Below are 104,228 nucleotides of genomic sequence, written 5' to 3'. Positions count from 1 at the left end.
TTAATGTTGAGATTAGTGAGTAGATCGCAATGCCGGGCAGAATACCAACTCGATGGTTTTATTCTTGTTCTAACCCGTGCCCAACGATTCTTAGATGACGGTTTATGCTGTTGGTAGCTAGACTTCGCTTCGGGGGTTCTAGCAACTGCGTGACGTCATTTGTCATTGTAACAATATTGAGATTACGGGGTAAAGTGCAATGCCGGGCAGAATATCAACTCTTAGGTGTTATTCTCGTTCTAATGAAGTTGAGGGTTTTCTCTAGTTGCAACCAGAGCACAACGACCCAAACTTTGCTTCCAAGCTGCTAAAAAAGTGTGTGACGTCAATTGGCATTGTAACCTGACAGGAATATTGAGATTAGTGGGCAGAGTGCAAGGCCAGGCAGAATATGAAGTCGATGATTTTATTCTCGTCCTAACCAGTGCCCAACGATTCTTAAATGGCGGTTTATTCTGACGGGAGGCAACTATCCTTCCTAGCGTCTAACGTCATTTTCGATTGTAACATAATGGTAATATTGAACTTAGTGGGTAGAGCGTTATGTCGTGTAGGATATGAAGTCGATGGCTTTACTTTCATTCCAGCCAACGATTCTTATAGCCTATCATTTGTTTATGGTGTGTGTGTGTGGCCACACTTCGCTTCCAAGCATCTAACAAATGTGTGATGTCATTTGTCATTGTAACAATGGTAATATTGATTTAATGCCGTGAAGAATATGAAGTTGATGGTTTTATTCTCGTCCTAACCAGTAACCAGTGCCCAACGATTCTTAGATGGCCGTTTATGCTGTGGTCAGCCAAACTGCTTTTAGGTGTCTAACAATTGCGTGACGTCATTTATTATTGTATCATAATAGTAATATTGATCTTAATCATGGGTAGAGCGCCATGTCGTGTAGGCTATGAAGTAGCCAGAGTACTCTGACTGTAAGAGAGCTAGACGGACATTTGGACATAAATATGCTCTCATTACAGTCGGAGACCAAGCTACGTAATATTTTGGCAATCGCCGACCACCAAAAAATAGTCAAAGAGTTCCGCTCTAATACCACAATAATCCTATGTTTGACGTCAAATACATTTACATCGACCATTTTCGAGTTACTTGATTTTTAAAAAATCAGATATTAATCACTAGTACACACACTACAGAAAGAAACCCGACAGCACCCACATTCAGCTAAGCTTCGGCAAACTCTGGACAGTAGAATTCTAAGTTCGCCAACCTAATTGAGATTAGTGGGTAGATCGCAATGCCGGGCACAATATCAACTCGATGGTTTTATTCTCATTCTAATCAGTGCCCAACGATTCTTAGATGGCAGTTTATGCTGTGGTTAGCTAAACTTTGCTTTCGGGTGTCTAACAATTTCGTGACGTCATTTTTTTTTCATTCAATATTGAGATCAGTGGGTAGACCGCAATGCTGGTCAATGGTTTATACATATGTAGTTTCTGGTGGTGCAAAAACAAAATAGAAAAAGGTCCACTTGGTTCATATTTGAACCTCCCCCCCCCCCCCCCCACCCCCCGGTCTAGATCACGCTTCGCCCCTGTTCTTAGATGGTGGTTTATCTTGTGGGGAGCCAAGCTTTGCTTCCAAGTGTCTTAACAATTGCGTGATGTCATTTGTCAGTTTAAAATAATGGCAATATTGAGCTTAGTGGGTATAGCGCAATGTGGGGCAGAATATCGACTCGATGGTTTTATTCTCGTTCTAACCGGTGCCCAACGATTCTTGGCGGTTTATGCTGAGGAGAGCCAAACTATGCTACCAAATGTCTAACAAATGCGTGACGTCATTTGTCATTGTAACATAATGACCATATTGAGATTAGTGGGTAGAACGCAATGCCAGGCAGATTATTAACTCGATGGTTTTATTTTCGTTCTAACCGGTGCCCAACGATTCTTGGCGGTTTATGCTGTGGTTAGCCAAACTTTCCTTTCAGGTGTCTTAACAATTTCGTGATGGTAATATTGAACTTAGTGGGTTGAGCGCCATGTTGTTTAGCATATAATTTCGATGATTTTATTCTCACTCTAACCAGTGCCCAACAATTCTTAGATGGCAGTTTATGCTGTGAGCAGCCAAACTTCGCTTCCAAGTTTCTAACAATTGCGTGATGTCATTTGTCACTGTAACATACTGGCAATATTGAGATCAGTGGGTAGACCGCAATGCCTACAGAATATGAAGTCGATGGTTTTATTCTCATCCTAACCAGTGTCGAATGATTCTTAGATGGTGGTTTATGTTGTGGGGAGCCAAGCTTTGCTTCCATGTGTCTAACAATTGTGTGTCATCATTTGTCAATGTAAAATAATGGCAATAATGACCTTAATGGGAAGAGTGCCATGTCGTGTAGCATATGATATCAATGGTTTTATTCTAGTCCCAACCAGTACCCAACTATTTTTAGAATGTTGTTTATGCTGTGCTGAGCCATTCTTCGCTTCCAAGCGTGTAATAATTGTGTGCCGTCACTGGAATATTGAGCTCAGTGGGTAGAGGATATGCAATTGTGTGTTTACTCTATTCGCAACCAGTGCCAGGGGCGTAGGCTTGGGGGGGGGGGGGGGGGGGGGGGGTATATTTTCTAGCTGTTTGTTGATTGACTAAATAAACATTAAGTCAAATCGTGGTAAAGAAGATCATGTGTATTGCCATGCTGGTTGGTTAACTACAAAAGTGGGAATCATATAAAACTGAGGATTCAAATAATACGAATGGTGATTATTTTAACATCTCCCTTTCTGGAAGGAATGATCGATTAACACGAACATAATATGAAATATTACTTTTTAGAATGAATGATTGGCTAACCAGAACATAATATGAAATATTTGTTACTCAAGTTATTTTACATGATGATACTTTATAATGGATAGGTGTAACTGGTTACTCTACGATTGTCACTTTGCAATTGTTATTAGTCATTGTATCGAGCCGGTGCTTTGATCGTGCGACCTGATCTGGATCTTTTTAGTTCACTATCACAGAGCATCCACGTTTGAGTTTACATTGTCAGTAGGGGGTTGACTAGTGATTTGTTTGGGTAGTTCATCACGTTGCTTTGGTAGATCAAATGTTACATGTTTCTTGACAGTGATGTTCTCTGCACTTTTCCTTGGATATGACTTAACAACATCGGAGTATTTGAGTAGTGACATCTCTCGGAGCTGAGATCTGTTTCGGCGTAGTGTACTGCCACCGGCAGTAATAACAAGGTATGCTCTGGGCGAGTTGTCGTCTTGCTTGAGGAGTTTGCCTGGAGTCCATGCTTTGGTTGCATGATCCAGAATGCGTACCGGTTGACCTGGATAGAGTTTCGGTAGGTCGATGGGCAATGAATGTTTATCGTGGTAGAATTTCATGGTTTCTTGATCTCGTGATAGAGCGTTTCTCTGCTCTGCAGTGGTGAAGTTTGTTTCTTGTCTAGATGGTAATGTTGTCGATATGGTTCTCCCGAACAGTAGTTCGCCTGGCGACGATGCATTTGATAATGCAGGTGTTGCTCGAAAATGCAGTAGCGCTTTGTCGATATTTTGATTGTTTTTCAAGCATTTGATAATGATGTGTTTTACTGTGCCGACCATTCGCTCAGCAAAACCATTGGACCTGGGATAATGCGGTGATGATGTGTGATTCCCCATTCTTGGGCAAAATCACGGAATGGCTGTCCTGTGAACTGTGGACCATTATCACTTATTATGGAGTCTGGTTTACCGAATATAGCACAGAGATTTCATTTCACGAGCTACCGCACTGCTCGTCACTGGGGTGGTAATCTGCTTTACGAACGGGTACTTCGAGAAGTAGTCTGCAACAACGAGATAGTGCTTGTCTTCTATCTGGAATAAATCTGTTCCTAGCTTCTTCCATGGAGCTGTTGGAATTTCGTGTGGCTGTAATGGTTCTGGAGCATTTTGGGATTGCAATTCCTGGCAAAAGGGACAACTTTTGACAAGTCTGTCAACGTCATTATTGATCAGCGGCCAATATACGGATTCACGAGCGAGTTTCCGTGTCTTCTCGATTCCTTGATGAGAAGCGTGTAATTGATTGAGAATATCTCCTTGTAGAGATTTTGGAATCAGAACTTGTCTCCCTTTGAATATTATTCCATCTTCCACTGCTAGCTCGTCTTTGTATGACCAGTAGGGACGAATGGCTTGAACAAGTAATTTCAGGTTGTCTGGCCATCCTGTGATGATGACTTCTTTCAGAATGTTCAGTTCTGGATCGGCATTGGTTTCTTTCTTCAATTCTTCTTGTTTGAGACTGCCAAAATTGATGAGATCCAATTTGACATCCATGTTGTCTACTCGGACGTCTAACTCAACTTCTTTGTTGTTCGCCGGGTTTGGTAGTCGTGATAGTGTATCAGCTAATGTCATTTCACTGCCTGGTCGGTAAATCAGATCAAAATCATAACCCGTCAGCTTCAGGAACATGCGTTGAAGACGTGGAGGGGCACGATTTAGTGGTTTCTGATGTATCATCACAAGAGGCTTGTGATCAGTGATTACAACGAATCTGCGACCGTAGAAGTATGTGTGAAATCGCTGAATTCCATGCACCAGGGCTAGTGCTTCTCGTTCGATGTTTGAGTAAGACGATTGCGTTGGCGTCAAGGATTTGGAAGCAAATGCTATTGGCCTGTCTTGTAGCAGTGCTGCACCCAGTCCTTTGAGAGATGCATCGACCTCGAGTGTTAGGGGTTGTTCAACGTCGTAATAGGCGAGACATGATTTTTCAGTCACCAGTCTTGAGCTTGTCTAGACATGCTTGGAGTCCCAGAGGAACAATATGTCTTTCTTCAGTAGTTCTCTCAATGGTTTTGATTCTGCGCTGTAATTTGGAATATACGAGCTCAGGTACGTCATGAGACCTCAGAAGCGTTGTAAATCTTCTTTCGTCTCTGGGGTAGGCATCATTTTGATGTCGTTCGACTTTGGCAGGATCAGGGATGATACCATGGTCGGTATACATGTTCCCAAAGAATTCTATTGATGTTTTTTTGATAAAACATTTGTCAGAGTTGAAAACCAGACTTTTTTTTTTTTTCGCTCTTTCCATCAGCATGGTTAGATTGTGGTCGTGTTCTTCTTCTGTTTCTCCGCAAACACACACGTCATCGGTGATACCGACGGTACTTGGCAAACCTTCGAGTATCTCTGTCATGTGCTGCTAAAAGATGTCTTGGCTAACTGATAGCCCAAACGGTAATCTTATCCAGCAGAATCTTCCAAATGGCGTTCTGAAGGTTGTGAGGAGTTGACTGGATTTGTCGAGGTGTACAGACCAATAACCTGCCTTGGCGTCCAGTTTTGAGAAGAATTTTGCCTTTGCAAATGTCGGATTGATTTCTTCCAGTGTTGGTATCTTAGTTGGGCATCGTCTAAGAGCTTGGTTTAGTCGAAAAGGATCGAGGCACACTTGGATGGATCCATCTTTCTTTGTGACGTATGTTATCGACGAACACCAATCTGTATGCTCATTGACTTTTCGTATGACTCCTGATTCTTCTAACTTCCCAAGTTCAGCCTTGATCTTGTCTTTAAGATGTATGCTGCACTTCCTGGAAGGATCACAGTATGGCTCTGCATCTGTTTTTAAGTACAGTTTTGCTGTTCCTTCAAAATTGCCAATGTTGTCAAGCTGCTGTGGGTATATCTTCTTCAGGTCATTCACGGAATTATATGATTTTGACATTTGAAGAGTATCACACTCGCAGTTTATTGTGACTAATTTTAGGATTTCACATGTTGGTAATCCTACGATTGCTGGACCTGGCACATCCACGACATAGAAAAGAGATTCATGGTATTTAGAGTTATTGAACTGGCATTTCAAATTGATAGTTCCTACGCATTTGATTTGTTCGCCGTTTTAAGCTGAAAGTGTTACGTTTTGTAGTGGTTCAAGAATTTCACTGAATGGCTTTTCACCGTACATCTGCCTGAACGTTCGAATAGGTAAGGTATTACCTGAAGCGCCGGTGTCGATTTTTAGTTTCAAGTTATGCGTTCCTGTGATATTTGGTGCTTGAATTTTCAGTGTTGTGAAGGCATTATCACATGACATTTTGTCGACTATATCCATGCACTTGTCTGATACTGTGATTGAGTGGTAGGTCAGAGAGTACTCTTCACTGTCAGACTGTTCTTTGGCTTTAACTTCGTTGAATTCGCGGTGATTATGTGAACGTTGATGAGGCTGAAGACTTTTAGATCGTCCTCGTCGGATGTTCGGCTTTTTGCGTTTTTTAGTTTTGCGACACATTTTTCGACCAATGTCCTTTGGCACCACACGAATTGCATGTGTCGTGATAGGCTGGACATGATTTGAACTTGTGCTTCAAACCACAATCAGAACACATTGTGAGTTTGTGTTTGAATTCGAGTATATTTTCAGATTTTGGTGTGTGCAAACCTTTAACTTGTTGGTGTCCTGCACTGATTGCTTCGTATGGTCTTCCTTCATCTAGTGCGCGTGCAAGATCATAACCTTTAGGTTGGCCTAGTAGGTCATGTTGGAAGGATTCGAATGGTGTACTTGCTATTGTAAGTTCAAGAATTCGTTCTTGCAGTTCCGGATTCGAAAATTCGCATTTTAGGGCTAATGTTTTACAACGAGTAACAAACTCATCTACACTTTCAGTGCTTTTCTGGCGAAACTGCATAAGTTCTAGTCTATATACTCTGAAGTTGACTTGCAGCTTTAACTGCTTCTCAAAATATTCCCATAGGCTGTTTGGGTTATCGAGTTCGTCATTTGATAGACCAGAAGCATTTAATCTACGAAGTCCTTCGTTACCAATTCCCCGTTTTATTTTCAGAGCAATTTTTACTGGTTCGGTAATTTCTTCATCTGCACAGTATAACTGTATCGTTTGTTTGAATAAACTAAATGTTTCCCCAACGTCGGTTGATGACCAATCCATTAATGGAATTCGCGCCATTTTAATGTCGCTTTTGACACTCATGTTTAGTTGACCGATTGGCGATTTAATCGAGCAATAAGAATGTCAGTGGGTTTTTTTTTTACACTTACAACTGTGCGAGAAATGGTTCGTTTCAACAAGCTGCCACCATGTTATATTTTCTAGCTGTTTGTTGATTGACTAAATAAACATTAAGTCAAAGCGTGGTAAAGAAGATCATGTGTATTGCCATGCTGGTTGGTTAACTACAAAAGTGGGAATCATATAAAACTGAGGATTCAAATAATACGAATGGTGATTATCATAACGGGGGGGGGGGGGTCTTCTTCCCCTCTTTCTTAAAGTTGTGGCAATTGTCAGTGCCAGTAACATATCGTCATCCTTTTCTTCGGGCAGAAGGGCTAGAACTTTCCCTCTACTCATATTTCGGTGGCCACTTCCTCAATTTACACGTTGTGACGTCACGCCAAAAAACATACGCATTCTCCTACGCACATATTGAGACAGTCATTACCAGGGCCGTAGCTAGCGGGGGGGAGGGGGGGGCAGAAAAATCCAGAAAGCGTTCTAGAAAGTTGAAGAAAATTATCTTCTTAACTGTTTAAGGAGTTTTAGACTATTAACTACTCAGTTGCCCCCCCCCCCCCAACAAAAAATCCTAGCTACGGCCCTGATTACGCATACGCGTACGCACACGTTCGCGCATACGTGTACGCACACGTTCGCGCATACGTGTACGCGTACGCTCACATGGAGACATAGCTTTACTCTAGTTCCAACCAGTGCACAAAGACTCTTATATTGTCGTTTATGCTGTGAGTAGTTGAACTTCCCTTCCAAGCTTCTAACAATTGCGTGACGTCATTTGTCATTGTTACATAATAATAATATTGAGATTAGTAGGTAGAGGCAATGCCGGGAAGAATATGAAGTCGATGATTTTATTCTCGTCCTAACCAATACCCAACGATTCTTAAATGGCAGTTTATTCTGAGGGGAGCCAAACTATCCTTCCAAGGGGCTAACAGTTGTGTGGCGTCATTTTCCATTGTAACATAATGGTAAGATTGAACTCAGTGGGTAGAGCGCTATGTCGTGTAGGATATGAAGTCGATGGCTTTACTCTCGTTCCAAACAATGCTGGTGTGTGTGTAGCCACACATCGCTTCCAAGCGTCTAACAATTGTGTGATGTCATTTGTTATTGTAACAATGATGATACTGAGTTTATGTCATGGAGAATATGAAATATGAAGTCGATGGTTTTATTTTCGTCCTAACCAGTGCCCAACGATTCTTAGATGGCCGTTTATGCTGTGATCAGCCAAACTGCTTTTAGGTGTCTAACAATTGCGTGACGTCATTTATTATTGTAACATAATGGTAATATTGAGCTTAGTAGGTAGAGCGCCATGTCGTGCAGACTATCACGTTGATGGCTTTATGTTCGTTCCAACTAGTGCCCAATGATTTTATTATTATTATTATTATTAAAAAGAAATTAAAAAATTTGTATGGTGTGGGTATCCAAACATCACTTCCAAGTGTATAGCAATTTCGTTACGTCATTTGTCATTGTAACAAAGATAATAATGAGCTTAGTGGGTAGAGCACAATTCCCTGCAGAATATGAAGTCGATGGTTTTATTCTCGTCCTAACCAGTGTCCAATGATTCTTAGATGGTGGTTTATGTTGTGGAGAGCCAAGCTTCGCTTCCAAGTGTCTAACAATTGCGTGGCATAATTTGTCAATGTAAAATAATGGAAATATTGACCTTAAAGCCGCACACCCTAGTTCCATCCAGCGAAAATAAATTATAATTTGGTTAATCTACAAACCTGTAACACACTTAGATCACGTTTTTATCAAATGGAGTGAAAAAGCAGGTTTTATACCGATAAATACCATGGGAATCCCCATGTCCCAATTGCTTGAAATAATTTTGAAAGTTAGTATTCTGATGTCACCGGTAGAAGCACAACAATGCCTACGTCACGACAAATTTCACAGACTTGGGGTGCGTTCGTTTCACCTCTCCTGGACATGTTCCAACTGTTCTGTCCTGGTTGTATCCCTCTCCAGATATCGTAAGACTTAGCAAAATTATTGGTTTTAAGGGTTTGTAACGTTTTGTATTGAGACACTTACTTGTCTGAACTTTATTGTTACTGAAAATGTTCACGAACTGTGAAGAAAAATCTCACAAATGAACAACAACAAATCGGATGTTGATTGCGCGAACCGTGCACGAGAAAACAAACCGAACCAAAATGATAACTGTCACGTGATATACCAACGTCTGTGACATTAAAAATAGATTGGACCTCGCTTGCTTAACGGTTTTTTCTCGACAACACGTTTTGTGAAAAAATGCAAAAAATGCATTTCGTGGTTTTACAAACATCAGGATTACCAAAAAGCTCTTCAGGTGAATGGAAATGTGTATTCTAAATAATAATGTAAGTAAAGTGCAATTTTATTTGTGAAAAATGGGGTTTAATAGCGAAAAACAACGCCGTAATGATTAACAAATAAACGTAACTAGGGTGTGTCCCTTTAATGTTGTTTATGCTATTTTGAGCCATTCTTCGCTTCCAAGCGTGTAACAGTTGTATGACGACACTGGAATATTGAGCTAAGTGGGTAGAGCGCTATGTCGGGTACAATATGAAGTTCAGTGTTTACTCTATTCCCAACCAGTGCACAACGATTATTATATCGTTTATGCTGTGGTTAGCCATCCTTTGCTTTCAGGTGTCTAAAAATGCATGACGTCATTTCTTATTGTAACATAATGGCAGTATTGAGCTTAGTGGGTAGTGCGCTATGTCGTGTAGGCTGTGATGTCGATGGTTTTATTCTCGTCTCAACCAGTGCCAAACAATTTGTAAAATGTCGTTTATGCTATTTTGAGCCATTCTTCGCTTCCATGCGTCTGACAGTTGTGTGACGTCACTGAAATATTGAGCTCAGTGGGTAGAGCGCTATGTCGTGTAGAATATGAAGTTGACTGTTCACTCTATTCCCAACCAGTGCACAACGATTATTATATCGTTGTTTATGTTGTGGGCAGCCACGCTTTGCTTCCAAGCGTATAACAGTTGCGTTATGCGAATTGTCATTGTAAAATAATGGAAAATTTTGATGGCGATGGTTTTATTCTCTTCCTAACTAGTGCCCAATGATTTTTTTTTTATGTTTTTTTATTTTTTGTTAATGGCGGTGTATGCTGTGGTTAGCCAGACTTTGCTTTCAGGTGTCTAACAGTTGCGTGACATCATATATTATTGTAACATAATGATAATATTGAGCTTAGTGAGTAGAACGCCATGTCGTGTAGGCTATGAAGTTGATGGTTTTACTTTTGTCCCAACTAGTGCCCAACGATTTTTTTTTTATGGTGTGAGTAGCCAAACTTCGCTACCAAGCTTTTAACAATTGCGTGACGTCATTTGTCACTATAAAATAACGGCAATATTGAGCTTAGTTGGTACAGCGCCATATGCTGCAGGCTGTGATGTGGATGGTTTTATTCTTCTCCCAACCAGTACCCCAACTAGTTGTAGAATGTCGTTTATGCTGTTTTGAGCCATTCTTTGCTTCGAAGTCTCTAACAATTGTATGACGTCATTTGTCATTATTACATAATAATAATATTGAGATTAGTGGGTAGAGTGCAAGGCCAGGCAGAATATGAAGTCTATGGTTTTATTAACGTCCTAGCCAGTGCCCAACGATTCTTAAATGGCAGTTTATTCTGAGCAGAACCAAATTATCCTACCAAGAGTCTAACAATTGCGTGAGGTCATTTGTCATTTGTAACATAATGGCAATATTGAGATTAGTGGGTAGAACGCCATGTCGTATAAGATATGAAGCGAAGGGTTTACTCTTGTTCCAACTAGTGCCCAACGATTCTTAGATCGTTGTGTAGGATAGTGAAATATATATGGTGTATTATTTCTTATATCTTGAAGGTCGGGATTTGCCTGCTTCATATGGTGGTGGAAATGCACTATCATTGTTTCATTTACTGCATGCATAGTTCCTCCCTTTCTATAAAAAGAACACAACCAACCACTCTCTAAGGGCTTACATTATTATGTTTGGAAGGCTGGTGCCAGAGGGGACAGCTTTCGTGGTCATGTGACATGACCATATGTGGAAAAGGGCCAAAGTTCCTTGTTCTTGGTGTGGATCTCACACAAGGCATTCCACTCTGGTCACCGAGCAATCAACACCGAGTTACTCGAGCCATCTTAAGGTAAGCATCGTATTACATTTAGTTACAAGGAAGTATATTTGCTATTTAGGAATCAAGCTATTGATAATTTTTATAAGATTGAATGCATAGTTATAGTATTTTATAAAGTTGGTTTCTCTCCCGAAAGTATATTAACGATTAGTAAGTGATCATTTTATTTCCTGTTAGTACGGTTGCCATAATGCTTAAGAAAGAAAGAACAAAGATGTCATAAGGTTCCATATCATGATGTATCATAATTATCGACATTTTCTTGCACTGTATAGTTTGGGAGCTTTTATTTGACATTAAATATGTTGGCGCCGTTTTATTAAATATGTTAGCTCAAAAGAGATAAACCGCTGCTTTAGCAATTTATATTAACTCTTGGTGAGAGGGAATCTTAAAAAGATCCAATTAATGCCTTATTGCTTTCATTTATTTATCTGTAAAACGCGACCTTCAAGATATAAGAAATAATACACCATATATATTTCACTATCCTACAGTTGTTTAAGCTGTGGGTGGCCAAACTTCTCTTCCATGCTTCTAACAATTGCATGACGTCATTTGTCATTGTAACATAATGGCAGTATTGAGATTAGTTGGTAGAGCGCATTGCCGGGCAGAACATCTACTCGATGGTTTTGTTCTCGTTCTCACCAGTGCCCAACGATACTTGGCGGTTTATGCTTTGGTTAGCCAAACTTTGCTTTCGGGTGTCTAACATCTGCGTGACGTCATTTATTATTGTAACATAATTGGTAATATTGAGCTTAGTGGGTAGAGCGCCATGTTGTGTAGGCTATTAAGTTGATGGTTTTATTTCCGTCCCAACTAGTGTACGATTCAGGGTTTTTTGTTGTTGGGTTTTTTTTTTTTTTTTTTTTTTTGGGGGGGGGGGGGGGGGTGTTATGGTGTGTGTATCCAAACTGCGCTTCCAAGCGTCTAACAATTGTGTGACATCATTTGTTATTGTAACTTAATGGCAATATTGAGCTTAGTGGGTAGAACGCCATGTCGTGTAGGCTATGATGTCCATGGTGTTATTCTCGTCTCAGCCAGTACCCAAAAATTTGTAAAATGTCGTTTATGCTATTTTGAGTCATTCTTCCCTTCCAAGCGTGTAACAAGTGTATGACGTCACTGGAATATTGAGCTTAGTGGGTAGAATGCTATGTCGTGTATGGTATTAAGTTGAGGGTTTACTCTTGTTCCAACTTCTTTATCGTTGTTTATGCTATACATCAAATGCCGTGGTATGTGCTATCCTGTCTATGGGATGGTGCACATAAAAGATCCCTCGCTGCTAATCTAAAAAGAGTATCTCATGAAGTGGGTACAGTGGGTTTCTTCTCTCAATATCTGTGTGGTCCTTAACCATATGTTCGACGCAATATAACCGTAAATAAAATGTGTTGAGTGCGTCATTAAATAAAACATTTCCTTCCTTCATTTAGCATTGCAACATAATGGCAATATTGATCTTAGTGGGTAGAGCGCCATGTCGTGTAGGATATGAAGTTGGTGGCTTTACTCTCGCCCCAACCAGTGCTCACCTGTTCTATCAGGTTTTATTTGTTATGGTGTGGATAGCCAAACTTCACTTCCAAGCGTCTAACAATTGCCTGTCGTCATTTGTCGCTGTATCATGGGAATATTGAGCTTAGTGGGTACTGCACAATGCCGTGCAGAATATGAAGTCAATAGCTGTATTCTCGTTCTAACCAGTGCCCAATAATTTGTGGGTGGCGGTTTATGTTGTGAGGAGCCAAACTTTGCTTTCGGGTATCTAACAATTGCGTGGCGTCATTTGTTATTATGATATAATAATGGTAATATTGAGATTAGTGGATAGAGCGCAATGTTGTGTAGGCTATGAAGTCTATTCTTAGATCGTTGTTTATGCTGTGGGTAGCCACAACTTGCTTCCAAGCTTCTAACAATTGCGTGACGTCATTTGTCATTGTAAAATAACAGCAATATTGAGATTAGTGGGTAGAGTGTAATGCCGGGAAGAATATGAAGTCGATGGTTTTATTCTCGTCCTAACCAGTGCCCAGCGATTAATGGCGGTTTATTCTGAGGTAAGCCAACGTTTACTTCCAAGCGTCTAACAATTGTGTGATGTCATATTTCATTATAATATAATAGCAAGATTGAGATTAGTGGGTTGAGCGCCATATCGTGTAGGATATGAATTTGATGGAGTTACTCTCATCCCAACACGTGACCAACGATTCTTATATCGTTGTTTATGCTGTGGGTAGCCAAACTTCATTTCCAAGCTTCAAACAATTGCGTGACGTCATTGTAACATAATGGCAATATTGAGATTAGTGGGTAGAGCCAATGCTGGGCAGAATATGAAGTCGATGGTTTTATTCCAATGCCTTTGATATATCATTTGTGGTGCACTGAATAAAATGAGAAATAGTCCAAGTTTCCCATTGACGGAGATCGATCTCACATCGACGGTGCATTAGACGAACAAACTACAGGATCGTGTTGCTATAATTCAATAATTTTTACAAAATATCCTTAATAAGTAGTATATCGTGTTACGTAGATAGTTGAATAATGCAGTCAGAAAATTCATGCTAGTGATAAATTACTCTCAAACTTCAGGCGAGTGATTTGTACTCCATGGGAAACCTCTTGGGTAAAGCGTGCACATATTAATAACTGACAAAAGTAAATTTTGAATATTTCACATTGAACAATAACTGAATCGGTAGGCCTATAACAAAACATATGGAAACTATATGTGGGACAGACGGATGGACTGACAGACAGACAGAAATAAAACCTATAGTCCCCTCTGGTTGGACCGGTAGGGATTAATAAGTTAATATGCTAACACACACACACCATTTTCACCCAGTAAAAAAGGTGTGAGCAGGCATGTGGGGTTTGGGATTAGTCCTTCTGTAATGTATGTACTATCCTATCTGTGGGATGGTGCATATAAAAGATCCCTTGATACTAATGGAAAAATGTAGCAGGTTTTTGACATCCAATAGCTGATGATTAATATTAATGATTAATAATCAATGTGCTCTAGTGGTGTTGTTAAACAAAACAAACTTTTTTTGTAATGTTTCAAAGCAAATTTTCTTCTTAAAAAAATTCAGGGGAGCATGACATGAATCCCCCTAGAAAGTTTGCTCCTAGTCTAGAGTCCCCCTCCCCAACACACACACACACACAATTTGGAGTACATGTACCTTGGAGACAGAGAGAGAGAGAGAGAGAGAGAGAGAGAGAGAGAGAGAGAGAGAGAGAGAGAGGGGGGTGAGTAATGAATGAGTGAGTTATTAAACACTAAACTAATAAACAAAACAAATCACTGCAGCTTTGCTACTATTAACTCACCGGATCAATCCATTTATACAATTGATACTGTGTATATACCAAATTCTAGTTAAAATATTACTCTTTAAAAGAGCTGTTTAGGTATTATAAAATATATATACACATACATACTGTAACGTGTTTGGGTATTATAAAAAAAAACCTCATTTGTACTGTTACATAATGACCGCCTGTTAATTATGCATGTATTTATAATTAGTCAAACTAAATTATAAAACATAATTCACATCATACTTAACTGGTATAACAAAAACACTGACTACATTAATAATGACTGAACAAAATTATTTCAGTAATAAATGATAAAATGAAAATAATAACCTCAACACTTCCTACAATAATAAACAAATTGTACATTTAAATATCTATCTATATAAGTTGCAAAATATGTTCATACCAAGAACACTTTAATTATAATACCATTCTCTTTAATAGATGTACTTTCAAGGGGTTGTATTTCCTTTAGCAAATGAATCAGTGAATTCAACACTGGCTCACATCCACAGTATCACATTTTATAAGAAAGCATGTTTTCAAAATTTCTGTAAGTTCTAAGTGACACCATAATCAAAACATGATAACCACTTTTACAAACAGGCATTGGGTTGTTCTTAAACACAGTCAGAATGTTTATCCCATTAACATTATAATATGTAAAATGTAAAATATGTGGATCCTTACTGAATTCACAGATTCAGTTTTTGGCATATTAAAGGTCAAGTCCAGCTTATTAAACACTCATGTTCACTAACATGATCCCATCACTGAACTGAATAGCTGCCAGGAACTGTCTTGCAGAAATTTAAGTGTTACATATACTAGGAGTGTAACAATATACTTGAATATTTGGTGCACCGAACAGCAATCTACACAGTAGATGCATTTGTATTCGTCACTAGCTGAACCGAATACACAAACATATATATGTAATGCTAACTGTACAATTTATGTTTCTAATTCACACTAAACAAAACGCAATACCGAATCGATTGTTTTGATAATGTCTGGACCGGTTTTCTAGTTGATCAAGTGCATAGACCAATCCTTTTTTTTATTTAACACATTGGACTGGCACCTTGATTTTGCTTCTGTCAGAAACAAAAAAACATGAATACATATTCGTTACCTCATATTCGTGATATATATCATATTCGCCACCATGTGTATTCGTTACACCCTAACATATATCCCTTACATAATACAATGATTTTCTGTTGGAACCTCCTGTCCATGTTATACGTTTGAGATAAGCATATATAAAATTTACTGAAGTCATCACACCCACAGCAAGCTATCTAGACAACCTGAAAAAACAATCAACAGAACATTATTGGTAATTGCCAGTCTACTGTAGTACAAACGAATGTCAAGTAACACAACAGACCACTTGATTCAAGTGAACACCTATGGCATGATCAGGTGGTCAATGCCATTCCCAAAGCTTTATCTCTTCACAGCTTTAACTTGCAGTGATTAATTAATTAATTAAATGCACTAATTATTTGTAAGTATGCCTTTAATGCAGGGTAATAAACTGCCTTTTAATACATTTTGAAAACCATTATAACGTTTTTACATTAATCAATTATAATAAATGAATATCACCATAAACATTGTAAAATTTATAGTCAAACCTGCTAATCTGGCCATCTCTTCTAAGCACCCACCTGTCTTATGAGATCACCTTACAATTCTTGTGAATTTAATATAATTTGCATACTGATCTGTAACTGTACATAATAAAGCTATAGACAAAGAAATTCGCTCAATATCTTGAGATAGGCCAGAAAACAAATTTTCATATCTCCTAAAATTTAAGGGCCATAACTCTGTTAGAAATGGATAAATGGGCATAAAAGTCAAACTCAGTTTTTAACAGTACATAATCAAGCTATACAAAAAATTTCAGCTCAATATTTCAAGGTGTTGTGAAAAAAAAAAACATCCGGAAAACTATATGTGAGACAGACAGATGGATGGACACACAGACAGAAGGATAACGATGCAACTAATAAAGTACCTGTAAGGCCAAACAAAATAGATTTCTGGTCTCTGGTCAGCGCACGCATTGATTTTGATGCTTGCGCATCAACTTTTTTTTCTTTTTTTTTCCCACGATATGACATTGATTTTTGTAGGAGTAACAGGTGGGTTGTACAGAACTCTCCATGCTACTGTTTAGGAAAATATTTAGGGTACCAAGGCCTAAACCTCAAATTTGCTATTTAAAGTTGGATGACTGACATGTGAACAGACCAACAGTTTATGGTGCCCATGGATTCATATTAAATAGTCACTCAATGCTTATAAATGTCACCGGTTGAAATCTAGGTTGGGATCTAGCTCAGTCAGTGCAGCACTTGGCTAAAACAAAGTGCTCTAGTGAAGTCAAACAAAACAGACTTCAACTTAAATGTCACCTCCTTCAAGTGAAAGTCACTTTTGGCTTTGCAAATTTGAAATTACTGCACAGTTCTTTTAACCAACCCTTGCAATTGCCCACAGCAATCAGCAATACTGTGCAGATTGCTGCTGTGTTTTTAATTCTCTGTGGCACTTTTTTGTTGTGAACTATATTTGATTCCCCCCCCCCCCCCCCCACCCACCCTCCCCCACCTTCAATGGCATGTTTTTTGCCATGGATCTTTACTTAATTGCAGGGGTTGCTTTAAACATATTTGAATCAAATTAAGAGTGTATTCTTACTTAGCAGATGCCCTGGCCAAGCTATGGTATTTTGCAAACATCTGGTATGTCATCCACATTTTCTAAACGTTTAGTTCTAGTTTTGCTGAAAAAATATAATCAAGCAAAATGAAATCAGTAAAATAAAGAAGCAAAATGAAATCGGTGAAACAATTATTATTAATTGTCACAACCTTTAGTGTGCTTGTCTTCTTTAAAAAAAATTACAAAAGAGATGAATGTGATAGATCAAAAAAAGGAAGGAATTATGTTTATTCATGACATTTAATATCACTTAAACACCAACTATATACTGTAGATCCTGAAATTAACGCATCCCTAAATTAATATGAGTGACGGTGGGCAGACTAAAATGTGACATGAAATTAATGTGAGTGGCCTGCCTTTAAAATATTACTTTCCTGGCAACACACGTCTGTGTACTTTTTGGTTAAATCCGAATTATAGGTGTCTTCAATGAGATCAACTCACTACCATGTCTGTGTACACATCTATTAACCTGTTTAGTCCCAAGTGTGTTTGGTGAGATCAACTCAAAGCATATTTTTGCAGCATTCCAGTACCTAGTGTGTACAGTCACATAAATCTGGTTAAACATTAGCATATATGTATCATTACAACTGTATCTTCCTAAGAATGTAGACCTATATCAAAGTCATAACGAAAGAACAATTCACCCAGTGGTATGCCGACTAAGTTGCAGTGAACTTGAGCAGTGAAATCAAAGAAACGGTCGACCTCAGGATTAGCGTGCTAAAACCCATTCACACGCAATGAATCGTGTCCGCTTTTTACAGGATCGCCAAAGACCCTGCAATCGTCACAGGTTTTTGGCATCTTGCTGGACTATTGGACAATTAGTGTATCTCATATACGATGAATTGTGCTCCAGTTGTTTATAAATTTATTAGAATTTTAATTTGTGTTTGTTTTAAAAGAGTGTGACACATAACTTGCTGGACTATTCGACAATTAGTCAGACTCTCCTACAATGAATTGTTTTCAAGTTTTGTTATATATTAGAATTTTAATCTTTGTTTGTTTTGTTTTAATAACGTGGGACACAAAGACAAAACAGAAATAGATGTGTGATATAATTAATGCAAATAACACAAGGTTGCATTTTTTTGCATTAATATTATGATCTCATTAATTTCAAGATCTACAGTATATGCATTATTGTGTGGTCCACAGACAGAATAGTACATACCACACACAGCCCTTGATAATTATGGAGCACTGGATGGAACCAGTCTTCTTTTTCAAATAATAATTTATGGATAATGGAAAACAAATGAGATTGATGGGGGAAAAAAGGAATATTTATTTAATGACACCTCAGCACATTTTAAACTAGGATCCTCTGGAGATGAAGACAGATGGAGAGAGAGAGAGAGAGAGAGAGAGAGAGAGAGAGAGAGAGAGAGAGAGAGAGAGAGAGTGGAGGTGGAGAGAGAGACAGGGGGGTTGACCGAGTTCATTTGCTCTTAAAACTCCAAAATTTGGAATCGACTTATGCATGGTAATGTACACACAATATGTACAGATATGATACCACAGAACAGCTAAATAAAGTTATGAAATTGTTAAAATAATATTACTTACTAAAAAGAGTAGTAGGGCAATACTCCACCAAAAAAGATCAAAGCGAAACATCCGAGAACAATCTTGCCATTGGAAATCCTGTTTGCGCCCCTGAAGCCATGTTTGTCAGCTGCTGCTTGGTTTTTCCAGTGCCACAATGTTTCATCATAGTAGAACTGTCCTTCATCAGATCTAAAATTAAACAATATATTAGGAAAATTAAACATTATATTATAAAAATTACACAAAATGTCAAAAATATTTATCAATAACTAAACAAACATATATTCTATTTAAAACTACACTTAAAAGAATAATAATTTTTGGAATGACATGAGCACAAAACATTTTGTAAAATAAAATGCAGTGTATTATTATTATACAAAAAGTAATGGAGTACATAAACAAGCCTGTCAACTAATGTATACAGGCTCTCAGATTTCATGGTAACGATTGTTTCTAGTAACTTTTCGGTAAAATTATAGAACTGAAATTTTTTTCTCATCATTATTATATGGAGTACGACTATTCAACAAAAATAATATATATATAATTATTTTTTAATGATCACAAGGCACGGAACCGAAAAAGTGTTTCCTATGAAATTTGAAATCCTATGGCCTGGTATAATAATATAAAACAGCCCATATCTACACATGTAGCCACATATAAACAAATTGTAAAATGATTAGCTTTATAAAACTATTGTTAAAGGATCTTTGAAAAATCATTACCAATATGCTTAGTACTGTGATATCTCGAATATGTTTTAAAATTTTTAACACAATTATAAATGATTCATTTTGTTATAGGTTTTCAGAATAATATATGCTTTTTTTGTTTAGTTTTATAAACTAAATGTTGGTTACAGGCACAGATTTAGGCTGTGGCCTAAACACCCAAACCCCTCTTATTTTTAGTCAAGTAATTGATTTTGCCTTTGATAAGGTGAGAAGTCTTGTTGATCAACTTCACCAAACTATATAACATTAAAGTTACAGCACTATCCCAAACCAATTAAAAAATTAGTGTTCAAACTTAAGAACTTGTCCCCTACGGCAATATTTTGAAAACACTGCCATGGGTGAAATGACCCACCAATGGACATTTTGAGCATGGCATTGATTTTTTTAAAGTGACTTTTGCAACAAAGCAACATGACTGAAAGGTTATTTCGCTGCATGTAGAAATATTTAATAAACATAAATGTTAAATACTAGTAAATAATATATATCAGGTATATACAGTTTGCCATTGTTGAGGACAATTATCAACAGCAGTAATTTTTAACTAGTAGCAGAAAAGTACTGTCAGTGACACTCCCGACCTACAGCAATTTATCTCTCAACAAAAGCAATTGCCATCAGTGCTGTCGTTAATTTCAAGCACCAAAAATATTAGATTTGTGACTGGGTTCATTCTCCAAGTCCTGTTTTCTGATACAGATGCCATAAAAATATTTACCCAGCTTCATATTCATATCCTGAACGGCTTGAAGAGCTGGAGGTGTGTGATCCCTCATGCTGTTTAGCCCACACTTCGGATGCAAGAGTTCTGTCGTAATCCATTCTCTCTGATGGCTTTATCAGAGTAGAGTATGCTTCATTTATTTTGATAAATTTGTCATGATTTTTAGGGTCCTTGTTGATATCTGGGTGTAACTGAAATTTTTAAAATTGATTTAAAAATATGATTGTAATTTATACCTTTTCGCATCACAAATTTAGAGTAGTGATTATAAATATAAGTACATGTATTTGTATCAATTTCACAATTGGTGATTTTCAATTATCTCTTTTCGCTATTGTGTTATTTTACATTTTTTTAAACAAGCTTGCACTTATGTTTTAAGTGAAGTTATCACAAAGAAAAATGAGGTAGATATTTAAGTAGCTATCCTTATATTTATATTGTAAAGAAATGATAATTCAGTTCTTCTGTAGTTGCCCTAGTATACAAACAAATTGTGTCACACTAGTAGTGGTCTCAGTGATGTTGTGGTTAGGTCATTGACTTTTGAATTGTTGGGTGAATATGAGGCAAGCGTAAGCAAATGCTTGCTTCTCACAGGGAGGCCTGGGTTCATATCCCAGTACAGGCTCCCAAATGAGTTTTAACACTTCAGTGGGAAGATTCAAAGCCACTGCATCCACTTCTCTCTCACTAATCGTGGAGCGAGATGTAGTCCAGTGATAAAGTGCTTGTCTGATGCACATCTGTCTAGTTTCAATCGCCTTTGTTGGGTCCATTAGGCTATTTCTTGTTCCAACATGGGCAGCATGACGGGTATATCAAAGGTTGTGGTATGTGCTATCTTATCTGTGGAGATGGTGCATAAAAAAGATCATTTTCTACTAATGGAAAATTTTTAATAGTGGGTTTCCTCTCTAAGACTGTATGTCAAAAATCACCAAATGGTTGATATCCAATAGATGATGATTAATAAATCAATGTGTTCTAGTGGTGGTGTTAAAAAAAAAAAATTAATAGCTTTTACTAACCACAAACAACTAAACATTAACTCCTGTCATGGACAGACAGCCTAAAAAGCTGAGGGCATTGTGCTTAAAAACATTAACTGAACATAGCACAAAAATCAAGTTAAAATGAAATGAAAGTACTGGCATATTGTACAGTACCTTCTTTGAAAGCTTAATGAAGGACTGTCTGATTTCTTTTCCTGTAGCACTCTTATCTACACCAAGAACTTCATAATGAGTACGAGAACAACATCTAAAATGTGAAAAATATATAAAAAAGTATATAAATTTACAGAATTTTTTATATATAATGAGGTGACAAAAAAGTCATAAAATGTCATTGGGGATTCAAAATTTATTGTTACTGTTAAGCTTTCATAATCGAATACATTTGTTGTTACATTTTTTAATCCAACTACACTTACACTGATTTGTCCTGTCCAAACTGTTTGACTTACTGTAAGTTGTCATTCATTTTTTTTTTAAACATATTATTATATTTACAAGATTAATCAAATGTGCAACATTAGGAAGAATTTAACTACGTATTAACTATGCATTATGTCTGAATCCAGTTTTAATTTCAAAAAGTTTAAATCAACTTACATATGATATGAAAATACACAACATGATGGAAACAATTTACCTAGTTTGTTGGAAGTACTGATGATGTTTCTCTTGTTCTTGGTCAATATGCTCAGTGAATAGACGAGAAAACGGCATAACTGCTATTAAAATGTACCTAAAATTTTGAAAAATACATACTATGACAGAATCTTCTTTTTTTTATATATAAAACATATTTATAAATTAAATTATTCAATTCATAATTACAAATATCACCAACGTGACCATGATTAATAAAAAATGACCAAATGTTTGACATCCAATAGCTGATGATTAATATATCAATGTGTTCTAGTAGTGTTGTTAAACAAAACAAACATTAACTCAACAGACCAGGTGCAGAGCTCCAATATACTGACATATTTCTCACTAACAAGCGACCTCTATCATGGACAGACAGAGCCTAGACATTTGAGTAAAAAATGAAGAGTACCACTGAAATTGTTGGTGACACCAAGTGATCAATGGGGGTGTGGTGAACTCGTATGGAAAACTTACTCGTATGGACAAAAAACTCGTATGGAAAACAAACTCGTATGTAAGAAATAACGGTGAACTCGTATGGGGATGTATGGATATGTAGATATACTTTGAATATGTGTATTTTTACATGACAATTGTTTTGTATACATGCTTCTTATTTATGTCACCATCATTAGCGTGTCAACCGCAGTTTGTGCGTCAACGGCAGACACCTATTTTCGTGTTACCCGTGGTCACCTATTTTCGTTCCGTGCATAGGCGTGTGGGCACATATTCCCCCGACTGACATGTGACGTCAAGAGTATCCACCCCGTATGGTTTCGTGTATTTTCATGTAATTCCAAATCAATAGAAAACAAGTATGTTCAATCATGTTTAATTTATTCTGTAACAAGCATCCAATGAATAATAAATAATAAGAAGCAATGATAAACACACTACGCATGACAGACATATTTTAGTGATTTCCCTAGAAATTAGGCAAGGCATGGTACACCAAACACTTTTGGGGCACTTGCTCATTAAAAATACACAAAAATTAATTGAAATAAACATTAATGTAATTTATGTGCTTGCTTTAATAAATGAATGGCAAAATATATAAAAGGCATATTTTAGTAATTAATATTGTACTAGACTATTGATGCATGGTGCACATCACTGGCATACGGGTCCGTTCATCTTTGCGACTTCACGCAGAAGCTGGCTTGGGGACAGATCGCCTTCCGTATAATTGTCCCATAGCTCGAAGTACTTCTTCGCTTTCTTCTTCTGTGCTGGCGTTTGCCGCCGATCCAACTGCCCGTCTGTTAGTAGTCTCGACTGCATGGGCAGCAGGTCGGCCTCCGCCTTCAAGAAACGTATTAAGGTGTATAGCGGCTCGAAACCCCTTCCATGTTGCCACCTCAAAGTCGGTCGTCATCCGTTCCAATGAGAGGTCTTCTTCAAGAAGGTTCTGGACAGCCTCGAACACCTGAAGAACAACAGTTAAACATATGTTACAGAAATAAAACTTTAAAAAATAGTACATTTGGTAAGCTGTGGTGGTACATGTGTATTATAATACTGATAATACTGTTTTCGATCATAATCACTTATATATATATATAAAACATTTAGGTGTAAACATGTGTTCTCATATAATACTTCATATTGAAATTTAAAAAAAAAAAAACATTACCGCGATGTAGTCATCTGTCTGACAGCTGGACATCAGCGTGAACAATAGTGGCACCTGCTTCATCTTCCCCCCCCCGACGTCAAGAAGGCGTGAATCGACAGCAGCTGTGTGAACGGCTTCGAGACTACCCGGAACGTAGAGTCCACAAACCAGGTCTTGGCGGTGGTCAGCGTCCTCAGTTGCTCCTGTGTGGCAAACACCAGATGTCGACTGCCACGTCCTGTCTTGATGTCTTCTCGAAAGAAGTCTTCTGGAATGGCTCTAGGCTCTAACTGAAGAATTACGAAAACGCATGTAATATACATAAGATAAAGATAATATATGTAAGATAAGGCGAATCTAGTAACAAAGTGTTGCTATTAGTCAACATTACATTTTACCTCAAACGTAAGGTCCTTTGGCTTCTTGGGACGCAACTTCTGTCGATGGTGATTCACAGTCCGTGCGGCGGTCAGTAGTGGGACAAGGGTTGGGCAGAGTTCGTCGGGCTTGGATTCCTCCATGTAGATTTGCTCCGCCATGGAATGTGACGACCGGTAGAAGTCTCCTTCGCGGGAAACTTCTCTTAACTGAAAATAAAGAGGAATGTGTTAATATTTTAAAGATTTCCTTCACAGCGAGGATATTTAGTAGACAACAAAACAAGCTCAAAATAAAAATGTAAACTAAAATATCTTCATCTTGTGAAACTTTTAGAAAGAAATAATCTGTATACCCTCATTGCGATGTTCTTCTTTGTGAACAGTCCGACGGTCAGCTGGTGGTTGTGCTGGTGTCTTCCAATCTGAAAAGTATCATTCCTCTGGGCTACTGTAGCTCGGCATCTGTTGTTTGATGATCGAACCGAACACCACCAGTAGACCAGAGCGGGAGCCTTCCTGCCATCCTGTGTAAACAAAACAAACATTAATACCCATTGCTAATAATAAAAAAACACCAGTAGTACGCTCAAATGATTTTCATAACAATCGTCTATAACGAGCAAGATGTCGAGTATAATCTAATATAATATTTCTTAAATTTACCTGAATGGTGTATGTATATCCCCGACTGTCCACAAGAAGCGGTTTGCCTCTCTGTGTCCCCTTCTCTATAATCCTGAACGCCATCTCCTGAGGTCCTAGTGGCACCTCCATTGGTGACGGATCCTGGATGGAACTGCAATATATATATATAATAATATAATAATAATAAACATAACAAATAACGTTCATGTCATGAGTGAGAAAACTCAGTCTTTCACTGTTGGTATATCATAAATGTTTTTTAACAATAACAGTACTAACTTCTCGTGGACATCCTCGGGCATCTCAATGCTGCCGGCTGTCAAGTTGAATGATGACTCGTTGCCCGTGGAATCTGCATGTCGGTGGCGAGGCGACATGGGCGATGGTGGTGAGTCTGGGACCACCGGCTCTGGGGAAGCGACTGCACGGCGACGGATCAGACATGGTGACATGGCAGGAACATCCAGGGGCGATGGTGGCGAGTCTGGGACAACCGGCTCTGGGGAAGCGACTGCACGGCGGCAGATCAGACGTGGTGGCGATGGTGGTGACGCTGGCACATCAGTGGGAGACGTCTGTGAATCCACAAACGCACTACAAAAGAACGTGAATTCGATCTCATCTCGCATCAACTTTCTGTAGGTCTTCAAGTCTATTCCTACAAAATAAGTAATACACATAATTAACAAGAAAGGTTGTTGTAAAAATGCCGAATAAACATATGTAGGGAATAAAAATTATAATAATATATAAATAATTATATAGCGTTATATAGCGTTGTTTAATTTTCAAGTTATACAAATAATTATTTAATTTTCAAGTTTTAGGAGTAGGTTTTTTAGCATTCTTCGTGCAATTAAAAAATTATTTATTGAAAAAAAGATAGAATAATTAAAAAATTAATAAAGTATTACCTGTGTCACATGTCCTATGTGTCCATTGTTGGCAAGAGTCGCATTCCACGGCGTGATGTCATCTTGTTACTGGTCGGTGACAAACCACACAAGGTGAGTCTGCCATGGTTCCGAGTGAAGTTAACTGGGTGGATTTTGGAGCGACGTTTTAAGCATTGAATTGTTATGTTAAATTACTCTGATCCGCCGCTGAGGCATAGGTGTCAATTTAACAAGTAAACAGATTAGTTTAGGGAGAAGTGATACAGGGGCATCATCCTGATATCAAAAGAATATAACAGCGATGTGTAATCCATTGTTAATTGATGAACGAAAAAGGTATCGGCAGCTGAAAAGCATTAACCAAACCCCTACACGAAATAGGCCATTCAATTAGAAAACAATAGGTAAATAAAACAGAACAGAAAAGAACCGAACTTTATTACAAGATGGTTTACAGGAGGATAATAATAATATAAATACATTGCTTTAGGTAAATAAAACAGAACAGAAAAGAACCGAACTTTATTACAAGATGGTTTACAGAAGGATAATAATAATATAAATACATTGCTTGGTACATATATGAATATAAATACAAATACAGTACATGATATTATTATTACATTATAAACATATGTGTATATTAACAATATACATACATGATAATACATTATAGATATGAGTATAGAAATATAAATACATTTCGTGATGTAACAGAGTAAGAGACATATTGAAAAATATAATTTAATATATATATAGATATAAATATTTAGTACAAATATAATTAGAGTTTCTTAGCCTAAAACATTGTGCGAGATTAACTACCACGTGACTTACCCAACCAATCAAATCATGCATGTCATTAGACTTATTTCCTGCGACAGAAACCGTAAACAATGCATGCATGCATGTTTTGCGTTTCTCACTAGCCTGAACTTAAAAACCACTAGCCACATACGTCAGGCTAGAGGGTTTGTCGACCTCTGCATAAAAATTACACACAAGTATTGGATATATGCATTTTCCCTATAAGTCTTCCATATGAGTTCACGTGTGGATTTCCATACGAGTTCACTGCATTTCCCCCCATACAAGTAAGTTTTCCATACGAGTTCACTGCAAGCCGATCAACGACACATTGCTTGGTAATAATTTTAACAGATCTGGCAGTTACATTTCACATCTGTTCAAGTTAATTTGTCAACCAGGTACTTGAGATGTATAAATTATACGTATGACAGTCGATCCACTCATTGTAAGTAAACTAAACGTGAAATGTGACCACACAAACTTAACTTTATAACGAGTTATCTGCCCTTGGTTTGTTTTGTTTTACTTTTTATTTTTTTAGTAAACTCATTTGAAGCTGAAATACTGTATGTATTTAAACTTTATGTTACCTTTTATCTGACCATCGAAATTACATTATGTGGCAACTAAATCCACACTGACTAACAATATGACATCAAAAATATAAATATATCGTTGTCACTTGTCCTGTCCTAGCAGTCGACTTTCGTTTTTCAGTGGCTAGAATCCCCTTTTGTTACGCTTTAGACAACTATCTTTTTACAGTAGCCAACAAGTAACAACAATGCACCAGTCGTTTTAAGACTCATTTGTGGCGTTTGTTGTGTTTTTCATCTTCTAAAAGATTTATAAAGTAAGAATGGCTCCATTATTTTCAGATTTTTTTAAAACTTTAATAATATAAAACTTTATTTAATAAATAACCTTAAACTTAGCATACTATATTTTACCAAAACGTAAAATACGTTATATATTAATAGCGCGTTGGGCGCAATTTGAAGGCGAAGTTCAAGTTGTCACAAAACGAGGAAATAATGTAATTTCTCAGTTAACCTGAAGAGAAGAAAGATCCACAATTTGTAATTGTAATCAATGTGAATTTAAGACGCTGCAAGCTCTGTACACAGAAGCTCAAGTAGACCACGGATAGAGATGCCCATTCGTCATTTAAAGTTAAAAGTTTGGTTTGTTTAACGACACCTCTGGAGCACATGATTGATTAATTAATCATCGGCTATTGGATATCAGTTATTTATTCTTCGTTTACAACATATTAAATTCATAATGATTTAATCATAATGAATGATCACTGCCCTCCCCATCCTTAATTCAAAATCATGGTTACATTTAGTTCATCAAGATAAACGTCTCCGGCATGATATTTATTATTGTGATGTTTATTGCTGTGCTGCAGGTCCAATAAATGTCAAAATGTTAAAAAACGGACCGTAGATGTTTACCTTGGTGAACTAGGTTACATTGTATTGCTAAAGTCTGAACCACATTGTTAAAGGAATGCTCATGCAAGGCTTTTGGACTGGTATGCATATTTAATGTTATATAATGCACATTATTGCTTAAAATTAAGAAGTATAACGTTGTTTTAAATTAATAAAATGGTTAAACGTGATGGCTTTTATATATAACTGTACCGTCCCAGTGGCAAGCCGGTGGTTATGTAATACTTAACCTGTCTTGTCAGGAATTAGTCTTAGAACTGAAGTTCTAAACAAACGTACCTGATTTTTGCAGATGCATCGTAATTTTCTGTAATAATATCCATTCCAGTAAGCCAGCAATAAGTATATATTATTTTTCAATACAAAATAAACCACCATTGTCAGTGTCAAAATAACTATTATGTTTTGTCCATATATTATCCCACATACTGAAATGATAATTAATCAGAGTGTTTTCTTAGTTAATTGGTCTTTTTTTTTTTTTTTTTTTTTTTCCGTACCGGCCTCGGTGGCGTCGTGGCAGGCCATCGGTCTACAGGCTGGTAGGTACTGGGTTCGGATCCCAGTCGAGGCATGGGATTTTTAATCGAGATACCGACTCCAAACCCTGAGTGAGTGCTCCGCAAGGCTCAATGGGTAGGTGTAAACCACTTGCACCGACCAGTGATCCATAACTGGTTCAACAAAGGCCATGGTTTGTGCTATCCTGCCTGTGGGAAGCGCAAATAAAAGATCCCTTGCTGCCTGTCGTAAAAAGAGTAGCCTATGTGGCGACAGCGGGTTTCCTCTAAAAACAGTGTCAGAATGACCATATGTTTGACGTCCAATAGCCGATGATAAGATAAAAAATCAATGTGCTCTAGCGGCGTCGTTAAATAAAACAAACTTTACTTTTCTTTCCGTGGTCTGTACCTGTGATTCCTGATTGGCAGGTGTATATTTGGAACATCAGCAGTCACGGTGTATCAGAGCTATCAAGTTGGAACTTTAGCAAGGAGTGAGATATTGTCTGACATTGTGAATCCGAATAAACCGGCGCGGGAAATAAGCGTGCTGACAATTGGTCACGGTTCGAGAATCTGACTAATAAACAACGTGGACGCCTATTATATGATTTTAATGCCTTATGATGCTTAGCCGGACCGGCCGGCAGTCGCAGTCTTGTTTGTCGGTTGTCAAGATCGAATGAACAACAAAAAATATATATGTATACATTTTTTATTATAATGTTTAAAATGCATGAGAAAATCATGTACTGGCATAAGAGCGTGACACGACGTTCATTTGTGTGAGTCTCATGCCGAATGTGTGAGAGTTGATAGCACTGGTGTCTAGACACAAGAAAATATGTGCCTGTTTTAAGATTATAGGGTATTGTGGGATAACCGGCCACCCCTAAAATGGTATGACCGGCCTCGGTGGTGTCGTGGTACCGTAGGCCATCGGTCTAAAGGCTGGTAGGTACTGGGTTCAGATCCCAGTCGAGGCAAGGGATTTTAAATCCAGATACCGACTCCAAACCCTGAGTGAGTGCTCCGCAAGGCTCAATGGGTAGGTGTAAACCACTTGCACTGACCAGTGATCCATAACTGGTTCAACAAAGACCATGGTTTGTGTTATCCTGCCTGTGGGAAGTGCAAATAAAAGATCCCTTGCTGCTAATCGGAAGAGTAGCCCATGTAGTGGCGACAGCGGGTTTCCTCTCAAAATCTGTGTGGTCCTTAACCATATGTCTGACGCCATATAACCGTAAATAAAATGTGTTGAGTGTGTCGTTAAATAAAACATTTCTTTCTTTCTTTCTAAAATGGTAATGGACATTATCAGCCGTCATGCTTTATTACTGTAAATAGTTCTGTATTACCCTTTTTAAGTAGACTTTCCCATCTAAATTCACAAAACTGACCAGTTACGTAGTCAAAAAAAAGGAGAAAATTATCACTTGGGTATGATTGTGAGTGGTCATATATTTGCTCTCCAACGTACCCTACCAATAGGCCTAATAATATGCATTTTTTCTTTGGATTTTTAAAGAGAGAACTATAACCGCATTTAGTTCTATTAATGCAAATTGAAATATATTTAGTTAAATAGTTTATTATATTATCAAGTCATTTATGTTGTTTTACAAGTCAGGTTGATGAAAGTGAAGCGCCTTGTCGTAAATGACTGCGTTTGTTTACACTGTGCATACAGGAATTGGTCGGAGCTGATGTCACTTCGCCCCAAGCTAGAATTCTGGACGCAACAAAAACAAAAGAAAAATCATGTTTTTTCATTAACTCTAAAATTTTGCATTTTTCATTTCATGTGTTAGTGGTCCGGGTATGCATCTTTCCAACACATAAGGCTCGTGTTTGAGTTTATTATCCCTTTAACAACTATAATAGATTATTTGCCTACCTTTAATTGATAGATTTTAGTCACATTCAGACAGAAATTGTGAAAAAAACATACCGACGACACAAATTCCACATAGTAGATGATAAAAATGTCAACAATCTCGACTTTGCTAAGACCTAGGATAAAAAGCATACAGTTGTTAGCTATCTGCCATTTTACTTTTTTTATGGAATACTCTTCAAGAGGGGTCATCTAATATGTGTGGAATCTGTGTCATTATAATGGCGTTTTTTCAAGACTTCTGCTGTCTGTACAAAATGTGGGTAAAATCTAATGGTAATTAAAGGTAGGAGAATAATTTATCGTACATAGTTGTTAACATTGTGGTTCAGTCTTTAGTTCTCAAAACCCCTCCTAATTCAAAAACAGAACTATAGATTTTATTTGGGGCAATTTAAAAAAAACCCTGCATATTTCAACCATTAACCTGACAAGATATTTGTTTATAGAGGACATTTTGAACGCATAGTAAAATATACATTTTAAAAAACGTAACAATTATTTTTGGCACAGTACAATGTATCATTATACTTTTCAAAATCTTGATTAACAATATTGCTAGTCAACTGAAAATTGATTAGCAACTACTGTTTAATGTTTTTAATTATGTAGCAATCTCTGAAACATGCTTAGCGAATTGTGATACAATACTGAACAAAATGTTTCCTTGAAAGTTTACATTGCATTCTAGATACCATCAGGGGTGAGATGTAGCCCAGTGGTAAAGTACTTGCTTGATGCGCAGTCGGTCTGTGATCGATCCCCGTAAGTGAACCTATTGGGCTATTTCTCGTTCCAGTCAGTGCACCACAACTGGTTTATCAAAGGCTGTGGTATGTGCTATCCTGTCTGTGGGATGGTGCATATAAAAGATCCCTTGCTACTAATGGAAAAATGGTAGGTAGTTTCATCTCTAAGACTATATGTCAAAATTACCATATGTTTGACATCCAATAGCCGATGATTAATAATCAATGTGCTCTAGTGGTGTTGTTATACAAAACAAACTAGATACCATCTTGTTAAAACCAGCTCAATGCATACCTAAATATAAGTATTAAATAAGATTTGTGATTGAAAAACAGGACTTCTAAACCAGATTATGTATTTCAGTCAATTCTGTTAAGCACAAGATTGGTCTGATTAATTTTGTTAAAAGTCATATAATGGTAATTGATCAGTTTGGCTCTATTGATGCGATGATTGATTATAGACATCTATAATCAAATGTTAACTGTAATTGTTCCTCCAGTTTAGATGATGGAATTATGTAAAAATGTTGTGGCAGGTGTTTGTTTTAAAAAATAACAAGAACAACTAGTAATTATATAGTGACCGTTTTATACATTTCATTACTAAATTGAACAATGCAAACATTAATATTATTAAATTAATAGCCTGACAACTGACATGCAGCAGCCATTTTCTGTTAGTAGTACAGTTTTCGATTTAATGAGGATAGTTCATAGAAATAAACATTGAGGCCTGTTAATAGTGTTGTTTAATTATTATTGTGATGTCTTCAATTCATGACAATTGTTAGAGGTGCTTTTAAAAGTTTTATTTGTAAGCCCCAGAAATTGGGTGTTTTTACCGCAGTATAAATTTTGAACTTGTAATACATATTCATGATCGTGATTAGTGCACACACATTATATTTTCAAATAAAAACTACCATTTTAGAAAAAGAAACAAGATTCACTTGTTCAGAACGAATCTTGAGACTGATGTATCATTTTGTTGAGTTAGACAAAATGTACATGAAATCATCTAGAGTACTTTATTAATTCTAATACACGTAATTGGTCTTCGCAATCGCCATCAGGCTATTTCTCATTCCAGCCAGTGCACCACGACTGGCATATCAAAGGCTATGGTATGTACTACCCTGTCTGTGGGATGGTGCATATAAAATATCCCTTGCTGCTAATCGAAAAGAGTAGCCCATGAAGTGGCGACAGCAGGTTTCCTCTCAATATCTGTGTGGACCGTACCCATATGTCTGACACCATATAACCGTAAATAAAATGTGTTGAGTGCATCGTTCTTTCTTTTGCAATATATTGTGGTACATGTTTGTATCACAATTCAGGTTCCCATATTGCAGTACCAAAATTTTGGCAATACCCATCACATAATATGGAGCTGCAATACACATGTTATAATGATTGTATTTTAAAAAAAAATGGTGTTATTGTTTAAATGTATATATTTTTAATTTCATTACAGGTTACAACTTACAATACAGAAAAACAATGGATGGTGCTGTTTGAAAATTTGCATTCTTGGCAGGGTGTATATACATTTACATCTGAAAATGTTTGAATAGAATATTATGAATTGACTATCATGGAACTTTATAAAATTATTAAAGGTATTAAATAACAATGCTTAGCAGTAATGAAGAAAGTGTGGCACATGGTAACATATGTGTTGCCAATATTAAAGAAGAGCCAGTTGACAACATTGACTGGATTATTGAAGAAAATATTCATTCTGATGAGGAGGATGACAGTTCTTCCCATGTGAATGACAAACAAGAAATAGTCGTGAAGAAGGAACTGGATGAAACAGTAGTTACCCAGTTACCAGACAGTCCTCCATGTAAATTGAAACGTAAATGTGTATCAAAACAGAATGAAAACCTATCCAAAGTACTTCGTTTTAATTCTCATGTTTCATCTTTTAAAGAGAATGCTCTGTCAAAACAATGCAGTGAAGAAACAGCATCTGACAGAGTTACTCAGAACAGTATTAAAATAGAGCAGAATGTTTCAAAGGATGTTTTGGAAGGTAATAACTGTGGCATAAAAATCAAAGAGGAGCCCAGTGAGGTAAATGACAGCACTTGTCATAATAGTGATGGTTTTCATTTACAGAGTTATCCCGAGCACGATTTATTCAACTTTGTTGGTGGAAATGCATCTTTACGTGTACCCATAAGAACATCAAACAGTAGTGAATTGCTGACAAATGACAGAAAGAATTCAAATTCAACATTAAGGAATATGCTGATGAGTGTTCCAATTGTGGAAATTAATTCTTCTACATCAATAGAATATCAGGCTAATAATTCAAAGCCACAAAGAACGTTTAGCAATAAGGCATGGTTGCCACGGTTAACAGAATTAATCAAGTCTAAACCAAAGATTTCTTATAATAGTGAAGATGTTGAAGGTTGTTCACAAGTATCGAGCAACGTTCCTGTAGGGATGAACACAAAATATGATCAGTTGTTAAACGATCTTGTTTGCAGACCCACCTCCAAGAGGTCGGGAATTGACGACAACCAGGAAACTAATCCAAAATTGCTGACAACACAGACTTTGTCTTCACTGCTGGCCAACAAGACAGATCATTTGAAACCAACTATGAATGAACCTCTTTACGACCAGCATTTTGACTGTGAGGAGTGTGACAAGAGTTTTGGGACATTTCCCTCGCTTGTCGCTCACAAGAAGTATCACAGAATGAGACAGAAGCTAGTTTGTACAACTTGTCAGAAAGAGTTCACTGTTAGGCGTGAGTATGAACGACATCAGAAAAAGCACAGCGAACCTGTGGAACTTGTATGTCCTGTGTGTGATAAGAGTTTTAGTGTTGTCGGAGCACTCAAGAGACATATGTTGATTCATGGACAACAACCAACCAGAGAAGATAAGTTTTATGCAGATGACTTATATGGTGAAGGCCTCGAAAAGTGTATTATTTGTGAAGAGAAATTTTCTAAATATTACATCAAACATCACATGAAAATTCATTCCACTGATCGGCCATACATGTGTAAAAGATGTGGAAAGACATTCGCCCACAAGCAGAGTCTGGTGGCCCATAAGCTTAAACACAAACGGGAAATGATGGTGTGGAATTGCGAGATTTGTGATCGGATATTTGACTATGAGTACCTATTGAAGCGTCACATGAAACTTCACACAAAGTATAAATGTGACAAGTGTGACAAAACACTGAGAAACAGAGCCAGCTATTTATCACACTGGCGCACACATAACAATTCTTCTTATTGTTGTGTTGTCTGTAAACGGACATATTCAAGGTACAGTGCATATTTTAGTCACTACCAAAGTCATAACAATGTAGACCATTTGCCCTTGCCAGAGAATACTGGAAATATAACTAGTGAATCATCTTCTCAAACAGATCCAGGAAATGATGACAATTTGACTGCTGTTGACAAATCTGAGGATGAAATGGTAGACAATCAAGAATTGACTGCTGAGAACAGTGTGGAGAATGATCCTCTGACTGAGGTCACGGATGATAAATCTCATGAATCACTGGGCACAAGTCAGCCTGACGTAGACAGCAGAAGGAATGATTTTATTCCCATTCCCAACTGCAACTCCAAAAAGTATCAGACGCCCCACACATGCCACATCTGTGGGTGGGATGCTACAAGTCCATGTGCTCTGAAACGACACATGCGGGTTCATGAACCAAAAGCTATAAAAGGGGACAACGTTACAGTCGAAATTACAAATATGTATAAAGAAGGTGTCATCCAATGTCCTGTTTGTGACGAGAGATTTTCTAAATATTACATCAAGAATCACATGAAAATTCATTCCAATGATCGACCATATTGTTGTGACATTTGTGACAAATCATTTGTCTACAAATCAAGTCTTGCATCCCATGTTGTAAAGCACCAAACAGAAACTGTTGTATTGTATTGTGAACTATGTGATCGCACTTTTGATCATCAGCACAGTTTAAACCGTCATATGAAAACTCATGATTCACATATCTTTGACAGTATGAAATCAAAGGATTCATTAAGTAGTCGAGGAAATAGTGTCTCATCATCGGGCACCTGTCTTCCACAGCCAACTATTGAGATTGATAACGTAGAGGAGGAAACCACAAGTAAAGATATTTTTAATATTGTGTTTGAAATTTCAAAACGAAAAGATGGTTCCACAGTCATTACTAAATTAAAACATGATGAAGTCCTAGATGGTCGTGATGAAGATAATCAATCTGTTAACAGTGATGATCAAAAGTGTAATTCAGTTGCCAGTACAGAGGTAGATCAAACGTTTAAAGATCATGTACAGTGTGGTGTTGAAAGTAAAGACAACGTTTTCAAAGATCCTGAACCTACTGATGATCATGAGACATCACCCAGTGAGCAGCATTGTTGCGAAGACAGAAATTCTGATAGTGATTTGGATTTGAAAGTGCAGTTTGCTACAGACTAATAACTGGATTTGGTTTTCAGTATAAGCTATAATTAAACTGACAGCACTTTTTATTATTATTATTTTTTTATTTTTTTTTATCCCATCCCCCCCCCCCCCCCCCCCCCCCTTTTTTTTTCTCCTTTGAATTCCATCTAATTTCTTCCCAATCCTAAAGCTCCTTCCAACTTATTTTGCTGTCCCACCTCCGCACTCCAAACCTTGAAGCTGACACCACTTTAGTCTTGTACTGATGTGACATTTCTACTTTTGAAATGTTTTTGTTTTTTTAAACCGGCCTCGGTGGCATCGTGGCAGGCCATCGGTCTACAGGCTGGTAGGTACTGGGTTCGGATCCTAGTCGAGGCATGGGATTTTTAATCCAGATACCGACTCCAAACCCTGAGTGAGTGCTCCGCAAGGCTCAATGGGTAGGTGTAAACCACTTGCACCGACCGACCAGTGATCCATAACTGGTTCAACAAAGGCCATGGTTTGTGCTATCCTGTCTGTGGGAAGCGCAAATAAAAGATCCCTTGCTGCCAATCGGAAGAGTAGCCCATGTAGTGGCGACAGCGGGTTTTCTCTCAAAATCTGTGTGGTCCTTAACCATATGTCTGACGCTATATAACCGTAAATAAAATGTGTTGAGTGCGTCGTTAAATAAAACACTTCTTTCTTTCTTTCTTTCTTTCTTTTTTGTTTTTTTTTAATTGTTTAAATTGTTATTATTATTACTATTATTATTATTTGTTTTAATTAATAAGTTTGTGTTTAGAATCCAGACTGAGTATGGTTTAAAATAGTATCTTTAATTTTACTATTGTTAACAGTAATATTTTCAGTCATGTCACAGAGAAGCATGTAATACAGAGAGGCATGTAACGTAAATTATTATGCACATGGATACTGGACAACAAAAGAAATGTGAATATTTATTTAGTTTTGTATTTAAACTTTTTCAGTTTGGATCCCTTTAGTTTTTGTGTCGATTAAAGTTATTGATGTCTGGTGAGCATTTTAGGCCCATTTTGACAATCTATTTACTAATTAATTTTATCATGAAAATTTTCATTTCTTTTATTAAAAAATATTTGCAATTCTTTTGTTATTCAGTATATGTTTTGCCTTTTCCATACTCTTGATGCTATTTTCAATTATTTGTATAATCAGGTTTTTGCCCACAGTGGCCAGCACTAGTCAAACCCCAAACCCATCTGTCACTTTATAAAAGTTTTAAAAAGCACTGTTGCTGGCAAGTACCACTTACAATTTATAAAAGTTTTAACAAGCACTGTTGCTGGCAAGTACCACTTACAATTTATAAATTATGTGCTGCTTCCTAATAAAGTTATGAATATATACACCTCACCAGCATGTTGTTTTCCACCACTCGGGCAAAATAGATCTTGAACAAATACAGTTTGAGCACAATTTGACTTCACTGATTAAAGGATATACCTGGTATTTGTTAGGAGACTAACTATTTAAAAAGAACTTACTTAGTGAACTTACTTAGTAAACATGTTTATATCTAAGCATTAATGTTTTTATTTATTTAATTATTTATGTAATAGTATGTATGTATAATGTTCACTAATAATCACTATATAATAATTATATACATATATGCACTGAATATGTGTTCATTGTGACTATGTACATGTATGTTAATAATTTATATATTTCTCTGTCAATGTCTGTATGTGTACAAGCTAATTAATGAATACATGAATGTGTATGTGGTGATTTTAATGTCACTAAGCATGTGTTTTTTTCTGAGTGTATTAGTAAGGCAGCATAAACCAATATTATTTATTAAATATAATGTTAAAGGTATTGACCCTAGGTATTAATGTTAGCAGTGTAAACTGGTTTTGGCTATTACATCGCTTTTACCCTTATATTACACAGTATTTTCAGGACGTTACTTAAATCGTAAATTTGGGCTAATCCCATATATTCCTGGTCATCCTGGTGTTTGTAGTACATTGTGCCCATTCGGCTATAATTGCTGCTACTTCTCATTTTAGCCAGTGCATCATGACAGGTCATCTTCACATGTCAAAGTACCATTTCATTTAACTACCGTACTGCTGTACAAAATGCAGTAGTTACATTAAATGGTACCTTGGCTTAATTGCGAAGATGCATGACAGATATATCAAAGGCAATTTGAGCTATTTTGTCTGCGGATGGTACATACGTGTATAAAACAAACCTTACTACTAATGGAAAAATGTGGCAGATTTCATCTCTAAGACTACATGTACATGTCAAAATTACCAGTTGATCTAATGATTAATAAATCAGTATGTTGGAACATTAGGTTTTCAAAATCTTGGTTAGCGATATTTCTAGTCGATTGAAAATTGATTAGTAACTATCGTACTGTTTAATGTTTAACAATTTGTAGCGATCTCTGAGACTTGTGTAGCAAATCGCAATGAGATAGTGAACAAAATATTCCCTTAATATGCACTAGTGGTGTCATTAAAAAAAAAAAAAAAAACCTTTGTTGTACGTTGTACGTAAGTTCGTATCTCAAAATACATAATATGTATACTAAACAAAAAAGGTGTGTAGCTCTGAACTATGAGCAAGGATTTTAAAACCTTTTGTGCAAGCCTGTAAATAATTTTTTGTATTTTTAATATTCAAATAATAGGCAAACCTATTTGCCACATCTACAGCCTTATTACACATGTACCTCAGTTTGTTCATGATCACGAATTAGCATATATATACAATGTATACAATGTCACGTATTTTGTATGTAGATAATTTATTTGACGTGATATAATTGTGTTTTTGTATTAAATTAATAGTTTCATTGATATTATACATGTGCATGTACAGTAGAATGTCTTATCAGTGTATTGTATATTAGGACCTATAATTAGGTTCATAATTAAAAATTAATGTATGTGTATTTATGAAGTAAATACTATAATATAATTATATTTATATTCTACATTTACTTTGAATACATTTTGAGAGTAGCATTAGCAGCTGTTTGGTAGAAAATAAGAAATATTTTCATTGGAGAATTAGTAGCTTAGTAACAATCCCGGTGAAAAAACACTAGTCTCTCCTCCCCCCCCCCCCCCCCCCCCCCCCCCCCCCCCATTATTGGTTGGAAGCAAGTGACTGACAGATAAATATGCAACCTTTGTGGCTGATCGTTGAAGAAGACAAAAACACCTTTAAGCATGACTGCATAATATTTAATAATAACATGGGAATATGTTTTTAAATACTGGACTAGTACATTAAAAATACGGTTTACTAATCCCCAGCCATTTCTACCCATATGGGGCAAGTGTTACTGCTGATTCTACCCGAGTCCCCTGTATGTTAGTAGCCTATATCATTAGACCCCTGCCGGTCCAAGTGTTGCCTTCATCCATCTGTCTCACTACATATATAATTTTTCAGACTTTATTCGTAATGTCTCAACTCAAGCTACAGAGATGAAATTCTGTGTATAGCTTTATTATGTAGTTACAGATCAAATATTACTTTTTTAAGGATTTACCCAATTTTGGCAGAGTTATGGCCCTTGAACAGAGGAGATGTGAAAATGTGTTGGGCCTGGTTAGGGACATGTATAACATTTAGCAGTACTCTGAGAATGTTTATTGGTCTCCTACCACTCCAACCAATGGGAACTCTAGGTTTTGTCTCCATACTTCTGTCTGTCTGTCTGTCCTACATATAGTTTTTCAGACTTTGTTTCCACAATGCTTCAAGATATTGACAGAAAGTTTGGGTATCTTTAACATGTCCAGTTACAATCAAGTTTGACTTCACTGGCTATTTACCCTTTTTGGACAGAGTTATGGCCTAAAACTTGAAAGATAAGAAAATCTGTTGGGCCCAATAGGGGACATGCATGTATTGTTTTAGCAGTTCTTACTCTCAAAATGCTTGTTAGTATTATAAAATTTACTTACCAATTCTGCGAGTAGGTATCACAGGGTGTTAACACAATTGATAGCTTGGGGTGGAGAAGGGAGGGAGACCTACAGGACAGGTATTTTGAAAATGTAAGCATAGATCTTTAAGCTACAGTTGAACAGAAATACCTGTACAAATAGGAAGATTACATGTATATGTTATGGCTGTTGTACATTAAACAAATTGTGGACAGCAGTAAATGATAAGCATTGTCTTTCTTTCAATAAAAGGGTCCAGACATTGTATTTGTAGTTTACTTGTTTTTGTTGACACCAAGTTGTGCTGTTCAAGTACACGTAATCCATGCAATGTTTAGGTTAGGCCCTACTTTCATGCTTTGTTCCACATCCACCAACAACCGGTTTTGTTTAATAATGTAATATTTATGAGACTGGGCTCTGTCTACCACAATGTGTATTCTAACCCAGATCAGACTACCTGTAAGCCATAGATTTTTGTGACATTGATGGAATTTATTGTTTGATGGATAGTGAGAAATTAAATGACACCAAGATAAACACTTTTGTCATTATACAAGTTCACATTGTGCTAAAAATCTGCATTGGACGAGAGCCTGCAATATGTCAAGTTGTCCAAGGATGTAATACAGTTTAATATTGAGACTGTTAACACCAATATCAGAAGTAGATCTGTAGCTAGTATTATAGCAACTACAGTACAAAGAAATAACACAGTTCATGTGCATCAATGGACATTTATTTCAGCAAAATATTACAGAATTAACCAAATGACATTCTGAACAAAATAGTTTTAAATGCATGTTTGGATAGCAAACATAATAAATTATATCACTTTGAATAGTCCTTGGGTACTTGAATTCAAAATATGCATGCTGGCATAGATCGAGATAAAGGCAAATATTACCCTATTATTAATTCTATTCTCACATGCATCATGCTATACAATAATGTACTTTCAGTGTCTTCATATGAATGTGTGAATATAAATGTGAGTGGTGCTAGACATTACTGTGCCGTGTAAAGTATCAGCTGGGGTGAAGGTGTTTTGACTTGTTTACACACCACTGTTACAATATAACTGAGAAATCAATGAGATTCTTCTCCCTATTCCTTGAAAATGTGAAGATCTTACATTAAAAAAAAAAAATTGTTCCAATTGTTTTTAATGAAACGGTCAAGGAAAGTAAATGAATATAAATATTAATTATTTCAAAATAAGTAAACCAGACTAGCAGTAGCATGGTAGACTCATTTTAATACATAGAATATTAAACTCATAGTTTAGTATTCTGTCTTGATCATACTGAAACATTGCTCCTCTAGAGGACGTGTATTTGTTGGTTGGTTATAACAAGTTGTGCCAAAAAACTAAATTCAAAATATATTAATATTTTAATCCAAATAATTAGTCAAAAAACATTTATAATTTGGTTCATTATTCAAATTCATGAACCACCCAATACATGTGACACTAAAATTACAGTTTATTATAATTTAATAAATATAAAACTGCTATTAGTTCACAATATTCACACAAATATTGTTGGGGGAAAAAAGAAGGTTTTGCAACAAAGCTCCCATGAATACATTTCTTCAGATATAATATTCCGCTATATACAGAGTATTAACAATATCACATAACTAATGAAATTGTACCATGTGACATACAAACATATTTATTACACTATGTACAATAATATCGACTTAATAAGTACATGTATGTTTTACACATCACTTTTACAAGGGTCTCCACAAGTACTGTACTGGCCGAGTCTAGCAAGACACTAGTCCGTTCACAGGACCAGTGCAAAGGATGAGCATTCTCATTTAATATATTTTTGCCATATGCTTACCACCGGTTATATTATAGGGCTATGAAAACAAAAGTTGAATATGTGGAATGCAATACAAGGGCATGATTTGACATCCATGCTTGACACTAGAGTCCAACTCGTGGAGGCCCTAGTGTATATATAAACAAAACACTAAACTAGGGACTAAATCATAATTCTAGTTTGTTCACCTGAAACTACCTGAAACCTGGTAGCATTGTCAAAAGATTTTAAAACCAGCTAAAAATATAACAATAAATTGTATGGTTATGTGGAATACACCCTAAATGGTAGAAATTTCATTTTGGAATTAGACTTGTGCTAGTCACATATGATGCATGTGACTGATTATTTATCTTTCATTCTTTAGGCACTATTGATTATTTTTCTCTCATGCCTTAGATAATAACTTAAGACAACAACTCAAGCCAACAGGTAATCTCCCTTATGTAAATAAACATGGTCCTGTGTTGTCAATCATAACATATCACATATTGGTTTTATTATAAGGACTGTTTATCTTATATGTGCGGGTATGAAAGAAACTACAATGTATAATACATCCTAAAATATTAGTTTTACAGCAAGCAATGTGTTTTAATGGGATTGCATAATGCAATTTGCATTGCCATCGACTACTTCATTCTCTAAAATCTACTATTAGTACTATTTATTAGCACTGTAAGCTAAATCTGCATTTAACACATATCACAGCCCCCGGAGGACTGGACATTTTCCTAAACTATTTTATTTTGCATAACAGATTGCATCCATCCATGTATGTATAATAATAATATTATATATGCCCTAAATTTAATATGTGACTAGCAGATGAAACAATGATTTAACTGTCAAAGGTCTGATTATCATACCTACTTTGTTGTTTAAGACACCAATTTAGCAATTTTCTTTTTTAACCCTTTGATAGTTTGATGGTGAACAATCAATTTAATTACATTATGGATATGAAGGTGTGTTGTGTATCGCTATTAGTTTGACATTTCAAAAAGCCTCAGTCACTGACGTCATTCCAGCACGGACACAAAAAGTTTAATATGCTTATATGGTCATATATTACAATAACAGTATTTTAGATGCAGGTAAATGTGTTCCCCATCTAAAACATTGGCAGACTATCTCAATTTGCTTTCAGTTTTCTGACCACTGCTTGGTAAAAAGGTAAACATCAAACCTTGGTAAACCCATACATGTGTCTACAGAATATTATAATACTATGTTTAACTAAATTCTAATAAATATTTTTTAAATATCAGTATTCCAATACTGTCCTAAGAACATTTAAACATCCGAAAACAATTGCTTATAAATGATAATTTGTTTTTTATTATTAAATGTCAAAGGTAACAATAGAAACCAATTACTTTTATGTAGAGATGATTTATTCACCATTCTATTATCTTATTGCCAGATTTATTTTAGAACCAGGATGTTTTGGGTTTTTTTAATATTTCTAGACTTCGTTCTTGGGAATATAGCTTTTAACTGAAGGGAAATTTTGTTTTTATTTTGCCATATTTTGCTAGTAAATACTGTAACTGAACAGTATAATGAAATTAGCATATTCTCAAGACATGTTTATCCCCAACTCAACAACATTCATACAACACAAATTTCTCCCAGAAATGACAAAGAAGTCAATAAACAAAACCTTGAGAATAACATAAAAATATGAGTCAACAAACAGCTGTATTATAATTTATCCAGATGTCCTCGACAACCCAATGACCATTTACTGTCCATGCTATGAGTATTGGTCCAAAAGAATAGTCCGCTGTTAGGTCAACCAGCAGGCTGATTGGCTTCTTGATTTCGGATGTTTGGATTCGCCAATGGGTCCAGGAATGGATCATTTTCTGCAGAATCTCTGCCAAGTTTTGATAATATAACAACAAATGTAATAAAACCAATAATCCCAAGAAGAAGCACCATCAGAAATCTCTTCCTTACAGCATTGGGGTCCTTTTTTCTCTTCTTGTCTATAGACCTACAAGCACAACAAATACAATACAATTAACAAGTGATTACAGGGCAGGATGTAGCTCAGTGGTAGAGTGTTAATTTCAGGTGTCATGGGTTGCAGAATCAATTTCCCTCAGTGGGTTCAGGATGTTGGTTGGTGGGTCTGTCCAACCAGTATAGCACGGCTGGTACATCAAAGGCTGTGGTATGCACTGTGCTTCCTATGGGAAGGACATATAAAAGATCTCTTGTTGCTTTTTCCAGAGGAGTAGCGTATCTGGCAGCAGCAGATCTCCTCTTTTTTTCCTTCTCAAATACCAAATAGCCATACTATAAAATGTGTTGAGGCTCCATTAAACAAACATTAGTTTCTGGTACTATCAGTGTATCACCCTGTGATTAACATGCAGTAAAACATAATTTGTTCTAACTCAGCAATAATAATAATAAAAAAAAGATATTAAAACATGACGATCATATAACAACAGTTACTTGCCATATCAAATATCAAAAATAATCAATACAAGTAACACCTGGTACAGTCACTGAATTACAGCTACCAATGAATATTAAACTAAGCCGCAAAAATAGCTGACTGACTGTGCTATATAACAGAGGTGTGAATATACATACTTGTTGGTTTCTGGCATTGGTTGCATAGTGGTTAAATCAATGGACTGGGCTGATGGGTACTAAGTTTGAATCCTGATACCTGTGAGGGGGATAAACTATTATAAAATCACCTGTTAAGTGGGTAAAACTCAGTCCATGTGGTCTTTATTTCCCATCTGAGCCTAGCGGTATACTTACTCCAGGTTGGGGCTGGAATTGAAATTTTTAAAATCCTCTATTGTCTCAGGTGGAACACGAACCCAGTACTTTACATCCGATGGCTTAACATGAACTTAAAATGAACCTACTTGAACCATTTTGCCAGCCAGTTGAAAGCAGATCTTCTTTTGTATTTGTCCTCGTCGTGGTCATGAGACATGTTGAATATGTCATCACCTTTTGTAGAATCAAACAACTTTCGTGGATCAACTGAAATAAACATAGCATTACATAACATTACATTATTAGCAGCATCAGTTTCTCAAAATAAAACAAAAACAGAGTAACGACTTTGTAGAGTCTTAGACTCAAATCTCTAATGAAAGAAAGAAAGAAATGTTTTATTTAACGATGCACTCAACACCAGACCTGTCAACCCTCCCGGATTCCGCGGGAGTCTCCCGGTATTTGATTAAATCTCCTTTCGCCTGTGCGGGAGACAGTTTCTCTTGTTAAATGACATTTTTGTAAGCATACAAAAAAAATCGATCCTCTTTTGTCAAAATAACATAAGGGAAGTAACTCTACCTTTTTTTTCTCATTCGGAAAATGTCGACTACTTTCGCTTTCTGAGAATGTAACAGGCCGAATTGTCCCGACTGTTTAACCTTTGCCGAAGTGAGAATTGTGGGATAGCCTATTTATATTGTTAAAAAAGCACATGGAGTTTATAAAATGACGTGTTATTATAATGTTTGTTGTCATCATAATGGCTACGAAGCGTGTTGCCGCTAATTCAACAGGCTGTGTATTGACATTCAGTGTTGCATCAAAAAAAAACCCAAAAAACAATCCAATTTAGTTCTAATGACACCTCTGAATTGTAAAATGTCTTCCCACTGGATTACATAATGCAACTATGACGAATCTGAACTGCCAGACTCCCGAGTTGACAGCGATACACACGATGCATGTTAAAATCACATGTCACAGCAAGACAACGAAAAGACCAATTAGCTGTATAAACATACTTGTGTCAGTTAATTTTGTATGTTTGTGCAGTAAAATGTTGGTTATAAGGGTACTCTTCAAGAAATTATTTTTGTACAATTAAAAAATGTTGTGTTTGACATTGACATAAAGTTACTCACGGAAATGGGTATAATTCCGGTATATTTCACACGATGTCCGTAATGAGGTTTTACTTATGATTAATGAAAATACAATATTTATTGCATCATTATAATGATTTTAAATAAGTACCACGCCACCATTCCTCATTATAGTAAAAACTGAATATTAATTTATAAGATTTATATAAATTTGTCTTTGGTACTTACACTAACCACAAATGATAATGTAACGCAACCTGTAAGGCTGTAAGTGTAATACCGTAAATGTACCAATTAAATTTTTTATTTCTTGTACATGTTCTTAACATTTTAGGATAAAAAAAATAAAAAAATTTTAAATATGTATTAAATCATAATAATATTTAAACTTTAAAAAAAAAAAAAAAATTTTTTTTTTTTTTTTAAATTTTTTAATTTTTTTTTTTAATGCCAAGATCTAAGGTTAAGAAGTATATATGACATTATATAGTATTCATATAACTTATTGTAAATAATGTTTTTTTTAAATGTAGCGATTTTGGGTTAAATTGTGTGAATTAAAAAAAATCTCCTGCTTTTTGACAAAATCTCCTGCTTTTTCAACACACACCTCCTGCTTTCTCTTGACTAAAGGTTGACAGGTCTGCTCAACACATTTTATTTACGGTTATATGGCATCAAACATATGGTTAAGGACCACACAGATGAGAGAGGAAACCCGCTGTCACCACTTCACAAGGTACTCTTTTTCGATTAACAGCAAGGGATCTTTTATAGGCACCATCCCAAATCTCTAATGATGTCATATATAAATTGTATGACATTGTCACGGTATTAAAGTCTCAGACTCTATAACGTTTATAAGCAAGGGGCCTGAATATTAATGTTTTACTTCATTATAAAACACTGCTTGTGTAGATATTGATGCTAACCAGAGCCAAATTTGCAAAGCCCGTTATGTCTTGCACATGTTAATATTTGCACACATATAGCCTAATTTATTGATGATTATGGAAGCTAAACATAAAATATTTTTTTTTATAAACACCATATCTTTTAACTTTAACCATATCAACTTCATACAATTTTCCTGACAAGATACAGATTTCTAGTCTACAAGCATAACATACATACTCCTCGCACACTAACAGTTTAATCTAGAACAATTCCCTGAAAAAAAAAACTTTAACTTACCACCATATCCTGTAGTTCTATCCTGCACTCTGGAGGTTGCCCCCGTGTCGACACCAATAACACTGTGAGCTGAGCCATGGTTGCCATGAGCAACTGTTGGAGTGCTTGTATACGGCGGAACCTGAGCACTGGGCCGAGTATAGTTGGGTGGTGAAGCAAGGGGTGCAGGTGGTACGCTCACACTAGGGGGAGCACCGACTGCAGGTGATGCATTAAGAGCCGCTTCTGCTCTTAAAGGCACAACTTTCTCCTGTGGTGTGTCTTTTAATGCTTTCTCAGACGGAACAGGAATGTTAGGTTCTTCAATCTAAAAAATAATAATAATAATAATTCTGTTTATTTATATATCATGACCTAAGAATAATAGGGAACCTTCTGACAATTATGTAAAAATTTATTTATGTATATTATTAGATTTCAATAATCGTAATAAACTAATTCCACTTAATTTCTTTTGAACTTATTATCTCAGACAATTGTCTTCGTAAGTCACATTATACAAATGTCTATTTTATAAATATGATAGCCAAAAGTAACTCAAAATACATTGAATGTATTAAATGGAATGATCTACTAAACTGCACAGAAAGGGTTGTAAATGAAGACCAAAATGTAATACTAATTGACAGGTTATAAATAATGTCTTACTAATGGTAATCCAAGTCCCGCTCGGGCCCAGTTGACCTTTGACAGTAAGTTTCTGAGAACATCTGCTACAGGTGAGATCAAGTTGGGTGGAGGGAAAATCCCCACCTTGCATGTTGGGCATGTGTAACCTGCTGGGGCAGTGTGAGCTGGCATCTGCTGGGCATAGCGATCCAAGCAATTCCAGTGAAACAAATCTGCAAAATAAGACCAATATGTGATGCATAACGACAGTATTTATTGATGAAGACTTAGCAATGGTTTTTTTTTTTTTCTTTCTTTCTTTTTTTTCTTTTTTGGGAGATGTACCTGGATTTGAATGTAACTTTTTTTAATTCTCCACACAAGAAAAGAAGAAAACACTACTTTTAAATCAGTTATAAAAATTGATACAGAGAATGTTAGGTAAAAATAAATCAGTTAAAACTAAAACAAAATCTAAATCTAGTTTACAAAATGTACAGATGCTTTTTAAATCTAGATATTATAAAATATTTAATGCAAGGTTAAGAGGCTAAATATGAATGGATTTGGTCAATCTCTTTTATAATAATAAATCTGCCTAAACTCAAACCCAAGAACCACACATTTCAGAGCTTTCATTTTGTAAACATTTTATTGGCTAAGAAAAACTTTAATTTGGCTAAACATTAAATAAAAATCATGTAGTACAAAAACTGCTAACACTGGTTTTGCATAAAGGCTGTTTCAGAATTGATCAAATGTGGGAAAGTGGGAGGCAATTTGATTATTTTCCATCACCCACAATATATCCATTTAAACTAGGTGAAAAATATGGCATAAAATAGTAATCACTGGTGCATCCACTCCATCCCCAACCATGTCATCAATTCTGAACAGCTTTAATTCAAACTTTGCTAATGGTGTATGTACCTACCATAACATACCAGTCTAACACATGGACCAGCATCTTCATCACTGAGCTGTTGGTTGCAGAGAGTACACAGTGGACTGTAGTCACTGTCCTGAAGCCAGTGTAGATATGACTGGACGATACACTGAACGATAAACACAAAACAATTAAAACTAAGGAATAAATGAATGAATGTTTAACAACACCCCAGCACAAAACAAAAATTCATATAAGCTATAGGGTGTCCTATGAACAGGATTACATTAAATATATAATTATGTAACAAAACAAAGTACATTGTAAGTATTCCCTTTCCTGTCATGGACAGAGGAACCAGCATAAGTTGACACCTGCATCGACTCCATGACAGGCGTGTGCTACAACAGCTTGTTCTGAATGTGCACATTAAAACCTATGACCTGACCTGACATAAGGGTTGCCATGGTCATTTCGTACCATAGTCAGTTCATACCTAATTTGGTCATATCGTACCCTGGTCTTATCGTACCATTGCAAACAGTCATTCCGTACCTTAGTTATTTCATACTTTGGTTATTTTGTACCATGACTGTAAGTCATTTTGTACCATATAAACAATTTGTAATGTCAGATGTGATATTATCACCCTGGTAGTGTCTTTTACAAAATAACATTACATTTCAAACCTCTATAAGATGCAAACATCATCTTCAACTGACTTTTTTTCCTCTTTTTTTTAAGACTTTATAAACTATTTAATTTTGTGAATTAACAAATATGAAATCTGTCTGAAAACACCATACTGTTTTGGTCCATGTTTGGGTTTTTTTTAGTGTATGTGTATATGACCACTTGCGAATTATAACTCTTAACAAAAAAGAAACAAGTCACATTTTTTAAAAGAAGGCTTAATATACTATTATAGTAATAAATAAACTAAATATTTTCTTGGTCCATTAATGGCATTATGTTGGTTCATTGTTTTTGACAGTTATATTAATTACCAGGATGTTGCTACATAATTAACATAGGTGACAACTCGTAGAAGTTGGCAGTTAGTAGTAATTTATACCAAATGAGGGTCTGGTCAACTCAGATAAAATGGAAATACGTGTTCTGAATTTCCAACTGTCAAAATAAAGTTAAAAACACAAAAACAAAAAACATTTGTGGTAAAAATGCAGTAAAATTGCTTTTATGATATGGTTCATTCGCTTGCTATATTATAATATACTGGTATGAAATGACTAGGGTACGAAATAACTTTTTACAACGGTACGAAATTACTAGAGTGCGAAATGACCAGGCAGTATGGTATGAAATGGATGGTATGAAATGACTATGGACATGGTATGAAGTGACTATGTTTCTACATAAGTATCAACAGACTGTAAACTTTGATGTTTTAAAAATTGCCACAAGTCATATACATGTATTAATTAAATTTAGTTTTTTCATCAGTGATTACGTCTATTCATTGGTGTTACATTTATTTTCATGTAACATTTTTTTTTTTTTTTAATGTGTTAACATTGCTACCAAATGTGAACCCATCTTACCTACCAGCCTACCCCATGATGATGATAGCTTAACCAATAGGCCCTAAACCACAAAGGCCGGTTTGTTCTACCATTAAGTCTCTTTAAAAAGTGGACTATTGAATTCGATCTCTGTTTTCTCAGGAAAGGGCTATTCATTAATTAGCTAAATTAGCCGGCTTCAACAGTTCAACTTCAACCTGTCAGTGTCAACGTTTGGTCCCAACTTGGGACCAAACGTTGACACTGACAGGTTGAAGTTGAACTTGGGACCCAAGTTTGTCTTGTAAGGAAACTAACCTGTTGATGATTGGTAACCAGACAGTTTTCACAAACATTTACTCTGTGCTCAAAGCAAAAGAGGTTTGTGACTTTCCTTTTGGGACATTTGCAAAGTCCCATTATGCGTAATTACGACAAAAACGTAGTTATTTTCTTTTAAAGCTAAAACAATTTTAGAAAGACTCCATGACACTTTCCAGCGTGGAATTCTCACGAGACTTCAACAAAAGTTGCTGCGTATGTGTCAATTTGTGGTTTGTTGCCTATACTTTTTCATAATACAGAGCAAAATTAACGTTGCACTTATATATTCTAATATTAATATTAGCAACTATATCTCCGTTTAGATCATAATTGTAGTAATTATATTGTTTAACCCTGTACTAAAAAATATTGTCTGCTACGAGATTATGCGAGATTTACTAACAAAATAGGTTGGTGCTCTAAGTGAAAGAAGGATAAATACGTAAAAACCAGCCAGAATGGAAGCGATCATTGGGAAACGTGTTTTAATTATTTTAAGGTTATTATGGTGAACAGTTACATGTCATTGATATGCTAACAACACGTATTTATCAAATATTTTGTTTTGTTGTCTTGTATGGTGTCGGTTTCGAAACCGATAAGCAAAGGCCTCGCGTGGTGCAGATGAACTATACACCTGCACTGCCGAGGATAGCCCGAGTACTCTGACTGTAAGAGAGCTAGCCCGAGTACTCTGACTGTAAGAGAGCTAGACGGACATTTGGACATAAACACGCTCTCATTACAGTCAGAGACCAACCTATGTCTTTTTTTGGCAATTCCTGACTACCAGACGGTAGGCAACGAGTCCCGCTCTAATACCACAACAATCCTATGTTTGACGTCAAATACCTTTACATCAATCATTTTCGAGTTAAGTGATACAAAAAAATCCACATATTAATCACTAATACACTTACTACAGAAAGAAACCCGACACTCCGTCGCAACAATTGCAAAGCTCGGCGATCTATTTCGAGACGTAGACCACGTGATCGCGCACTGGGCGATTCCGGCTTGTGCAGCAGTTACAGGGGCCGTCTCATATCAAGAGGTTATTATTTTCATAAACAAATCGTCAGTCAAAAAAGAACTTGTAAATCAGCGACAAATATCATTGTCGTACTGTTAACTGCCAATACGTATTGATGGGTAATCTCATTAATTGTGGCTACATTCTACGCTGAAAAAAGTTCTAAACCTTTTTTTAAAACTCCCACACACCCTCTCGTTCTGAGTACAGTTTGTGGCCCTGATCAGAAATCGTGGTAGCGTACTTGAACATCAAACTGATATAAGCAGGTTAATTCCCGACATCGGACCTGGCAGTCATTTGTGGCCATACATGCATACGGCGAAACTCATCGCCATCGGTCCCTAGGCGTCAGCTTGTCTACTATGACGGAACTCCTGTCTACAACTGATCATTGAGTATTGTGTTACAGAATCGGTCTTTGTTCAGTTGTTGAAAACAATTCGGCTGTGTTCTACGTAGGTTAATTCATTGTCAATAATTATTAACTACCATACATATATGTGATTTACATTTGCTTGGATAAAACGATCGTTCATATGAAATTAGTTATTAAGCAAACAGAATACTTACAACCAACCTAAAACAAAATTTGAACTATTTTTATTACTTAATTTACTAGTATCCTACCGCCTTTTTCTTCTTTATTTTTCTTTTTGCTTTTTAATGAGATATTACACCACAGTTTCACATTTGAGTCATTTCCGCATATTTCTTAGGGAGTGGGTTTCAGCTCAGTCGTTTGAGTGTTCGCGTCGCAGGATTGAACAACCTCGATGGATCCATTCAACCAATTGATTTCTTTGTCGTTCCAACTAATGCACCAGAACTGGTCAGTGGCCTGTGGGAAAGTACATATAAAAGATCCATTGCTAATGTAGCGGGTTTCTTCTCCAATACTCATATCAGAGTTACCAAATGTTTGACATCCAATAGCTAGTGATTAATTAATCAATGTGCTCTAGTGGTGTCATTGAACAAAACAAATTTCAATATTTTTTAGTTTGATCTGAATAGCAAAACAACTATAAGATAAGTTTTAAAGATCGAATGAGCTATGCACCGATTCAATTTTGATTTTGCAGTAACAAGCATTGCCATCCTTCCCCTTAACGCCTCGGAATACATCTTATGATACCCCATCCCCTCAAGAGCGTTACGTAATTGTTGAAAGAAAAAAAAACCCACACACACACTCTACTACTGTACTAATGACTAATTCATAAAACATAAAATAATCAAATTAAATTACTACTTACTTTATCTTTCATAAGAGGAGGCAGTACGTAGCACATACTTTTGCCGTATCCTGTCGATAACACCCAAATGTATCCTTCAAATTCAAAATGGAATCAATAATGTGTAATTGTTTTGGTTTAATGACGTAATGAAATCCAAATTCATCCAAAACGGCATTAGCCAACTCTTCCATGTTGTAACTTCGCTTGATATGAGACGGCCCCTGTAACTGCTGCACAAGGCGGAATCGCCCAGTGCGCGATCATGTGGTCTACGTCTCGAAATAGATCGCCGAGCTTTGCAATTGTTGCGACGGAGTGTCACGAAGCGTAGCTGAATGTGGGTGCTGTCGGGTTTCTTTCTGTAGTAAGTGTATTAGTGATTAATATGTGGATTTTTTTGTATCACTTAACTCGAAAATGATTGATGTAAAGGAATTTGACGTCAAACATAGGATTGTTGTGGTATTAGAGCGGGACTCGTTGCCTACCGTCTGGTAGTCAGGAATTGCCAAAAAAAGACATAGGTTGGTCTCTGACTGTAATGAGAGCGTGTTTATGTCCAAATGTCCGTCTAGCTCTCTTACAGTCAGAGTACTCGGGCTATGCCGAGGACAACTCGGCCTAATCTCGATTGAGATTCAAAACTTCTACTGGCGTCGTTTGAATCTCGACGGCGGGTAAATAAATCAGCACTGGAAATTTTACAGGACGGATTCTGACACTAATATCGAACGTTCGTAAAAATCCAAACACCTGTTGTCGGCAAATATATGTTCCTCCAACATGATCGTTTTGACATACCTGACAATGTCAAGATTAGTAAATTTCCAAGCTTTTAATCCTTCTGACGTTCAAAGTGACTCCATTGGGTTTTTTTAATGGCTGAATATCATCCTATAGGTTGGACTATACCAATTCAAATCCCATAGGCGACCATGTTACCGTTTGTGTTTAAAAACATTATATGCAATATATCAACCAAACTATGACCCATAAATATCAGTACTACAATCCCTACCTCAAAGTATTAACTGCAGAAAATGGTACCTTTCATGGCTCATTTTCGGTATAACCAGATGTTTTTACAACACCTCTAGTTTCGCACAAAATTTTAGTACTTTTTTTTTTACATGTACCCCATACATGTTCCAAGCACAAGGCTACTTGACACAGTGGTACTAGATGAATTAAAATTGTATACATTTTTAGCCCAGATGAAACTAATTTTGTTTACAACCAACACACTCACATTTATAACCAATGACAGGACTTGTGGTGTTAACTTCTCTATCTAAAGTTCGGTGCACCTCGAACTAATTAACGAATTAATTGGTATAGTGCTACCTATAGTCTGTTCTAAAGATTGTTATTATTATTGTGTACATTCCACCTTTATTGGCGGTCCATTTTTCCTAGTGAAATTGTATGTTTTGACTTGCATCTTATATGCGTCACTTTGCATTAATTTAATGCTAAACATTAAATCAATTTATATAAATAACTGGAAAAAACTAAAATATATATATATAGTCATTTAGTAGTTGTACTATCACATAGTGAAAATATATAAGGAATGTCTAATTTTTATTACGTTCATCGGGGTATGAAAAAAAAAAATCATCCGCAAACTGTGTGATCGACATCACATCTGCGTACCCCCCACCCCACCCTTACAGAACATTCTGGATCTGCCCCTTGCTGTTGCCACATAGGCTACTCTTGTACAATAGGCAACAAGCAGGGTTCGCACGCATCCTGGAAAACCCTGGAAAGTGCTTAATTTTTTTTTTACCCTGGAAAGTCCTTAAATGTCCTGGAAAAGTCAGTTTACCTCCTGGAAAGTCCTGGAAATTTGAAATTTTGTTTCTAATTTTTTTTTTAGTGATGTTACAAATACATAAATAATCGCGTTTGACTTAGGTACCCCTCCCCCAAAAGAAAGAAAGAAAACCCCCCACAAAAACAATACCTAAACGCATCGATGATTATAATGAGGTCGACTGCCATTGGTCAGTTGTTGAGCAGGAAATACTGTGTTGGTTCTGTAGATAGGCGTAGATAATCTTAATTGAGATGGCGACACAATTCTTCAAGCATGGAATCCGGATAAAAAATATATACCAGTATGACATTAAAAAAAAGAAAAAGAAAAACGGGTAGATGTGTAAATCACTTCTGCGAAAATGCCTAATGGAAAGTATACGTTTAATGACAGGTGGCTAAAAAATGTAATTTTTTAGGAAAACAAGCACGCGTCTGACGTCATATAAATTACATGTAAATAATTTTATGGACCTGTTAAATCCCGACAAATTCGAGTAACTGAATAAATCCATTTAGCATTATGGATCTGTTAAATTCCGACAAATTCGAGTAACTGAATAAATCCATTTAGCTCGTAAACATTAATTAAACAGTGTATAATTAAGTAGGAATTAACACCTCACAAAGTGAGCTATCGCTTTAACAATGGCCCACCGCTTGGGTCTGAATCCTGTGCGGCGAGTCGTGACCATGATTAATCATTTGACCGGAAAGAAGCCCATATCTTTCAATAAACCCCATCGATGTAACCTGAGATTAAGAATGAGTTTAACACCATAGAGATTTGCAAAGGTCTCTTTTCAACAATCGTAACAGTGTATAACATTGTTACACTTGTTTCTTTTGGTGGTGGCGCCTATGTTTATTCGATCTACTTGAGCCAAGCCAAAACAAAGGAGATGTATATTTCAGAAGGCGCACGTGCAACACGCTTTGATTTAGCAGCTGAGCTTTAGCTGCAAGGATTTAATTGACAACTAATTTACACAAGGAGGCGTGGACAAGACTGGTTTAGATCACACCAATAATTATAAACGTTCTAAGCTGTTTCATACTTGTTTGTGTGTGTATATATATATATATGTATTCTATTTGAGTATTAGATACATGTTTATATCACTATTTTGTACAATGTACAACAAATGTAGTTAATAAAATATTTTATTTCAACAGTTTTAGTTTTCAACTTTACCATCCAAAAGTTATATCCAGAGTGGGGTGTGACTACTGTAGACTGTGTGTACGGTAACAAGTATTGTATGTTGGAGACATAGCAGCCACTGACTAAACAATCTGCTAGGGTGTCGTTAAACAAAAACTTCTTTCCAAGTCATATATTCAGACCCCTGGAAAAAGGTAAGCCTGCCTGCGAGTATATTAGTGACTGCCTGTCACCTATATTCGACCGGTCTCGGTGGCGCAGTGGTTAAGCCATCGGTCTCCAGACTGGTAGGTACTGGGTTCGTATCCTAGTCAAGGCATGGTACTTTTAATCCAGATACCGACGCCAAACCCTGAGCGAGTGCTCTGAAAGGCTCAGTGGCTAGGTGTAACCCACTTGCACCGACCAGTGTTCCATAACTGGTTCAACAAAGGCCAGGGTTTGTGCTATCCTGTCTGTGGGAAGCGTATATAAAATATACCTTGCCTATACCTATCGTACAAGAGTAGCCTATGTCGCAACAGCAAGGGGCGGATCCAGAATGTTCTGTAAGGTGGGGGGGGGGGCAGATGTGATGTCGATCACACAGTTTGCGGATGATTTTTTTTGTTCATACTCCGATGAACGTAATAGAAATTACAGACAATCCTTATATATTTTCACTATGTAATAGTCCAACTACTAAATGACTATATATATATATATTTTAGTTTTTTCCAGTTATTTATATAAATTGATTTAATGTTTAGCATTAATGCAAAGTGACCCATATAAGATGCAATTCAAAACATACAATTTCACTAGAAAAAATGGACCGCCAATAAAGGTGGAATGTACACAATAATAATAACAATCTTTAGAACAGACTATAGGATGATATTCAGCCATTTAAAAAAAAAATGGAGTCACTTAGAACGTCAGAAGGATTAAAAGCTTGGAAATTTACTAATCTTGACATTGTCAGGTATGTCAAAAACGATCATGTTGGAGGAACATATATTTGCCGACAACAGGTGTTTGGATTTTTATGAACGTTCAATATTAGTGTCAGAATCCGTCCTGTAAAATTTCCAGTGCTGATTTATTTACTCGCCATCAAGATTCAAACGATGCCAGTAGAAGTTTTGAATCTCAATCGAGATTAAACTCGGCCTAGCCCGAGTACTCTGACTATAAGAGAGCTAGACGGACATTTGGACAGTTATACGCTCTCATTACAGTCTCTCAAATAGATCGCTGAGCTTTGTAATTATGGCGACGGAGTGTCACGAAGCGTAGCTGAATGTGGGTGCTGTCGGATTTCTTTCTGTAGTATGTGTATTAGTGATTAATATGTGGATTTTTTTTTTTATCAGTTAACTCGAAACTGATCGATGTAAAGGTATTTGACGTCAAACATAGGATTGGTGTGGTATTAGAGCGGGAATCTTTGCTAACTTTTTGGTTGTCAGGAATTGCCAAAAAAATACATAGGTTGGTCTCTGACTGTAATGAGAGCGTATAACTGTCCAAATGTCCGTCTAGCTCTCTTACAGTCAGAGTACTCGGGCTAAACTCGGCCCACGTTGAGACGACTCGGCCCATAGTTCTGAGACAACTCGGCCCGGAGTCCAGAGATAACTCGGTACAGGGACAATCTTGTCTATTGTTGGACAAGTGTTGTTTTTTAAATTAAAGTATTCTCACTGAAATAAAAGAGTATGTTTTTGTTAGTATTGAATTAGTCCCACCTTAACCTAAACGTCCCGAAACGAAGTGTCATGTCGGATTGATAAATTGCTGATCCATTTATCTTTGAAGATAGTTTCCGCTGTTCGAATAATTTGTTTTTGTTCTACAGTCGGTGACCTAAACATTGGAGTTGATTCCAGAAAAAACATGCAAAAGTTCTTTATCATACTTTATCATAGTAACAACACTCGCAGATATAGCCTCCTGACTTGTTGTTGTAGTATGAAGTATTTTCCTCCTTCCTAGTTGTGACTCAGATTCCACTTCGGCACAAAGAGCAAGTAAATGATATCACCCTGCAGACGTTGTGTTGTTATTTTACCTGCTATTAAGAAGTAATTCCAATTGGCGAGCATGATGACATTTTCAACAACTAATGTATATAACCGTCCGAATTATCTGATAACTTATCACTTTCGGACAAAATGCCGACTTATCTGTGTGCGTTTTGTTCTAATGATGTCCGACCCAGACAACACGCAATACGCTGCGACATTTGTTCGCGATGGCAACACCGCACCTGTAATACTGGTGAGTATATATTATTGATATTAATATTATTATAATATATATATATATATATATATATATATATATATATATATATATATATATATATATATATATATACTGATGGTAACATTTGAAGCAACACCTGTATGTAATTTCTGTGATTCCACTTTGCTTTTCATGAATTTTATTTGTTTTATATTGTAATTATTATCTTTAAATGTATTTTGTCTATGTATATTAGCTAGCCAACTCATCTTGTATATATGTTATATTGCTTGCTATAAGTGATATTTGTAGTACTTTATGCCAATAAACTACTACAACACCTTCATCTCCCAATAAAATTTTAACCCACTATTATAATCCCATTAACGTGTTTATACAATTAATTGGATCTAATTAAAGTAGGCCTAAAGTGACTCCCTCACGCCTGATTGTACACGCGTTCCACTCAGAGAAGTAATTCATTTGTTGACTTTCACACTACATATAAAAAAAAAATCCACACAATATTTGAGTATTTGTGTAGCGTTTTACCTTAAAATTGAAAAATTAATGTTATTTTATGTTTAAGACAAATAAAAATGGTAACATATTTGTGCAACTGGCATTAAGAAAATCTTTATTCCTAATAACTTTAATATTAATAATGCAGGAATCACTCAAGAGGATTACTGACGGATGGTAAGAGAGAACGATGACGACGGCTCCTGCAAGTTCATCAAGAAGGTCTTCGTCCTCCCGTTCGTTCCTTCAGAGCACGTGGAAGCAGCCTTCAACGGTCTCAGAAGAGGAACACAAGTTCAAGGACTGGTGACCCTCATGGACTATGTGGACCCCTCATGGATGAGGAGCAGCGTGTGGTCGGTGAGTCTTCAACCAGAGTGTGAGGACCAACAACGATGTGGAGGGCTGGCATCACCGACTGAACCACCGTGCCCTTGGAACAGCCCCTCCCTTCTACAAGTTGGTTCCCATGCTCCACACCAAAGCCAGGCTGGTTCCTCTGACATGCCTGTTTGTCTGTGAGAGGAAGATGCGACGGCGACAGAGGAAGGCCTTCATGAATCTACAGGGGAAAATTTTCGAACTGTGGGGACACTACACAGATGGTGACGTGTCCACTTCTAGATTCCTGTCGGCCTGTGGAAAGCTCTACGCCCCTCTTGCGCACTGACTTTTTTCTTTTGCTGGACGTTTTATTTCTATGTTCTTTTGGTGACTGGTGTTTTATTTCATTATTATAACTATTTATGTATATGTGTTCTGTTGGTTTTTTGCGTACATATGTGTGTTTAATGTAATAAATGTGAGAATTTGGCAAATGATGTCTTTTGCGTTATTTCTATAGTACAATACTTCTAGAAACCCATCCGACACTACGATATGCGCGTACGACATGCACAATTGACATTCTTAATGGTGACCATATAGTTAGCGGTATCTATCAGTATAATGCATTATTATTGCTATAGTACAATACTACGACATGGCCAACTATCATACTCAACACACATATAATGTGTCACAGCATGCCCCATCTATCAGTTTAATAACTCGGCCCAGAGTTGTCCCCCACTGCCACTGGCCCAGTCAGTGTAGCCTAGGCTAACAAGTTAGCCCGAGTACTCTGACTGTAAGAGAGCTAGACGGACATTTGGACATAAATACGCTCTCATTACAGTCAGAGACCAAGCTATGTATTTTTTTGGCAATTCCCGACAACCAAAAAGTTGGCAAAGATTTCCGCTCTAATATCACAACAATCCTATGTTTGACGTTAAATACTTTTACATCGATCATTTTCAAGTTAATTTATTTTTAAAAATTCACATATTAATTACTGATACATATAGTACAGAAAGAAATCCGACAGCACCCACATTCAGCTACGCTTCGTGATACTCCGTCGCAAGAATTACAAAGCTCGGTGACCTATTTCGTGACATAGATCACGTGATTCCGCCTAGTAGACGGAGTGGGCGATCATGTGAAGCAACGTCACGATATAGGTCAGCGAACTTACAATTCTGCTGTCCGGAGTTTGCCAAAGCTTAGCTGAATGTGGGTGCTGTCGGGTTTCTTTCTGTAGTGTGTGTATTAGTGATTAATATGTGAATTTTTTTTAATCAATTAACTCGAAAATGATCGATGTAAAAGTATTTAACGTCAAACATAAGATTGTTGTGTTATTAGAGCGGAAATCTTTGCCAACTTTTTGGTTGTCGGGAATTGCCAAAAAAATACATAGCTTGGTCTCTGACTGTAATGAGGCGTATTTATGTCCAAATGTCCGTCTAGCTCTTTTACAGTCAGAGTACTCGGGCTACCTAACAAGTGTGACTAGTTGCAGACTCCACTAACCGTTGGTTAAAGTCACCAATTTATCAGCAGTAGTGAGAAATCAAAGTCACCATAATATTTTAGACCAAATTCAATTTAAAAAACAAAATTGCACAATAGACATCATAACCCAGACTAGTTTAGTGTCATAGCTCACTTAGCACCTTGTTGGTCCGTGTTTTCACTTTGGCGCCAGGTTGTACATCGATGCATGTCACACCGTTTGCAGTGACTAGTTAAGCATTTGTTAATTCTCTGTCACATTCCTTTCAGTAATGCCACAAAATACCAATTATTACTTTCATTTTACAGGCTGGTAGGTACTGAGTTCGGATCCCAGTCGAGGCATGGGATTTTTAATCCAGATACCGACTCCAAACCCTGAGTGAGTGCTCCGCAAGGCTCAATGGGTAGGTGTAAACCACTTGCACCGACCGACCAGTGATCCATAACTGGTTCAACAAAGGCCATGGTTTGTGCTATCCTGCCTGTGGGAAGTGCAAATAAAAGATCCGTTGCTGCCTTTCGTAAAAGAGTAGCCTATGTGGCAACAGCAGGTTTCCTCTAAAAAACAAGTGTCAGAATGACCATATGCTTGACATCCAATAGCCGATGATAAGATAAAAAATCAATTTGCTCTAGTGGCTTCATTAAATAAAACAAATTTTACTTTACTTTCATTTTAACATAATAACGACACATTATGAACTACTTAATAATATCACTTTTTTAATTAAATGTGTATACAAATACCGATAAATGTTTCACGTCACCTATTTTTATCAAATTTCTCCCCAATCTTCTGGGAAGGGAGAAGTGAATTCTACTTTTTCAATTCTAGATTAGGGCCTGCCAATGAAAAACAAACTATAAAATAACCTGGTTTAAATTATATGTCTAAAGCAAGGATTTTTTCTAGTTCTATACAATGTATATCAGACTTAGGGTTACGATTGATCAGGATTAGAATTATACCTGGGGAAAATTCAGAACTCTTTCCCCAAAAAAAATCACACACACCCTACAACCTTCTCACAATAAATCTTGTATTCAGGCCAGACATGCATGCCATCCTCCATCATCCCAATACACGATGAAATTATTAAACAAATTTAATCTTAAAATTTTTAAGGTGACATGAAAATTTACAACTCAAGTCATTCAGAAGGCAACTTAATAACTTTTTTAAGAACATAAACCAGGCCCTAATCTAGAATTCAAAAAGTAGGAGAAGTCACTTTTCCCTTCCCAGAAGAAAGGGGAGAAGTTAATAAAAAAAATAGGCAATGGGAACATTTAACGTACCTTTCGTAATGTTTTGTCAGTTTCCGCATTCCATCGGGAAAATTCAGAATTTTACACTCGGTTCTAATCATAATATTTTGATATAAAATACTACTTCAGGTAATAAAATTTAAACAAAACAGTAACTTATATGTTTAATTAAAAACATGATATTATTAAGAAGTTGATAATGTGCCGTTACGTTAAAATTAAAGTATTAATAATTATTTTCTGGCATTGCTGGAATGAATGTGGCCAAGGATTAACAACAGTTGTTTGGTCACAGGACACGGTACGACACGCATCCCTTCGAAAAACAATAGCCTAGTTTATGGGTGTATCTGATTCTGAAGAATGTGGCAGAAACTGGCATGAGTATTAACATAAATTTTGTTGGTTAATTTTGGTAATAAATTGAACAAGGTAAAATATTATTTCCTCAATTCAGTCATACATTACAGTGCACATGCGCAGAAACCATTTCCCGGTTCACGATTACTCGAGAATACAGTCTAGCGCCAAAGTAAAAACACTGTCCGACATACGGTGGCAAGGTGCCAAGTGAGCTATGACAATAAACAAGTTGGGGTTTCGACCTCTGTTGTGTGATTTCGTTTTTGAAATCGGATTAGGTCCAGAATATTACAGTGACTTCGACTTCTCACTGCTGCTCATAACTCTGCAACTTGAGGAGACTTTCGGCTAAAAAAAAACCCTCTCATTTTGCCAGCAAGATTAGAGCCTGATAAACATTCAGAAAGCTTGAGCATGTACTAATACATGTACCTGTACATGTAGTTTTAATCAGGAGTTCTGTTGTTGAGATTGCAGTTAACATTCGTATCATTACATATTTATTCACAATGTACTTTCAGAACTTGATTAGGAGACCAATGTTACCATGGCATCATTATGGAACCAGAAAGACCTGGCTGAGCCACCCATGTGTTGTACAGTGGTTTCTGTCACTCCAGATAACACTGGTAAGACTTCACATTAACTGTACATTGGCCAAATTTACAAAGCCTGTTTTTGTTTTTCACACATATAACTATGTACACCTGTGTTTATGAAAAACAGGCTTCATATTTTTAAACCCATTTTGTTTTGCATATTTTTTCTGTTTTTTTTTCAAGTTTTTATTATTATTCTTTTGTTTGTATTTACATTGTTACATTAAAAATAACTGCTTCAGTAATTCTCAGGGGTTTCCCTAGGGCCGTTAAGCGTAGCGGCCCGACACACCTTGGTCCGTAAAGTAAGTGCTTTGACGGTGTGGAAGCGCCTTACATCAATTGCCGCTACGCCTTGATTTGAAGTGCTTTAGAAAAACAATTATCACAAGTACGAGCGTGGCAGTCAACTATCTCTCCCACATTTAACTTGTGTACCAGTATATCAAGCACACCTAATCACTATGATACCAAACAATGGACCAGTTGTCTGCTCACAATTGGGGTATGGTACTATTAACACATCTACTGGGACCGCTAATCCGCCAGAAAGGCGCTTACGCGTAACTGGATTCCCGTGCCGAGCAATCGAGCTTCAAGGCCGATCAAAGACGATGCCAATTGACAGAATCAACTGTACCATTTAACTGAATAAACGATCGGTGAAGTACTTTTTCAAAGTACAGTTAAGTTGGTAATCCATCATTTCTATCCTAACACTCCCTTCCCAAAACACATACACACACACACACTGAAAACATCCAGGGTTCGCGCTGTTTGTAGCCAAATTAGCCATTTTCTAATTAAAAATAATTTTTACAAATAATGGCTAATGAAATTTGCAAGTGGCTAACATTTTGGCTAAGCCATTTTCTATCTTCTGATGTGAACAAACGGTTACATAATCTATCTGACACCTCAAACATAATAATACCAAATATTCAATTAGCGTAATAGCGATCTCGTGACCGGTAACAGGAAATGGTGTCATCCAGAATATAGCATATGCCTTATGATGTTTGCTTATTTTAATAGGCTAATCACGGTTATTAATTTTAACGGCATGCATTCAACATGTATGATAGCAATGTGTGGAAGATCTGTAACTTGTTATTTTAACTTTGTAAAGTCTTTGAACCAAAGTAATAAAAATAAACCGACAATGCGTGTCAATTTGAATACACATGCCAGTTCAGGGCCGAAAAACGGGTAGTCTATCTCAAGGCTGAGTTCAGCCAGACCAAGCGAAAATAAAACGTTCGCTAGACTGGTTTGTGCACTTCACGTTAAACCAAATGGACACGACGGACACCAATCAAATAGTTAGCGAAGGATAGGAAGAACATTCGTTGGCTGAACTGAGGAAAGCTATCGCCACGAATATACGTCACGCTTCTGAGTCAGCTGACACCCACGTATCAAGAGACATAGTTGCGGATATTAAACAATACAATTGCACAGAAGTAAATCTTGATGTAAATTTGTAGAAAAACAATAGTTGTATAGAATACCTAACTGCAGTTACGTTATTTCTTTGTCTTTGTTAATTTCGTACCTCTGGTCGAGAGCACGCATGCGGGAAATAAACGTGCAATATTTATACAAATTGCACAGTTAAACGTACATTGAATTAGTTTACAATAATCATATTTCTTCGATAATGTTAGATATGTATTTGTAAGACTGTGAGGTGACATTTAATAAGTTAGCTGGATTTTAAAAAGACCGTAAATTTTCTTAACGTTTTTTTATATATTTTTTTTTTTTTTTTTATTTTTTTATAAATGGAATATACTGTGAAGTCAGCATTCTTAGCCTAGGTATTTTACAAGCAGAAATCACAACAAGCATTTAACACGATGCTGAAATCAACAGCAACATCACAGCGCAAATTATGAAATTGTTGGGGTGGGGAATTGATGGGTTACTTAAAAAAAAAGCAAAGAAAAAAAAAAGCACTTCAAACTAACATAAAATAAAATAAAAACCCTCAAATTTTTATTTGTGAAAAAAGGAAGAAAAACAAATAAAACAAATACCCTCCATAAACATCCACCCACACCCATATTTCTGTATGTTTCTTAATTTAAGATCATAGGCCTTAGAAGTGGGTGTATGGGGTACTGGCTTCCAACTCTGAAGATAATGCATCCACCCCACCCCTTCCTGCTGAAAAATCGAAGTAATATATTAACTGCTCCTACCCCCATTGCTGTCTTTGATTTTGATAAGGTAATTCGGTTTCGTTGTTCAGATTTATTCTTTTTTTTCTGATTTACTTGGAAGGACGGGTTGGGGGGGGGGGGGGGGGGGGTCAGAGTCGCTCAGCTGCCCACCTTTAATTTTCACCCAACGAGAACACTGGTGGGTTTTAACAGAATGCTAACATAATAAACATAAAATAATAATAATAGTAATAATAATTTTAATTTAAAAATAAAATAAAACATGATTAGCTGGATTGATGGCAAACACTTAATTGTTTTCAACCCACTTATTTTGGCTTGATTTCTGTTATACAGATGCTAAAAATGTAAGCACTTTAAAAAAATCCTGGGGAAAGGCCTGATTCTTTATAATTGTTTACTTTATAATATTGCAGAAAAATAACTAAAAGCAAATACTAAATAAAACATTTGTTTTATAGATTTTTGCTGTTTTGGGTTTTTAATGGATTAATTTGTACCAACGAAAGTCAGCAAATTGTTATATTATCTCAGATTCTCAGTACAAGTCTATAAAACTTTAAAATAATCTTGCAAATAACTGCATAAATTAATAAAATAATATTATTCATTGGTGTAACGAACATGTCAGAAACTAAATCAAGCATACAAATGTGATCCTAATTATGTAGATTAATGTAGTAAATACATGTATTTTATTTTTTAAATTTGTCTGATCTTGTCATTTGACTGATTATTTTGAACTCTGCATACACCTGAATTCTTTTTTTAATGTGTATACAGATATGTAAATACATGTACCATTATTTGATTTCGATACTTATGTGTCTATTTATCACAGCTGTTCTCTTCACGTAATTTTAGACTAAGTTATGATTTACATGTATATATTTTAGGACATTTATCAGAACTGAAGGATATCTTACAAGAATGTGTGACTCAGCTCGACAGTCAGTCCCATCTGTCGGCCGAGGTGTTTGTGTTGTCCAGTCTTATCTACAAGAAGAATTGTCAGCTCCGATTGGATAAAGCAATGCAAGGATTGAAATTGGTACTTGTCACAAATCATCATTGTTAACCCCACGCAACTTGTTAGGATATTAAAATGGGCACCGTTAGTGCGTCCATCCGATAGCATTTCCAGAGCACCACTCCAAAACTACTCAATGTAGCTTCACAAAATGTTGTACACATATTAATATAGTTGACTAATAGTGCCTTTTGCTATAAAGGATTTTCAGTATTTTTCTGGGACCGTGGAAACCAATGACTAGAAAAGATCCAATTCACTGTTTCACGAGCACAACTCCAAAACTGTTAAAGATAACTTCCCAAAACATTGTACTCGTACTAATCTAGTGGTCTAGTGACCAAATAAGTGTGGTTTCCATTTCATTAACAGGGGTGGGGAATATTGATGACTACGTCTTTTTGGTTTGTCTTTTATAAGTTTTGTTTTTTATCCTTAAAGGAAGGGACAATCAAGGCATTTGACCTGGTATGCATATTCAATGATATATAATGTAACGGCTATTATATATAACGGGCGCAGCCATTTTGTATCATCCCAGTGAATACGCCCTCTGGTGAGCTGGTGGTTACGTAATACCTAACGTGTCACATCAGAAATTAATCTTTGAACTGAAGAAACAAAACATACCCGATTTTTACGGATGCATCGCAATATTCACTAATAATAGTCATCCCAGTAAGCCAGCAACAATTATATATTTATGTTTAATACAAAATAAACCACCATTGTCAAAGTGTTGAAATAACTATTATGGTTTGTACATAAATTAACCCATGTACTGAAATAATAAGTGGAGTGTTTTCTTAGTTAATTGGTCTTTTCTTTCCGTGGCCTGTACCTGTGGTTCCTGATTGGCAGGTGTATATTTAGATGGTCCCCAGACACTGTCTAGACACACAAAAAGACGTGCCTCTTTTATTAAGATCACAGGGTATTGTGTGTTAACCGTACACCCCTCTAATCGTAATCGATCAGCCGTCCTGCTTTATTACTGTAAGTAATTCTGTAAAACCCTTGATTAAGTAGACTTTCCCATCTAAAATCACAAAACTGACCAATTACGTAGTCCCAAATCAAATCAAATATCACTTTGGTATCGTGAGTGGTCGTTTTTGCTCAAACTTAGCATACCAATAGGCCTAATAATATGGGCTTTTTTTCTTTGGATTTTTAAAAAGGAAAAATACTATAATTCCATTTCGTTCTATTGATGCAAATTGAAATATATTTAGTTAAATAGTTTATTATACTATCAAGTCATTTATGTTGTTTTACAAGTTAGGTTGATGAAAGCGAAGCGCCTTGTCGTAAATTAGAGCATTTGTTTACACTGTGCATAGAGCAGATGGACGGAGCTGACGTCACTTCACCCCAAGCTATACCACCGGACGTCACAAAAACGAAACAAAATGGCTGCCCCCAGTTAGCAGGAATAATCATGTCTTTTTATTAACTCTAAAATTACGCGTTTTTCACTTGTTAAAGTGTCAGTATGTGTTGTTGGTCTGGGTATACATCTTTCCAACACATAAATCTCTTGTTTGAGTTTACTCTACCTTTAGTATGTAACTGTTTCACTGCCCTTTGTTACTACCCATGGCCAAATACACCACTCAGTTATTCTGTCCAAGAAGTGTGACGTATGAGTGGGTAACAAAATAATTTGTGTCTGTCTATATTAAAAAATCACACAATTCACCTAAGACTGAGACACTTTGTACAGAAGCTAATCTGATGAAGTGATTGCATTTACATGCACACGCAAGTGAATTTGTGATGCCTAACAGAATAGGTTTTAAACAAATTTAAGTTATGGTTGTATTAGTTGGCATTTTCTTTAAGACATCACTAAAGATCTTTCTACAAATGTATGACCAACCTATTCCTAATCTTTATTGGCTTTGTTTATTATTTCCTTTTTTATTTAACTAAAAATTAAGATGTTATTCATCTTAGAACATTGGACGTTCTTGACATACAAGCAATTTAATGGTTCCAGCAATAAAATGATGTATATGTCTTCCATAATTTGTTTCCCCACATTCAGATATATTTTATGTTTTATTCAGGTTTCGAAATGCCTCACACGGTATAGTGGTGTAGACATTCATCAGATAGCAGTCAAGTTATTAGAAGGATTCAGTTCGTACAGGTATGTATTGTTAAATAATGTATTGTTAAATGATAGATTAATTAAATATTCACAGTAGAATCATATCTTTGTCCTGTCAAATATTTGCATAAAATGGACTGATTTAATTCTTCAAAGTATGATCCTTACAATTTAAAAAGTGCAGTGATTTATCCAGGAATTTTTCGCTACGGTCCTCTGTCTGATGAGATTGGGAAAATTAGCGCAAATTGATCATATTTTATATCTTTTGTTTCAGTTCAGAGTCGGTGCCTAAAACAAGTCTTTATTTGCCATCACAGCAGGCAATGGAACATTTTCTAGTGAAGCTGGTGGGTGTAACCTGTCTGCTGTCACAAGCTGTGGGCTACGCAGTCCACACTTTCATGTATCCTTTCTTCTTGTTTGTTACCTGTAATAGTGATTTGTTATGAACTGATTCTATCAGTTCTTCCTAATGAATGTCATGGTAATCATGAAAAGGTATTACATTCTGAATTGGGTCATGCCATGTTTAAGAAGAAAAAAAATTGGGTGATACAGTGAAATCCCTCAAAACGAAACACCCACTAAACCAAGTTTAAAAAAAAAGTGCTTTCAATGGGTATCCAGTTTAGAGAGATAATGTGCTGTACTGATATTTAAAAAGGAACAATGAAAAATATCCAGTTTTGAGAGTATTCCTGTTCTGAGGCGTTTCACTGTCATGTTTTTAATTTTCATTTACAATAAAACATGAAGAGATTGCCAGTTTTCATCATGTAAAATTGTTGTGATCACAGAAGAAATTTGGAAAATCTTTTTGATTTTTTAAAGGTGGTGAAAAAATGCCTTTTAAAGTTATAGAAAGTGATGGCATGTTGTTAAAAGCAAAGTTTATGAACTCTGTTCCATTTACTTAATGAAAGCAAGGAGTGTTGCTTCAGATGTTTTGCTCATTCTTATTTTGAAATATCCTGGGATGGGATCTAGCTCAGTTGGTAGAGCTCACACCTGAGGTGCTGTGTCATAGGATTAAACCACCTCAGGTGACCCTTTCTCTGATCCGTTTTTTTCACATCCCATCCAGTGCAGATATATATATATCAACGGCTGTGGTATGTGCTGTCCTGTCTGTGGGAAGTGCATATAAGATATCCCTTGATGCTAATAGAAAAATGTAGCAGGTTTTTTCCAAAGGTATGAGTTAAAAATTGTCAAATGTTTGACATCCAACAATCGATGATTAATAAATCAATGTGCTCTAGTGGTGTCGTTAACAAACAAAACTTTAAAAAAAATTAATATCCTGAACTTGTTCGAGTCTGATACAACAACGTCTGTGTAGAGGTCACCTCACAACCACCTACATTGTCTTCCTGAGTGCTATCAGCAGAGTGTGGTAAGACTAAAACTATGCAATCAGGACGAGATGTAGCCCAGTAGTAAAGCACTGGCTTGATGCATGGTCAGTTTAGGATCGATCCCTGTCAGTGGGCCCATTGGGCTGTCTCTCATGTCTTTTCTCCTTTACCCAGCCTCAAACAAATGCATATTCCCCCTAAGGATAGTAGTCTGGTCCGAACATCAGTAGGGAAGGAAATTACAGTCACATAACCGGAACAGCAAGGAGAGCTCATTGGAAGAATTGTAGGCCGTCTCATTGACTGTTGTGGTGTTCGGACCAGACTACTATCATTAGGGAAATATGTATTTGTTTGAGGCCAGGTGAAGTATTTGTAAAAAGGAAAATACCTCAAGTTTTCAACATTTTAGCCAGTGCACCATGACTGGTATATCAAAGGCCGTGGTATGTGCTATCCTGTCTGTGGAATGATGCATTTAAAAGATCCCTTGCTACTAACAGAAACATGTAATGGTTTCCTCTCTAAGACTACATGTCAAAATTACCAAATGTTTGACATCCAATAGGCGATGATTAGTAAATCAATGTGCTCTAGTGGTGTCATTAAACAAAACCAACTTTCTATCATGCAATTACATAGTTTAGGGGGCATTTCACCTGAATATTCATAATTTGATGTTGAAAACAAAGCTATCTCTGATCAAGTAATTTTTATATACATGTGTTAAAGAATTATTTTCAGGATTATGATGAAATGAAATGTTTTAATTCTGCAAGTTGTATAAACATTTTTATTGATTTATTGATCAGTGTAAAATGGATTGAGTTTGATATTGTGTAAACATGATATTAAAAGTAAAAAGATCAATCCAGTGCTAAAACAGTGGATCTGAACCTTATTTGAAGAATTATTATAATACTAAATTATAATTACCATCATTGTTGTTTAAATTTAATTTGACACAGTTTATAATGATTATTGGGTTTTTTTTTTATTCAGTGTGTTTTGATTTACAGGGCAATATGCAAATCCCAGGCTTTAGTGTTCTTGTCATGGTATACCAGATTATTGCCTGCAATACATGTTCTCACTCCAACTGAAGTAAAATGGGTATGTGTCTGTTTGTGATCATATAACCTTTGAATTTAAATGTGTTTCAGCATGCGATTACATTATCTTACAGTATAAAAAGTATTACCAGGTATGTTAATCAAACCGGATGGTGCTACATGCAACTGTAAAAACATACCACTTGCCCAGCTCTAAGACAGATTTATCTGTTTAGTTCAGTACTGGTATTTTCAATCACGATTCTCTCAAATAGATCAAATATTCATGACTGAGGTCTTTTTCTTCATTTCAAAAAAATTAGTCAAACCACTTTGTACTGAAATATTTGTATTGTTCTCGTACAAAAACTATTTCCCACTGTGTTGCCAGTCACTGCATAATATTTTGATCCACCACCCCCCCACCCCCACACACACACACACACACTCGCACACATGCACCTACACACACACACACACACACTTTAGATTGTACCAAAGTTGAGGCAGTAAACGTTGTGCCCACAATAAGTATGCCCAAATTAAGTACAACCGAGCTGACCTCAAAACATCTCTTTAGAAAACCACTGAAATGTTACACTGTAGTCACATTAAAAAGACTATTTACTGGCTGTTAATAACATTACTCTGCTAACAAGACATTAGAGTACTCGGAACAGACAGAAAACACCTGTTGTGCCCAAATTAGTGAGATCTAAAGCCTTTCCTTCCCCTCCTCTGAATAAAAATCTGATTGGAATCCATGTCTGTCCTGAGTCAGGTCACTGGCTATCCAGAGATCGGACCCGGGACAGACATGCTCGAAACTCTAGTGGTATATGAGTATGTAAATAAATATTGGAATGGAATGGAATGGAATCCATGAGGATTTCTTATGTGAAAATGTTTGTATTTTGTAGATACCCGATAATGACAGTTTGCCTGCAGACCTTGCCCAACATGTGTATGCTGTAACTGGAGTTCATATTGGAACAAGGTATCATTACTACTACCATTAATTTTATCATATGACATTTAGAGGTGATTTTGGAAATGTTGCATTTTGCATGTTTTCCTGTCAAACATACAAAAGGTGGTAGAATGGACTTGATAGCCATTGCTTAACCAATACTACTTTTCTGTTTTATTTCTTGGTTTTCTGTCTGTTCAGCTACTCATAATGGGAGTTAAAAGAATGACATTTTCTGTCATCCAACCGTCTGGTTAACGAACCAGTGCACCACGACTTGTATATCAAAGGCCATGGTATGTGCTTTCCTGTCTGTGAGATGGTGCATATAAAAGATCCCTTGCTACTAATGGGGAAAATGTAGCAGGTTTCTTCTCTATGACTGTGTAAAAAATGACCATAGTTTGACATTCAATAGCCGATGATTAATAAATCAGTGTGCTCTAGTGATGTTGTTAAATAAAAACTTGTAACTTATATATTCTGGTTAACGTTTGGTGAAAGCTCATGTATGATCATGTAGCTCATGTATGAATAGGTATCCACTTGTGATTGGCCCCTATGTTTGAAATCATCATACTGGTCATATTATGTCATGCATTTGATTCTTTCTTTTTTCAAAACTTTGTTAAAGACTAATTAAATTTTTCGATTGCCTTTAATTCTTGAGCATTTTAATAGATATGTTTTATAATTGATGTGGATGTTCACCAAATAATCCGTCACGTTTTTGGTATTGTTCATCAGGTTGGTCTATCCACCTTGTACTTCCATTCTCATGAATGTAACCCCTCAGTAATGTCGAGGTCATTTGGAACTGGTAATGTTGACTTTCATATTTGGTATTATTGTCAGTCTTTCAACTGCATATCTACGGTTCCACAGGTGTTACTCGGGGCAAGATAGTGATCATCTTGAACTAAGTTAATTACTTTTAACTCATGATTATTTTCAAAATGCCTTTCAGCTGAATCTTTTAACCGAATGCCCCAATTTGACCCTAATTTAGTGTCATGGTCATTTTGGACTTTTAATGCTTCAGTCCTTTTGTGAAAAGTTTTTATATTTAATAAGTTTTCACGAAGTGATAATCTTCAATTTGCACACCTATTTTAACTCTCTTTTTCCTTCTTTTTTTGGTGCTTATATCCAATTAAGATTCAAGCATGCTGTTCTGGGCACACACCTCAGCTATCTGGGCTATCTGTCCAGGACAGTAGGTTAGTTGTTAGTGGTTAGTGAGAGAGAAGAGGGTGTAGTGGTCTTAAAACTATCCACTGAGTCATTAAATCTCGCTGTGGGTTGGAGCCGGTATCGGGCTTCGAACCCTGTACCTACCAGCCTTCTGTTTGATGGCTTAACCATGACACCACCGAGGCTGGTTGCACACCCAATGACTTTTGCTTCATGGTTATTTTTGTCTATTGCATTCAAATAACAAATATGTTAGGGTTAAATGAGTGCCCTCTTGCATGGTGGAAACACCACAGTGTATTTTTTCCACATCTAAGCCATGTAGCCAAACATCTCTTATGCATCTCAGCAACAAGTGTTCAAGCGAGCGCATATTCAGCACTTCTGGGGATGTGGTAACAGCACAGAGAGCTGAACTTTCCTGTGAAAATGTGGACATGTTAGTGTTCCTTAAAAAGAATGTGATTCTGGACTAAACAATAGACACACCCATGATTAATCTGTTTTTACTTTTTTTTTTAAAACCTGTTCATCCTTTCTGCAAAACCTTTTTACTTTTGTATTCATGGACGTGAATACATATTCGTATTTGTCTCCTCATATTTGAGATATGTATTGTATTTATCACCATGTGTATTCATTACACACCTATATAGTAAGGTGCATTGTATATCTAACTAGAAATGTTTTTAGCATAATATTTAGATCTATAATGTGATAAATCATAAACTCTATGTAAAATAATGAATGAAAATATTTTTCTTCAGGAAACAAGATGATGACTTGACCGATATGTTTGAAAAAATAAGAAATGAACATGAAGAGTCAATGAAGATTGAAGGTCAGATTGACCAAGGTGAAGGTCACATTAAAGATGAGACTGATACCTATAACAACAATGAGGATATAGGAGGTCTGTTATTTGCTACTGTTGTTATGTACCATTTTGAACAGTTTTTATTTAAGATATCACATCATAATTATTGGAGCTTTATCGGGTGATGATGAAAATTATTTCATGAGGGACATGATACAAAATTGTAGTGAGTTTAATATCCCATTTCTTACCCATAATTGATTTTAATTTATATCACTGAACTCGTGTGATGTTCTGGTAATATTGTAATATGTTGAGGTGTTACATCCCACGTTTTGTTCTAGTGGTACGTAATATATTGAACAAACTGCCTTATTTTAGTGTATTTCAATTGTTGCAAATGCCATCAATAATTTAAAGTAATTTTTTTGTGCAACATGGTATAATTGTAAAATTCACATTGGTGGTAGAAACAGACTTTGTTAATTGCACTTTAAAGTCTGCATTTCATCTAGCGAATTGAAAGAAAGAAAGATGAGCTATAGTCTGCAAAAACATTGTGTATCGATATCTAAGTTAATTGTCCTTTATTTCAGTCAACTAATCAAACATTTTTGTTTTCATTTTGACAGTGCCTATTAAGAAACTGAGAACTGTAAACCATCAAGCTGAAGACTCCAAAAGAAAACAAAAGAATTCTGATGAAATCAAAAAGTTGCCTTCTAAAAAGAAAACTGTACTCAGTGCAGAGACAAACCATCATTTGCGAGACAGAGAATACTTTCTTGGCTGTGTGAAGGAAGCGCACAGTTTTGTTGAACTGAAGTCTTTGCTAATTAATGTCAAAAAACACACTCCATCTACATCACATTTCCAATCAGACTGGAAAACATCTATGACTGGCATAAAAAGCTTAAAGAAGAAGTCTTCACTTCGTGGAAAAAGTGGAGAGAAGGCTATTGTGACGATGAGAGATCTGAAACACGCTAAATATTTAGTCCGAAGTCTTGTAATCAAGTATTCCACATTCAGGGACCTCTCTACAGACAAAAATGTTATTTCAGCTTGTGAGTCAATGCAGAAGACGAAAACTCAAGAATTGAAAGAAGCAGACGCTGGCAAAACTGCTCCAGATCCTGATCCCAGTTCCTCACCTAACCTTGAAACAGGTCGCCTTGACTCGGAGCTTCAGAAAAAAAGAAAACATTTGAAAAGTGTTATTAAAATTCTAAAAGAGAGCAGTCAGTTTGAACTTGCAGGGAAGATTGTACACATTTGTTCGGCTGAATGTGGGAAGTTACGGAAACAGTTGCAGCAAGTATTAAAACAACTGAAAAAGACCAAAAATGTTGAAGTGAGAGATCTTCAGAGAGAAATGGATTTACTGAATGAAGTGGATTCCTTACTGGAAAATGCTGCAGTTCAGCAATTGAAGTTGAAAAATAGTTCTGTTTTACAGACATCAAAGAGTGTAATAAATAAGGGTAAAAGTAAACCATCAAAGAATAAAGAAGACAGAGTTCATGCACAGAAACAGTTAGTAGAACAGCAGAATGATATGACTCAAGCTATCAAAATCAAGAAAGTAACGAAGCTTGGAAAAGATAAAACAGTTAGAAAAAAGCATTAAGTGTAACAGATTTTCGAACAATCTGTACGGTTAATCCAATTTACTCTTGGTGTAGATGTGAAATGTAAAACAAATACTTGTTACAATTAAGGAATTAAATACTATTTAAAATTGATTTTATGTTGGCATGTTTATTGCTAATGTCTAAATGAACATACTTTAAAATTGTATATCATTGAAAACTCTTAAAATGTGTATTATTAAAGTCTCTTAAAATGTGTGTTATTAAAGTGTCTTAAAATGTGTATTATTAAAGTATTTTAAAATGTGTATTATTAAAGTCTCTTAAAGTCTCTTAAAATGTGTATTATTAAAGTTTCTTAAAATGTGTATCATTAAAGTCTTAAAATGGCTTGTGAAGTGGTCATTTCAAACAGATTATTTATTAGTAAATTTTCTTATGTTGGTTTTGGGTTGGGGGTTTTGATGGTGAACAATATGTATAACATTAACTATTATTGGCAAGTCTGTTAAAATAAAAAAAAACTCTGCTGGAAGTATATATTGTTAAAGTATTTTTTCATCTTTTGACAGATTTAATGGCAGAATTCAGGTAATTTTCTTTAAAGAAAAAAGAAATGAAATCATGATTTCAATAAAAAAAATTGATGGTTACCTTTTTTGAAGTGGATCCTTGTCATGATTTGTTTTTGTATTAAATAAACCTGCTACCTCTAAAACATATCAGGGATTTCAGGAATAAAACCCCTTCTTGATTTTGTGATTGTAATTGTAACTATCTGAATGGATAGTCAAGTTCTTCATTGTAAATAATATTTTTTTTGGATCCAACAATTTGGTACATTACCTTTTGAATATATGATGCTTATACATAAGCCTACAAAAAGTACATATAGTAGAATGCAGGAAATTAAATTTTTGGACATCAGATGTAAATGTGTGGTGTATGTGTATGCGGAAAAAGTCTGTGTACCACCTGAAAATCCCAATCTAGGCCCCGACATGTTCAGAATTTTATTCACCAACATGTTTTTTACATTTAATTACTCTGAATTACACCATATGGTATGATGATGTAGGACTCCAGAAGTTTTACCAAGTGTAAATGTTCTTAGGTGCATATTTGGCCATCTTAAATGTGCCATCCTATCATTTTAAAAGCTGTTGGAAGGAAGGAAGGAATGTTTAAAGACGCACTTGACACATTTTAATTATGATTATATGGTTAAGGACCATGCAGATAATGCGAGGAATCGTGCTGCTGTCACACAGTGGGCTACGTTTTCTTATTGGCAGTAAAATATCTTTCAAATGCAGCATCCCATAGATGGGATAGTACGGTACCGATAGTACATGCCCTGGCTTTTGTTACACCAATTGTGGAACACTTGCTGTAACAAGAAATAGCCCTGTGGACCCACCGAAGAGGGTTGATCCAAGAAAGACTATATATACTGGGACGTAGCCAGAGAGGAAAAAACGCCGAGACGAACTCAGACCTGTAAAATAAATATCAGTGTCATGGGGAAAATAAACTAAATCTGGGGAAATTCCAGGCGCGGCAGCCTCATGCTGGCTACGCCACTGATATGTAGCGATCTCTTTTCCGCTGAGCAACATCCCGCTCACTGCAGACAGGATGCCACGTGTTTGTTGTGTTGTGTTGAGCAGGCACAGAATTTGTCATGTAGTACTTCATTGTGTTACAATTTGAAACATGATTCAGATATAATCATCTAAAAAAAAAAATCTAACATTCCTGTACAATATGAAAGCAAGCGCGCGCCCTCACACACACACGTTCCAAGCTAATTTTCATGCATGCACCTGGAATGGAGTATTGGTTAAATTTGAATATTCAATCTCCAGCAGTATACCGGTAGTCCGAATCGGATCTAGAACATTAAAGCGACGGATCCTAGTTTTTAAACATTGTACATACAGCGTATTTTTCACTATAAATGATAATTGAAATCGAACATTAGGCCCTATAGATTTTAATGTTTAAACTATTCATTCCTGTACATTCGAAGTCTTTCTGGTCTTCCTGGTGTTCGTAATACCACAAAAAGCTTCTCTTTTTTTTTCTTTTCGTTTTTGGGTTGATATTTTTTTTTTAAATGCTCGTACCTCTCAGTGTATGATACACTGCTTTATAAGTTACTTCTGAATAGTACACTGGCGTAGGAAGCGGGGTGGGGGGGGGGGGGGCAAGAGGACATGTGCCCACACTTTTAAGATATTTTGCTTTATAAGTAAAAGTGTGGCCCGCCCCTCCCCTCCCCTCCCCTCCCCTCCCCACACACACGCACACTTTTTGGCACCTTCCTACGCCACTGTAGTAGTATGATTTTGTTTTACATGCACTCACCTCATGCATGGTAGCACATATACTACTGCCTTTGATATACCATTGGTTTATTAAAAAGTAATAATAATAAATACAAAAAAAAACGTATTCAGAGAACGATCGATCTTACGACCTAGCGTACCTTACATTAAAGGGAGGTAATATAGATTATAGTCTGGCGATTCGATATCAACGATGTTGTGTGTTCGTTTAAATAGAGCTATCCTGTCGCACATTTCTTATGAAAGACTCGTGTTAAAACTTTCTACCTTGCAAGTAAATCAGTTTGTAGTGAAGAGGTGTTATAGTGACATGCAGGATGGTAAATATTTAAACACTTCCAGTTCCAATGAATATGTGTACATGTTACAGTTTGTGTGTTTGTTTCGGTGACGTGTTCTAACAAATCCAGTGTAGTGGGAGTAAAAAAAAAAATAGGTGTGTTCCCGAAGTAGAGGAACACGGCCTTATGTGTTATAAAGACCACAAGGGTCCCATCCGTCCTTGTCAAGGGGAGTGCTAACCTTCTCTCCTTTCTTACAACACATTTCTCTATAGCTGCAGAAACGCTTATATTGTTCATTTTTATTTAGTTTTATTTATAATGGTGGAAACAAAATGCATATATTATTAAATAATATTGTTTGATTTTTATAATTTGTATTATTTAGATCGCATTTCAAGCTGTTTTATTTTAATTTTATATTTAAATTATTATGGTAACTAGTATGGTTAGCTACGTCTGTATTGTATGGTATATTACTAAATTTTACTAAATGTAGGCCAAACGGCTTAGTCTGATGGGAACTTACGCGATATTTACGTTTATCAAATACTCAGTCTGATTATGCATTTTGCAGCGTTAAAATTAATGTGATTTGTTATAATTATTTGAAATTGATAATTGATTTATGTTTGCATCATTTGATGTTTTCATCGAATGTCCATATTTTTTATAGTCTGGGAAGCAGTGGCATAGTCGTGGGGGGGGGGAGGGGCAATCAAACCTTTTATAAAAATAGTATTAAATTTTATAAAATCATTTAATTATCCCCTGCGCCAGTGCGTTAATATCTATGTATGTAACAGTCAACCTCGACATACATACAATATACAGATATTCATACATCAATACATACTAGCCAGTGCCATGTCTGCCCACTGTTTCATGCACGTAAGCGAGATCGACTGCGTATACTGTAGGCCCATGCATGTGGTTGAGTTTTATGGATGCCTCAATAGCTCAGAGCGCATCGTGGTTAGTCTTGTAATTTGCGGGCGATTCGGTGCCATAGGTTCGAGTCCCAGCAACGGACTGGGACAATTTGTGAGGCTAGAAAGGATTTAATTATACCTTGCGCCAGTGCGCTAATATCTATGTATGTAACAGTCAACCTCGACATACATACAATATATAGATATTCATACATACATATATACATACATACATACATAGTGTGGGTTGCCCCCCCCCCCCCCCCCACACCTCAATATGGGTTGGCCCACCCAATATAAAATCCTGACTACGCCAGTGCTGGGAAACCGACCTAGCATCGGTGGAGTGATTAAGTGATGGGAAGCAAACTCAAGTATTGCATGCATAGTTGCATCTTGCCTGAACTAACTGGGTTGGAGAGGTGGTGCAGTAAAATAAAACATAAAGTTAAAAGTTAACGTTTATTTTTTTTTAACAACTCCACTAGAGCACATTGATTTATTAATCATCGGCTATTGTATGTCAAACATTTGTTAATTTTTGGCAGAGTCTTAGATAGAAAACCCGCTACCTTTTTTCTATTAGTAGCAAGGGATGCACTATCGCACAGACAGGATAGCACATACAATGCTTTTGATATACCAGTCGTGGATGAGTGGCTGTGACGAGAAATAGCTCAATGGGCCCACCAACAGAGATCGATCCCACTAAAATAGAACATAAAAACAAAACAAAAATATCAATGTATATTTATGATGTTCAATAGCTTAGACAAAAATGTCACTTTTAAACAAAGAAAGCACTTTTATCATTCTTCTAGTCGGGCAGAGGAGACACTGTCTCCATCCCCACACCACCCCGTGACCCCGCTAGGTACGGCCCAGGACTGCAAATTACTGGGGGTTAAATGCAATTGTATGAATTGTGTTAAAAAAAAATCACCATGCACCCATACAATAAAATTATATTAGTTGCAAACAACCACTAAAAGATAATTAAATAGACCTCGCCGCCAAAAACAATACTGGGGTCTCCGAACTGAGATTATGTTAAACATGTAACACACTGTCACACACACACACACACACACACACACACACACACATTTACGTGCCTCGTTTAGGGATAATTCATCTAGACTATAAGATCGATCTAAAGTTCAGTGAATGTCCTATGGTGGACATGGTCGTTGGGTTTGTGTTAAGACTAGTACTAAATTATGAGAAATATTGGACAGGATGGGTCTATTTTACGCCTCCCTCTTCGAATAATGACTAATTGTCGAGAAAATAAAATTTCACCAAAGCCAACCTTGCAACTAAGCAGACTCGCTGATAGATAGGTAGATAGATAGATAGACGGATGGATGGATGGATAGACCGTCAGACAGACCGGCAGACAGACATATAGATAGACAGATATGTAAACAGAGAGACGGACAGACAGACGGATAGTTTTATATTATTGCGTTACTTCTTGCATCTATCCCCACTTTCTGGCTAGCTAGACATATATGCCTACGCTAAGTTAATATTGTTCTTTCTCCGACAATTATCATTTATGTAAGGTAAAACGTATACATTTTTGTTTTCAGTATCAAAGCTCAGTAAATACAGTTACTGGAAAGAGACGTATGCTCGAAAACATGGAAACAAGATGTCTTTTGATTGGTTTGTGGACGCCAATGATGTCAGAGAACAGTTAACCACCGAACTGATCAGACTGAAAGAAGGATGCCAGTCGCATATAAATGTCCTTGACATTGGCTGCGGTACTTCTTCCTTGCCGTTTTACATGTACAAAGAAATTCAAACACCAGTATCCTTATTTTGTGCCGACTTCATTACTGACGCTCTTAGAATTCAAAAGGGATGGCTGGCAGATACCTCTCCTGGACATTCGAGTTCTGTTGCCAGTTTTGTTACTTGCAATGCTTGTAGCATTCCATTTCTGAGTAACATGTTTCATATGGTTATCGACAAGGGGACGATGGATTCTCTGCTGAAGAGCAGTACTGGTGGTAAATCTAAAGCAGAAGTCATGATGAGCGAGGTGTATCGCATTTTGTGTAGTGGCGGGAAATATCTACAGATCACAGACGAAGACCCAGACGTCAGACTGGCACTGCTGGAAGATTTATCAAAGAAACTGCCTCACGAAGTTTCATGGTCATTCATCACTATTGACTGTAACAACTATAAGGAGTATTTCATGTTTCAGTTTACTAAGCTAATTTAGCGTTACATCGTAGTTTAAGCAAATTAAACAAAAGAAGAACTTTTGTGTTTATGTCTTGTTTTTATCTTACCTTTGGTATCAACAGAGGCGGATCTAGAGGCCTGCCCCTCCCCCCTTAAATTTTGCGACAGTTATAATTTTATTATTTCATTCTTTTACGATCCCCCTCCAAACTTCCCCCAAAGTTTCCTTGGCATTTCGCCTCATGTCATTGGAGCCACCCCTAAATTGATTGTCTGGATCCGCCACTGATCAGAATGTTTTCTAGTTATTGTATACTTTGTGGCGTCAGCTTTTTAGTAGACACACATCGTAATTACTATGTATTCTATTTAGTATAATTTACCAAACTTAATGCTATTTATATTTTTAGGGTGTAGACTATCTTCAGTTGAAAATAACAGGGGTGGGAATTCTCCTCGGATAAGCCTGGTTTTTTCGCATAGAACATTGCGTTTCCGCGCATTTTAATCGTCCTTTCCTCCAAAGTGTGTCAGATGGTACAGATTTTAACCTAGGATTTCAAGAATTTCCGGGAGCCCTCTAGATTTCCTCTTTTTTACAGTTCACCAATTCCTACCCCTGAAATAATTACAAAGGTGTAACATATATATCTATGTATATACCAACACTCATGTCTAATGTGCATGCTAATTTTTCTACCCGACCTGAACACAGGAATGTTACACTTGAAGGCAGTACATTTAAGAGAGATCCTCTGCGTACGTTTTATAAGAGCCATTCAGTGTGCCTATAATTAAAATCTATTAGAACTTTTAAAATGAGTTATATATGGAGCAGTGCATTCGTTCCCTACGTGTACATACATTAGAGTTGACGAAGTTTTAACGGCAAAGTCAAAAGAATGTACGTTTGACACATTTTGATATGACATCACATTGCCCTCCCCGACCTGTTGAAATGAGACTTAATCTATTACTGCCTCTCCTGTTGCTACATTTTCCGACTATATGTCAGCTGCAGGTGTTTGGTCTTTAGGAAGACTCCCACTTCCCAGGAAAATACATCTTTCCAACAAAACAATGTCAAACAATTCGTAGTATCAAATTTATTTATTAATGCAAGACATTTAAGAATCGACAAACTTCATTAACTGTAATTAGACTGTTTTTATTCCTGGTCTTCGGAAAGCATCGTAGTCCTGAAAGAAAATGACTGGATGGACGTTTTGTTCGCGGACCAATACTGCGTCTAAAACCGACCGTTCGTGTGTGTATGATATAGCTCATAAGATTGGACGTTTATACAATATATGTGTATTTATAAGGCGCTGATTCTATCCTGAATGCTTATACACGATGTGTATTCAAATATATGGCGATTATTCCATCATGTACGCTTATACATGTGTATTCATAAGGCGCCGATTCCATCCTGAACGCTCATACACTGCGTCTATTCAGATACTAGTATATGGTGATTATTCCACCCGGGACGCTTATACAATATATGTGTATGAATTCATATATATGGCGATTATTCCATCCTGGATATGTGTGTTCATATGGCGATTATTCCATCCTGAACGCGTATACAATACACGCGTGTTCATATGGCGATTATTCCATCCTGAACGCTTATACAATACATGCGTATTCATATGGTGATTGTTACACGCTGGACGCTTATACACTATATGTGTATTCACATGGCGCTCATTCCATACAAGAGTTCACCAGTCACTGATTGTCAGGTCCCCAATGCCGTGGTGGTCGTATAACTGAGGGACTTGTATCTCACAACCCGTGTCGTCGCTGTCGTCGCTGTCGTCACTCAGTGCATTCACGTCGGTCACGTTCATGTCGGACACGTTTAGAAAGTGGTTCCTGTTGTTCGGCAGATGGTTCAGAGACATGATAAACTCGTCTCGGTTTCCCAGTGGTCTGGAACAAACAATAGTGTTTCCATAGTGTAATTAGTAAACATTTATGTATGTACTAAACAATAAATTATTTTCTTATCAATAATAAAAACTCCAATTTCTTATATTATATTTTTAAAATATTTAAGCACTTACAATTATAGACCATACAGTTTTGTTCTGTTTTAATTTGTGTGTGTGGGGGGGGGGGGGGGGGGGGTGTAGAGTGGGTATTTGTCATTGGTTTTTCTTTCCTTTTTTTCTGGAGGGGGTTGTGGGGGGTTGTTGATTACTTTGGGGTTTTTTATTTGTGTTGAGTGTTTTTGGTGGTAATATTTGCTCTAGGTAGTGAGTAATTACGTTTTCGCCATATCGACACTATGATGGAGGAACTTTTAGTTATATATTGTACTATAAATCGGCAACGAGACTAGATGATCGCACCCTTAGTGTAAATATCAAATCAGTTTTCATGTGATTCACATTTACATTGTATTTATTGATAGATAATTATACGATTAATGCTGAAATAAAGACTAGCTACCTAGTAGCCTAATCGTAATAGATGACGTATCAGTGTAGACAAGTCATTTTCATAGATTGGTATAAATCTTGATGACTATCCTACTATAATGTTGGTAATATTCTTGTATGGTATAACAATAGTATCTCACCCACTGAGGTTGATGCAGTGGGGAGTCACAGGTCTTGAATTTGGGTCAGAGTCGTACGACGGTGAAGAGGGTCTGGAAGGATTTCTGAACACATAACGTGATCTCGAGGATATAGGTCTGATTTGATTGGATAGAGCTTGCATGTATTCAGAATCTTTCCTCTTCTTACGCCGTCGTTGCACATACTGGTGATATCCATCAAGCAATTCTCTGTAACAGTCAAAGATATAGTACTGTATAGCAAATACAATAGTGGGCACATATTTTTATTTTAAACAAGTGTGTACATGTATGTATGTATGTCAATCTGATTAAAATTAGCTCTACTGGTCTTAACGTGTAATAGTGGAGCTAATTTTAATTAGATTGATATGTATGTACATGCATTTATTACCTTTTAGATAAATTCCATGCGTACACCGTGTCATTTGCCGGGGTGTACGAAATGTCACGTGACTTGCTTTTCTCCACCCCTGATACATACATAATATTAGTTACGGGATTGTACGCCCCTCCAAAATCTGTCTTTCCTGAGGCTATATATAAAAGCTCATATAGACTGAGTTCGGCGCGTGCGTGCGGTCTGGCAAAAATAAATAAATCGAAATACACGTGTACATTAATTTTAGATGAATGCATCTAGAATGCGTCTGCAAAACGGCCAGCCGCAATGAAATACTCGTCTATGGTGTGTATGCCAAAAACGCAAGCCGCATACAGTGTATACTACACGGTTTTGTTTTTTGCATCTCAAGGGAACGTTGGCGGAATGTAGTGCCATTGAAATTTCTGTACATTTGTCTTTACATTTTGCGTTTGCGTGCACAATGGTGCAATAGAACATGTTTAACATTTTACTTCTTTAAATTAGTTTTCAATTTGACCGCCAGAACTAACCCAAAATCTATTTCTCCATCTCCGTTGAAATCAAGTCTGTTAATTAATTTGTCCATCTGAAGACCATCCAGTGGAATTTCCGCGTCCTGGAAAGAAATACATGAATCAATAATAATCGTATCACATGGGTAACTAGAAAATTGAATAAGAAATAAAAACAAAACAGTTATGTTATGTATGTATATATGTCTATATGTTTATACATGTTTATGTATGGGTTTTGTTTTACTTACAATTTTGAATCGTTGCAATTTTAACAATATTTGACCTAAGGGCCTACAATTTTCACTTGATGTGGCAAATATCCCTATACTAGTGAATGTGCATATTAAAACTACAGACTCCATACTTTTTACACAGTTCCATATATATAATTATCATTTTTATCGATATTTTAAAAATGAACGAATATATCTGGAATAGATAGTCTCGTGGAAAGCTGTTGTTATTTACATAGTAAATGATATAAAATATACTTCTTTACCAGCGAGTTAGTGAGATTTTGCACCAAGACCTACACAACTTGCTAATTTAGCATGCTTGTATCTACACTGTGGTTTGTTTATATTGTTAACCTTAATCTCCCAAAGCCTGATTACCATAGGCTAACCGTATAAAGTCTAGCATAGTAAAATTATAAACTATACAATTGTGGAGCACCTCTCCCTACCTTAGTAACTTTTCAAACCATAACTGTGGGTACGGTCCACAAATATATAAACATGAAGGATAAAACTATTAACACGTTCAGCATTTTACATCTCCACATAAGACATAGTCTAAAGACAGATTCAAAAAAGTTGTGACGGTGTGCTACTGTGAACCACTGTGAAGTGTTTCATACATCGAAGGACAGAATCTCTTCGGAACGTCCATCTACTTCGTATTTAGGAGGAATGCCACTTTGAGCCATATTTCTGCGCAAAACCGAAATCTGTTCCACTTCAAATCAACAAACAATACCGTAATATTATACAGTACGAAACTCCCAAACTGGAAAAAAACTTTTTTTATATCTCATCAAATACGTTACGATTGCAATCCCTTGAGGAAGGCAGCGCGAAGCTGCTGAAACGTTGGGAGTATGTTGTAACGTATTTGATACAATAATAAAAAAATACCTTTATGCCTCTTTCAAACTCCAGTCTGCTAATGCTAAAGTTCTTGTCCTTGTCAAGCCTGGTGAACATGTCCATCAAGCGCAGATTGTTTTGTTTGATGAACTCCATGAAGATTTCCAACGGGTCGCGGATGTCGCTGTGCTTGGCCAGAGTATCTAGAATCATGTCTTTATTTCGCAGTATTCCGCCATACACCGCCACGAAGTCGGGCTTCGTTTTATGCAGCTCTGACAGCAAATCCAGGAACTCGCTAGTGACACTAAGATCCTAAATATATGTTTAAAATAATAAAGAACTATTTATTTTAAACTAAACAAATTATTATTATTTGCCATTATTTTCATAATAAAACTTTTAATACTGGTTTATTTCTTGTTTAAACGTTTTCCCATCTGAGATCTATGGAGAATAATCCATAGCATTAAGTTTTATTAGAAAATATTTTTAATACCAGTATATCCATGCAATCATGCAATATAAGTATAAAAGTTATATAATTTCTGGTATTATTTGTTGGTTGTTGAACTGAAATTTTTTGTTTAGATGTTTACTTTTTATCAAGTCTATGAAATAATTACAAAATGCTATACAATAAATATTATATTAGCGGATCATTTACATACTACATTTTATATCCCCACGTTGCTTTCTATGTAACGTCCAGGGCCCCGTTCCACAAAACGATCTTAGCCCTAAGATTACCGTAAGCGCATAGCTACCCTATACACTTAAGTTGATCTTAGGGCTAAGATCGGTTCGTGGAACGGGGCCCTGAATTGTATCTACTTACTGCCATTTCTAGCTTTTTTATTTGAAAGCTTGGCGTTGATTGGATGAGTCTGAGAGCCACACACGCACCAGAACTTGTAATCGGATTCTTGGTTAGCTACAATTGAGACCATATGCACAAACTATATGAACGTCTAGTGATAGTACTAGTAAAAGCAATTATGTACATTCTATATATTACTCACACTGCCCTAACTTTAAAGCCAAATTACTACATGTTCCACTAATTATATTTTTCTACATTATTAATATGTTATTCCTTACTAAATTCTGAACAAACACTGTTAATTTCATTGCTTTTGCAATTTGTGATGGGTATACCATATATTTTGGCATAGATTGTCTGGACTAATATTAATGTCGTGTGGAAATACATCCTATGAAATTCACTGTGAGAAAAGTATCACACTATAATTTTATAATAATTTTCAGAGCATTTGGTATCAGTGATTTATGGGCTATACAACAGTACAGATATATATTTTTTTAATAATATCTGATAAGCAAATATATTTTGGATCCTCAAGTTACAACAAAAATAAAATAGCAAACGGCATAACCTTATTATATATATCATTATGTATTATGTATTGTAGTTTTATTATATATATATATATATATATATATATATATATATATATGTATATGTATCTGTATGTGTGTGTGTGTGTGTGTGTGTGTGTGTGTGTGTGTGTGTGTGTGTGTGTGTATTAAATGCTGTTGTTTTCAAGTTAAAGTTTGCTTTGTTTAACGACACCACTAGAACACATTGATTTATTAATTATCGGCTCATGAATGTCACATATTTTGTATTTTTGATTCGTAGTCTTAGAGGAAACCCGCTACATTTTTCCATTAGCAGCAAGGGATCTTTTATATGCACTTTTCCACAGACAGGACAGTACATGTCATGGCATTTGATATACCAGTCATGGTGCACTGGTTGGGACGGGAAAAACCTAATCAGAGAATGGGTCCACTGAGGTGGTTCGATTTGTTGACTGGATGAGTCTGAGAGTTACACAAGCACCAATACTAACACGTCGCATGTATATACATCCTATAAAAGTTGACAAACTTTTTCCGACGCCATATAACCGTAAATAAAATGTGTTGAGTGCGTCGTTAAATAAAACATTTCCTTTCCTTTCCTTTGACAAACTTTTAAATAATTAGAAAATTCAAATGAACTCACTATAAGACGTTTCAACGTCTCGTTGCCAACCATTCCCGCAAACAGCATTCTGAGCCCTTCAAAGCCGATCCTTGATGACGACACGTCCAGTTCCTCCAGTATCCAGTTGTCTCTGAGCGCGCGACCCAGCACCCTGGCGCCGTCGTTACCGATCCCATTCCACGACACGTTCAACTTCTTGATGCTCACGTTTGCCTGAACAGACGACAGAGGACGACAATTCAGTGTTTAACAAATGTTTGAGAAAGTCACTAGCTCTCACAGAAGCTTTGGCTACTGTCCTACGTATACTCTTTTAAAAAGTAGGTGAACTCTAATAAGAATTTACAAACTGCCAAAATTGCAAGGTATATTAGCTGTGGGGAATGGTTATATAATAATAGTGCATTAATTGGGCAAACATTACAACCGGTAGTTCAGTATTACAGTAGGTTTTATGACCACCAAAGATCCTGAAGGACGATTGGGGTCAGAAGTGAAATTTGAAAGTTTTTAACGTTTTCTTTATCAGTAAATCGCAAATTCAAACAATAAAAATGACTAAAAACAAAAGAATAACAACTGTATGATCAACAGAATGAAAAAGATTGACAGAAATAATGTTCCACAGTGATTAATGGACCTTCCTGGAAATTGTAAAAATCGAGAATGACATCCCATGCACGTGTACAAGGCAACTGCGGAATGCATGTGCAAATTATGGAATGTGTTTTAGTGTGTTGATAAACAGACCTGAACGTTCTTTACTAGGATGTCTATTATATATTCTGGAGTATATTATAGTAATACAATTGATAATTTCCACTAGGCAAGACCACAATTTGACTAGCTGAGACCGAGGGCTAGTGGATTTGTCGAACACAGCATTACTGTATGAAGAACATCTATAGCTGTGACGTTTGCCAAGTAAGCATACAATCTAAGGCGTATAAAATTGACTACAATAATTTAATGAGAGCCAGTTGTTTTTTCTTATTTCTGTTTTATTTTACCAGCAGTTTTATGAAAATCAGTCTATCCTATGACGTATCTGTATCACCCTATAGTTTATACATCCTATACTAATAATGGCTTATTGTATCGTTTTGTCACTTGTAAATTGTGTTTGTCCTTTTTGAGTCATATGATACAATAACATAACGTCTTTTCAGGACAGAAACTATCTGTCGGCTATATTTTTGTTCTGCATAATATAGTCATTTTCCCCTCACTGTTGCACTACCTGACACACTATACTTACTTTAATACCTTCAGCTATACCAGCTATTCCTGTCAGTCTGAGGTGATTCCAGCTTAGATTTACTGATTCTAAACATTCGTTTTCACCTTCAACAAAACAACAACCAATAAATATGTTAGTAGTGATGACACGCCATTAGTGTATAGGCATGGTAATAGGAAACGTCAATGCCGTTCCATTTTGGTCTTTTTGGCCAGTCCTAAAATAATACAGAAACATAAGCGTATGTGACCGGGGGGGGGGGGGGGGAACTGCCCCCCTAGTATTGAAGCATAACCTCCAACTCGGGGGAAAATTACACAGATATTCGGTCAAAATGTGTTAACCTGAGACCTTTTTACCATGTATTTCCATCATTATGATTAAATGTTGTTATGCAGATTCGGGCATTTTCGTTTAATTCGAGCAAAACCAGCCTGCCCCCAATGGCTGCCCGTATGCCTATGCACAGAAACAATACAAATAATTTGACACAATATATATTTATTTAATTACTTTTTATGTCTGTGTACAAAAATACTATATCACTTATTAAATATATATATATAACTTTAATAATTTCACTGGAAGGCCATGAAATCAAGGCTCGACAAAATTGACACATGGTCAGAATGGGCTAATAAATGTATGTAAACTAAACTACTAATAAAAATAAATAAATAAATAAATATGTTTTAAAATTTAAAAAAAGAAACAAAACACTAGCATACAAACAAAGAAACCACCAAGGCCGTACCTATTCGGAATACAGGGTAAAGTAATATTCGGATTGTTTTTTTCCAGCTAGATTTAAAGAACACTTTTAAACATGAAAAAGGGTCACATTTTCGTTAAAAAAGAAGAAGTTTGATTTATTTAATGATTGATTTTTAACCATTGATTTTTTATCTTATCATCGGCTATTGGACGTCAAACATATGGTCAGTATGACACTGTTTTTTTTAGAGGAAACCCGCTGTCGCCACATAGGCTACTCGTTTTACGACAGGCAGCAAGGGATCTTTTATTTGCGCTTCCCACAGGCAGGATAGCATAAACCATGGCCTTTGTTGAACCAGTTATGGATCACTGGTCGGTGCAAGTGGTTTACACCTACCCATTGAGCCTTGCGGAGTACTCACTCAGGGTTTGGAGTCGGTATCTGCATTAAAAATCCCTTGTCTCGACTGGGATTCGAACCCAGTACCTACCAGCCTGTAGACCGATGGCTTAACCACGACGCCACCGAGGCCGTTTAATTTTCGTAATGCTCCACCATCCGCTATGTACGCAAGTTATTATACAGAATGAATTTTTAAAAGCCATAAAAGGTAATTTTAATAAAAAATAAATTTATAATTCTAAGTTATGTAAACTACGTGTACGAAATATATGTGGAATATATTGATATTGAGGCATTATCATCTTCAGTCTAAAGTGTTTTCTTAGAAATGTGATGCACTTATAAGTCATTGTTATTTTTAGTGAAGTATTTTCTGAAATGTAATGACTGTATTCCTATGGAGGTCCATAAATAATGCTCCCATGTTTGAAATCTTTGCTACGAACTAAATTACGTACCTATGCTCCGGCCCAGGAGTATTCCGCCCTTCTCCGTAAACTCATTGTGGCTCAAATCCAGATGCTTTAATGTGGTATTTTTCTAAAACAACAGGTTATGGTGTTAAAATAAAATACAGTGAAAAACAATCGATATAATAGTTCATTTGGCTTTGTTTTGTTTTGTTTTGTTATGTTTTGTTTTGTTTTGTTTGTTGTTGTTTTTTTGTTGTTGTTTTTGCTGCTACTACTAGGCTGCTACTACTACGGCTACAACTGCTGTTGCTGCTATTTTATGGAATGGAGTTACCCAAGCTTTCAGCAGCTCTATTAATTGCGACCACAAACAATTTTATTATGCACCGGGAATGAATTATGCATGTAGTTATCGTTGAATTTCCAATACGCCTGTTCTAGAACTGCTCACACTGGGAATAGCTTGTATGTTTTCGTATATCATCGTCAAAATAAATTTGTATTTATGTACAGAGAAAAGATGCGGCATACCCAATAGACATACAATAATAGTTACGCTTACAGTTCCTCCTGCCTCTCCTATATTATTAGCTTTGGATCTTGAATTACGTATAGCAAATTAGTATCTAATTAAGACAATGTATGATTATTGGCAGATCTTGACCGGCCTCAAACACTGAGTGTAGGGAATGTTTATGTTTATGAAACCAGCTATCTGGGTGTGATCCAAAATTGGTCAAATGTTCTGTTCTGTTTCAGCTTCAGGGATATATGAGGTAACAAGAGCAAGACATTGTACTTGTTGAAGAAAATCACGTTGTCTAATAACGTTAGATTAATTCATTAATGTGGTTATTTTTCTATTGTTACAATTCAGACTCATTTGTATGGAAATGTTTGGGGTTGGAGTGTTAGTCAGGCGTGGGAACAGGATGGCCATAGAAAGACTTACTCTGGTATTTGTTGAAGGAATTATTTGCAATCTAACAGTGACACAATGAAATTCAGAATTTCCATTATAGATTAATTTCTTATTGTAGTCATTTTTAGTATTATAAATTAGACACATTTGTAAGGAAATATTTTATGGGGGGGGGGGGGCAACACAGGAGGAACATCTTCGAGCAATAGTTTCAACAACGTCTTCTAGGAATATGGAATATGTTTTTAAAATATCTACAACCAATAAGCTCCTATTGAGAAAACTGGAAGATTTTGTAATATAAAATTTTACTTTAGTACCTTACCTGTATAGCTTGTGAAAAATATTTGGCGTCGGTTCCTTTAAAATGATTACCTAAAACGATACAGTGAATGAATGAATGAATGAATGAATGAATGAATGTTTAACGACACCCCAGTATAAAAATTCAGCGGCTATTGGGTGTCAAACAAAGGTACGTATATGAATATGATTATTTACATTAAAAATAAAAGTAATATATACTCGCGGAAAAAAGTTCCTGTGCACCAAATGATTGCATATAGAATATAATTTACTTGTAATCTGGTTATAAAAATTTCAGTAACTGAACGTGTAATCACTCCCGTCGATATTCCAGCGGTGTCCTGTCAATTGCACGAACTATTCATACTTTGTGATCACACGTTGCATTACTAGTATTCTTGGTCACGTGCTCCTGTTTGACGTCATTTTTCTTATCATTGGACTTTAAAACTATTGTATGGATTTTCATCACTCAGAAAAATATTTTTGTTGGTATCTGATCGTCGTCAGTGTGATGCCACGCCTCCCCGAAAATGGACTCCTTCGAACGATGGGTATGATTGAGGTTAGAACGGCACAAACGCTGTTGCTAATAATTTTGGTATTCATTGGTGTTCATCAGAACACTATGCAATATCTGCGGAGATGTTCTCGACAGTTTAGGGGTACTAGGGATCTTCCATGTTTAAGGAGTCGACACGTGACGCCACGTCAGCAAATCGTCAGTATTAAGCAGGTGTACATATGGAATCATCTGGAAATGATACGTTTAACATCCTAATGCATCTCTGAGTTACGGCCAATCAGTGTAAGAACTGAACGCAACTGATTAGGTGATAACAAAGTACGACCATGACCGTACATCAGTACGTTGTTCTGTTACATCATCACCGACGGCGCACCAAGCATTGTGTAGACAGTACTTCAGGTTCAGAAGGCAGGAGAGGATCACCGTACTTTTAACAGATAAATAGTACATCTATGTAAATCACAATATTTTTAAATTTTAAAAATATAAGTCCTACTGAAATTTTAATGATGCACATGAACTTTTTTCCGTGAGTATATTTATGTAAAAACAATGTAAATAGATGTTGGAAAAATACCATACAATTCAAATATCAAAGTGTGCGTGCATGTGTGCATATATACAGGACAAGAAAAGAAACGCGAGCATTTTAATATATACATGTATATAACAAAATTAAAGAAAGCAAAATTAATAGTCGCGTTTCTTTTGTGGTTCAGTATATGTACACACGTGTATGTGGTATTCAGAAACTACGTACCCGATGCTTTAAGTGTGGCTAGAGTTGTGTTGTTGATGGGTTCTACCAGTATATGTACACACGTGTATGTGGTATTCAGAAACTACGTACCCGATGCTTTAAGTGTGGCTAGAGTTGTGTTGCTGATGGGTTCTACCAGTATATGTACACACGTGTATGTGGTATTCAGAAACTACGTACCCGATGCTTTAAGTGTGGCTAGAGTTGTGTTGCTGATGTGTTCTACCAGTATATGTACACACGTGTATGTGGTATTCAGAAACTACGTACCCGATGCTTTAAGTGTGGCTAGAGTTGTGTTGCTGATGGGTTCTACCAGTATATGTACACACGTGTATGTGGTATGGGGAAACTACGTACCCGATGCTTTAAGTGTGGCTAGAGTTGTGTCGTTGATGGGTTCTACCAGTATATGTACACACGTGTATGTGGTTTGGGGAAACTACGTACCCGATGCTTTAAGTGTGGCTAGAGTTGTGTTGTTGATGGGTTCTACCAGTATATGTACACACGTGTATGTGGTATTCAGAAACTACGTGCCCGATGCTTTAAGTGTGGCTAGAGTTGTGTTGTTGATGGGTTCTACCAGTATATGTACACACGTGTATGTGGTATTCAGAAACTACGTACCCGATGCTTTAAGTGTGGCTAGAGTTGTGTTGCTGATGGGTTCTACCAGTATATGTACACACGTGTATGTGGTATTCAGAAACTACGTACCCGATGCTTTAAGTGTGGCTAGAGTTGTGTTGTTGATGGGTTCTACCAGTATATGTACACACGTGTATGTGGTATTCAGAAACTACGTACCCGATGCTTTAAGTGTGGCTAGAGTTGTGTTGTTGATGGGTTCTACCAGTATATGTACACACGTGTATGTGGTATTCAGAAACTACGTACCCGATGCTTTAAGTGAGGCTAGAGTTGTGTTGCTGATCAGGTCTGCCAGTAACGACGCCCCAGCACTCCCAAGATCGTTGTCAGACACGTCCTGAATACAACCGATCATACAAATATCAAATTACTCAACACCTCATACTGTTAAGACAAATGTATCCAGTAGTATTTAGTCCCACTGAACGGAGTCCTGAGAAAAGGTGATTTCTAATTATGTAATTTCCAGTATGGTTATTTTGATGCAGTTTTTAAAGTACAAGGCATAAGTAAGATTTTTGGAGTTAAAATAGCTAAATTCTTATTACAGAAAATAGTTAAAATAGCAGTTAAAATAGCTAAATGAACTATTACAGAAATAATTTAATTTAGGATAATTTGTAGGTTATTTTGTGTGAAAAGATTTTAAAATGGAAACATATATCATCTATACATATATCTAGTTTTGTATCTCAGAGTTTTTAAACAAAGTTCAATGCCAAATTAAAATTAACATATCTGTTCAGACGTGCAAATTACAACTGTGTCACTGAAACGAATTTGAAAGGAACAAAAGGCGTTCATTCGTGGCTGTGTGCACATCTATGCTTCAGTGATTATGCCAGTCATGCAAATAAATGCACTGTGCTGTTGAAAGGTCATGTCATGTCATGTCATAGGGTTTTACGTGCACATTCAGAACAAGCTGTTGTAGCGCACGCCTGTCGTGGGCACAAGAGCCGACCTTGGCCGGCTCTTCCGTCCATGACAGGAAAGGTGGGTGTGGGGGGGGGGAGGGGAGAGGAGGGACCACCTGCACTGGCAGGTGCAAGGGAGCACCAGCAACCCGATCAAATCGGTAGCAGGCGGGTGGTGGTGGTGCTATGGAATTTGAATGGAGCAGTTAAATGCCAAAGAGAAAAGGGTGCGCAATTTTGATTGAGGGAATTTGGCGCAATTTTGAACGGTCGGTCGAAAGGTAAATGGCCGAGGTTGAAAGGTACTAACCAAAACCTGTATAGTTGTGTTGTGTTTCAGCATGTCCACAATACACTGCAACCCATACGTTCCAATGGCGTTTCCGGCCAGTAGTAATTCCGACACTACGGCGTTAGACTGTAAGAGAGAATGTAAACACTAATCACTAATCACGTGTATGCTATGTATGAAGTTTAATTATTACATACTAGAAATTGTATTTATACAGCACAATCAACAAATCAGTATTATATGACTTTTTTAATATGTTAAGATATGCAAATTAAAAAAGTGTTGTTGTTTTTTCTTGTATCAAGAAACACAAATTGGCGACTTAAAGAATGTCATCTGTTTGCTAATTTTTTCAGAATTGTTAATACAATAAGTGAGTAGCTGACATCATATTTAGCACCCTCCTCATATCACCCACTCAATCCCCCACCCCAATAGCTTAGAATATAAGTCATGAGTTTATATCAGTATCTGCAGTACATTTATAAATTCAAAATCAAACCTATAAAAAAAAAAACCTCTTAACATAATATATCATGTAGATCTTAGTCACATGTTTCAGCAGTCAAATTATTTTATATTAAAATGGTACAGATATTAAAACTGCATTTAATCATTGGAATTGTAATTTATAAATATATACTACTCAACCTTTGCTTGAGATATACCAAATGTATGCCATGATAAACAATTTGTGCAACGTGTGATCAATGAGATTACGCGGTTTGGGTGATCTATACAGCACCATAATAAGGAAGGAAGGAAATGTTTTATTTAACGACACACTCAACACATTTTATTTACGGTTATATGGCGTCGGACAGCACCATAGTAATAAAATAAATGACTGCAATTAGATAGCATCCATGGAACAGTTATCAATGCAGTTGCTTTACTTGAATATGTTTTTTTAAATATCTCTTGTGAAAATTGACTACTAGTATATAAATAGAACCCGTTTTGTAAATGTTTGGTGAGTATATGTATAGTGCAGTACGTGTGTATGCATGTTAACAAGGAGTTAAACTGACCACGAGAGCAAGGCAGACGGCTCGCGTTCCTTTTGACGTCAGACCCTGGTAGTTGAGCATGGCTTGCGGGAGGTGGTAGCACCGTTTGAAAGTTGTCGATGGAACGACCCCCATCTGGTTACAGGCGGACTGATATACCATAGCCGTGCCGTCTCCGTGTGGGTCCGATAAAACATCATCTACATATAGTTAAAAGTGGTTTGGGTTTTAAAGATAATAATTACATTGTGCAGATATTATAATCAGTTTATCAACCTACACATTATGTCAAAATGTGCATTATTAAAGTTCAATTTTACTGTTTGGGACGTAGCTCATTTGATAATTATGTTAAATAAAAACACATGTAGCCTATATTGAAAAAAAAAGTACACAGGTTTACTGAATGACGGCTGTTTGTTGCTGCCATTGACTGAACATGTTCTATAGGCCTTACTCGGTTCTATAATACCACTGTTAACAGCAGTGGTCATTTGAGTCATCATTATCATTACTTTTCAAACTAAGGCTTGGAATACATCGTGTGTTAAAACTATTTCCAGCACAAGGACTGTGCTATTTTCATTATGAGTAAAAGCATGTATCCTCTAAACAAAATTATTTAATATAATTACCACAAAGTTGGTCTTCGTCGTCGCTAAAAGGATAGTCGTCATCCTCGGACGTATCTTCCTTTTCTATCGGTGCCGTCTGCGTTGGTGTCGGTGGGCGGGAAACTGGTAATATTAAAGCAAAGGCTTAATCAACATTATGGTGTATTATGTTCAAGAATTCTTTTTTATGAACACCCCATGTGCAAGCAGGCCCATAGAAACGATATCTAGAGGGGAAGGGGGTATGATATCAGTGAAGGGAGGCACAGTCTCCAGTGAGGGACAGAAGCCTGATTTTTTATTTATTTATACAGAGTAGGACAAAAAACTAACATTTTCGTCCTCAATTGTGTGTGTGTGTGGGGGGGGGGGGGGGGCACAGTTTTGACATGTGTGTGTCTCCTGTGTAGATAAATATATCAATATGACATCAAAATCTCAATCACTTTTAAAAAGTAACTCTAACAAAAGTATTCTTTGTCTACAATATTGCTGAATACAATGTTTTTGTTGTTGCTGCTGCTGATAATGATGGTGATGACGACGAACACGACGATTTTAATGATGAAGATAGTGGTGGTGTGATGACTGTTATGTTGATGGTTACAATAATTACAATAGATTACACATAATCTGTGTTGTGTCCTTATACTGATGATTATATAGCTTCAGTACAATCAACTGTTTTACAGTGAGTAATCCTTTTAAAAAACATTTATTTCATGAATTGCCAAATTTACAGATCATACAATATATTCATGTGTCGTGAGTATACAGTGGGTTAATAATAATACATATGAAAACAAAAACATCTGCATAGATATACATACACATATATGTATATTTATATCTACACATAATACACACCAACTAAACAGACAGTTTAATGATTATCTGCGTTCGGACATGAAGAAGAAAATATGGCAACAAAAAGTCGTACCTGGGTTGGAAACAACATCTTCTTCCTCTGTCATGTTGATTGTCACGTGTTTGAGTCTGCATTCTGTCGCTAATTCATTAAAGCCAAACACACTGTCGTTTGATGACATGGAAATACTCCTGGTCATAGACTGTCCATCAGTCTTAAATGATGCTGATTTTTCACTCAAGGGTCTATTCTTCACCATTGATTTTCTGTTTGAAAATGGTCTGTTGTTTTTCGACCATCGACTATCTGCAGCTGCCGTCTTCACTCTTGGTAAAACGTTTCCATTTGTTGGTGAATCGCGAAGGAATTGCTTAGAACGTTTTACAAACTCTTTGGTATTAGTGTTGTTTCGTAGATCCTCCTTTGAAGTGCTTTTCCCCAGAAATTTAGTCCTGTCTAAACTGTTTGGGCCAGTCCCTAGGGCACTTGATTTACTAGCAGACGACACTTTCTGTCCGGGTATGGACCTCGAACCAACAGCATCATTTTGTATGAGGTTCGGTCGAGCCGAGCTGGAGAGTCTGGTCACAAACACGTCACTAGCAGAGGGCAGAGAATGTTTGAAATATTAAATATGTATTTATTTATATGGAGATCTCTTTCTATGTTCATATCTTCCGCCCAAACACCCTCCCTCCTTGTTATCCCGACCTTCGATGTCTCTCTTTGTATATCATGTCTCTCTGTTTCTGAATATCTTCCTAACCGGCTATCTATATATATATATCCATCTATCTGCCTGTGTTTGTGTGTGTGTGTGTGTGTCTGTGTGTCTATCTATCTATCTATCTATCTATATATCTACATATCTATATCTATCTATCTATCTATCTATCTATCTATCTATCTATCTATCTATCTATATATATATATATATATATATATATATATATATATATATATATATATTTGTCTGTCTGTCTATCTTTTCTTGTATCTGTCTATCTTGTGTATTATTTTAGTTTAAACAGCAAAACCAATAACTGTCCATAATAAAAATCAGTTTATTTTAATAATATAAAACATATTTTAAAAAGAAACTATTGTAGGAGTTTAACAAAAGGTAACAGTTGGTCTAAACAATAAGATAATAAAATTTGGAGACAACAGGATTTTTAAAGACTGTATATATTGGAGCATTGCATATAACTTAAATAAGGAAATTAGTAACATAATAAATCGGCCTCGGTGGCGTCGTGGTTAGGCCATCGTTCTACAGGCTAGTAGGTACTGGTTCGGATCCCAGTCGAGGCATGGGATTTTTAATCCAGATACCGACTCCAAACTAGCCCATGTAGTGGCGACAGCGGGGTTCTTCTCAAAATATGTGTGGTCCTTAACCATATGTCTGACGCCATATAACCGCAAATAAAATGTGTTGAGTGCGTCGTTAAATAAAACATTTCTTTCTTTTTTTTAGTAACATAATATTTCAGGGTGGATGATCAAAATATGTTTATGAATATATCAGAGTTTTAAACTGCGTATTTAACAGATTTGGGTTACAGTTGTATTCAGACATGTACTTACCCATTCCTTCTTTTGCTGTGTTTTGACAATGTAGCCATATTGCCGTTTTATTTTATCTCGGAAACCAATTCTTCTCAATCTAGCTTTCAAAATTCGAACTCATAAATAGCATACACACTATTGACGATCATATTTTTGTTATTTCAGTTAAAATATTTCACGTGAAAATTGTTGTTTTTCCAAGCGTCTCAACATAAAGGTAGATAAAATGGCCACTCCTAAGGTGTTTCGGGTAGTTTTCCCGATGTTCAGAAGGTCCACAAGGAGGTTCTAGTGAGCCGAAGCCACAAGTTGTTTTGACTTTGTATTGGACTCTAGAAACAAGCCAGTGGAAATACATTGCCTAAAGGCGTTCTGCCCTACGACTTCTGCCACCAGCCAGGCAGAAAGTCGATTTGTTAAGTAATTCTCTCTTTCATATCCCTGCATCAACAATATGGCTTAATTATAATAGTAATCGACTTAAACACATTGGTGGGAGTTTTATAGTCTGCATTAAACTCACGGTAAGTGCGTGCACTGTGCTCATAACAATTTCCAACAGGATAAAACCGATCGTTGGGTAACTATGTCTTCTCAACTGGTAAAATTAATAGCTAAATATATTGTTTTGACTGACGCATATAAACTCGAATACATTATTTCCGACCCCCATTATAAGGTAAAACCATTCAAAATCACATTCATGCTTCAACCACCACTATCACCCTTTTATCCTGGACCCAGTCAAGGGTCGTGCCCAAAGTGGATATGTTGAATATATTATAATAAAAAGGTCCAAAGAATATTTCCATTTCCCCTATAAAACACACGTACAAATACGTGCTTGATATAATTTTATTTGGGAAAACAAATAATTTTAGATGTTTCTCCAAGGGCCGTTTTTATAATATAAATATGCGTGTTTTTGTGAGGTTTTAAAAAACATGTTTTTTGGCGCGGTGCGGGCACTTTTTAATTATTTTTTTTAAAGATCAGTTTTACAGATGATTATCATGAGTAGAGTTTGCATATTAGCTGCACGGTTGTGGTAACCTAGCCCACGCCACGCCAAAAATCAGTGTTAAATTTAGAAAATAAATCTTTGTAGTGATGTTTTTTCTTTCATGTTTAACATTTAATGTTACTACCGACTTCAGTTTTCTTAAACTGAACAGAGTAGTAATTTGATTTCAGTGGAAGTAATATACATTAAAGCTCACCCACACAGCCTCACCCCACCCCCGTAAGACGTGTGCTTTGTAAATGTGTTACTGGGTTTTTTTTAATGGGATCTGCAACACAAAGGATGTGTGATGCTTTTCTTTTCTTTTTTCTTGATTTTCCTCACCTCTTCCTTTCTTCGTCCCTCGTGTGACCCTGTAATATACCGCAAATGTCTGGCTATTCAAGAATAGTTGGTATCTTTAATATTCAAACAAACATCTTGATAATAATTAGTCTTGTGTCAATTTCAGAAGTACAAGCACATAATCAGTTATGTCAATGGTTTGAAGAAAAATAATTTGTCAATACAACAGAGAATAATAGAATAGAATAGAATATAATAGATGTTTAACGACACCCCAGCACGAAAACAGAATAAAACCTACCCAATATAGACATCATCCATACAATACATATTTTGAATCCATAAAGAGTAGTAAACATATATTTGTGTACCACGATACAAATTTTTAAATCGTAGAAATTCTTAACTTGGTTTGAAATAATTGTCTGAAAATACAAATGGCACATAAAAGGGCTTTTCCAGATATAATTATAAGGGTTAATGGGAGGTGAAAAGCTTGTGAAATTCGAGACTTTTCAGGGTTGTGGTTCTCTCTTTTTTAAAACAGATGTTGTTGTTGTTTTGTTGTTTCTTTCTTTTTTCTTTGTTGTTATTTTGTTGGGGGGGGGGGGGGGATTTAAATGAGTTTTATGACATTATTTAAAAATAATAATAATAATAATATAAACAATTTTAAACAAACATTAATAATTTTAAATTTAAAGTATATCTACTTTAGAGGGCGGATTAGTCACCATCACCAGTCACCTGCAGAGCAAATCGTAAAGCCGAAGAAATGTGTTCAGACGTGTCTGTTTAAAACCTTGATTAGTCTCTGAGAAAAAACTGTGACATGGTGTCTAGGCACAGACACGAAGTTGTTAGTTCTATATAGTTGTCAGCTAATGAAGGAGAACGGGTGATCCATGCACGACTTACCCATTATAGCACTTCTACGACATTCAGTGGCTATCTGCATAAAAGCATATATATAGTAAAACGCGTAAGCAGAAATCCGATCGGTTGTAGAATTAACACACCCAGTGGGTTCACTGAGTATTTCTTATCGCTATTCCACAACTTTATATCTAAGACTCTGGTACGTACTGTCCTATGCAAATAATATAGATATAGCTATTAACCTATGTCCTCGCCAAGCAGCTCAGGTAAAAATGTTCAGCGTAGATTATATAAACCTTAATTGGATAGTGGGCGAGACGTAGTCTAATGGTACAGCACTCGCGGTCGGCGTGGGATCGATCCCCGTCGGTGGGCCCATTGGGCGATTACTCGTTCCAGCCAGTGCACCACGACTGATATATCAAAGGCCGTGGTATGTACTATCCTGTCTGTGGGATGGTGCATATAAAAGATCCCTTGCTGCTAATCGAAAAGAGCAACCCATGAAGTGGCGACAGCGGGTTTCCTCTCTCAATATCTGTGTGGTCCTTAACCATATGTCTGACGCCATATAACCGTAAATAAAATGTGTTGAGTGCATCGTTAAATAAAACATTTATTATCTTTCTTTCCTTAATTGGATAGAAGCACAACAATGACTTGTATCATCATAATAGAACAAGTTATATATGGTTAACATGTGTTATCACAAAACGACATCTACTGACAAATTGTAACATACGATTGGGTTGTTATCAGTGATGGAAAAAGTTTTTAAAATTTATGTTTCCTCCGATTAATCGCAAACATTTTGATCAGTCAAATCATGTTGCACATCGTTTTTGAAAGTCAAGCAGTAAAATTAAATCTTTAGATAATAACAATTCAAGCAGATGCATGTGGCGCTTCTGTAAATCCTTATATCTCTCATTCATATACTTCGTGTTTTTATTAGAGTTAAATGACACTAATTTGATTAAAGCATATAATGATCGCAGCACGACCCAGAATTCCATAGTCATCTTCTTCGTCTTCCTTCGTATAATTTGCGTATAGCATAAAAACACATGACGATGCATTTTATTCTCCAGAAATGACGGAAATATAACATTATAAAAACAAATATCCTAAACCGTAATTCACAGAGTTTATAAGCTGTCGCCTTGAAACTGGTTGGCGACACATGTTACGGTCCAGACATCATAAAAACTATCCTAAACCGGAATCACAGGGTTCAGAAGCTGTCGCCTTGACACCGGTTGGCCATAATTCACGGCCCAATCCCTGGGTCTGTTGCGTTCATTGCGCTCCTTCATCTCCTTCACCAGCTGTCTGAGACCTCGCAGTCTCTCCTTAACAGTACATCTCGGGGACTTCCGCTGGGCATCATCTTCAACATCCTCATCATCCCCAACATCCTGCCCAGAGATTTTAGAAATCGGGACACCATCAGAGTTACGAAACACCTCGAAACCGTAATCCTCCAGGACGGATTTCGGCGGAGGATGAATGTTGTACCCGATGCTGTGGTAAGTGGAAGGGATGCTGCACGGAAAGAAAACACACCTGTGTCTCCGAGGCGAGCAGTGGAATCTGCACGAACAGCAGTTTTTACACGCACTGGATGTCCCTGCCCTGTGGAATGGACTCCCCCGGGCTGAACGCGGCGTGTTCATGTCCTCCTCGAACTCGTCTGGGCTGAGATCCGGCGACATCTGCAGAAGGTGTGGGAGGTGCAGGACACCGTCGTTCTCGCGGTCAGACTCGGCCAGCTCGTACTGCAACTTCTTGTACTCCTTGAAGCGGACTCGCGCCTCCTTCTCGAACGTCGTCTCCATGTCTCCAAGCTTGCGGTCCAGGATCCGATTAGCCGTTTTGTCTATCTTGCGCAGCTTCATGGCCGAATCCTGTTTCTTACGCTGAAGTCGGGACTGCATGTCCATTTTCTTGAATGTCACTGAAAAGGTTAAAAGAAGTGATAAACAGATCGGAGTAATGAACAAGATGGGATATATTCAATAGGACAGACTAGTATTATTTACTGTCCTATTCAGTCCTTTATTATTTGTTCCATGATGGTGCGATCAATGCTTATGAATGGAGCAAGAGTTCAAACATATCCATTTTACCTAGTAACGATACTATTTTACATGTCATAACACAGTCAAATTTACAATCTTCACATAAACCTATATATAACGTAAAATTGCTCCATAGATATCTTGTACACTTCCGAACACCTACCTTTCAAAACGTGTTGCGATGTAGCGTTATTTGAGAACCTTTATATCCGGTGATTAAAAAACAAATAAATCCCACTTTTTGAAGTTGAATAGCGAGAAAAGTATGCAATGCAGATATTATTCATACATCCAGTATATTATGTTGTGTGTTGATGGCACCATTTTAATTTTTTGATATATGGCTTACTTTTAAAATGACGCGTAATATAAAACGTGATGTCAAAAAATGCTATACTGATGATAATCTATTCAATATACATGTGCATGTATATTATAATATACATACTAAAAACAAAGGTTGTTTGGCCCACCTTTTTTTTTTTTAACATATCAGTCTTTTGTTCCAAAATTAAATAAACTTCTTTATTTCTTAGTGTTATTTTTGTCCTCAACAGGTCGAGATAATAATTCCTTTTAAAGCTCTTCTACAGGTGAAATTGTCCGCACGACCGCTGATACCATTCTCTGAGAGACAGTCACAAACTGAATATCCCATAGGATTGCAGTTGGGGTGGGGGTGGGGGGTGGGGGTGGGGGGAATACAATGTAAATTTCAAAACGAAGGGAAATGAGTTTCATTGGGATAGCATTTTTTGGGACATTACGTTTTGCATCGGGGACCATTTTAAAAATAAACCAGTTCACCATCTACACACAAAATAATAAATTGATTGATAAATTCCAATATTCTGCATTGCATAATCCTTTCACTATTCAGCTTCAAAAAGTGAGAATTCCCTCACTGAATCACCCTTTATATAACTCGCCCATATACAGCTTATTAAATATAAAATACTTTATAAAGTATAAGGTAATGCTAAACTTACCTGTTGGAAACATTGTTAATACGAATATTCGTCAACGTCGTATAATATTCTATAGTACACTGAATAGCCGTAAAGAACAAATTCAAATTTGAGTCACAACTTGGTGTGGGAAAGGGTAATTACTTGCTTAAATGAATCGGTTCCTTAGTTATTTGTGTACGTGTCGTATCACCAAATCGCCAACGAACAGTTTAAGTTCAACATCGCAGTGTCATGTCAGAAAGCTATGTTGGCTGGTCACCACTGTTGCTTGATCAAACATTGGCACAACTAGGACTCCGAGCCACTGGTTTCTCAAATAACGACGTTAAATTGATTTTAAGATACCCGATATACCCCGTAGGGTACACACCAGACTATTTAAATAGAATATAAACTTGGTCTTGTTAATAACTTCTTCTCTTTTTTTTTCTTTCTTTTTCTTAGTAGAACGTGTCTTCGAAAATAGTCTAAAAAATATACACACTCCCGTTTGCAAAAGACGTAAGATTAATTAAAGCATTCTTATGACGTCACACTATTGTTCTAACTGTAGATTATTATTTTAAGAATCTACAGCTGTGAACACTGCACTTTGAACTTTTTGTGTGTTCAGATCAGCGATTCGAACTCACAACTGATTAAACTCTTAAAATATTTAGTTTTCACGAATACACACTTCTTTGTACATTCTTCTACTTAATATACAATCTAAATTGCGTGTGGATAAACGAAATACTCTAAAATGGCATGTATTCATGTTTTTGACGTGACATGGGTCATATCATTGTCGCCACAGACACCGGGACAAAGCAACAGAAACCTTATTACTTTGAAATAATAACTGTATCTTTGTTGCCATCCACTGGTGCGTTACAAGTTTCAATGAACATTCGTGCAGGCAGTAAATAGCAAGGTATATAATATCAACTAACCATGGCATAACAACAGCACACAGATAATTAAACAGTGTATGTTTGAACATGCAAAGCTATAAGGAGTTGTTAATCCATTCACCTTTGAACTGGTGGTATAATGTGTCAAAATGTTTATTCTGGATATATATATATATTTAAAAGTGTATCTTTTTGGACACGCAATTTATGTTTAAAAAGGGTGTGGAGATACCAATGCCTAGTAATACGTTGGGGTTTTGGGGTTTTAAAAAATGTCCTGTGCACTCAAACGTGCGTGCGTATGTCTACAGACCTACATATAAAAACTACAACGTATGGTAGGCCTACACGTATAGGCCTACACTATTTAAGTACCATAAGCGTAAGAGGGAGAGGCAGGCAACTGCCACCCTAGTGCAGGAGCAAATCATCAAATCCGAGCAAAAATTATAGATATTCGGGCAAAATTATCTAACCCAAGACCTTTCTACCATGTATTTCTATACTTCAACCAGCAAAATTAGCTGTAATCCATGTGAAAAACGTTACAATTC

At 36.4% G+C, this 104,228-nt stretch overlaps 7 protein-coding genes and 1 non-coding gene across 13 annotated transcripts; 2 read left to right on the top strand and 6 right to left on the bottom strand.

The window, feature by feature from the left end:
* The first annotated feature begins 12,964 nt into the window (after positions 1–12,964).
* On the top strand, positions 12,965–74,519 carry LOC121371366 (zinc finger protein 235-like). 4 transcript variants are annotated; one of them, XM_041497201.1, is made up of 10 exons: positions 13,169–13,285; positions 61,586–61,693; positions 64,746–64,900; positions 66,952–67,034; positions 67,273–67,401; positions 68,317–68,394; positions 69,376–69,469; positions 70,329–70,405; positions 72,340–72,485; positions 73,022–74,519. In XM_041497201.1, exons 2-10 carry the CDS (start codon positions 61,612–61,614, stop codon positions 74,017–74,019), a joined length of 1,842 nt encoding a protein of 613 aa, XP_041353135.1. In that variant the 5' UTR covers positions 13,169–13,285; positions 61,586–61,611; the 3' UTR covers positions 74,020–74,519. The 4 variants fall into 4 exon arrangements, with proteins under 4 accessions (XP_041353132.1, XP_041353135.1, XP_041353134.1 ...); XM_041497200.1 differs by lacking the exon at positions 13,169–13,285 and adding an exon at positions 49,613–49,636; XM_041497199.1 differs by lacking the exon at positions 13,169–13,285 and adding an exon at positions 49,983–50,078.
* Positions 14,555–27,069, bottom strand: LOC121371371 (dnaJ-like protein 60). Its single transcript, XM_041497204.1, has 7 exons — positions 26,937–27,069; positions 21,990–22,085; positions 21,503–21,596; positions 20,328–20,524; positions 18,885–19,055; positions 17,280–17,364; positions 14,555–15,877 (listed from the first exon to the last, which is right to left on the bottom strand). Exons 2-6 carry the CDS (start codon positions 22,064–22,066, stop codon positions 17,301–17,303), a joined length of 603 nt encoding a protein of 200 aa, XP_041353138.1. The 5' UTR covers positions 22,067–22,085; positions 26,937–27,069; the 3' UTR covers positions 14,555–15,877; positions 17,280–17,300.
* Positions 22,145–26,925, bottom strand: LOC121371368. The gene is made up of 6 exons (XM_041497202.1): positions 24,920–26,925; positions 24,659–24,791; positions 24,349–24,519; positions 24,014–24,202; positions 23,634–23,905; positions 22,145–23,426 (listed from the first exon to the last, which is right to left on the bottom strand). Exons 1-5 carry the CDS (start codon positions 25,318–25,320, stop codon positions 23,693–23,695), a joined length of 1,107 nt encoding a protein of 368 aa, XP_041353136.1. The 5' UTR covers positions 25,321–26,925; the 3' UTR covers positions 22,145–23,426; positions 23,634–23,692.
* Positions 40,067–49,808, bottom strand: LOC121371370 (zinc finger protein-like 1 homolog). Its single transcript, XM_041497203.1, has 6 exons — positions 49,574–49,808; positions 47,781–47,901; positions 46,886–47,079; positions 46,238–46,544; positions 44,081–44,201; positions 40,067–43,185 (listed from the first exon to the last, which is right to left on the bottom strand). The coding sequence occupies exons 1-6, from the start codon at positions 49,673–49,675 to the stop codon at positions 42,981–42,983; spliced, it is 1,050 nt and encodes a 349-aa protein (XP_041353137.1). The 5' UTR covers positions 49,676–49,808; the 3' UTR covers positions 40,067–42,980.
* A 1,984-nt stretch (positions 74,520–76,503) lies between the features above and the next one.
* Positions 76,504–79,823, top strand: LOC121372363 (citrate synthase-lysine N-methyltransferase CSKMT, mitochondrial-like). Its single transcript, XM_041498667.1, has 2 exons — positions 76,504–76,652; positions 79,141–79,823. The coding sequence occupies exons 1-2, from the start codon at positions 76,526–76,528 to the stop codon at positions 79,782–79,784; spliced, it is 771 nt and encodes a 256-aa protein (XP_041354601.1). The 5' UTR covers positions 76,504–76,525; the 3' UTR covers positions 79,785–79,823.
* LOC121372788 lies at positions 76,759–76,876 on the bottom strand. Its single transcript, XR_005958002.1, has one exon. It is a non-coding gene; the product is annotated as a U6atac minor spliceosomal RNA (small nuclear RNA).
* Positions 79,824–80,842: 1,019 nt separating the features above from the next.
* LOC121372362 (leucine-rich repeat-containing protein 74B-like) lies at positions 80,843–94,641 on the bottom strand. Its single transcript, XM_041498666.1, has 12 exons — positions 94,509–94,641; positions 93,496–93,603; positions 92,515–92,605; positions 90,345–90,394; positions 89,143–89,224; positions 87,583–87,668; positions 86,343–86,537; positions 85,149–85,244; positions 84,359–84,625; positions 83,238–83,323; positions 82,341–82,550; positions 80,843–81,688 (listed from the first exon to the last, which is right to left on the bottom strand). Exons 1-12 carry the CDS (start codon positions 94,620–94,622, stop codon positions 81,478–81,480), a joined length of 1,596 nt encoding a protein of 531 aa, XP_041354600.1. The 5' UTR covers positions 94,623–94,641; the 3' UTR covers positions 80,843–81,477.
* Positions 94,642–100,793: 6,152 nt separating this feature from the next.
* On the bottom strand, positions 100,794–103,323 carry LOC121372361. 3 transcript variants are annotated; one of them, XM_041498663.1, is made up of 2 exons: positions 102,800–103,323; positions 100,794–101,686 (listed from the first exon to the last, which is right to left on the bottom strand). In XM_041498663.1, exons 1-2 carry the CDS (start codon positions 102,810–102,812, stop codon positions 100,944–100,946), a joined length of 756 nt encoding a protein of 251 aa, XP_041354597.1. In that variant the 5' UTR covers positions 102,813–103,323; the 3' UTR covers positions 100,794–100,943. The 3 variants fall into 3 exon arrangements, with proteins under 3 accessions (XP_041354597.1, XP_041354599.1, XP_041354598.1); XM_041498665.1 differs by having other exon boundaries at positions 102,927–103,323; XM_041498664.1 differs by having other exon boundaries at positions 102,923–103,321.
* Between the last annotated feature and the right edge of the window lie 905 nt (positions 103,324–104,228).

Source organism: Gigantopelta aegis, chromosome 4, assembly GCF_016097555.1.
Source record: "Gigantopelta aegis isolate Gae_Host chromosome 4, Gae_host_genome, whole genome shotgun sequence".
Lineage (NCBI taxonomy): Eukaryota > Metazoa > Mollusca > Gastropoda > Neomphalida > Peltospiridae > Gigantopelta > Gigantopelta aegis.
This window is presented reverse-complemented; position numbering and strand designations above follow the sequence as displayed.

Bases quoted from the DNA above. Each gene is read 5' to 3' on its own strand.
- LOC121371371 (XM_041497204.1), bottom strand. From the start codon at position 22,066: ATGCCGTTTTCTCGTCTATTCACTGAGCATATTGACCAAGAACAAGAG. The intron at 20,525-21,502 runs GTACTGTACAAT...TAAAAATTTCAG, and splicing joins TCATTAAGCTTTCAAAGAAG to TTACACCCAGATATCAACAA. The intron at 17,365-18,884 runs GTAAGTAATATT...ATATTTTTTCAG, and splicing joins TTGCCCTACTACTCTTTTTA to CAAAACTAGAACTAAACGTT.
- LOC121371368 (XM_041497202.1), bottom strand. From the start codon at position 25,320: ATGTGTATTACTTATTTTGTAGGAATAGACTTGAAGACCTACAGAAAG. The intron at 24,792-24,919 runs GTTAGTACTGTT...TATATATTGCAG, and splicing joins CCCGAGGATGTCCACGAGAA to TTCCATCCAGGATCCGTCAC. The intron at 23,906-24,013 runs GTAAAATGTAAT...GTAATTCTTCAG, and splicing joins CAAAGGACCTTACGTTTGAG to TTAGAGCCTAGAGCCATTCC.
- LOC121371366 (XM_041497198.1), top strand. From the start codon at position 32,597: ATGCTTAGCAGTAATGAAGAAAGTGTGGCACATGGTAACATATGTGTT.
- LOC121371370 (XM_041497203.1), bottom strand. From the start codon at position 49,675: ATGGGACTTTGCAAATGTCCCAAAAGGAAAGTCACAAACCTCTTTTGC. The intron at 47,080-47,780 runs GTAGGTACATAC...CTTATTTTGCAG, and splicing joins TGTTAGACTGGTATGTTATG to ATTTGTTTCACTGGAATTGC. The intron at 43,186-44,080 runs GTAGGTTCATTT...TTGTGCTTGTAG, and splicing joins TGGCTGGCAAAATGGTTCAA to GTCTATAGACAAGAAGAGAA.
- LOC121372363 (XM_041498667.1), top strand. From the start codon at position 76,526: ATGTTGTGTGTTCGTTTAAATAGAGCTATCCTGTCGCACATTTCTTAT. The intron at 76,653-79,140 runs GTAAATATTTAA...TTTTGTTTTCAG, and splicing joins TTATAGTGACATGCAGGATG to TATCAAAGCTCAGTAAATAC.
- LOC121372362 (XM_041498666.1), bottom strand. From the start codon at position 94,622: ATGGGGGTCGTTCCATCGACAACTTTCAAACGGTGCTACCACCTCCCG. The intron at 93,604-94,508 runs GTCAGTTTAACT...TCTCTCTTACAG, and splicing joins CCGTCTGCCTTGCTCTCGTG to TCTAACGCCGTAGTGTCGGA. The intron at 86,538-87,582 runs GTAAGTATAGTG...TCGTCTGTTCAG, and splicing joins GTATAGCTGAAGGTATTAAA to GCAAACGTGAGCATCAAGAA.